The sequence below is a fragment of the Somniosus microcephalus genome, chromosome 32 (assembly GCF_052327205.1).
Source record: "Somniosus microcephalus isolate GS21.2 chromosome 32, FLI_Smic_1.0, whole genome shotgun sequence".
NCBI lineage: Eukaryota > Metazoa > Chordata > Chondrichthyes > Squaliformes > Somniosidae > Somniosus > Somniosus microcephalus.
In genome coordinates, this window is record NC_141018.1 from 40,041,649 (window position 1) to 40,149,374 (window position 107,726).

Consider the following 107,726-nt stretch of genomic DNA (forward strand, 5'->3'; position numbering starts at 1 on the left):
TAACGCAAACTTAGTTCACCACAGCTCTCCTCCTCTTCCTCCATCTCCATCCTGCAGGTGTTGTTGCAAAACTGCTCCCAGGAGCTGCCCCGCCATTGTGTGTGGTGCACGGTATCTGATGACACGCGCTTGCATCATGTGTGGTACACGGTATCTGATGACACGCTCTGGCATCGTGTGTGGTATACGATATCTGATGACACGCCCTGGCATCGTGTGTGTGGTGCACGGTATCTGATGACCCGCCCTGGCACGTGTGTGTGGTGCACGGTATCTGATGACACGCCCTGGCAACGTGTGTGGTACACGGTATCTGATGACACGCCCTGGCATCGTGTGTGGTGCACGGTATCTGATGACACGCCCTGGCAGCGTGTGTGGTGCACGGTATTTGGTGACATGCCCTGGCGTCGTGTGTGGTGCACGGTATCAGATGACACGCCCTGGCAGCGTGTGTGGTACACGGTATCTGATGACACGTCCTGGCAGCGTGTGTGGTACATGGTATCTGATGACACGCCCTGGCAGCGTGTGTGGTACACGGTATTTGGTGACATGCCCTGGCGTCGTGTGTGGTGCACGGTATCAGATGACACGCCCTGGCATCGTGTGTGGTGCACGGTATCTGATGACACGCCCTGGCAGCGTGTGTGGTGCACGGTATCTGATGACCCGCCCTGGCATCGTGTGTGGTGCGCGGTATCTGATGACCCGCCCTGGCATCGTGTGTGGTGCACGGTATCTGATGACACGCCCTGGCGTCGTGTGTGGTGCACGGTATCTGATGACGCGTCCTGGCAGCGTGTGTGGTACACGGTATCTGATGACACGTCCTGGCAGCGTGTGTGGTACACGGTATTTGGTGACATGCCCTGGCGTCGTGTGTGGTGCACGGTATCAGATGACACGCCCTGGCATCGTGTGTGGTGCACGGTATCTGATGACCCGCCCTGGCATCGTGTGTGGTGCACGGTATCTGATGACCCGCCCTGGCATCGTGTGTGGTGCACGGTATCTGATGACACGTCCTGGCAGCGTGTGTGGTACACGGTATCTGATGACACGCCCTGGCAGCGTGTGTGGTACACGGTATTTGGTGACATGCCCTGGCGTCGTGTGTGGTGCACGGTATCAGATGACACGCCCTGGCATCGTGTGTGGTGCACGGTATCTGATGACACGCCCTGGTAGCGTGTGTGGTGCACGGTATCTGATGACCCGCCCTGGCATCGTGTGTGGTGCACGGTATCTGATGACCCGCCCTGGCATCGTGTGTGGTGCACGGTATCTGATGACACGCCCTGGCGTCGTGTGTGGTGCACGGTATCTGATGACCCGCCCTGGCAGCGTGTGTGGTGCACGGTATCTGATGACCCGCCCTGGCATCGTGTGTGGTGCACGGTATCTGATGACCCGCCCTGGCATCGTGTGTGGTGCACGGTATTTGGTGACATGCCCTGGCGTCGTGTGTGGTGCACGGTATCTGATGACATGCCCTGCCGTTGTGGTGCCCCAAACACCGAGGCTGATGATCATTTGTGAATGTTCTTCATCTCTTGTTCCAGGTACAATAAACAGAACACTCTGTCCACAAGCTTCCACTTCTGATTTTTAATTTTTTTTGTTGCATTTTCACGCAGCTAAGACCTGGATTTTGGGCACAAACCGCAGGGCTGAGCTCCCTCCGAGGCTCGGTGGGCAAGGGCACTGCCTGCTGTGGTGCTGAGGCACACAGACCAATTCCCAGTCTGTGCTGATCGATGGACCCCAGCCAGGTTTATCTGACTACCCGCCGCACACAGGAAGGCTTCCGATCCTTGTATAACTCAACAATGGTCGATGCAGCAGGCCATTTAACCCATTAATTCCCTCCCTCTGATTGGTGCATCTGGTGATTCTCTCCCTCCCCTCTTCCCGTCTTTCTCTCTCTTTTTCAAACCTCACTAAAATGTCTGTTCATCTTTCAGTCCTCAGTTCAGAAGAGTCCACACTTGAAATGTTAACCTGTCTTTTCCCTTTTCAAATGCTGACGCTCACTGACTGCGTGGAGATCGAGTGCGCACAAGGTCGCGCGAGCTGTGGCATCTCCTGCCAACCCTCACTATCTGGGCTCACACCTGAGGTGAGAAATGGGTGGGTCTCCAGCATCTGGGGAACCCGCATCCCAGCGAGAGTCGGCGCCTCCGGGGGAGGAGCTGGGAAATGTTGGGAGGGGGAGGAATTGAATAAAGCAGGGAAAAAGTTGTGGATTTTATTTTAACCCTTTTGTTTATAGTGAGGAGGGTAGAGTGATTTGATGTCCACTGGTTCTGCTCAGCCCCCAATACAGACCCCGCTGTTGTGGAGCTGTTCATTATTAAGTCTGATTACAGAGATTAGATCAGGAAGAATTTTCCCTCAGCAATGAGCATGATGCCCTGTCCGTCACTCACAGCTGTTATCTTAAGGATTTGGAGTTATTTGAAGATATTGGAGGTGGGGCCTGCAATCCACAGGCACGAGACTGTGATTCTGCAATGTGCAGCAACTAGGATCTGACTCATGGACAAGTGTTGAAAATACAGATCCCTCCTGCAGGCTAGAACCCAGTAACCCCACACATCAAGGCCAGGAGCAGGTGCCGGAACGGAGCCTGTGTTGTTTTGCTGCGTCTGACGAGGTAGGCCCCTCGCTGCTAATCTCTGAATAGACTAATGAGAGATTTTAAGTAGAATCTAAATTACAGGGAAGGCTGAAAAGTGCACAGGATGTTGTGCGAGCGACTGTCTGGGAGCTCTTGCTGGCAGTGAGTGGGTGGGGGTGGTGGTGTTGGCAGCTGGAACAGAATGATTATCTTGTAAATAAAATGGTTCTTTTTGTCTCTTGGAACTCTCATTTGTTCAGCCCCCCCCCCCCCCCCCCCCCCCGAGAGCTCTGTGAGTGAGTGAGGTACACAGACCAGCAGAACCCCAGGCTCCAGCCTTGCTCTGTGCTGAATGAGCAAATCACACCCCTGGTGGTGGTCAGAGGTGGTACAGTTAGCCTCAGTGTTTTTCCTGGCCCCAGAGGCAATCGGCTGGGTTTCCTGTTACTGCTTGTTTCAACCGTGTCTCTGGGCAGCACTCTCACCTCTGAGTCAGAGGGTTGTGGGTACAAGTCCCACTCCACAGACTTGAGAACAAAAATCCAGGCCGACACTCCTAGTGCAGTACTGAGGGAGCGCCGCACTGTTGAAGAGTCAGTACTGAGAGAGAGCTGCACTGTTGGAGGGTCAGTACTGAGGGAGAGCTGCACTGTCGGAGGGACAGTACTGAGGGAGCGCTGCACTGTCGGAGGGGCGGTACTGAGGGAGAGCTGCACTGTCGGAGGGGCGGTACTGAGGGAGCGCCACACTGTCGGAGGGGCGGTACTGAGGGAGAGCTGCACTGTCGGAGGGGCGGTACTGAGGGAGAGCTGCACTGTCGGAGGGGCGGTACTGAGGGAGAGCTGCACTGTCGGAGGGACAGTACTGAGGGAGCGCTGCACTGTCGGAGGGGCGGTACTGAGGGAGCGCCGCACTGTCGGAGGGGCGGTACTGAGGGAGCGCTGCACTGTCGGAGGGGCAGTACTGAGGGAGCGCCGCACTGTCGGAGGGGCGGTACTGAGGGAGCGCTGCACTGTCGGCGGGTCAGTACTGAGGAAGCACTGCACTGTCGGAGGGGTGGTACTGAGGGAGAGCTGCACTGTCAGAGGGGCGGTACTGAGGGAGCGCCGCACTGTCGGAGGGGTGGTACTGAGGGAGAGCTGCACTGTCGGCGGGTCAGTACTGAGGAAGCACTGCACTGTCGGAGGGGTGGTACTGAGGGAGAGCTGCACTGTCGGCGGGTCAGTACTGAGGAAGCACTGCACTGTCGGAGGGGCAGTACTGAGGGAGAGCTGCACTGTCGGAAGGGCGGTACTGAGGGAGCGCCGCACTGTCGGAGGGGTGGTACTGAGGGAGCGCCGCACTGTCGGAGGGGCGGTACTGAGGGAGCGCCGCACTGTCGGAGGGGCGGTACTGAGGGAGCGCCGCACTGTCGGAGGGGCAGTACTGAGGGAACCTCCGCTGCACTGTCGGGGTAGTAACTGGGGGGTTGGGAGGCCGAATTATGCATCTACTCCGAACAGAAATCTTCAACAAGGCAAAGCCAGCCCAGGTTCTGTGAAGCTCCTGGAGTTGTACTGTTAAATTCCCTTTGGTTCCAGCTGTGTATGAGTCACTGTAATGTAGCACACACACAGCAGCTGCCCTGTACCGTTCGATGTCGGGGCTTAAAACAACTTTATATCCCAATCCTCTTATCTGCAAGGTCAGGCAGGATTCCACTTGCCATGGCTCTGCCCTGTCACTGGATGTGCAGGGAGCCAGAACCTGGCGGTGAGCGATTCCCGCTGACCAACCCACAGGAGTTCTCATTCCGTACAATTCCGTGCTTAAAAAGCCGGTCCAGTATTGCCCGTCCACTTCTATAAACTGCCTCCAGCACCATTCCTGAGGGGCAGGTGGAGCTAGTCCAGTAACCGTGATGGTTGGAGGATTTATGGAATGAAAGGATTGTGATTGCAAATAAATCAGCTCGGCCGTTTTAATCTCATTAATTTCCAGAGATATCATCCTGTAATCAGTGCAGCTGGAGGCCTATCATCAAATTCCAACCTTCAGAATTCCACATTTACATCTGTTTTATATCTACATTGAACCAAAAAGGCTAAGATTGGCCGCTGCGCCATGACCCTGCTTTCGGAGGGAGCGCAGGATGAATTGTCCTCTTCTATCGCCAGTTTTCTTCTTTCTTCCCTTTGCTTGTCCCCTGAAGACACTGATTCTCGCTGGGATGGGGTTCGACAGCTGCTGACCTCCCCCAGTGACCATTCTTCCTGTGTGAGCCTGGACAGTGAGCATCAGCACGATATGGGGCAGGGAGGCATTCATCTTGTCCTCACCTGATGCCCCCTAACACATGCCGGAGGTCACTGGATGCTGATCAGGAGCAGGAACCCAGGCTGATTGTTTAACCCTCTCGACAGCCATGGTTGCATTGAGACCAGTTATTGCAACCTTCTGCCCACCAACCCCCTGCCCATCTCCTCACCGCCCTCACCCCCGGCCCATCACCACCACCTGCCTGAGATCAGCTAGCGCAGCATAGTCTGCGGATGGACCCTGGGCCCTTCTCTGTGTGGCTCAGTACCACACATTTAGCCGCTGAGTCAGTGCGGCGAGCACCCAGAGCACTGCTGCCTCTTGTGGGACGGTGAGGCCTGTGGCCTGCTGAACACCCAATCTACACAGAAACCCCTCCGGAGCTCGGAGCCTGCGCACCAACTGCGCACTCGGCTGACGAAGCCCCAATTCTGATGCAAATAAGGCAAAGTCCCAGAATACAATCTGAAAAGCTGAGCAGCGCTCCGGAGGCTAAATGGGCCTCCTCGCTCCACAGGTGTGCTGTTTCTGGTCTGTGTCCCAGTTACGGTGTCTCTGCTTTTGGACAAAGGAAGATACAGAAACTTTCACTGTATCTGTCATCATAAGAACATAAGACGTAGGAGCAGGAGTCGGTCATTCGGCCCCTTGAACCTGTTCCGCCATAATAAGATCATGGCTGATCTTGGCCTCAACTCCACTTCCCTGCCCGCTCCCCATAACCCTTCACTCCCTTACCATTCAAAAATCTGTCTATCTCCACCTTAAATATATTCAATGACTCCGCCTCCACAGCTCTCTGGGGAAGAGAATTCCAAAGATTCACGACCCTCTGAGAGAAGAAATTCCTCCTCATTTCCGTTTAAATGGGTGCCCCCTTATCAGCACCTGTTAATGTGCTGCTTTGCTATGTTGTGTGTTTCTGAAGGTTGTCTTTGGGATCTGGTGTTTTGTTGCCCTGTGGGCCAGACTGGGTATGGTCCCTTCCCTGAAGGACATTGGGTTTCACAACCACAATCCAATACCATAAGCAGGGGCTACCACACCTGTACTGTGTTGAATGGTGGCAGCTCTTGGCTGTTCCCCCCAATAAAACACTGACTGTTGTTGCTCTCTCTATTTATTTTAGCAGCTCTGATTATGCAACCTGGAGCGGTTGTGTTGATGGGCACACACTTTACGGAAGAGAATTTGACCGAGATACTGAAACGGTTCCATCATTCCATTTGCGAGTGACGTGACAATGTATCGCAGTGTGACTTGCGCTCTTGTGCTGTTTGCTGGAAATTTGGAGCCCGTTTAATTCTCTCCTACCATGGCCTCATTAACATAATTTTTTTAATTTGACCATAAGACACTTTTTTATAGAAGCTTTACTCTTCGGGCGTGCTGTCTTGTACTGTCTGACACAGAGTGCAGCTGCACAGTGCTGGTCTGGAGGGCCCTGGGAGAACGGACCCATCGCCCTGGCACTGATACAACACAGGTTGCTGGGAGATAACCAAGTCATCCCTCTGGCTTTCATTCCCAAACACTCATCGCTTCAATGGCCTTGTTCCAGAGGGATTAAAGTCCTTGTTTTTAATCGATTAAATACTTTTACAATAATGAAACAAGACTACTCCATTTGTGTCACGTGCACATCCCGCACAGGGGGGGGGGGGGTTAGACCCTAACCTTTCAAATCAATCAAAAATCAAATCAAATCAAATCAACTTTTATTGTCATTGTTAGTGCACAAGTGCAGTACAACGAAATGTAGGCTTGCGGCTCCCGAGTGTGTACATTTGGATTAAGACATTTAAACATTCAACATACATTTAGCTTGTAGTATATTAACATAAACATAACCATAATAAAGTGCATTGGCAGATGTGCAGGCTTTAGAGTTTATTTGTGGAGTTCAGTAGGATGACCGCCCTGGGAAAGAAGCTGTTCTTAAATCTGGTCGTACGGGTGCGAATGCATCTGTAGTGTCTCCCAGATGGCAGGAGGGCGAACAGACTGTGGCTGGGGTGGGTAGGGTCTTTGATGATGGACCGTGACCTCCGTAGACAGCATTTCTGGTATATGTGCTCTATGGTCGGTAGCCGGGTGCCGGTAATGCGTTGGGCAGTTTTGACTACCCGCTGCAGGGCTTTCCGGTCATAGTAGCTACAGCTGCCATACCATACTGTGATACAGTTTGTCAGGATGCTCTCTATTGTGCAGCGGTAAAAGTTAGAGAGTATCAGGGGTGACAGGTTACATCCCTTCAGCCTCCTTAGGAAATATAGGCGCTGCTGGGCCTCCTTCACCAGAGAGGAGGTGTTGAGGGACCAGGAGAGGTCTTCCGTGATGTGGACTCCGAGGAACTTAAAGCTGTCCACCCTTTCCACCACAGCCCCATTGATGTGGATGGGGGTGTGACTTCCGCCTTTGGACTTCCTGAAGTCCACAATGATTTCTTTTGTTTTCTTGGTGTTAAGGGCCAGGTTGTTATCGGCGCACCACTTCACGATATGCTGGACCTCCTCCCTGTAGGCTGACTCATCGTTGTTGGTGATCTGGCCTACTACCGTGGTGTCATCCACAAACTTGATGGTGTTGGAACCATTAACAGCCACACAGTCGTGGGTGAAGAGGGAGTAGAGGAGGGGGCTCAGCACACATCCTTGTGGGGCCCCCGTGTTCAGGGTCGGGGGGGGGGGGGAGGTGTGGTTACCTAATTTGACAGACTGGGGTCTGTTAGGAAGTCCAGGGTCCAGTTGCAGAGGGAAGTGTTCAGGCCAAGAGTTTGGAGTTTGGTGGCCAGCTTGTTGGGGACGATAGTGTTGAATGCTGAGCTGTAGTCTATGAACAGCATTCTGATGTAGGTCTCCTTACCATCTAGGTGATTCAGTGCCAAGTGTAGAGCAGTTGTGATTGCATCCTCCGTTGATCTGTTTGCACGATAGGCAAACTGGTATTGGTCAAGAGAGGCAGGAACACTGGCTTTGATGTGGGTTAAGACCAGTCTCTCTCAACACTTCATTATGATGGGTGTGAGTGCGACAGGTCGATAGTCGTTCAGGCACGTCACAGCCGTTTGTTTTGGCACAGGAATAATGGTAGCGGTCTTGAAGCATGTAGGGACTACTGCCTGGGTCAATGACAGATTGAAGATGGTGGTGAAGACATCAGCCAGCTGATCAGCACATTCCTTGAGTACCCGTCCAGGGATGCTATCCGGTCCAGCAGCCTTTCGTGTGTTCACTCCGCGTAGAACACCCCTCTAGACCAAGGCCACAGTAGAATACACACTGGGCCGGGGCTTCTGGTCAGGACAGAGGGATGAGTTGAAAGTCCCTTCCGGCTGCTGGATGTGAGAATCTGACATGAAGTAAGCCCAGTGAGTCCACAGCAGCAAGTTGGACTAAATTGGCAACATGAGGCAGAGAGGCCATGGGTTACCTGGTCCAGGGATTGGAAACTATCACATTCATACAGCAGAGGACCATCTTAGGCTGGGACAGTGTAGAGGGAGCTTTACTCTGTATCTAACCCATGCTGTACCTGCCCTGGGAGTGTTTGATGGGGACAGTGTAGAGGGAGCTTTACTCTGTATCTAACCTGTGCTGTACCTGCCCTGGGAGTGTTTGATGGGACAGTGTAGAGGGAGCTTTACTCTGTATCTAACCTGTGCTGTACCTGCCCTGGGAGTGTTTGATGGGACAGTGTAGAGGGAGCTTTACTCTGTATCTAACCTGTGCTGTGCCTGCCCTGGGAGTGTTTGATGGGACAGTGTAGAGGGAGCTTTACTCTGTATCTAACCTGTGCTGTGCCTGCCCTGGGAGTGTTTGATGGGACAGTGTAGAGGGAGCTTTACTCTGTATCTAACCCGTGCTGTACCTGCCCTGGGAGTGTTTTATGGGACAGTGTAGAGGGAGCTTTACTCTGTATCTAACCCGTGCTGTACCTGCCCTGGGAGTGTTTGATGGGACAGTGTAGAGGGAGCTTTACTCTGTATCTAACCCGTGCTGTACCTGCCCTGGGAGTGTTTGATGGGGACAGTGTAGAGAGAGCTTTACTCTGTATCTAACCGGTGCTGTACCTGCCCTGGGAGTGTTTGATGGGACAGTGTAGAGGGAGCTTTACTCTGTATCTAACCCATGCTGTACCTGCCCGGCAGCAAGTTGTTATGATCTGGAATGCGCTGCCTGAAAGGGCGGTGAAAGCAGATTCAATAGTAACTTTCCAAAGGGAATTGGATAAATACTTGAAAAAGAAAAATTCACAGGGCTCTGGGGAGAGAGTAGGGGAGTGGGACTAATTGGAGAGCTGTTTGAAAGAGCCGGCACAGGCCCGATGGGCCGAATGGCCTCCTGTGCTGTCTGATTCTGTTATATAATTGTAAGTTGACGTTCAAATGAGAAGAACCTTCAATGTAGCTTTCGTACTCTGTCTAATACACTGCCCATGTGGTTCGTCGATACACCTCAGCACAACAGAACTCGCAGCCACCTCGTGCACAGACTCTGGAACCCTCTGACCCTTAACCCCTCCATCTTGCTCCCTCTCTCCTCCTTCAAAAACCATCCCCTTTGACCTTGATTGGTTGTCATCTCCCCAACAATTCTGCCACCACTTCAGTGTCAAAAGTATTTTCTGTGAAACGTTTTGAGGTACTTTATTTCATTTAATATAAGTTTAGTTGTTATTCTTGACATTGATGATGTTGGTCAGTAAAGTAGGGTTGTTGTAACGTTGAATCCTGCTGCTTCTCACAGCAGAGAGACTGATTGAAAGATGCTACAACCAACCCGTGGACTCGGCCTGTACTCTCCGCTGTCAACGGAAGAAAAATCTTTCATTTTGCTGCACAAAATAAATGTAAAATCAGCATTTGAGAAAGTGATTGGAGGGTTTCTCTGTTAGTGTGAACTGATATACACACTGGATGGTATTAGCAGGCCAGCATTTATAATACACTCGTGTGCTGTTGCTCTTCTGCTGTTACGGGGGGGTCGGGAACTTATTTCAAATAAATCCCTGAATTTAAATAATGGACATCATTCAAGTGTATTAAATAGAAACATGGGAACAGGAGGAGGCCATTCAGCCCCTCGGCCAGCACCACTAATTCAATCAGATCCTGGCTGATCTGTACCTCCTCTCCACTTTTCCGCCTTTGCTCCGTATCCCTCGATACCCTTACCTAATAAAAGTCTATCGATCTAAGTCTTGAAAGCTCCAATTGACCCCCAGTATCCACAGCTTTTGGGGGAGAGAGTTCCAGATTTCCACTGCCCTTTGTGTGAAAAGGGGTTTCCTGATTTCACTTCTAATTTTGAGGTTATTCCCCCTCTTGTCCTGGACTCCCCACCAGAGGAAATAGTTTCTTTGTATCTACCCTATTGAACCATTTTATCATTTTAAACTCCTCGATTTGATCACCCCTCAACCTTCTAAACTCAAGGTGACTGTTGTGGAGTATTTTAAACCAACACTTGACACAAGGTTTTAGATCGATAATCAAGTTGTCTTTATTACACCGGTGGGGAGACGGTCTGCTCTGTCTTAGCCAAACTTCTCCAAATTGTTACAGCAACACTACATTTTTATACATTACAACACACATGGCCATCTCATGCACAATTCATTCCTGCCACCTGATTGGACCTTGGCCTGCATGCATCTTCACTGATTGGTTGCCTATGCCGCGTTACATTAAAGTACCGTCTTTATTATTGGAAAAGTATATGTCCGTTATCCCCCAAGCTGTTGTTGTACCTATGACCTTTGTTTATGCCAGATGGGGTCTCATCAACATTGTACTTCTGTCTCATTGTCCTGCTTTCCTGCCTCTTTACTTCCAACTCATTGTTTTACTTTCCTGCCAGAACAGAACTTACATCCTCTAGGCCTCTTACAGTTCCACATCCAGCTATTTGCAATTGTCGCCAAGTCACACAGCTTGCAGTCGTTAACCTAAGCAGTAGTGTTAGAATGATTATCTCAACTGCCAGTTCAGCAATTTAGAAAAAGCTTACTACTGCAAAGCCCTATTAGATTATTGTCTTTATTACACCATTCAGTGAAACTGCCAGCGATGTCAGTTTAACTCTTTCCCCACTGCAGTGATACAAGCCAACTTTATGCAACCTGTCCTCATAATTTAACCCTTTAAGCCCTGCTATCATTCTGGTGAATCTGTGCTATACCTCCTCCAAGGCCAATATATTCTTCCTGAGGTGCAGTGTCCAGAACTAAATGCAGTACTTCTGATGGGGTCTAACCAGAGCTCTGTACAACTGAAGCATCAGTTCCTCCCCTTTGTATTCCAGCCCCTTGAGATAAAGGCCAACGTTCCATTAGTCTTTCTGATTAATGTTTGAATCTGTCCACTGGCTTTTAGTGATTTGTATACATGGACTCCCAAATCTTTGCACCTCCACAATTCCTAGTCTCTCGCCTTTTAAGAAAATATTCTGATTTGTCTTTCCTAGATCTAAAGTAGATGACCTCGCACTTCCCCACATTAAACTCCATCTGCCACAGTTGTGCCCACTCATTTAATCCATTTATGTCCCTTTGTAACTTCCTCTTCCCATTTACAACACTTACTGTGCCGCCTAACTTAATGTCATCCACAAACTCGGATATACAACTCTCTATTCCTTCATCCAGGTCATTGATATATATATGGTGAAAAGCTGAGGCCCCAGAACAGATCCCTGGGGAGCACCACTTGTCACATCCCGCCAATTAGAGAATGAACCCTTTACCCCGACTGTCTGTCAACTAATTCCCCCGCAACACTTCAGCAGTACTTTGTTGGGTGTGAGCATTTTGGGACGTCCTGAGATTGTGAAAGGCGCTATAGAAATGCAAGATCTTTCTTATTTCCAATCTGGCCAATGGCATCTCTGGGCTCTGTGTGGTGTATGTGCCTTTAAGAGCCCCAGGTGTGCTGTAATGCCGGTAATTGCAACTCGGGCTATATAAGCCTGTATATTGTGTATATCCGTTAGAACCCCCCCCTAGACTTTGCTTAGTAAATACCTATGAACCAACTCCTGTCTTCAGTGTCTTTATCAACACACAGACACTACAGTGGCGATGAAGTGGAAACGGACTTACCTGCAATTCGGCAGCACCTCAAGGACATCAATTCCTCGGGCGTCCAGAAGACTCCAGGAAGTGAGAGAAGCTGTGGTTTCACCAGCTGGCCAAGCTGGTGGCAGGTACTGCGCTAATCCTTCCTGGGCGTCAGGCTGAGGCTCCAGCGGCTGGCTCTACAGCTGAGACAGGCAGCGAAATCGGAGGCAAGCAATAACGGACTGGGAGGGAGCACTCGGGAGACGGCCGGCGCGGCAAGCAGGTCAGCGTTCAGACCTCCAGCGGGAATGAGTCTCCAACAGTAAATTTAAAAAAAGAGAACGGAAACCGCAGTAAACAGCGTTGTTATCGGCAGCAGCGGCGGGAAGCGCCATATCTTTGCTACAGAAAAGAAAAAAAAGCGCGGAAAGCGCCATATCTTTTCTGAAATGCCTAAGTCTGGCAATATTGATGCTTTTGATAGCGAAATAGAGGATTGGACCACATACGTGGAAAGAGTAGAGGTATATTGCACTGCAAATGGAATAGAAGATGAAAAAAAAGCTTCAGTACTTCTGAACTTAATGGGCGCAAAGACATACGGGCTGTTACGAAATTTAATCACTCCAGCCAAACCAAAGGACAAGAATTTTAAAGAAATTGTTGATACCCTGCAGGAGCACTTAAACCCAACACCGCTGCTGATAGCGGAACAATTCAAGTTCTTCAAGAGAAATCAACACAAGAATGAAAGTAACGCTGATTACCTAACTGAATTAAGAAAGTTATCAAAGTACTGCCAATTCGGGGCAGGACTATCAGATTATCTTCGAGACAAATTCGTTTGCGGCCTCTTAAGTGAAGGAACACAAAAAAGACTGCTTTCTGAAAAAGATTTAACATTGGACAAAGCTTTCAGTATGGCTGTATCATACGAAGCAGCAGCAAAAGTAGCTGCAGAGATACAACAAAAGACACAGGACTTAGGCACCCATGAAATGACACAGGGTTTCGAAAGATGTTATCGCTGCGGCAGATCCACCCATAACCAGAGGGACTGCTGGTTCAAGGACAAAGCATGCAGGCAATGCGGAAAGATTGGACACATTGCACGGGTATGCCGATCTGGACAAAATAAATCCACTGACAGAAAAAAAAATCAATAAAGAAAAGTGCAGGAAGGTACAAATGATGACGGACAGTAGCTCCGAAGACCAGAAGAGCGATAGCGACTTTGAAAACAAGAGACTAAGCTGTCTCAAATTACATAATGTACTTGCCAAAGATGATTACCAAACCATTTGGGTTACCCTCACAATAGCAGGGTCCCCAGTTAAAATGGAGCTAGATACAGGATCAGCTCTAACCGTAATAAATCGACGGGATTACGAGAGGCTATTTTCGCATATACCTCTAAAAGACACATCCATTATCTTAAAAACATATACGGGGCAGAAAGTATACCCCAAAGGAAAAATAAGGGTACCTGTTGTATACAACGGCAAAGAAATACAAAAGTTGTATTTATACATTCTACAAGATGGTGGTCCACCGTTGTTGGGACGTGAATGGATCAGGAAGATACGTTTAGACTGGCACTCCATTCAGGCACTGACGGTGACCAGTAAAGAAAAAAGCAATGATGACATCATACCTGAACGATTAAAAGACATCTTGGCCAACGCCAAAGAAGTGTTTCAAGAGAAACTAGGAACCTTGAAAGGCATCACCGCCTCAATAAAAGTGGAAGATGCAGCAATTCCCAAATTTTTTAAGGCAAGACCCGGTGCCATACGCAATACGTCCAGCAGTTGAGGCAGGGCTGGAGAATTTGGAAAAAGCAGGCATATTATCCAAAATAGATTGGAGCGAATGGGCAACACCCATAGTTCCAGTCATGAAAAAAGCATTGAATAAAGATAAATCTGAAGAACAGAGAAAAATTCGCATCTGTGGTGACTTCAAGGTGACTGTAAACCCGGTCCTTCACACAGTACAGTATCCTCTTCCAAGGATAGAAGATATTTTCGCCTCACTATCCGGAGGGAAACGTTTCACCAAAATTGACTTGGCACAGGCATATCTACAGATGGAGGTTGAGGAGGCCTCTAAAAAGTATCTCACGATAAACACACACAAAGGCCTGTACCAGTACAATCGACTGGTTTTTGGAATAGCATCAGCTCCAGCTATCTGGCAAAGAGCTATGGAGCAAGTCCTGCAAGGGATTCCGGGGACTCAATGCTCCCTAGATGACATCCTTGTAACAGGAGAAAACGACAACGAGCACCTTGCCAATTTGGAGCAGTTGCTCACTAGGCTGAATGAACGGGGCCTACGAGCGAATCGCCCCAAGTGCGAATTTTTCCAAAATCAGATATATTGTGGCCACATAATTAATAATGAAGGGTTGCATAAGTCACCTGAAAAAATTGAAGCGGTTATAAAAGCCCCAGCACCTGAAAATGTTTCACAATTAAGGTCGTTCCTGGGATTAATAAATTACTATCATAAATTTTTACCGAACTTATCAACTCTTCTACACCCTCTTAATGAACTTCTACAAACAGGAGTGATTTGGAAATGGAACGAAGACTGTAAACGTGCCTTCCATAAATGCAAAGACTTAATCACATCCGAAGAAGTTTTGGCTCATTACAACCCATCACTGCCAATCAGACTGGCGTGCGATGCATCCCCTTACGGCATAGGAGCAGTATTATCCCATAAATTCCCTGATGGCTCAGAACGGCCGATAGTTTTGCGTCACGCTCATTAAACTCAGCTGAGCGTAACTATGCCCAAATCGACAGGGAAGCACTCAGCCTGGTATGGGGAATGAAGAAATTCAACCATTACCTACACGGACAAAAATTTACCTTGTTGACTGACCATCAACCCCTCATCTCCATATTCAACCCTAAAAAAGGTGTTCCCATTATGACAGCGCAAAGGCTACAGAGGTGGTCCCTTTTTCTAGGGGCACACCAATACAACATAGAATACAAAGGGTCAAAACAGCATGGGAATGCTGACGGTTTATCATGCCTACCGTTGCCAATGGTAGAAGAGGCACCTACAGTAGACCCAGTAGAGATGTTCCACTCTACCATAGTGGAATGTCTACCAGTGACAAATTCTGCCATTGAAAGGGAGACGAGAAATGACCCGACTCTCACGGGTCTACGATTTAACAGTGAAGGGATGGCCAGCACATGGCGAACCACTGTTGCCAGCATTCTCGCAAAGAAGAGAACAGCTGTCAGTGTGCCGAGGAACCTTGATGTGTGGATCCAGAGTGGTGATTCCACCCAAACTCCAGGATAAAGTGCTAAAGGAGCTTCACGAGGGGCATCTGGGTGGAGTGAAAATGAAGAACCTAGCCAGGGCGTTTGTATGGTGGCCAGGTATCGATGGAGACATCGAAGAAATGACCAAGAGCTGCCTAGGATGCCAGAAGGTCCAAAACGCTCCACCACAAGCCTCTCTACATCCATGGGAGTGGCCCTCATCTTCCTGGCAAAGGGTGCACATCGACTTTGCTGGTCCATTTATGGACTCAATGTTCTTAATCGCGGTTGATGCACACTCCAAGTGGCCGGAGGTAATAAAGATGTCCTCCACCACCACGGAAAAAACCATCACAGTATTAAGGACCATATTTGCCAGGAATGGGCTGCTGGAACAGATCTGTTCTGATAATGGACCGCAATTTGTGTCCGAAGAATTCAGAAAGTTCTTCAAAAACAATGGGGTTAAGCACTACACGTCCGCCCCATACCATCCCGCCACCAATGGATTGGCTGAAAGGTTTGTCCAGACCTTCAAGAAGGCCATAAAGGCCATGGGTAATGAAGACACAAAACTTCAGCACAAGGTGAATAACTTCTTATTCGCATACAGGAATGCAACACATATATGGTTACCAACCAAACTCCCGCCATGATGTTCTTCAATAGAAACCTAAGATGCCGGCTGGATTTGGTCAAGCCCAACATCAGAAGGGACATGGAGAACCGGCAGTTTCAAGGCATGAATGAAAGGCCAACTAGAACCTTCCAGATAGGTCAACAAGTTTTGGCCCGGGACTACCGTACCGAGAAATGGCAGCCTGGAACTATCTGCACACGACTAGGACCACTGATGTATACCGTGGACATCGGAGAAAGCATAATAAGGCGCCATGCTGACCAAATCATAAAGTCATCCGAAAAGGGACAACCTACACCACCACTCTATACATCTAACGATGAAGTAGAGATACCCATATCTACCTCCGATCCGGTGATACTGGAACCCGATGAACCCGACACTGGCATTCAAGCCGAATCAGCCTTGCCAGAAGAACCTACTACACCCCCGAGGCGTTATCCGGACCGAGTCAGGAAGCCTCCTGAGAGACTAACTTATAATTAATTAACTACAGCAATGTATATTATTTTGCTTATAACATGTAATTAATAATTACTTAAAATATGATGTACTGGTTAGCTAAAAGGGGAGGAATTGTAGTGTATGTGCCTTTAAGAGCCCCAGGTGTGCTGTGCTGCCGGTAATTGCCACTCGGGCTATATAAGCCTGCATATTGTGTATATCCGTTAGAACCCCCCCCTCTAGACTTTGCTTAGTAAATACCTATGAACCAACTCCTGTCTTAAGTGTCTTTATCAACACACGGACACTACACTCTGGTTCTGAAATGAAATGGTTTGTGTAATGTGGAGCACATTCCAGCAGGTGGCGTTGCATTGCCCAATTTGAAAATCAGATTAAGAATTCATGGAGAGATGGGAATAAATTCCTTAACACAAGGGGTGAGCAGTGGAATGCTCCGTCACAAACCCCTATTCCAGCACAAGCCATAAATGCTTTGAAAAATGCAGTAGCTAGTTGCTTTAAAAACAGGAATATTAAAGGTTACAGGGAGTGAGTGGGAGAGTGGGATGAGACTGGGTGGGATATTAAAGGGTATGGGGAGTGAGGGGGAGAGTGGGATTAGACTGGGTGGGATATTAAAGGGTATGGGGAGTGAGGGGGAGAGTGGGATTAGACTGGGTGGGATATTAAAGGATACGGGGAGTGAGGGGGAGAGTGGGATTAGACTGGGTGGGATATTAAAGGGTATGGGGAGTGAGGGGAGAGTGGGATTAGACTGGGTGGGATATTAAAGGATACGGGGAGTGAGGGGGAGAGTGGGATTAGACTGGGTGGGATATTAAAGGGTATGGGGAGTGAGGGGAGAGTGGGATTAGACTGGGTGGGATATTAAAGGATACGGGGAGTGAGGGGGAGAGTGGGATTAGACTGGGTGGGATATTAAAGGGTACGGTGAGCGAGGGGAGAGTGGGATTGGAGTTGGCGGCTTGTGTGGAGAAAATGGCTGGTTGAGATTTGATGGGCCGTGTTGCTGTGGTTATGGAGGGGAACATGAGGCAGGGATGCTGCTGCTGATCTTTATCCAGTGAATCCTGTGGAGGAAGCTCGACTGTGGCAGCGAGTGATCAGAGTATGAGCACCACTGAGATTGGCTGCTTCTGTAAAATGTCGATGGGAAGGTTTTATCATTTTGCCCGTAATACCACATTCGTTAAGTAGTGTTCAATAAATTGTAATTCTCCTTATAAGTCCATCTTTATGGTGGGTTGTGCATCAGTCTGGGGCAAGCTGGTCTGCTCTCAGCACTTTCCCCATCGCTGCACTAACTCTACATTCCAACAAATGTTGGCCATCTGCTTTATTCATTCACTCTTTTCCTGATAATATAAATTATTTCCATCTGACTCCTGCGTGTGTATGAAATCTCCGCCCTGCAAAGTAGATTTATCTCCAATCACCATTTGTTAAACCTCCATCCGTTCAGCAGAGGCCGTGCACTAAGCCTGATTATAGAGGGGGCAGAGTGGGGCAGATGCACTGTCCTGTGCTCCATTGAGCCACTCTCTGTACTCCAGCACAACTGCCTCTGTCAGTCCGCCGCAATCACCCTTTTTTATTTTTCTCCGTTTGATGTGTGTCTGCACCCACTGTCTGACTACGAGTGTGATCCGAACCAGCTTTGGAGACACACACCAGGTAGAGCAGGCTGGTAAAGAAGGAGGATGTTGAGTAGCTCCTTGAAACAAATGAGTGGCTCCTTGAAGCGCAGCTCCATTAAACGTACGATATCCGGGTCGCAGAAGGTGAGTAGGAAGGTGGCAGTAACACTCACAGCTGTCGATTTATCCTCATTTTCCAGTGTGTCTGGTGTGTACCCCTGTGTCAAGTGTAAATAATGTAAACTCAGCATATGAGCTGGTGCCAGGAGACCAGGGCAGGAGGTGATGCAAAATCCCACATTCATTCTTTTATCATTTCAGAGCAGATTTTAGAGAGTTAAATATTCCCCACTTGGTGTCTGATTGAGACACAGGTTTTGTTATACCTACATCACGCATGGACTTTTACATTTATGTATTACACATGGAAGTGTGACATCAGCTGAGTTCATGGTCACCCAATACTCGCCAGTACTTCGTACAAGTGGCATATGCGCCTAGGCTGATCGACTGTGGAGGTATCACAGACTGCCCGATCCTATTCAAATCCAACCTTCACACACTTTACGGGAAGGGTGACTAGTGAGCGTCGAGGCGTGAACCTCCGCCTGATTGGGGGTCTTACTGAAACATATAAGATTCTGAGGGGGGTTGACAGGGTAGATGCAGAGAGGATGTTTCCCCTCGTGGGGGAATCTAGAACTAGGGGTCATAGTTTCAGAATAAGGGGGCACCCATTTAAAACGGAAATGAGGAGGAATTTCTTCTGAGGGTGGGGAATCTTTGGAATTCTCTTTCCCCAGAGAGCTGTGGAGGCTGGGTCATTGAATATATTTAAGGTGGAGATAGACAGATTTTTGAAAGGTAAGGGAGTCGAGGGTTATGGGGAGCGGGCAGGGAAGTGGAGTTGAGGCCAAGATCAGATCAGCCATGATCTTATTGAATGGTGGAACAGGCTCGAGGGGCCAAATGACCGACTCCTGCTCCTACGTCTTATGTTCTTTTTGTTTACCCCTCCCCAGCACAAGTACTGAGACCAACTATAGCCTTGGCTCGGAGCAGCTGACACAACCCAGGCCCGCGATGGAAGCTGACAGGGGATGGGGTCGGGGACGGGGTATGGGTTCGAGGGTCGGGGCCGAGGGACGGGGTATGGGTTCGGGGGACGGGGTATGGGGTCGGGGCAGAGGGCATGGGTATGGGGTTGAGGGACGGGGTACGGGGTTGAGGAACGGGGTCAAGGTATGGGGTCGAGGGACGGGGTTGAGGGACGGGGTCAAGGTATGGGGTCGGGGTACGGGGTCGAGGGATGGGGTCGAGGGACGGGGTACGGGGTCAAGGGATGGGGTGAGGGACGGGGTACGGGGTCGAGGGATGGGGACGGGGTACGGGGTCGAGGGACGGGGTCGAGGGATGGGGTACGGGGCCGAGGGACGGGGTCGAGGGACGAGGTCGAGGGACGGGGTACGGGGTCGAGGGACGGGGCCGAGGGACGGGGTCGAGGGACGGGGTACGGGTCGAGGGACGAGGGACGGGGATCGGGGTATGGGGTCGAAGGACGGGGGTCGAGGGATGGGGTACGGGGCCGAGGGATGAGGTCGAGGGACGGGGTACGGGGTCGAGGGACGGGGTACGGGGTCGAGGGACGGGGCCAAGGGACGGGGTACGGGTCGAGGGACGGGGATCGGGGTATGGGGTCGAAGGACGGGGGTCGAGGGATGGGGTATGGGGTCGAGGGACAGGGATGGGGGATGAGGCCAAGGGATGGGACAGGGTTGGGGAACGGGGTTGAGGGACAGGACGGGGCCGAGGGACGGGGTACGGGGCCGAGGGACGGGGTCGAGGGACGGGGTACGGGTCGAGGGACGGGGTACGGGTTGAGGGACGGGGATCGGGGTATGGGGTTGAAGGATGGGGGTCGAGGGATGGGGTATGGGGTCGAGGGACAGGGATGGGGGATGAGGCCAAGGGATGGGACAGGGTTGAGGAACGGGGTTGAGGGACAGGACGGGGCCGAGGGACGGGGTACGGGGCCGAGGGACGGGGTCGAGGGACGGGGTACGGGTCGGGGATCGGGGTATGGGGTCGAAGGATGGGGGTCGAGGGATGGGGTATGGGGTCGAGGGACAGGGATGGGGGACGAGGCCGAGGGATGGGACAGGGTTGAGGAACGGGGTTGAGGGACAGGACGGGGCCGAGGGACGGGGTCGAGGGATGGGGTACGGGGCCGAGGGACGGGGTACGGGTCGAGGGACGGGGATTGGGGTATGGGGTCGAAGGACGGGGGTCGAGGGATGGGGTATGGGGTCGAGGGACAGGGATGGGGGACGAGGCCAAGGGATGGGACAGGGTTGAGGAACGGGGTTGAGGGACAGGACGGGGTCGAGGGATGGGGTACGGGGCCGAGGGACGGGGTCGAGGGATGGGGTACGGGGCCGAGGGACGGGGTACGGGGCCGAGGGACGGGGATCGGGGTATGGGGTCGAAGGACGGGGGTCGAGGGATGGGGTATGGGGTCGAGGGACAGGGATGGGGGACGAGGCCGAGGGATGGGACAGGGTTGAGGAACGGGGTCGAGGGACGGTGTATACCTCAGGATCACAATCCTCTGACCCTCCCACTATAGGATTTCAATCACATTGTGTGCTCACATGGATGGTGCAGATAATTCCTGGCATTTTATTTTGCTGCAAAATAAGGAAAGGATGAGAATCCCTTGACAATCCCACAGGCATGCAAGGAAGAGAGAGAAGAATAAGAAGAGAAAGATACTGAAAAGCGTAGAGAAAAATTGATGATGGCCGCTCACTGTACTCCTTCACAACTGAAGCAGTTCATCACAGCGCACCACGATTCTCGCAGAGTGCCACGGTTATCGCAGCACGCCACGGTTAGCCGTGTTTCTGGTTTCGGTGTGAGTTGGTGCCTCAGGTTCACGGCCGTCTGTCCTGTGATGGCAGTTCTTTTTGGGATTTGATCTGAACAAGAGGCAATTTGTTGAAACGCATTTCCCTTTTAATGTGTTCACTGGTACACGAATTCGAGACATTAGTCCATGTATGAGCAATTTAATGACTTCTAATTTAAAATGAGGTGGATTCTGGCTGTGGTTTCTGATATCTATCAGGGAATATTTAACTCTCAGCTTGATAAATTGTGATAAGTTCTGGAATGTGCGGAATGCCAGGAATCTGACCCTGTGTTGCAGATGTGGGTAATGTTTAGTGAACAACATTACATTTAACATAAAATATTAAAACCATTCGTAGCCGCAGAGATTTAAGAAGTTCTCGTTCCGCAGTGGTGTGTTGTTTTGGAGCTGAACCCCGGGACACTGCGGGATGGGAGTAAACCTGCACTCTCCCACTTGCCAAGCTGCTGGTCTCGGTCCTGCTGCTATATGAAGCATTGAGCAGCAGCCGAGAGAGTCCCCACAGGGAGCGGGAACATCAGAGGGCCAGTCAGCATTGGATTGCATTGGCAGCCGGGTCAGAACAGAACCAGCAGCCAATTGGGAACAGTCATTGATGTCGCGCCTCGGGTGTGGTTGGTGTGTGGCTTGGGGCGGGAATGGGGGAACTTACAACCCTGGAACACAAGTCTCAAGGTAACTGGCACATTATTAGGAAGCAATGTGTTCGAGGTTAGTTCATCAGCTGGATATTTGACACAAGTTTATTCAAAAAAAGTCTTTGTGAGCTAAGATTCATCCATAGAATTATAGAATTTTACAGCACAGAAGGAGGCCATTTAGTTCCCCTGTCCTGCTCTTTCCCCATAGTCCTGCAGATTTTTCCAATTCCCTTTTTTAATGTTACTATTGAATCTGCTTCCATCGTCCTTTCAGACAGCGCATTCCACATCTTAACAACTCACTGTGTAAATTTTTATCCTCATCTCCCCTGTGGTTCTTTTGCCAATTCCCTTAAATCTGTGTCTTCAAGAACTGTTCCCCAGTGAGAGTCGGCACCTTCAGGAACTGTACCCCAGTGAGAGTCGGCACCTTCAGGAACTGTACCCCAGTGAGAGTCAGCACCTTCAGGAACTGTACCCCAGTGAGAGTCAGCACCTTCAGGAACTGTACCCCAGTGAGAGTCAGCACCTTCAGGAACTGGACCCCAGTGAGAGTCAGCACCTTCAGGAACTGTACCCCAGTGAGAGTCAGCACCTTCAGGAACTGCACCCCAGTGAGAGTCAGCACCTTCAGGAACTGCACCCCAGTGAGAGTCGGCACCTTCAGGAACTGTACCCCAGTGAGAGTCGGCACCTTCAGGAACTGTACCCCAGTGAGAGTCGGCACCTTCAGGAACTGTACCCCAGTGAGAGTCGGCACCTTCAGGAACTGTACCCCAGTGAGAGTCAGCACCTTCAGGAACTGTACCCCAGTGAGAGTCAGCACTTTCAGGAACTGTACCCCAGTGAGGGTAGGAACCTTGAGTATTGTGTGCAGTTTTGGTCACCTTACCTGAGGAAGGACGTTCTTGCCATGGAGGGAGTGCAGCGAAGATTCACCAGGCTGATACCTGGGATGGCAGGAATGACGTACGAGGAGAGATTGTGTCAATTGGGCTTATACTCACTGGAGTTTAGAAGATTGAGAGGGGATCTCATCGAAACCTATAAAATTCTGTCAGGTCTGGACAGACTAGATGCAGAAAGGATGTTTCCGATGGCCGGGGAGTCCAGAACCAGGGGTCATAGTCTAAGGATAAGGGGTAAGCCATTTAGGACTGAAATGAGGAGGAATTTCTTCACCCAGAGAGTGGTGAACCTGTGGAATTCTCTGCCACAGAGGGCAGTGGAGGCCAGTTCATTAAATATATTCAAGAAAGAGTTGGATATATTTCTTGAGGCTAAAGGGATCAAGGGATATGGGGAGAAGGCAGGGACAGGGTACTGAATTTGGATGATCAGCCATGATCTCATTGAATGGCGGAGCAGGCTCGACGGGCCGAATGGCCTACTCTTGCTCCTATCTTCTATGTTTCTATGTACCCCAGTGAGAGTCGGCACCTTCAGGAACTGTCCCCCAGTGAGAGTCAGCACCTTCAGGAACTGTACCCCAGTGAGAGTCGGCACCTTCAGGAACTGTACCCCAGTGAGAGTCAGCACCTTCAGGAACTGTACCCCAGTGAGAGTCGGCACCTTCAGGAACTGTACCCCAGAGAGAGTCAGCACCTTCAGGAACTGTACCCCAGTGAGAGTCAGCACCTTCTGGAACTGTACCCCAGTGAGAGTCAGCACCTTCAGGAACTGTACCCCAGTGAGAGTCAGCACCTTCAGGAACTGTACCCCAGTGAGAGTCAGCACCTTCAGGAACTGTACCCCAGTGAGAGTCAGCACCTTCTGGAACTGTACCCCAGTGAGAGTCAGCACCTTCAGGAACTGTACCCCAGTGAGAGTCAGCACCTTCTGGAACTGTACCCCAGTGAGAGTCAGCACCTTCTGGAACTGTACCCCAGTGAGAGTCAGCACCTTCAGGAACTGTACCCCAGTGAGAGTCAGCACCTTCAGGAACTGTACCCCAGTGAGAGTCAGCACCTTCTGGAACTGTACCCCAGTGAGAGTCGGCACATTCAGGAGCTGTACCCCAGTGAGAGTCAGCACCTTCAGGGGCGGGGGGCGAAAAGTAGAAAATCTGATTGAAATATTTATCTGTAAACCTGTGGTGTTGGTGACGAGATAAATGAGAAACTGCATTTGTTCCATGCACAATGTGGTAAATCTCGTGTGAATTGAGGCATATGACTAGCATAATGATTTATTAGTTGTGGATTCCAGTTTGCAGTTATTAGTATAAATTAATAATGAATCCCTAATTTTTTTTCAAAATGACTTGCTTTATCTACGCTACAGAACCTTTTAAGCCTAAGATTTGATTAGTGGGCATTCGGCAGATTAACTCTGATTATTGTTGCGTGACCTCCCTTCACCAGCACGTCAATCTTTCCTCATCTTGAGAGAGCACAGGACGGTAACTTTCATGAGGGGTCTTTGAGCATTTGCACAGCTCCCAATTGTTCCAGTGATGAAGCTGAATCTGTATCTGGGCCGTGACGGTTGAAATGAAGAGTTTGGGTTTTAAGGTTGTCCCTACTCTGGTTTGTCAATCATTGCAGCAGTTGAGGATCAGGGGGTGAAAGAAATGTTTAGCAGGTTGGCGATGGGTTCTTATCAACGTAGATTTATTGTGCCTCGTCCCACAAGGAAGGAAAGCTCCTCAGGCCATTGCGGAGAGTCATGAGGCCACAGGAGGATTTACCTTCAAGCCCGAATCATGGGACTGAGCCAAACAAAGCTGCCCACTCACGTACTGGTCATGTGAGCTGCTCCTTCAGTGGCAGCACTTGACTCAGAAGATCCAAAGGCCATCCTCACGGGCTCGGAGAAGCTCAGGAAGCTGATCATGGGACCGGATCGATGTGTTTCACTGTGTTATCAGTGAGCTACAGAATTCTTGAGCAATGAAAGGTGAGAGTGCGGAATAAAGGAAGGATTCAGAGCGGAAGTTCCCCGTCTGAAATAATTATGAATTCAATATTTTTTTACCAAGGTAAAATTATGATGCAGGTTTGAATCTTATTTGCTGATTTTGTGTTTCGGTTCTTGCATCATTGCTTTGTTTATATTTTTCTGCATGAAATTCTTTCTTTTTCTAATCAATTCAACGTTGCTGGAAACTAACTGCACCGAAGGGCCGCCAGTCCCTTTGGAGCTCAAAAACTCAACGAGTAAGTTCAGCTGCTTTGAGTATAAAACACAAGACCCGGGTTTCCGGGGGTGATGAAGCCGCCCGCGGTGGACAGGGGACCTCGTTACTACGGAAACATCAGAACATCAGGGTCCAAGGGTGTCATTTGGACCCCGGCATGATTTTAACCAGGGATTGCGGCTGCGATGGCCAGTGCTGAAACCGCCAGGGAAAGCTGCGGCCGACAGATCAGGGGGAGCGTGGGCCAGCGAGGAGGGGGGGGGGAGTGGGGCCAGGGGGGAGCGGGCAGGGGGAGTGGGGGCCAGCGTAGGCAGGGGCAGCGGGGCCAGCGAGGAGGGGGGGGGAGTGGGGCCAGGGGGGAGTGGGGGCCAGCGTAGGCAGGGGCAGCGGGGCCAGCGAGGAGGGGGGGGGGAGTGGGGCCGGGGGGGAGTGGGGCCAGGGGGGAGTGGGGGCCAGCGTAGGCAGGGGCAGCGGGGCCAGCGAGGAGGGGGGGGAGTGGGGCCAGCGTGAGGAGGGGGGGGAGTGGGGCCAGCGTAGGCAGGGGCAGCGGGGCCAGCGAGGAGGGGGGGGAGTGGGGCCAGGGGGGAGTGGGGGCCAGCGTAGGCAGGGGCAGCGGGGCCAGCGAGGAGGGGGGGGTAGTGGGGCCAGCGTGAGGAGGGGGGGGAGTGGGGCCAGCGTAGGCAGGGGCAGTGGGGCCAGCGAGGAGAGGGGGGGGAGTGGGGCCAGGGGGGAGTGGGGGCCAGCGTAGGCAGGGGCAGCGGGGCCAGCGAGGAGGGGGGGGAGTGGGGCCAGGGGGGAGTGGGGGCCAGCGTAGGCAGGGGCAGCAGGGCCAGCGAGGAGGGGGGGTAGTGGGGCCAGGGGGGGGAGTGGGGCCAGGGGGGAGTGGGGGCCAGCGTAGGCAGGGGCAGCGGGGCCAGCGAGGAGTGGGGGGAGCGGGCAGGGGGAGTGGGGGCAGGGGGAGCAGGGGCAGGGCCGAGTGGGGGCAGGGCCAGAGTGCATGCTCCTCCCAATCCCACACGGAAACCTATGGCCTCCCCTTCCCCGACCGCAATTCCCATTAAACCCCCCCCCGGATTAATCTTGTCTCCCAATGTTCTCGAGATGAGTGGCTCCTGCCCCGTGGGCCTTGGCTCCTCATCGCGGTTTCTCAGTCCAGCCCTGACTGTGAGTGACCAAATTTGAGATTTGCCTGTTGGATTCAGTCAGTGAGCTGTAATTCTAAGGCTGCCTATTACTGTTAAAATGTCGCTGTCCTTGCACAAACAGTCAGTCCCGAGCAATGTGAGATGTATGGCCTGCTTTTGGTTGGCGGAATCTCTGTTGCAATGAAAATATAATCAAACTCTTTCCACTCTGGTCCCACGGGGAGCAGTGGGATCATACTTAGTGTTCCCAGGTCTCTCCCTGTCGGTTCTAATGGTGCTGGCTCAGTTGATGGGGAACAGTTCTGTTGAATCCGTGAATCTTAAAGTCTGGTGTTCTTCAATAACTAGACAGAGACTGCAGATCAACAATCAACAGGTGTTTACTGGATGAGGGTAGTCTAAAAACTAACAGTACAGATGCCTGCTCAAGGCTTATATACAGGTGTGGTCACTGCCAGTACTACAGTATACAGGAGCTGTAAAAGTAGTTCTCTCTTAAAGGTACATACACTACAATTCCTCCCCTTTTAGATTAACAGTACCATAACATTCAAATAACAGTTAACACTTTAACATGCACATTAACTGAAATAGTCCATTTATAAATTCAGTCTTTGGGGCGGCTTCCTGATCCTTTCTGGATAGCGCCTTTCCTGAGTGTCTTGTTCTTGGTGCGGAGGCAATTCTGGCCCCCTGTCGTCAGTTAGTTCATCAGTTTCCGCTGCTACTGTTTCTGGGGTAGATGCTACCGGTATGTTGGGTTCATCCCCAGGTACGCGAGACATGGGGTTGACTCGTTCCTGTGACGCTAGGATCTGGTCGACATGGCGTCTCACAATGTTCTCCCCGACATCCACTGTGTACATTAGTGGCCCCTGCCGTGTGCATATCGTTCCGGGTTGCCATTTTTCTCTTCGGTAGTCGCGGGCCAAGGCTGGTTGTCCTACATTGAAGCTCCTTGTCGGCTTCTCGTTGATGTGCTGGAATTGCTTATCCTCAACATTTCTTCGCACATTTGGTCTGAGCAAATCCAGACGAGATCTCAACCTTCAGTTAAAGAACATCATGGCCGGGGTCTGGTTGGTAACTGCATGTGTCGCATTTCTGTAGGCTAACAGGAAATTGTCCACCTTATGCTGTAGTGGAATGTCATCATCGCACATGGCCCTTACTGCCTTTTTAAAGGTTTGTACGAACCTCTCAGCCAATCCATTTGTGGCTGGATGATACGGGGCGGATGTGTAATGCCTTACCCCATTCCTTCTCATAAATTTCCGGAACTCTTCGGACACAAACTGTGGTCCGTTATCAGAGCAAATCTGCTTTGGCAAGCCGTTCCTGGCAAATATGGTCCGTAGGACTGCAATCGTTTTCTCCGTAGTGGTGGAGGACATTTTGATCACCTCAGGCCATTTCGAGTGCGCATCCACTGCTATTAAGAACACTGAGTCCATGAATGGACCAGCAAAATCAATATGCACCCGTTGCCATGGAGAGGAGGGCCACTCCCATGGGTGTAGAGGGGCATGTGGTGGTGCATTTTGGACCTTCTGGCATCCTGAGCAGCTTTTTGTTCGGTCCTCGATTTGTTGATCGATCCCCGGCCACCACACATAAGCCCTAGCAAGGCTTTTGATTTTCACCCCTCCCAGATGGCCTTCGTGAAGTTCATTTGAGCACTCTCTCCCTTAACTTGGGTGGAATTACCACTCGGGATCCACACATCACTGTCCCCTGGCATACTGACAGCTGTTCTCTTCTGAATGAGAATTCTGGCAACAGTGAGTCGCCATGTGTTGGCCATCCCTTCACCGTCAAATCATATACCCGAGACAGTGCCGGATCATTTCGGGTCTCCTTCTCTATATCCGCGTTAGTTACTGGCAAGCGTTCAATTATCGACGAATAAAATATTTCGACAGGGTCCACTGCTGGTGCTTCCTCCACAGTAGGCAGTGGCAGTCGTGATAGCCCATCAGCGTTTCCATGCTGTTTTGTGCCCTTATACTCTATTTCATATTGGTTCGCCCCTAGAAAAAGGGACCATCTTTGTAGCTGTTGTGCAGTCATCACCGGAACGCCCTTCTTGGGATTAAAGATGGAGACAAGTGGTTGGTGGTCAGTCAGCAAGGTGAACTTCTGCCCATGCAGATAGTGGTTGAATTTTTTTACTCCCCATACTAGGCTGAGGGCCTCCCTGTCAATCTGGGCGTAGTTGTGCTCGGCTAAGGTTAGTGACCGAGACGCAAAGGCTACTGGCCTCTCCAACCCGTCTGGGAATTTGTGCGACAGCACCGCTCCAATATCATAGGGTGATGCATCACACGCCAACTGAATTGGTAGTGCTGGGTTGAAATGGGCCAACACCTCTTTTTTGATGTGATCAATTCTTTGCACTTCTGGAAAGCTCGTTTACATTCGTCATTCCACTGCCATGGTACCCCCGTTTGCAGTAGGGTGTTCAGTGGGTGTAATACTGTAGACAGATTTGGTAAGAAGTTATGGTAGTAGTTCACCAGCCCGAGGAACGACCTCAGTTGTGACACATTTTCCGGTGCTGGAGCCTTGACTACTGCCTCAATCTTTTCAGGGGACTTATGTAACCCCTCTTCATCAATAACGTGGCCACAATATGAGATCTGCTTCTGGAAAAACTCGCACTTGCGGCGATTAGCTCGTAGCCCATATTCCTTCAATCTAGTGAGCACCTTCTCCAGGTTGGCGAGGTGATCACTGTCATTTTCGCCCGTGATCAGGATGTCGTCCAAATAACACTGGGTCCCTGGAATCCCTTGCAGGACTTGATCCATTGCCCTTTGCCAAATAGCCGGAGCCGATGCTACCCCGAACACCAGCCGGTTGTATTGGTAGAGACCTTTGTGAGTGTTGATCATGAGGTATTGTTTCGAGGCTTCTTCTACCTCCATTTGCAGGTACGCCTGGGCCAGATCAATCTTAGTGAAGCGTTTTCCTCCAGACAGCAAGGCGAAAATATCTACAATCCGTGGAAGCGGATATTGTACCGTGTGAAGGACTGGGTTCACTGTCACCTTAAAATCTCCACAGATGCGGACCTTCTTTGGTTCCCCAGGCGTATTACTCAACGACCTCTTTATTACAGGAACGATGGGTGTAGCCCACTCGCTCCAGTCCACTTTGGACAGTACTCCTGAACGTTCCAAACTTCCAGCTCTGCTTCGACGGCTGGTCGGATCGCATAAGGCACTGGTCTGGCCTTAAAAAACTTTAGGCTTGCATTGTCCTCTATTTTAATCGTCGCTGTTATGCCTTTTAGTGTTCCGAGTCCCTCCTGGAACACTTCTTGTGCGTCAGTTAGCATTTTTGACAGTTGTCCAGGTGTGACGTCGTCATCCTTTTTGGCCTTCACCTTCAGTGCCTGTATGGAATGCCAATCTAGCTGTATCTTCCGGATCCATTCACGTCCTAGTAGTGGTGGTCCTCCATCTGGCAATACATATAGGTCCATTTTTGGTATTTCCTGGTCGTTGTATATCACGTTCACCCTTATTTTTCCTTTGGGGTAGACTTTTTGCCCCGTGTACGTCTTCAAGGCAATCTCTGTAGCTTTCAAGGGTATATGTGAGAATAGCCGCTTGTAGTCCCTTCGGTTTATGACTGTTAGGGCTGATCCTGTGTCCAATTCCATTTTCACTTGGACTCCGGCTATCTTGAGCGTGACCCAGATAGTCTGGTGATCCTCCATTTTGATTACATTATGTAGTTTCAGACAACCCAGCTCCTTGCTTCCGGAGTCTGTATCACTTTTCTGTTCGTCTGAACTACTGTCCATCACCTTATGTACCTTTTTGTACTTCTCCTGTGGAGATTTCTTGCTGCTGGTTTTCTTCCCGGACCTGCAGACTCTTGCTATGTGTCCTGCTTTTCCACATTGTCTGCACACTTGGTCCTTGAACCAACAATCCTTCTGGTCATGTGTTGTTCTGCCGCAGCGATAACACTTCCCTGCTCCATATGACATTTCATTGGTGCCATATTCTTGCGGTCTCCACTGTATCTCTGCAGCGCCCCGTGCGGCTGCTTCGTGTGATACCACCATGCTGAAAGCCTTGTCCAGCGTAAGATCCTTTTCTGATAGAAGCCGTTTCTGGGTTCCTTCACTTTGAAGCCCACACACAAACTTGTCCCTTAACGTATCTGCTAGTCCCATTCCAAACTGGCAGTGTTTCGATAGCTTGCGCAGTTCGGTTAAATACTCAGCATTACTTTCGCCTTTATGCTGGTTCCTTTTGTGAAACTTAAATCTTTCTGCTATCAGCAGCGGTGTGGGGTTTAAGTAGTCCTGTAGGATTTCCACTCTGCTTTCGAACTCCTTATCCACTGGCTTCTCTGGGGTTATTAGGTTTCGCAGTAAGCCATACGTTTTTGCACCCATGGAATTCAACAAAACCAGTGCTTTCCTGGCATCTGGCACTTCATTCGCCTTGCAGTACACCTCAATGCGTTCCACATATGTCGCCCAATCTTCGACTTCATTGTCGAACGCTGTGACACTGCCACTCTTCGGCATCCCTGGGTGTGGTTAGACTGGCTAAAATGGCGTCTCCCGCGCTCTCCCTTCTTCCCCGCTGGCTCAAAATGGCGTCTCCCGCGCTCTCCCTTCTCCGCGGCTCAAATGGCGTCTCCCACGCTTCCTTCCTTTCCCCGCGCACGCTGCTCAGCCCTTGAGCCCTGGCTGCGCTCTGCGCGTTCTCCTGTGCGCCTCTCTCGTTGCCGCCGCTCGGTCCTGAACCCCGGCTGTGCTTTACCCTCTCTCTCTTTTTGTTTTCCGTAGACGCCGCTCAGTCTTCAACCCCCGGCTGCGCCCTGTGCGCTTTACCCTCTCTCTTACCCCGTCGACGCTGCTCGGCCTTTTCTGTGCCGTCGGTCGGCTCCAGCCGCCGCTGTCCGGGAAGGGTCTGCGCTGTACCTGTTGCCAGTCTGTTGCTGGATCGTCGTGGCTGGAGAACCAAGCCCAGCTCTCAACAGCCTCCCCTGCGATGTTCACTCTCTGCCGGATGACTGGGCGGTTGCTCGTGGTCGACGCCCGTGCTTCTGGCCTTGACTTTCTTCCACTGTCCTCCCGGAGCGAATCCTTGGGAGGAAATGCAGAGTTGCAGGTAGATTCGAATCGACCTCGTCGCCACTGTTGAATCCGTGAATCTTAAAGTATGGTGTTCTTCAATAACTAGACGGAGACTGCAGATCAACAATCAACAGATGTTTACTGGATGAGGGTAGTCTAAAAACTAACAGTACAGATGCCTGCTCAAGGCTTATATACAGGTGTGGTCACTGCCGGTACTACAGTATACAGGAGCTGTAAAAGTAGTTCTCTCTTAAAGGTACATACACTACAAGTTCCACACTTGAGGGGTCAGTGACAGGCGGCAAAATAATCCACACAGGGCGGAACAACAGGACTTTGTGCTGAACACAATTCTGTCCTCGCTTTAAATGAAAAGTTGCCGTTTTAATTTAATTTCAGTCCTTGGCTTATGAGTGAGCTTGTTATAAGCTGGAGTCTGTTTACCTGTGCCAAGTCCCGTTCACCCATCACCCCTGTGCTCGCTGACCTACATTGGCTCCCAGTTAAGCAACGCCTCAATTTTAAAATTCTCCTCCCCTTGTTCAAATCCCTCCATGGCCTCACCCCGCCCTATCTCTGTAACCTCCTCCAGCCCCATAACTCTCCGAGATCTCTGCGCTCCTCCAATTCTGGCCTCTTGAGCATCCGCCCACTTCCTTTGCCCCACCATTGGCGGCCGTGCCTTCAGCTGCCTGGGCCCTAAGCTCTGGAATTTCCTTCTAAACCTTTCTACCCCTCTCTCCTCCTTTAAGATGCGCCTTAAAACCTACCTCTACCTGTCCTAATATCTCTCTCTGTGGCTCGGTGTCATTTTGTGTCTGATTATGCTTTTGTGAAGCGCCTTGGGATGTTTTAATACGTTAAAGGTGCTTTATAAGTGCAAGTTGTTGTTGTTACTGAGTGTCTGAGTCAACACAGATACAATTTTCTGTTAGTAGCGGACCATGAGTAATGAGTCTGAGGGCATGAGGGGCCATGCTCCTTCACTTTCTGATTGTATTGCAGTATTCACAAGCTTTCTTTTTAAATCTCTAGAGTCCCTGGCGTCTGAATTTAAACATGTTTGTTTCTAACTCCAGGGTCACAAAGCTAGGATTGAGAAAAACTTCCAGAAGCGGGAATGTATTTGTGTTATCCCGAATTCCAAAGACCCACTGAGGTAACAGCAGAGTTTTGTACAGGGGACATTCAGTGTGTTGCTGTTAGTGGGGTTGGTGAATTTGTGTGTCCGCTGGTTGTAGTCACTGTCCTCTCTTTTCCCAGATGCTGCTGTGGTCAGCTGGTCAGTCAGCATGTCGGCATTACTCTGCCTGCCCCGTCCAGCAACACCGGAGAGAAGGAGCAGCTGGCTCAGGCCATGAAATGGTCGCCCAACAAGCACACACAGGCCAGTCCCACGGACGCTTTCGGGGTCATGGAGTTTCAAGGTGGAGGTCATGCCAGCAAAGCCACGGTGAGTACCAGCTCCAAATGGTGCATCAGAGGTGCACACACATTTATACAATGATATTGGGCTGAATCAACACTAGAGCCTGATTTCCCCACTGTGCCTCCTTGGAGAAATCTGATCTGGCTGTATGTTCAGCGCATGTTGGAACTGGTGCAATGCAAATAAACACTCAACAACATACTTACCAGCATCAGTTGGACACTGACCATTCCCAACCCACTGGTAACTAAGTGGGTGTGTGAATGGTTGGGGAAATGGCTTCATGTGTCGAGTGAAGTGGGGTTAGGGGCTTGGGATTGGGTTGGGGTGGTGTGACGGTTTGGATGGTTGGGTGGGGGGAGTTGGGGGATTTTATTGCCTGCTCTGTGCCTTGTTTTATTTTATCCGGATGATTTGTGACCAGTTGGATCGAGTTGCTGGTGCTGCACCTCCCCAGCTGTGGGTGCTCGCCGTCTATGTACCCCATAATCGTTTTGGCCATGCGCAGCCCCTTTAAGGTTTTTATATTGAAATGCCAGCAAGCTGGCTGCACAGGTTCCCTGGAGCAGTGCGCGGCCGCCCACCCTGCTCCCCTCGCCCACCCTGCTCCCCTCGCCCACCCTGCTCCCCTCGCCCACCCTGCTCCCCTCGCCCTCGCTGCTCCCCTCGCCCTCCCTGCTCCCCTCGCCCACCCTGCTCCCCTCGCCCACCCTGCTCCCCTCGCCCACCCTGCTCCCCTCGCCCACCCTGCTCCCCTCGCCCACCCTGCTCCCCTCGCCCACCCTGCTCCCCTCGCCCACCCTGCTCCCCTCGCCCACCCTGCTCCCCTCGCCCACCCTGCTCCCCTCGCCCACCCTGCTCGCCTCGCCCTCCCTGCTCCCCTCGCCCACCCTGCTCGCCTCGCCCACCCTGCTCCCCTCGCCCACCCTGCTGATCTGAATATGTTTATTACTGGAATTCTGCGACCAGTGTGTGACTTAAACCTGATTTCATAAACTAATCCCATTGTGACCTAGATCCAATGTTTCACTCAATTAGAGTGCGGTTAAACAAATGTGATCTGTGCAAAATCCGCTTTTGGTGTAATTTTAATGAGGTGTTGATCAGACCCTATCTGGGGAGCTGCTGCTGTTCTGGACACGAGGATAGTTTTGCCCCTGGGATAGGACGAGAATGAGGAGTGGGAGAGGAGGCAGACAGCAAAATTATTTGCCACTGTACCCCAGTGAGAGTCAGCACCTTCAGGGACTGTACCCCAGTGAGAGTCGGCACCTTCAGGAACTGTACCCCAGTGAGAGGCAGCACCTTCAGGAACTGTACCCCAGTGAGAGTCAGCACCTTCAGGAACTGTACCCCAGTGAGAGTCAGCACCTTCAGGAACTGTACCCCAGTGAGAGTCAGCACCTTCAGGAACTGTACCCCAGTGAGAGTCAGCACCTTCAGGAACTGTACCCCAGTGAGAATCAGCACCTTCAGGAACTGTACCCCAGTGAGATTCAGCACCTTCAGGAACTGTACCCCAGTGAGAGTCAGCACCTTCAGGAACTGTACCCCAGTGAGAGTCAGCACCTTCAGGAACTGTACCCCAGTGAGAGGCAGCACCTTCAGGAACTGTACCCCAGTGAGAGTCAGCACCTTCAGGGACTGTACCCCAGTGAGAGTCAGCACCTTCAGGAACTGTACCCCAGTGAGAGTCAGCAACTTCAGGAACTGTACCCCAGTGAGAGTCAGCACCTTCAGGAACTGTACCCCAGTGAGAGTCAGCGCCTTCAGGAACTGGACCCCAGTGAGAGTCAGCGCCTTCAGGAACTGGACCCCAGTGAGAGTCAGCACCTTCAGGAACTGGACCCCAGTGAGAGTCAGCACCTTCAGGAACTGTACCCCAGTGAGTGTCAGCACCTTCAGGAACTGTACCCCAGTGAGAGTCAGCGCCTTCAGGAACTGGACCCCAGTGAGAGTCAGCACCTTCAGGAACTGGACCCCAGTGAGAGTCAGCACCTTCAGGAACTGTACCCCAGTGAGAGTCAGCACTGTTAGATCCGTGATTCTGAGAGTATGATGTTTTTCAATAACCACACGGATGCTGTAACTTAACAATCAACAGGTATTTACTGGAGTAGGGTAGTCTCAAGACTGGGGTACAGAGGCATGCTCAAGGCTTATATACAGGTGTGGTCACTGCCGGTACAACAGTATACAGGAGCTGTAAAAGTAGTTCTCTCTTAAAGGTACATACACTACAATTCCTCCCCTTTTAGATTAGTAGTACCTATAATATTCAAATAACAATTAATACTTTAACATGTACATTAAACAACAATAGCCCATTTATAGATTCAGTCTTTGGGGCGGCTTCCTGATCCTTTCGGGATAGCGCCTTTCCTGAGGTTCTTGTTCTTGGTGCGGAGGCGATTCTGGCCCCTTTTCATCGGTTAGTTCATCGGGTTCCACTGCTACTGGTACGGAGGTAGATGCTACCGGTATGTCGGGTTCATCCCCAGGTACGCGAGACATGGGGCTGACTCGTTCCTGTGACGCTAAGATCTGATCAACGTGGCGTCTCACAATGTTGTCCCCGACATCCACTGTGTACATTAATGGCCCCTGCCGTGTGCATATCGTTCCGGGTTGCCATTTCTCTGTTCGGTCGTCACGGGCCAAGACTGGTTGTCCTACATTGAAGCTCCTTGTCGGCTTCTCATTGAGGTGCTGGAATTGTTTATCCTCAACATTTCTTCGCACATTTGGTCTAAGCAAGTCCAGACGAGATCGCAACCTTCGGCTAAAGAACATCATGGCCGGGGTCTGGTTGGTAACTGCATGTGTCGCGTTTCGGTAGGCTAATAAGAAATTGTCCACCTTATGCTGTAGTGGAATTTCATCGTCGCACATGGCCTTTATCGCCTTCTTAAAGGTTTGTACAAACCTCTCAGCCAATCCATTTGTGGCTGGGTGATACGGGACAGATGTGTAATGCCTTACCCCATTCCTTCTCATAAATTTTCGAAACTCTTTGGACACAAACTGTGGTCCATTATCAGAGCAAATGTGCTCTGGCAAGCCGTTTCTGGAAAATATGGTCCGTAGGACTGCAATCGTTTTCTCTGTAGTGGCTGAGGACAATTTTATCACCTCAGGCCACTTCGAATGAGCATCCACTGCTATTAAGAACACTGAGTCCATGAATGGACCAGCAAAATCAATATGCACCCGTTGCCATGGAGAGGAGGGCCACTCCCATGGGTGTAGAGGGGCATGTGGTGGTGCATTTTGGACCGTCTGGCATCCTGAGCAGCTCTTGGTTAGGTCTTTGATTTGTTGATCGATTCCCGGCCACCACACATAAGCCCTAGCAAGGCTTTTCATTTTCACTCCCCCCAGATGACCTTCATGTAGCTCATTTAACACTCTCTCCCTTAACTTGGGTGGAATCACCACTCTGGATCCACACATCACTGTCCCCTGGCATACTGACAGCTGTTCTCTTCTGGATGAGAATGCTGGCAACAGTGAGTCGCCATGTGTTGGCCATCCCCTCACCGTCAAATCATATACCCGAGACAGCGTCGGATCATTGCGGGTCTCCTTCTCTATATCCGCGTTCGTTACTGGCAATCGTTCAATTATTGACGAATAAAATATCTCGATAGGGTCCACTGCTGGTGCTTCCTCCACAGTAGGCAGTGGCAGGCGCGATAGCCCATCATCGTTTCCATGCTGTTTCATGCCTTTATATTCTATTTCATATTGATTCGCCCCTAGAAACAGGGACCATCTTTGTAACCGTTGTGCAGTCATCACTGGAACGCCCTTCTTAGGATTAAAGATGGAGACAAGTGGTTGGTGGTCAGTCAGCAAGGTGAACTTCTGCCCATGCAGATAGTGGTTGAATTTTTTCACTCCCCATACCAGGCTGAGGGCCTCCCTGTCAATCTGGGCGTAGTTGCGCTCAGCTGAGGTTAGTGACCGAGACGCAAAGGCTACTGGCCTCTCCAACCCGTCTGGGAATCTGTGCGACAGCACCGCTCCAATACCATAGGGTGATGCATCACATGCCAAACGAATTGGTAGTGCTGGGCTGAAATGGGCCAACACCTCTTTAGATGTGATCAATTCTTTACACTTCTGGAAAGCTCATCTACGTTCGTCATTCCACTTCCATGGTACCCCTGTTTGCAGTAGGGTGTTCAGTGGGTGTAATACCGTGGACAAATTCGGCAAGAACTTATGGTAGTAGTTCACCAGCCCGAGGAACGACCTCAGTTGTGACACATTTTCCGGTGCTGGAGCCTTGACTACTGCCTCAATCTTTTCAGGGGACTTATGTAACCCCTCTTCATCGATGACGTGGCCACAATACGAGATCTGCTTCTGGAAAAACTCGCACTTGTGGCGATTAGCTCGTAGCCCATATTCCTTTAATCTGGTGAGCACCTTCTCCAAGTTGGCGAGGTGATCACTGTCATTTTCGCCCGTGACCAGGATGTCGTCCAAATAACACTGGGTCCCTGGAATCCCTTGCAGGACTTGATCCATTGCCCTTTGCCAAATAGCCAGAGCCGATGCTACCCCGAACACCAGCCGGTTGTATTGATAGAGACCTTTATGAGTGTTAATCGTAAGGTATTGTTTCGAGGCTTCTTCTACCTCCATTTGCAAGTACGCCTGGGCTAGATCAATTTTGGTGAAGTGTTTACCTCCAGATAGCGAGGCGAAAATATCCTCAATTCGTGGAAGCGGATATTGTACCGTGTGAAGGACTGGGTTCACTGTCACCTTAAAATCCCCACAGATGCGGACCTTCTTTGGTTCCCCAGGCGTATTACTCAACGACCTCTTCATTACAGGAACGATGGGTGTAGCCCACTCGCTCCAGTCTACTTTGGACAGTACTCCTGAACGTTCCAACCCTTCCAGCTCTGCTTCGACAGCTGGTCTGATCGCATAAGGCACTGGTCTGGCCTTAAGAAACTTTGGGCTTGCATTTTCCTCTATTTTAATCATTGCTGTTATGCCTTTTAGTTTTCCGAGTCCCTCCTGGAACACTTCTTTTGTGTCAGTTAGCATTTTTGACAGTCGTCCAGGTGTGACGTCGTCATCCTTTTTGGCCTCAACCTTCAGTGCCTGTATGGAATGCCAATCTAATTGTATTATCCGGATCCATTCACGTCCTAGCAGTGGTGGTCCTCCATCTGGCAATACATATATGTCCATTTTAGGTATTTCCTGGCCTTTATATATCACTTTCACCCTTATTTTTCCTTTGGGGTAGACTTTTTTGCCCCGTGTACGTCTTCAAGACAATCTCTGTAGCTTTCAAGGGTATATGTGAAAATAGCTGCTTGTCGTCCCTTTGGTTTATGACTGTTAGGGCTGATCCTGTGTCCAATTCCATTTTCACTTGGACTCCGGCTATCTTGAGCGTGACCCAGATAGTCTGGTGATCCTCCATTTTGGTTACCTTATGTAGTTTCAGACAACCCAGCTCCTTGCTTCTGGAGTCTGTGTCACTTTTTTGTTCGTCTGAACTACTGTCCATCACCTTGTGTACCTTTTTGTACTTCTCCTGTGGAGATTTCTTGCTGTTGGTTTTCTTCCCAGACCTGCAGACTCTTGCTATGTGTCCTGCTTTTCCACACTGTCTGCACACTTGGTCCTTGAACCAACAATCCTTCTGGTCATGTGTTGTTCTGCCGCAGCGATAGCACTTCCCTGTTCCATAGGACATTTCATTGGTGCCATATTCTTGCGGTCTCCATTGTATCTCTGCAGCGCCCCTTGCGGCTGCTTCATGTGATACTGCCATACTGAAAGCCTTGTCCAGCGTAAGATCCTTTTCTGATAGAAGCCGTTTCTGGGTTCCTTCACTTTGCAGCCCACACACAAACTTGTCCCTTAACGTATCTGCTAGTCCTGCTCCAAACTGGCAGTGTTTCGATAGCTTGCGCAGTTCCGTTAGGTACTCCGCATTGCTTTCGTCTTTGTGTTGGTTCCTTTTATGGAACTTAAATTGTTCTGCTATCAGCAGCGGTGTGGGGTTTAAGTGGTCCTGTAGGATTTCTACTATGCTTTTGAAATTCTTGTTCACAGGCTTCTCTGGGGTTATTAGGTTTCGTAGTAACCCATAAGTTTTTGCACCCATGGAATTTAACAAAACCAGTGCTTTCCTAGTATCTGGCATTTCATTCGCCCTGCAGTACACCTCAATACTTTCCACATATGTCGCCCAATCTTCGACTTCATTGTCAAACGTAGAGATACTGCCACTCTTCTGCATCCCTGGGTGTGATTTAACTGTCAAAAATGACGTCTCCCACGCTTCCCCTTCTTCTCCGCTGGCACAAAATGGCATCTCCTGCGCCCTTCCTTCTTCTCCGCGGCTCAATGGCGTCTCCCGCGCTCTCCCTTCTTCTTCCCGCGGACACTGTTCAGCCCTTGAGCCCTGGCTGTGTTCTGCGCGTTTTTTTTTTTCTTTCTTTCTGCGCGCCTTTCCCGTTTCCGTCACTCGGCCCTGAACCCAGCTGCTGCTTTACCCTCTCTCTCCGTTTTGTTTTTCCTCGACGCTGCTCGGTTTTCAACCCCCGGCTGCGCCCTGTGCGCTTCACCCTCTATCTTACCCCGTCGACGCTGCTCGGCTTTTTCTCCGCCGTCGGTCGGCTCCAGCCGCCGCTGTCTGGGAAGAGTCTGCGCTGTACCTGTCGTCAGTCTGTTGCTGATCATCGTGGCTGGGGAACCAAGCCCGGCTCTCCACAGCCTCCCCTGCGATGTTCACTCTCTGCCGGACGACTGGGCGGTTGCTCGTGGTCGACGCCCGTGCTTCTGGCCTCGACTTTCTTCCACCGCCCTCCGGAGCGAATCCTCGAAGGGAAATGCAGAGTTGCAGGTAGATTCGAATCGACACTCGTCGCCACTGTTAGATCCGTGATTCTGAGAGTATGATGTTTTTCAATAACCACACGGATGCTGTAACTTAACAATCAACAGGTGTTTACTGGAGTAGGGTAGTCTCAAGACTGGGGTACAGAGGCATGCTCAAGGCTTATATACAGGTGTGGTCAGTGCCGGTACTACAGTATACAGGAGCTGTAAAAGTAGTTCTCTCTTAAAGGTACATACACTACAAGCACCTTCAGGAACTGTACCCCAGTGAGAGTCAGCACCTTCAGGACCTGTACCCCAGTGAGAGTCAGCACCTTGAGGAACTGTACCCCAGTGAGCGTCAGCACCTTCAGGAACTGTACCCCAGTGAGAGTCGGCACCTTCAGGAACTGTACCCCAGTGAGCGTCAGCACCTTCAGGAACTGTACCCCAGTGAGAGTCGGCACCTTCAGGGACTGTACCCCAGTGAGAGTCGGCACCTTCAGGAACTGTACCCCAGTGAGAGTCAGCACCTTCAGGAACTGTACCCCAGTGAGAGTCAGCACCTTCAGGGACTGTACCCCAGTTAGAGTCAGCACCTTCAGGAACTGTACCCCAGTGAGAGTCAGCACCTTCAGGAACTGTACCCCAGTGAGAGTCAGCACCTTCAGGAACTGTACCCCAGTGAGAGTCAGCACCTTCAGGAACTGTACCCCAGTGAGAGTCAGCACCTTCAGGAACTGTACCCCAGTGAGAGTCAGCACCTTCAGGAACTGTACCCCAGTGAGAGTCAGCACCTTCAGGAACTGTACCCCAGTGAGAGTCAGCACCTTCAGGAACTGGACCCCAGTGAGAGTCGGCACCTTCAGGGACTGTACCCCAGTGAGAGTCGGCACCTTCAGGAACTGTACCCCAGTGAGAGTCGGCACCTTCAGGAACTGTACCCCAGTGAGAGTCGGCACCTTCAGGAACTGTACCCCAGTGAGAGTCGGCACCTTCAGGAACTGTACCCCAGTGAGAGTCGGCACCTTCAGGAACTGTACCCCAGTGAGAGTCGGCACCTTCAGGAACTGTACCCCAGTGAGAGTCGGCACCTTCAGGGACTGTACCCCAGTGAGAGTCGGCACCTTCAGGGACTGTACCCCAGTGAGAGTCGGCACCTTCAGGGACTGTACCCCAGTGAGAGTCGGCACCTTCAGGTGAGAGGTGAGGATGAAACAGCGCGGGAGAACACACTTCAGGAGAGAGGAGGTTGAGGGATGCGGCAGATGGATGGTGATGGGATGATCTATGATGGAATTTATTTGTCTAACTGCCTTTTCCTCTTGTTCTGATCTTACAGTACATCCGTGTCTCGTATGACACTAAACCAGATCTCCTGCTCCATCTCATGACCACGGAGTGGGAGCTCGAGCTACCCAAGCTCCTCATCTCCGTTCATGGCGGACTTCAGAACTTCGAACTGCAGCCTAAACTAAAGCAGGTCTTTGGCAAGGGACTGATCAAAGCTGCAATGACAACGGGAGCCTGGATATTCACAGGTGGAGTCAGCACAGGTTAGGAACCACAATATCCATCCTGCCCCCTGTTCTCCATTGTTTGTGGCAATCGAGCGGTCCCTGGGGACGGGTGTGGAGTCTGCTCTTTGTGAGGTTAAAGTTTCCTCTTGAATTTATTTCTCCCCTTTTCCCCTGACACCCCCACTCTCTCTGTACATCAGTAATACCCTTCAGGCTGACAATAACTTGTTCTAATTGTTCATTTTCAGGAGTAATCCGTCACGTAGGAGATGCCTTGAAAGATCATTCACCCAAATCCATGGGACGGATCTGTGTGATTGGAGTTGCTCCCTGGGGAATTGTAGAAAACAAGATGGATTTAGTTGGGAAAGATGTAAGTGTGAAAAGCCTGGTGGTCAGAAACCCACTGCACTGAATGTGACTGCAATCAGAAGCCTTTCACTCAACACTCACTGCTGCACTGAGATCCCATTGGACACAGTGAGATCCCATTCTCCTCCCCCATTGGACACTGGGAGATCCCATTCTCCTCCCCCATTGGACACCGTGAGATCCCATTCTCCTCCCCCATTGGACACCGTGAGATCCCATTCTCCTCCCCCATTGGACACCGTGAGATCCCTTCTCCTCCCCCATTGGACACAGTGAGATCCCATTCTCCTCCCCCATTGGACACCGTGAGATCCCATTCTCCTCCCCCATTGGACACAGTGCGATCCCATTCTTATCTCCTGTTTGATGCACAGTCCCTTTTCTCCTGAACTGTTGACACTGTGAGGACGATTTTTGACTTGCAGTGCCCTGTTTGCATTTCAAAATGGACCAAGAGCAAAACCAAAATTAAACAGGTGGCCAAACGTTGCCTCACCACTGTTGACATCCGTTGACACTGGTGTGAGCCCCTAATATCTGTCGTAAGTGCTCTCCCACCGACTCTAGCGTTCCTCTGAGGTGCTCCCCAGTTGTTAACGGGCTCCGACATATTCTGGAAGCTCCCCGGCAGATACTTCGAGCATTCAGAGATTTCTTGCCCCTGAAGTCTGCACCTGTGTCCCCATCAGCAGAGCTCGGATGTGAGCTAGCCTCTGGTGAACTCTTCCTGGACCGCCCTTGTCACCTGAACCTGCTGCTCACCTGCGCTCTGCGAATCCCCGGGGCAACTCTTCCCGAGTTGATTTCTTTCCAAGTTTAGTGGAATTATTCTTCATCAGGGAAACGTTCTTTATTCCACAAAACCCCAACTCCCAGACATTTAATGGGTCCAATTCCATCGGGGGGTGGGGTGGTGCGGTCACTGATGGTCGGTGGGGGGTCACTGATGGTCGGGGGGGGGGGTCACTGATGGTCGGGGGGGGGGTCACTGATGGTCGGGGGGGGGGGGGGTCACTGATGGTCGGTGGGGGGTCACTGATTTTTTGATCTTTCTGTTACAGATCACCAAACCCTATCAAATGATGTCCAACCCTCTGAGCAAACTGACTGTTCTCAGCAACACGCACTCGCACTTCATCCTGGCCGATAACGGCAGTGTGGGCAAGTATGGAGCCGAGGTCAGGCTCCGGCAGCAGCTGGAGAAACACATCTCCCTGCAGAAAATCAACACACGTAAGGAAGAGTCCAACTTTTCAGTATAAAGTGTGATAGTCTTGAGCACAGGGCTTGTGGGCTCCAGTGGAGTACTCGTGTTTGAGGACGCTTGGCCATGACTCTATGACCTGTGGGTTTCCCTTTTTCATCCTATGCCTGGGAATATTGATAAGGCAGGGAGGACAAAGGATCGCTCAGCTGTCACCAGTTCGCTCCCTCACCTGTGGGCCTAGTTACCTCCACAGCCTTTGTGACATTCAACAGACTGAAAAGACAAGCCTTTGCTCTGAAGTTTGGAGATTCATCAGGTGCTCATGATGTTGCTCACTGAGGGATTGAGCTCCACTTTTTTCTGTTTGGGAATGATTGTGAAATATATGCCAATTGATGATGGGTTCAGATGAAGTTGGGAAATGGAATAAATTTCACCTCTGCCTTATGCTGACAACTACATGCTCAGTCCAGAACCATAACCCTCTGTTTTACACAGTGTAAAATTCCACCTGTACAATCACCAAAACACACCATCCCTCCTACACAATGGGTTAGATACAGAGTAAAGCTCCCTCTGCACTGTCCCATCAAACACTCCCAGGACAGGTACAGCACGGGTTAGATACAGAGTAAAGCTCCCTCTACACTGTCCCATCAAACACTCCCAGGGTAGGTACAGCATGGGTTAGATACAGAGTAAAGCTTCCTCTACACTGTCCCATGAAACACTCCCAGGGCAGGTACAGCATGGGTTAGATACAGAGTAAAGCTCCCTCCACACTGTCCCATCAAACACTCCCAGGGCAGGTACAGCACGGGGTTAGATACAGAGTAAAGCTCCCTCTACACTATCCCATCAAACACTCCCAGGGCAGGTACAGCACGGGGTTAGATACAGAGTAAAGCTCCCTCTACACTGTCCCATCAAACACTCCCAGGGCAGGTACAGCACGGGTTAGATACAGAGTAAAGCTCCCTCTACACTGTCCCATCAAACACTCCCAGGGCAGGTACAGCACGGGTTAGATACAGAGTAAAGCTCCCTCTACACTGTCCCATCAAACACTCCCAGGGCAGGTACAGCACGGGTTAGATACAGAGTAAAGCTCCCTCTACACTGTCCCATCAATCTGCATCAGCTCCAATTTCAGAAGCTTTCTTGCGACCACACCAGCGTCCTGTTGCCTGAGATTAAGTTTGGGATTAAGACGGTTTGTTCCGTAGACCCAGTCCTGCAGGGAACAGGGTGAGACTGAAGCCCTTGCAGCCAGCATACAGCAGAGGCTTTCCTGGCATTGGTCTGGGCTGAGTTTGGAGCCAGGCTGAAGGGTCGGGCGGTCGGTGTGTGACTCCTATCTGTCACTGCCCGGCCCCTACAATGGTATTTCTAAACTTGCTGGTTTGACGTTTCTGAAAGATGTGATTTTGGTTTGAGGTTTGCTCTTTGTGCCGTTTTGTATCCAGGGCTGGGTCAGGGAGTGCCAGTGGTGTGTTTGATCGTGGAAGGTGGTCCCAATGTGATATCGATCGTACTGGAGAGTCTCCGCGAGGATCCTCCGGTGCCGGTGGTGGTCTGTGACGGCAGCGGGCGAGCGTCGGACATCCTGGCATTCGCACACAAATACTCCGCAGAAGGAGGGTACGGATTTAAATCACCCACACTGATCCCCCCCCCCCCACCCACACACACTGATCCCCCCCCCCACCCACACACACTGATCCCCCCCCCACACACACTAATCCCCCCCCCACACACACTAATCCCCCCCCCACACACACTGACCCCCCCCAACACACTGATCCCCCCCCACACACTGACTCCCCCCCCCACACACACTGACCCCCCCAATGTGACCCCCCCCCACACACACTGACCCCCCCCCCCCACACACTGACTCCCCCCCCACACACTGACGCCCTGATGCGCCATCAATTACTCAAAAGACTGAGGTTAAGCGAGTAACAACCAGGCTTTTATTAACTAAAGAATGAAGGTCTTGTCTCGAGTGGTCGACCCGTCCAGAATACTAAGGGACTGGGAGGTAGTCACTTATATACCTGGAATAGTGGGAGGAGTCAGCCGAGGCATGTCCAGACCTGTACCTAGTGGAATACACATACACTTACAGACAGGTATAACAGTGGTTTACCACACACCACCCCCAATGTGACCCCCCACACACACACACTGACCCCCCCCTGTGACCCCCCCCCTGTGACCCCCCCCCTGTGACCCCCCCCTGTGACCCCCCCCTGTGACCCCCCCCTGTGACCCCCCCCTGTGACCCCCCCCTGTGACCCCCCCCTGTGACCCCCCTGTGACCCCCCCGTGACCCCCGTGACCCCCCCCCCCCCCCCGTGACCCCCCCCGTGACCCCCCCCCGTGACACCCCCGTGACACCCCCCTTGTGACCCCCCGTGACCCCCCCCCACCGTGACCCCCCCCAACCGTGACCCCCCCCACCGTGACCCCCCCACCGTGACCCCCCCACTGTGACCCCCCCACTGTGACCCCCCCACTGTGACCCCCCCACTGTGACCCCCCCCACTGTGACCCCCCCCCACTGTGACCCCCCCCACTGTGACCCCCCCCACACTCACTGACCCCCCCCACACACACTGACCCCCCCCACACACACTGACCCCTCCCACACACACTGACCCCCCCCACACACACTGACCCCTCCCACACACACTGACCCCCCCCCCACACACACTGACCCCCCCACACACTGACCCAGGGGCAGCTCCGTACCATCCCCATCCGAACAACGTAAGGAGGAATGTGTGAGGGCAATTTAGCCTGTGATGCAGTCACAAAGTGCCTTATTTGTTCACAGCTGATTGACTCATGTTATGAACTGAATTTGGGGAAAAATATGAACCCTGAAATCAGAGGCCCCCTCCCGCAGCAGGGCTCCACTCCCCCACCTTACAGCAATACTCGAGCTCATCCAAAACTCTGCTGCCTGTACCTTAATTCGCATCCAGTCCCGTTCACCCATCACCCTCTGTGCTTGCTGACCTACATTTGCTCCCAGTCTAGCAACGCCTCAATTTTAAAATTATCATCTTTTATTTTCAAATCCCTCCATGGCTTCGCCCCTCCCTATCTCTGTAACCGACTCCAGCCCCACAACCCTCCAAGATCTCTGCGCTCCTCCAATTCTAGCCTCTTGCACATCACCAATTTTAATCGCTCCACCTAAGGCCCTAAGCTCTGGAATTCCCTCTAAACCTCTCCGCCTCTCTCCTTTAAGACGCTCCTTAAAACCTATCTCTTTGACCAAGCTTTTGGTCATCTGCCCTAATACCTCTATGTGGCTCGGTGTCGTATTTTGTTTGATAATCGCTCCTGTGGAGCGCCTTGGGAGGTTTTACTATGTTAAAGGTGTTGTATAAAAGCAAGTTGTTGTTGGTATACAAAGGACTCACTCACAGGTCCGTCATTCCCACTTTCTCTGTGCAGGATAATCAGTGAGTCTGTGCGAGATCAGCTCATGGTCACAGTACAGAAAACCTTCAGCTACAGTCGACAGCAGGCTCAGCAACTGTTCATCATCATCATGGAGTGTATGAAGAAGAAAGCGTTAGTGAGTGTCCTCATGGAAACCATAGTCAGCGAGCGATTCCACCATGTTTATTCTCCACATGTTGATCTTCAATTTATCTTACATTTATTTTTCATTGTTTTTAAATTGACCATAAAAATGATTGACTATTGGGTGTGTAAACACTTATCTCTTGGGTTTATGGTAACTCATTGACCTAACCCTTGGCTTTATGGTAACTCATTGAGACCAAACGCAGATTGGGTGACCGCTTTGCGGAACACCTCCGTTCAGTCCGTAAGGGTGACCCCGAGCTTCCGGTCGCCTGTCATTTTAATTCACCGCTCCATTCCCACTCGGACCTCACTGTCCTTGGCCTCTTGTATTGTTCCACGGAAGCTCAACGTAAACTCGAGGAACAGCACCTCATCTTCCGATTAGGCAGTCTGCAGCCTTCCGGATTTAATATCGAGTTCAACAATTTCAGATCATAAGCTCGGCCCCCATTTCATTTTCTCTTGTAATTGTTCCACTCCTTTTCCCCCCCCGCTTTCCTTTTGTTTCTCTCTCACACCTGGCAGCTATCTTTTGCCCTGCCAGTACACTTTACACCTAATCCCAGCCCATTACCATCTCGTCTAGCTTCTAATCTCTTTTACTTCTTTTGTTTCTTTTATTCTTTTGTCCGATCGCAGCCCTGCCTTCGATCTAGTTTCTTTTCTTTCCAGTTTTGAAGAAGTGTCCAACCCGAAACGTCAACTCAAATTTCTCTCCACGGATGTTGCCTGACCTGCTGAGTTTTTCCAGCATTTTCTGTTGTTATTTCGGATTTCCAACATCTGCAGTATTTTGCTATCGACCTAACCCTTGGCTTTATGGTAACTCATTTGGCCCAACCCTTGGGTTTATGGTAACTCATTGACCTAACCCTTGGCTTTATGGTAACTCATTGGCCCAACCCTTGGGTTTATGGTAACTCATTGACCTAACCCTTGGCTTTATGGTAACTCATTTGGCCCAACCCTTGGGTTTATGGTAACTCATTGACCTAACCCTTGGCTTTATGGTAACTCATTGGCCCAACCCTTGGGTTTATGGTAACTCATTGACCTAACCCTTGGGTTTATGGTAACTCATTGGCCCAACCCTTGGGTTTATGGTAACTCATTGGCCCAACCCTTGGGTTTATGGTAACTCATTGGCCCAGCCCTTGGGCTTATGGTAAGTCATTGACCTAACCCTTGGGTTTATTTATAATAAGAACATAACATAAGAAATAGGAGCAGGAGTAGGCCAATCGGCCCCTCGAGCCTGCTCCACCATTCAATAAGATCATGGCTGATCTGATCCTAACCTCAAATCTTCTATCACTCTGCATCCACCCGAACCCATGTGATCTCCCGGGAGAGGCGAAAAACCAGATAAAAGACCTAATGGCCAATTTGGGAGAAAAAAATCTGGGAAATTCCTCTCCGACCCATCTAGGCGATCGAAATTCTTCCAGGAGATCACTCTGTCCCTATATTTTCTACAGTACTTACCTTCTGTAAAGGCGATTTCCACCCCAGCCAGGAACAGGAATAAAACCATCTCCTGAAATCTAACACAGAATTAGAACACAGTAGGAGCAGAACCAGGCTACACGGCCCCTGGGCCCACTCCACTACCCACAGGGCCATGACCATTCCGAACCTAGACTCGTGTCCAATTTCCTGCCCGCTCCCCGTAACCCTTAATTCCCTTTACTTCTAGGAAACTATCTATTTCTGTTTTAAATTTATTTAATGATGTAGCTTCCACAGCTTTCTGGGGCAGCAAATTCCACAAACCTACCACCCTCTGAGTGAAGAAGTTTCTCCTCATCTCAGTTTTGAAAGAGCAGCCCCTTATTTTAAGATTATGCCCCCTAGTTCTAGTTTCACCCTTCATTGGGAACATCCTCACCGCTTCCACCCGATCAAGCATCTTCACAATCTTATATGTTTCAATAAGATCGCCTCTCATTCTTCTGAACTCCAATGAGTAGAGTCCCAATCTACTCAACCTCTCCTCATATGACCACCCCCTCATCCCCGGGATTAGCCAAGTGAACCTTCTTTGTACTGACTCGAGAGCAAGTATGTCTTTTCTTAAATATGGACACCAAAACTGTATGCAGTATTCCAGGTGCGGTCTCACCAATACCTTGTACAACTGCAGCAATACCTCCCTGTTTTTATATTCCATCCCCCTAGCAATAAAAGCCAACATTCCATTGGCCTTCTTGATCACTTGCTGCACCTGCATACTAACCTTTTGAGTTTCGTGCACCAGGACCCCCAGATCCCTTTGTACTTCAGTACTTTCCAGTTTCTTGCCATTAAGATAATAACTTGCTCTACGATGTTTCCTGCCAAAGTGCATAACCTCACACTTTCCAGTATTGTATTCCATCTGCCAAATCTCTGCCCACTTACTTAGCCTGTCTATGTCCCCTTGCAGGTTTTTTATGTCCTCCTCACTCACTACTTTCCCTCCCATCTTAGTATCATCTGCAAACTTTGATATGTTACACTCGGTCCCCTCCTCCAAATCGTTAATATAGATTGTAAAGAGTTGGGTAACTCACTGGCCCAACCCTTGGGTTTATGGTAACTCATTGGCCCAACCCTTGGGTTTATGGTAACTCATTGGCCCAGCTCTTGGGTTTATGGTAACTCATTGGCCCAGCCCTTGGGTTTATGGTAACTCATTGACCCAACCCTTGGGTTTATGGTAACTCATTGACCCAACCCTTGGGTTTATGATAACTCATTGGCCTATCCCTCCTGTTGTGATGACAAGATCGGGTTGTGATGACTCATCTTGTCTCCCCCACAGATCACGGTATTTCGAATGGGTTCGGAGGGACAGCAGGACATTGATCTTGCTATCTTAACGGCACTGCTGAAAGGTAAGAAGTCTCCTCTTTTTGCTGTATTTACATTTCCACTCTTCAATCCTCCCATCATTTCCCCCATTAAAACAGCTTTCAGCAGCATCTCCCCATGAGATGGGGGAATAAATCCCAAGAGGACTGGCTCAGTTCCCTTTCACCTCTGTGCTTGGTTAAGTTACAGTCAGTTTCCCCTGGTGATTAATTCTCTCAGTAGATTGTCTCTCTCAAGAACTTGGGTTTGGTGCACTGGGAGCAAATGTAGAGTCATAGTCCTCGAGTCATAATGGCACAGAAGGAGGCCATTCAGCCCGTCGAGTCCATGCCGGCTCTCTGTAAAGCAATCCAGTCAGTCCCGTGCCCCCGCTCTATCCCCATAGTTTATTTCTCTCAAGTGCCTATTCAGACTCCGCTTGAAAACATCGAGTGTCTCCACTTCCATCACTTCCGTCGGCAGCGAATTCCAGGTCATCACCACTCGCTGCGTAAAAAAGTTTTTCCTCACGTCCCCCCTGTATCTCTTGCCCAAAACCTTAAATCTATGTCCCCTAGTCCTTGTACCATCAACTAGTGGGAACAGCCTTTCCCCGTCTAGCCTATCCAAACCCGTCCTAATCTTGTACACCTCTATCAAATCACCCCGCAATCTCCTTTGCTCTAATGAAAACAAATCCAGCTTCTGCAACCTGTCCTTGTAGCTAAGATCCCCCATCCCCGGAACCATTCTGGCAAATCTCCTCTGCACCCTCTCAAGGACCTTCACATCCTTCCTAAAGTGTGGTGACAAGAACTGGACGCAATACTCCAGTTGTGGCCTAACCAGCGCTTTATAAAGGTTCAGCATAACATCTCTACTTTTGTACTCAATACCTCTATTTACGAAGCCTGGGGTTGGGTGGGGTGGGGGTGGGCGGGGGGCGGTGGCGAGTGTGTAATGTCTCCAGGAAAGTGGGATTGGTGATAAACAACAGATATGAAAGTTTTGGACAGATTCGGGATCTCTGAGCGGTCGGCAGATTTCCCTCCTCCCCCCCACCCCCGGTTTTCCTGTTTTAATTCTGGCCGTTCTTTTCTCCCATTTCAGGTACAAACGCATCGGCCCCAGACCAGCTAGGCCTGGCACTGGCCTGGAACAGGGTGGACATTGCCCGCAATCAGATCTTCGTCTTCGGGAACCACTGGCCGGTAAAACCGCGAGAAACTCCTTTGGTCTTTGAGATGTTGCAGAATTCAGGCGCTAGAAATTCGACTCGGGCGGTAGCACAGAATGGGCGGTATCGGGTCGGCCGCTCCTCATACACAGCACCTGATATCCAGTTCCACTGGAGTCAATAGACTGAGTATCAGCCGCTGCGTGTAACGGGCGGCCGATCCAACACTGCCCGTTCTGTGCCACCGCCCGGGTCGAATTTCTAGCCCCAGGGCTTTTGTGACATTTACAGAGAACGGGGCATCAACATTCACAGGACTATCTCAATAACAGGACACAATTCAATGGAATATAAGGAATTTAGCCACAGCCTTGCTATCGTCTGACTCTATCCAGGGATGGGAGATCTTTGTCTGTGATTCCCCACGGGGGGGGAATGTGGGTGGGGGATGGTGGTGGAGAAGGAGAGTAAAATACATACATAGAAGATAGGAGCAGGAGTAGGCCATTCGGCCCTTCGAGCCTGCTCCGCCATTTAATGAGATCATGGCTGATCATCCAAACTTGTACCCCCTGTCCCTGCTTTCTCCCCATATCCCTTTAGCCTCAAGAAATATATCCAACTCCTTCTTGAATATATTTAATGAATTGGCCTCAACTGCCCTGTGTGGTAGAGAATTCCACAGGTTCACCACACTCTGGGTGAAGAAATTCCTCCTCATCTCAGTCCTAAATGGCTTACCCCTTATCCTTAGACTGTGACTCCTGGTTCTGGACTCCCCCGCCATCGGGAACATCCTTCCTCCATCTAGTCTGTCTAGTCCTGTTAGAATTTTATAAGTTTCAATGAGATCCCCTCTCATACAGAAATAGAAAGACTTGCATTTCTGTAGCGCCTTTCATGACCTCCGGACATCCCAAAGTGCATTACAGTCAATGAAGTACTTTTTGAAGTGTAGTCACTGTTGTAATGTAGGAAATGTGCCAGCCATTTGTGCACAGTAAGATCCCACCCACAGCAATATGATAATGACCAGAAAATCTGTTTTAGTGATGTTGGTTTAGGGATAAATATTGGCCCCAGGGAGAACTCCCCTGTTCTTCCAATAGTGGCTGTGAGATTTTACATCCGCCTAAGAGAGTAGGCTTGGTTTAGCATCTTATCCGAAAGGTGGCACCTCCAACAGTGCAGCACTCCCTCGGCACTGCACTGGCGTGTCAGCCTGGATTTTTGTGCTCAAGTCCCTGGAATGGGACTTGAACCCACAACCTTCTGATTCAGAAATGAGAGTGCTACTCACCGAGTCCTGGCTGATACCTTACAGAATTAGAAAGGGAGAATTCTCCAAATTCCCCCATGAGTTAAAGTGGGAGCCCTCGTTCAGCAGCTGTGGTGCGTAAACTGCCTCCATCAATCCCCTCTGTGTGAACATCCTTTGCCTGGTTCTGTATTTCAGCCGATGGGCATCAGCTCTGAATCCAGCATTCAGCAAGTGAAAAAACCTGTAAAAATGCGGACAACAAAAGGGAAAGGGAAAAGGAGAGGCAAGGACGAGGCGAAGGAAGAAACCGACCCACGGAAGCTGGAACTGCTGAACTGGGTGAGAATCGTGCTGTGCTGGCGTTACCTTATTTCTGACTGTGTGGTGGTGTTGCCTGTGTGTTGACTGACTTGTGCTGGTGCTGCAGGTGAACTCACTGGAACAAGCCATGATCGATGCACTGGTTCTGGACCGGGTCGACTTTGTGAAGCTGCTGATTGAGAACGGAGTAAATATTCACAACTTCCTAACCATCCCTCGGTTAGAGGAGCTTTACAACACGGTGAGTGTCCACACCTCACCTCACAGGGACTACGATTCACAAGGTGAGACTTTATACAACAGGCTGGGGCCAGATGCTGGCGAGACACTGTGTCTCAAACAAAGGGCCAGCTTCATGTCTCGGGCGAGCAGCTCGTTCTCTCTCTCTCTCTGTCTCTCCTGAGCTCCCAGCCCTACCTGAGGAGAGGGAGCTGTGGTACCACTCACCCACTAACAGTAAGAGAGGCACAGAGAGACTGAGAGAAGGAGAAAATAAGACTAACGCAAAGCGAGGGAGAAAGGAATGACTGCATGGTGTAGGGGCTCCTGATGTCAGTTCACTCACATTGACAGACCAATCACCGGTGCAAGGTCGGCTGTTCTGATGATCTTTTGAATTGTTGGAATGTTAAATGTGTTGAACCAAAAGGTTTTAAATTCACAAGAAATCAGGCCGGTTCTCTTTTTCCCCCCCCCCCCCGCCCCCCCGGGTAGGAGAGGGGTTACCGCCCCACCCAGTGTGGGACCGATCAGGAATGCCACAGACTCCATCCCCAGTCCACCTTAGACGCGGCTACAGTTACACTTGCTGCAAAGGGTGTGTGTGTGTCTCTGTGTGTCTCTCTGTCTCTGTGTGTCTCTCTGTCTCTGTGTCTCTCTCTGTCTCTGTGTCTCTCTCTGTCTCTGTGTCTCTCTCTGTCTCTGTGTCTCTCTCTGTCTCTGTGTCTCTCTCTGTCTCTGTGTCTCTCTCTGTCTCTGTGTCTCTCTCTGTGTCTCTCTCTGTCTCTGTGTGTCTCTGTGTCTCTCTCTCTCTGTCTCTGTGTCTCTCTCTGTGTGTCTCTCGCTCTGTCTCTGTGTGTCTCTCTCTCTGTGTGTCTCTCTGTCTCTGTGTGTCTCTCTCTCTCTGTGTGTCTCTGTCTCTGTGTCTCTCTCTGTCTCTGTGTGTCTCTGTGTCTCTCTCTGTGTGTCTCTCTCTCTGTCACTGTGTGTCTCTCTGCCTCTGTGTTAGAAACATAGAAACATAGAAGATAGGAGCAGGAGTAGGCCATTCGGCCCCTCGAGCCTGTTCTGCCATTTAATGTGATCATGGCTGATCATCCAAATTCAGTACCCTGTCCCTGCCTTCTCCCCATATCCCTTGATCCCTTTAGCCTTAAGAAATATATCTAACTCCTTCTTGAATAGAGGCCAAGGCCCTGTACAACTGCAGCAAGACATCCTTGCTCCTGTACTCAAATCCTCTCGCTATGAAGGCCAACATACTATTTGACTTCTTAACCGCCTGCTGCACCTGCATGCTTACCTTCAGCGACTGGTGCACAAGGACACCCAGGTCTCGTTGCACCTCCCCTTCTCCCAATCTATTGCCGTTCAGATAATAATCTGCCTTCCTGTTTTTGCCACAAGTGGATAACCTCGCATTTATCCACGTTATATTGCAAAAGCCATGCATCTGCCCAGTCACCCAACCTGTCCAAATCACACACGAGTTTTTCTGCATCCCCCTCACAGCACATACGCCCACCCAGCTTTGTGTCGTCTGCAAACTTGGAGATATTGGGCTGGGTTTTGCCAGGCCCGAGGAGGCGGGAATGGAGGCGTGTGGGGTGTTAAAATTGCAAAAAGTGGCGGGCGGGCCCGACCCCGCCTCCAAGCAATTTTCCCAAATGCGTGGTTTCTGATCCCGTCTTCGTCCCGCCTCCAAGAGGCGGGATAGGCCCTTAACAACCACTAAATTGCCTCTCTAATCCCATTTTAAGAGGCCTTTCCGATTTTAACACGTTTCCCACGTGATTCACGTCTCCTCTGAAACACGACGGTGAAACCTGGCAGGAGCACAATTGGATTGCTGACTGTCAGCTGCAGCTCCACCATTAAATAGGAAATTTGATCAGTCATCATTTGCAGGTGGCAGGACTTTGTTGTCTCAGGTCTGGGGGAACTTTTAGCAGGCATAACCATAGCTGTGAAGTTTGGAGCCTGACACCCATTTCCAGTGTGACCTCCTGGGAAACCCCTTTTGCCACCTTGACTGAGCGCTTCCTCAACTGAGGCATATACCAGAAGCATGGGAACCATTTATTTCCTTTCCTCCTGGACATCAGATTCAGACGAAGACCAGCCGCAGCAGCAGCAGAACCATGAACAACAGCAGCGGCAACAACAGGAGCACCAAGCTGCTGCTCACCCACCTGAAGCTGCACGGGCCAGAAGGCGCCAGCGCATGGAAGCCCATCGGCGCAGGAGATACCCCCAAAACAGGGTCTACAGACAAAGGATCAGCTACCTCAACATGAGTGAGCAGCAGTGCCAAAGGCGGCTCCGACTTTCGCGAGAGGTAGTGGGTGACATCTGTGCAATGGTGCAGCAAGACCTGGAGCCCAGAGGATCAGGTGGACAACCCTTACCAATGGCCGTCAAAGTCACCACCGCGCTCAACTTTTTTGCCTCAGGCTCATTCCAGGGATCAGCAGCAGACATCAGCGGCATTTCCCAGGCGGCCGCACACAGTTGCATCACGCAGGTAACCGATGCCCTCTTTGCCATCGCGCACAATCACATCCATTTCGCCAAGGATCAAGCAAGTGTCACGGCGCGAGCGGTTGGATTAGCTAATCTGGCAGGCTTTCCAAGGGTGCAGGGCATCGTTGACTGCACACGTGGCCCTTAAGGCACCCCATCGCAATCCAGGTATTTTTGTAAACCGCAAGGGCTTCCACTCCCTTAACGTTCAGCTGGTGTGTGACCACAAGAAGGAAATTTTGCATGTTTGTGCCAAGTACCCTGGCAGTTGCCATGACTCCTTCATACTGCGCCAGTCTAGTGTGCCTCCGCTCTTCAGTCTGCCAGACCAACTTAATGGATGGCTACTTGGAGACAAGGGCTATCCCCTGAAGACGTGGCTAATGACGCCGTTGAAGAGCCCATCCAACGAAGCTGAGGAGAGCTACAACTACAGCCACATTTCCACCAGATCCATAATCGAGCAAACCATCGGCTTGCTGAAGATGCGCTTCAGATGCCTGGATAGATCAGGTGGAGCCCTGCAGTACTCAGCAGCCAGGGTCTCCAGAATCGTCATGGTTTGCTGTGCACTTCACAACATGGCACAGCGCCGTGGCTTGCAGATTCCTGAGGACCAAGTGGCTCCTCACATATCCTCCTCAGTTGAGGAGGAGGAGGAGAGCGAAAACGAACATCTTGCAGAGGCCCATCAAACAGCGGCAGCAGTACGCAAGAACATTGCTGCCCGGGATGCAAGGAACGCACTCACCTTGGCCAGATTTGCTTAGCCTAGCCAATTAAGCACTTTTGCCTCGCAGCTTCTTACCAGAGCATCGACAATGGCCAAGAACCAGCGGATTCCTAGCACTCTGACAACCATACTGACAATTGCAAGTAATCCTAAGCCCTCAATGTGGAAGTCCCATTAGCGAAATGACACACGCCACAGCTGCAACAGTTGCCATCAGAATTTTTATTTACAATAACCAACTGATGGCATTTGTAAAATAAACAACATTTCACCCAAGTGACTACCCTTGTGACTATTTGTGCAGTATCTTTCTCTTACGCGTGCTCCTTCATGGTGGTTCCCCCTTGGCATCAGCAGATGTGGAGGCCCCTTGCTCACTTTCTTGCTGCTCCTGTCTCGACACCTTTGGCGGGCGTCCTCTGGGGTTGCGAACCTGTGAGGGCTCGGCAACAGTCTGCTGCTCCTGCGGCTGTGCAGGGGTTGAGACGCCGATCTCAGTTGGGTGGGGACTCTGGTGGGGCTCTGACCGAGGACTTGGCAGTGGCATGGAAGTGTGAGCGCTTGGAGAGGAGCCCCCACTTCCTTGTTCTCTGCCACCAACATCCCTCTCATGGGTCAGGTCCACCTCAGCGCTTGCAAGTGGCTTGAGAGCCCCTTGCTGCACATCAGGGGGGCCATGGGGACCCGTATCTGCACTGGCAGTCCTACTCAGAAGGACTTCCATGAAGATCTGGTTTCTCTGTTCAATAGCTGACCATCGTTCCTCCAGAGATGTCCATCTATTCCGAACACGCACCATGTTTTCTACACTCTGGCGACTTAGCTCTTCCATGGCCGTAGCCATCCTTTCCACGGAGGTTGCCATCCTTTCCGTGTTGATGTGTTCATGCGCTAATGACTCCACAAAGGCTCTGCTCATGTTCGCGATGGACTCCCCCGTTCGCTCCACACTCGCAGCGACTCTGGAGACAAAACCTGCCAGAGACTCCTGCACCTGTTCCTGGAGTTCCAGCACCGCTGTTCTTCTGGATGGACCCGGAGGCAGAGGGTCGACAAGCAACTGAGCCGAGCTGGCAGAGTCCTGCGCCCTCCGACTAGGACTCTCCACTGCTGTCCCTGTCTCCACAATCTGCTGATGCTCACTTGTGAGCTGTGATACACCAGGTGACAACACTACTCTATCTCGCGATGGTCCCACCGAAGTGTGAGTGTCTGTGCTGGTGCTGGGTTGGCTGAATTCTGCTGACGCTGCGCCCTCAGAGGTTGCAGCTTCCTCTGAGGAGTCTGGAGACTCAGGCTGTTCCTCCTGGCTAGTGGGGACGGGTGCTTGCGATGGTCCTGTGGGAGAGTAAAGGAAAGGGTCAGAGATGTGAGGCCGAGGTTACATGCACATTGCATATTGCAGATGATCATAAGTCCATCTGTTAGAGCTTCAGAGTCATTATCAGCGACTCATGCAATGTCAATGAGAGAGATGAAAAACTATTGTGTCACCAGCTTTCTCTGATGCACCCGTCTGTCCGTCCCCCACTTGTGCATCATCCTCGAGTCCCACTATCTCCAGGACCGCCTCCTCCCAAGGAGTGAGGTGGGCTACTGAGGGTGGCCCTCCTCCTGTCCTCGCTCTTTCCCTCTTATTGTGGGCTCTCTTTTCCTGCAATGAGGGAGACAAGTGGAGTTTGAGTGAGAATGAAGGAGTGAATGCAGAGAATCCATAGCATAGATGCTTAGAAGGAGACAAAGATGGAGTGAGTTGGCAAGACCAAGGGCCCTCCCTGTGTTTTGTAAGTTGTTTTCATAGCATCACAGTGATAGGGAGTGTGAGGGCTGCATAGTCGAATAGTTCGGTGAATGTGACCATAGAGGTGTCTCTCTCTTTCTATGTGTGTCTCTCTTTTTCTGTCTCTGTGTGTCTCCCCCTCTCTCTGTGTGTCTCCCTCTCTCTGTGTGTCTCCCTCTCTCTGTGTGTCTCCCTCTCTGTCTCTGTCTCTGTCGCTGTGTGTCTCTCTCTCTCGCTGTGTGTGCAATTGTTTGCATGTAAGTATTTGTATCTGTGTTTTGTGTGCCTGTGTGTAGTTGTGTACACTTGTATTGTGCGTGTGTTTGTTGTATGGTTGTGTGTCGTGTGATGTGACGTATTACTCTTCATTGAAGATGGACCTGGGGCGGGTCCGGTTAAATTCGGGGCTACACAGTCTGGGCTGAGCCAGGCCAATGGCCGTTTGGGTGAGATAACGGGGGTGATGTGGGGTGTTGGTGTCTGGTGCCTGTGTGGGGTGAAGCCCAGCGAGAGGCGGGACATTAGCCGTGAGTGAGTAATGACTTTGTGTTTTGTTCCAGAGGCTGGGGCCCCCCAACACTCTGCATTACCTGGTCAGGGAAGTCAAAAAGGTAAGCGCTCCCGAGACGCTGGTGACCACTGATCGCTGCAGGTTTCCCTCAGTCTTAATCATGTCTCTTGTTAAATCCGTGAATCTTGATGTATGGTGTCCTTCAATAAATAGACAGAGACTGCAGAGGAACAATCAACAGGTGTTTACTGGATGAGGGTTACTCTTAAAAATTAACAGTACAGATCCCTACTCGGGGTTATATACAGGTGTGGTCACTGCCGGTACTACAGTATACAGGAGCTGTAAAAAGTAGTTCTCCCCTTAAAGGTACATACACTACAATTCCTCCCCTTTTAGATTAATAGTACCATAACATTCATTTAACAATTAACACTTTTAACATGCAACATTAACTGAAAATAGTCCATTTATAAATTCAGTCTTTGGGGCGGCTTCCTGATCCTTTCTGGATAGCGCCTTTCCTAAATGTCTTGCTCTTGGTGCGGAGGCGATTCTGGCCCCCTGTCGTCGGTTGGTTCATCAGCTTCCGATGCTACTGTTTCTGGGGTAGATGCTACCTGTATGTCGGGTTCATTACCAGGTACGCGAGACATGGGGTTGACTCGTTCCTGTGACTCTAGGATCTGGTCGACATGGCATCTCACAATGTTCTCCCCAACATCCACTGTGTACATTAGTGGCCCCTGCTGTGTGCATATCGTTCCTGGTTGCCATCTCTCTGTTCGGTAGTCGCGGGCCAAGACTGGTTGCCCTACATTGAAGCTCCTTGTCGGCTTCTCATTGATGTGCTGGAATTGCTTATTCTCAACATCTCTTCGTACATTTGGTCAGAGCAAATCCAGACGAGATCTCAACCTTCGGTTAAAGAACATCATGGCCGGGGTCTGGTTGGTGACTGCATGTGTCGCATTTCTGTAGGCTAACAGGAAATTGTCCACCTTATGCTGCAGTGGAATGTCGTCATCGCACATGGCCCTTACTGCCTTTTTAAAGGTTTGTACGAACCTCTCAGCCAATCCATTTGTGGCTGGATGATACGGGGCAGATGTGTAATGCCTTACCCCATTCCTTTTCATAAATTTCCGAAACTCTTCGGACACAAACTGTGGTCCGTTATCAGAGCAAATCTGCTCTGGCAAGCCGTTCCTGGCAAATATGGTCCGTAGGACTGCAATCGTTTTCTCCGTGGTGGTGGAGGACATTTTGATCACCTCAGGCCATTTCGAGTGCGCATCCACTGCTATTAAGAACACTGAGTCCATGAATGGACCAGCAAAATCAATATGCACCCGTTGCCATGGAGAGGAGGGCCACTCCCATGGGTGTAGAGGGGCATGTGGTGGTGCATTTTGGACCTTCTCGCATCCTGAGCAACTCTTTGTCAGGTCCTCGATTTGCTGATCGATCCCCGGCCACCACACATAAGCCCTAGCAAGGCTTTTCACTTTCACCCCTCCCAGATGGCCTTCGTGAAGCTCATTGAGCACTCTCTCCCTTAACTTGGGTGGAATTACCACTCGGGATCCACACATCAAGGTCCCCTGGCATACTGACAGCTGTTCTCTTCTGGATGAGAATGCTGGCAAGTGAGTCGCCATGTGTTGGCCATCCCTTCACCGTCAAGTCATATACCCGAGACAGTGTCGGGTCATTTCGGGTCTCCTTCTCTATATCCGCGTTAGTTACTGGCAAGCGTTCAATTATATTCGAATAAAATATTTCGACAGGGTCCACTGCTGGTGCTTCCTCCGCAGTAGGCAGTGGCAGGCGTGATAGCCCATCAGCATTTCCATGCTGTTTCGTGCCCTTATACTCTATTTCATATTGGTTCGCCCCTAGAAAAAGGGACCATCTTTGTAGCCGTTGCGCAGTCATCACCGGAACGCCCTTCTTTGGATTAAAGATGGAGACAAGTGGTTGGTGGTCAGTCAGCAAGGTGAACTTCTGCCCGTGCAGATAGTGGTTGAACTTTTTCACTCCCCACACTAGGCTGAGGGCCTCCCTGTCAATCTGAGCGTAGTTACGCTCGGCTGAGGTTAGTGACCGAGACGCAAAGGCTACTGGCCTCTCCGAGCCGTCTGGGAATTTGTGCGACAGCACCGCTCCAATACCATAGGGTGATGCATCACACGCCAACCGAATTGGTAGTGCTGGGTTGAAATGAGCCAACACCTCTTTTGATGTGATCAATTCTTTGCACTTCTGGAAAGCTGGTTTACATTCGTCATTCCACTTCCATGGTACCCCCGTTTGCAGTAGGGTGTTCAGTGGGTGTAGTACTGTAGACAAATTCGGCAAGAACTTATGGTAGTAGTTCACCAGCCCGAGGAACGACCTCAGTTGTGACACATTTTCCGGTGCTGGAGCCTTGACTACTGCCTCAATCTTTTCAGGGGACTTATGTAACCCCTCTTCATCAATAACGTGGCCACAATACGAGATCTGCTTCTGGAAAAACTCGCATTTGTGGCGATTAGCTCGGAGCCCATATTCCTTCAATCTAGTGAGCATCTGCTCCAGGTTGGCGAGGTGATCACTGTCATTTTCGCCCGTGACCAGGATGTCGTCCAAATAACACTGGGTCCCTGGAATCCCTTGCAGGACTTGATCCATTGCCCTTTGCCAAATAGCCGGAGCTGAGGCTACCCCGAACACCAGCCGGTTGTATTGGTAGAGACCTTTATGAGTGTTGATCGTGAGGTACTGTTTCGAGACGACTTCTACCTCCATTTGCAGGTACGCCTGGGCCAGATCAATCTTAGTGAAGCGTTTTCCTCCAGATAGCGAGGCGAAAATATCTTCAATCCGCGGAAGCGGATATTGTACCGTGTGAAGGACTGGGTTCACTGTCACCTTAAAGTCCCCACAGATGCGAACCTTCTTTGGTTCCCCAGGCGTATTACTCAACGACCTCTTCATTACAGGAACGATGGGTGTAGCCCATTCGCTCCAGTCTACTTTGGACAGTACTCCTGAACGTTCCAAACCTTCCAGCTCTGCTTCGACGGCTGGGCGGATCGCATAAGGTACCGGTCTGGCCTTAAAAAACTTTGGGCTTGCATTTTCCTCTATTTTGATCGTCGCTGTTGTTATGTTCATTAATAAATTGACATTCTTATTATGAACACAGCTAGCTTCTAGCTAGTCATTTATTCAGTACACGTTCTCTCGGTACAGTATCTGTAGAGATGCAGCATGTGTGCTCCTGTGTGCAGGCTGCCATCTTGACTGTTGCCTTGTGGGTAGCCTAGTGCCTCATGGGTAATGTAGTCTTAATATCTATACAGCTGGGTAGTGTAGTCTTATACATACAGCTATATACAGCTCTACGGCTCCACCTAGTGTCCACTATAGAATGACATGCTATTGATCACTACAGCTGTTATGCCTTTTAGTGTTCCGAGTCCCTCCTGGAACACTTCTTGTGTGTCAGTTAGCATTTTTGACAGTCGTCCAGGTGTGACGTCGTCATCCTTTTTGGCATCTACAGTCAGTGCTTGTATGGAATGCCAATCTAGCTGTATCTTCCGGATCCATTCACGTCCTAGTAGTGGTGGTCCTCCATCTGGCAATACATATAGGTCCATTTTTGGTGTTTCCTTGCCGTTCTATATAACGTTCACCCTTATTTTTCCTTTGGGGTAGATTTTTTGCCCCGTGTACGTCTTCAAGACAATCTCTATCTCTCAAGGGTATATGTGAGAAGAGCCGCTTGTAGTCCCTTCGGTTTATGACTGTTCGGGCTGATCCTGTGTCCAATTCCATTTTCACTTGGACTCCGGCTATCTTGAGCGCGACCCAGATAGTTTGGTGATCCCCCATTTTGATTACATTATGTAGTTTCAGACAACCCAGCTCCTTGCTTCCGGAGTCTGTATCACTTTTCTGTTCGTCTGAACTACTCTCCGTCACCTTATGTACCTTTTTGTACTTCTCCTGTGGAGATTTCTTGCTGCTGGTTTTCTTTCCCGACCTGCAGACTCTTGCTATGTGTCCTACTTTTCCACACTGTCTGCACACTTGGTCCTTGAACCAACAATCCTTATGGTCGTGTGTTGTTCTGCCGCAGCGATAACACTTCCCTGCTCCATATGACATTTCATTTGTGCCTTATTCTTGCGGTCTCCGTTGTATCTCTGCAGCGCCCCGTGCGGCTGCTTCGTGTGATACTGCCATGCTGAAAGCCTTGTCCAGCGTAAGATCCTTTTCTGATAGAAGCCGTTTCTGGGTTCCTTCACTTTGAAGCCCACACACAAACTTGTCCCTTAAAGTATCTGCTAGTCCCATTCCAAACTGGCAGTGTTTCGATAGCTTGCGCAGTTCCGTTAAATACTCAGCATTACTTCCGTCTTTATGGTGGTTCCTTTTGTGGAACTTAAATCTTTCTGCTATCAGCAGTGGTGTGGGATTTAAGTGGTCCTGTAGGATTGCCACTATGCTTTCAAAATCCTTTTCCACTGGCTTCTCTGGGGTTACTAGGTTTCGCAGTAAGCCATACATTTTTGCATCCATGGAATTCAACAATACCAGTGCTTTCCTGGCATCTGGCACTTCATTCGCCTTACAGTACACTTCTATGCGTTCTACATATGTCGCCCAATCTTCGACTTCATTGTTGAACGCTGTGACACTGCCACTCTTCGGCATCCCTGGGTGTGGTTAGACTGGCTAAAAATGGCGTCTCCCGCGCTCTCCCTTCTTCTCCGCTGGCTCAAAATGGCGTCTCCCGCGCTCTCCCTTCTTCTCCGCTGCGGCTCAAAAATGGCGTCTCCCGCGCTCTCCCTTCTTCTCCGCTGTGGCTCAAATGGCGTCTCCCACGCTTTCCTTTCTTCCCCCGCGGACGCTGCTCAGCCCTTGAACACCGGCCGCGCTCTGTGCGTTTTCCTGGAAGCCTCTCTTGTTGACGCCGCTCGGTCTTCAACCCCGGCTGCGCCCTGTGCGCTTTACCCTCTCTCTTACCCCGTCGACGCTGCTCGGCCTTCCCCTGTGCCATCGGTCGGCTCCAGCCGCCGCCGTCTGGGAAGGGTCTGCGCCATACCTGCTGCTAGCCCGTCTCGCTGGAGTCTCCGCCGGATGGTTGACGCCCGTGCACCTGGAATCGGCCTCCTTCTGCAGAGTTGCAGGTAGGTTCGAATCGACTCGTCGCCAATGTTAAATCCGTGAATCTTGATGTATGGTGTCCTTCAATAAATAGACAGAGACTGCAGAGGAACAATCAACAGGTGTTTACTGGATGAGGGTTACTCTAAAAACTAACAGTACAGATCCCTACTCGGGGTTATATACAGGTGTGGTCATTGCCGGTACTCCAGTATACAGGAGCTGTAAAAAGTAGTTCTCCCCTTAAAGGTACATACACTACATCTCTGACAGCAGATAACACGAGTTAAACATCAGCGATTAGGAGAGGGATCAGAGGCTGGGTCAGGGTAAGGGGACAGTCGGGGGAACCTTTCACTGAAAGCGGGATTGCCAGCCCAGACCAGCCCAGCCGTGATGCTTTCAGGAGAGAAAAGGGGGAAATTGGGGGGGAAGTGGAAACAATTAATTTTAATTGGTCAGTTCCCAACATGCATTGCACAGCACTCTGTATTGTAATTGGTGGAGAGTGCAGAGGGTAAAGGTTACCGTGCCCGGTGACCCCTTGCTGCCTGGGTTTGACCTTGTGTATTGATGGCTCCTTTAAGAGCCTTTCCTGGAGATTCGCGCCGTGCTCTGGCAGGACTTATTCGGATTGTTCAAGACTCCAGCTGGTTCACATTCTCACTGTGTGGAGTTTGGCTTCAGCTCGCCTCCTCTTAGTGAGGAATGTGCTTTATCCAACACACAGCACGCTTCACTTGTGCGCTGTATATCTTTCTAATTCTGATTAAATTAATGTAAGAAACTCATTAAAAGTGACAACTGCAGACAACATATCCCACGAGCTCTGTACATTTTGGACACCCGCTAACACCCAAGTAGTAAGAGTGGGGAGGTTTACAATCCAGAGTATGAGGCACATTAAAACAAGTGATCTTGTCAAAATAAAAATGGTTAAGTATAACTTGCAAAAGCAGGAAACAGGATTCGTGGACAGGAGAGCGCCGCCCGGTGTGGGACTGAGCCCCAGGGAGCACCGCCCGGTGTGGGACTGAACCCCGGGGAGCGGGAGAGCGTTGCCCGGTGTGGGACTGAGCCCCAGGGAGCACCGCCCGGTGTGGGACTGAGCCCCGGAGAGCGGGAGGTTCATTCCCTGGTCTGTGGTAAGTCCACTGATCCCGGCCCCTGTATAGTCAAGGTACAGTGAACCCGGACTGGCAGTGGGTCTGTAACAGGCAGCTGCCCTGTCGGCTTGGGATTGTGTTGTTGGGGATAACACATGTTCATGTGTTTCTGTTCTCTCTGTTACAGGGGAACCTGCCCCCCGATTACCACATCAGTTTGATCGACATTGGACTGGTCATCGAGTACCTGATGGGCGGAGCGTACCGCTGCACTTACACCCGGAAACCATTCCGCACGCTCTACAATAATTTCTTCGGGCCAAAGCGGGTAAACATCAGCCCGACCTTCGAGTAAAATCGATCACTAAATATAGAATTGGAATGAAAACATTTTAAACCATTTCTTGTAATCTCCTGTGCTTCACTTCAGGTCACTCTGTGGCCAAGACAGGAGCAAGTGATACAGCGGGTGTGACCCTGGTGACCTGCACAACCCCAGACCCTGAACCCGCCGTCCCCATCTCCCCCACCAAGGACCTGCTGCAGCCCGCCCTGTACCGGCAGGCCGCCCGATACCGGCAGCCCGCCCGGTACCGACAGCCTGCCATGTATAGACAGCCCGCCCTGGCTGCAGCCAATCTCTGACTATGGTGGGTAATGAGATGGTAACTGATGCCCATTCTCGGGCTGTGCTGAGTTCACGGACATCGTGGGCAAGCGGGAGGGGTTTTCTTTCATTCTTGGGATGTGGGCGTCGCTGGCAAGACCTGCATTTATTGCCCATCCCTAATTGCCCTCGAGAAGGTGTAGTGAGCCACCTTCTTGAACTGCTGCAGTCCGTGTGGCGAAGGTGCTCCCACAGTGCTGTTAGGTAGGGAGTTCCAGGATTTTGACCCAGCGATGATGAAGGACCGGCGATATACTTCTAAGCCAGGATAGTGTGTGACTTGGAGAGGAACCTGGAGGTGGTGGTGTTCCCATGTGCCTGCTGCCCTTGTCCTTCTAGGTGGCAGAGGTTGCGGGTTTGGGAGGTGCTGCTGAAGACTGGGCTGGATGTGCCATTGCCGTGTCCGTAGCCGGTGCCAGTCGATGCCGGGTGGTCCGTCTGGTTTTATTTTTATTATTGTGTTTCGTAGCAGTTTGATACAACTGAGTGTCTCGCTAGGCCATTCCAGAGGGCAGTTAAGAGTCAAGCACATTGCTGAGAATCTGGAGTCACATATACAGGCCAGACCAGGTAAGGATGGCAGGTTTCCTTCCCTAAAGGACATTAGTGAACCAGATGGGTTTTCATGACAATCCGACAGCTCCATGGTCACCATTACTGACACCAGCTTTTTATTTCCAGATTTTTAAAACTGAATTCAAATCCACGGTGGAATTTGAACTTGCGTTCTCTGGATTATTAGTCCTTAGGCCTCCGTGCCCTATTCCTGATCGTTGTCCAGTGACTACCTATCATGCCTCTACTCGAAGAGCAGGGAGTTCTCCCTGGTGTCCTGGGCCAACATTCCTCCCTCAACCAATATCATCAAAAACAGTTATTGGTGTTGATGGGATCTCGCTGAGTGTGAAGTGACTGCTGTCTTCACCCCACAGTCACTGGATGGTGTAACACTTCATTGTATGGGAAGCACTTTGGGCTGTTTCTGAGGACAGTGAAAAGGGACTGCGTGTAAATGCAAGTCGTTCCTCTCATCCATTACTGCGGGTTGCTCGAAGACTGTTAAAGGCGACTCACCTCTACTCGCCGTCTGTTAATCTGTTTCATTCTGTCTTTCCGCAGCCAAAAGCTCTTAAGCTTCTGGGAATGGAGGTGAGCAAGTATTCTTGTTGCAATATTTTTGATTCGATTTAGTTATTAATTCTTTACGATCCCTGGTGTGTTGCATTTCTCCTTCTCGTACCTTCTCTTCCCCTAGGACCGTGTCTCATTCCAGCCTATTCCACCAACCCCTGGTCCTTGTCTTCAGTGTTTGATCCTGCAGCCCTACCCCCTCACACTGCTCGAGTCTTTGTATCATCTGCCTTATCGACTCAGGACTGGCCCTTAATCAAAGGTGATATTTTCACAAGGTTTCCTGTGACTGAATGGAATCCTCTTAATTCAGGGAGTAAACAGAGAGTAAACAGTGTAACTACACGTGTGACCGGGTAACTACACGTGTGACCGGGTAACTACACGTGTGACCGGGTAACTACACGTGTGACCAGGTACCTACACGTGTAAATCTTCGCTCCAATTGATTTGTGTTTACACAGCGCCCCCGTGGGGCAGATAGAGGAACAGCAGTCAGAGCAAAATCTCCCAAAATTAAACCCTCTTGCTTTGTATTCCTGGTATTTTTCTCCATGTGGTTTGGGACCGTCTTTCATCACTTTGAAAACCAGCCCCAGCTTCCTTAACTTTTCCTCAGCATCTGTGTTGCCCCCTGACCCCTCTCAAGGGTAATAATCTCCTTCCTGTGATTGGGTGTCCAGGATTTTCCCAGTGCTCCACATGGGATCAGACCTGCACCTTATCCAACAGCACCACGCTCTCTGGTTCTATGCTGTGACCCTCGGCTAGTGGACCGCAACACCTTGCTCATCGTGTTACCACAACTAAACCCAGTGCTGGGATTTCAAGATTCACCCCCATTTAACACACTATAACCACTCGATCGTGCTCTGATTTGCACCTTTCCCCACCAGGAGCTTTATTCACTTCCAGAGCAAAGATGAAAATACTTGGTGGAAACTAATTTTTAATTAAAAGAACCTGCACAGATTCTGCGAGATGTCCTGTGTTTCTGGCATTCCTGGTGTTCGCTGCCCCCTGACCTCTACCCTGCTGCAGTCTGCTGTCATTTGAAGTTCAGGTGAATGGTAAATGTGTTAGTGTGCTGGGATATTTTGTGCGTGCTGCTCACTCTGCTCCTTGTGGCCTGTCCTAGGACGATGATCTGCCCTCGAAATCCAAGAGAAAGAAGAAGAAAAAGAAGAAGGAAGAAGAGATTGACATTGACGAGAATGACCCCAGCATTGGCCGATTCACCTTCCCGTTCCATGAGCTGCTGGTGTGGGCGGTGCTGATGAAGCGGCAGAGAATGGCGCTGTTCTTCTGGCAGCACGGCGAGGAGGCTCTGGCCAAGGCCCTGGTCGCCTGCAAGCTCTACAAGGCCATGTCAAATGAGTGCTCTGGCAGCGAGCTCGTGGATGACATCTCGCAGGACCTGGACAATAACTCCAAGTCAGTCACCTTACTGTTCATCGTCGCTTCTGCTTCTCTTCTGGTTTTTAAATCCTGGCTCCTTTTTACCCCCAACAGGAAGCTGCTGTTTGCAACACATGAACGTGGAGTTATCGCTCTCAGGCCGGTCCCATACGTGACAATATTGGGTCTCAGGCCAGTCCCACGTGTGACCATACGTGGCAATATTGGGTCTCAGGCCAGTCCCACGTGTGACCATACGTGGCAATATTGGGTCTCAGGCCAGTCCCACGTGTGACCATACGTGACCATATTGGGTCTCAGGCCAGTCCCACGTGTGACCATACGTGACCATATTGGGTCTCAGGCCAGTCCCACGTGTGACCATACGTGACAATATTGGGTCTCAGGCCAGTCCCATGTGTGACCATACGTGACCATATTGGGTCTCAGGCCAGTCCCACGTGTGACCATACGTGGCAACATTGGGTCTCAGGCCGGTCCCACGCATGACCATACATGACAATATTGGGTCTCAGGCCAGTCCCACACGTGTTCAGCTCGCATGGGATATTCTCCAACCTGTGCCACATGCTGGTTTAGGGAACCGACGGATCTAACAGAGGATCCAGACACCAAGCTCCTCTCGTCTCTCGAGATTACTGTGCAGTTCTCTTTGTATCTCCAGGATCAAATGTTCCTCGTATCGGATCCAGGAATCTTGATACAGGACCGACTGCCTGGAGTTTTCATTGAGCTGTGTTTTTAAATAGATTTTAATTAAACAGACAGCAAAATTAAAGCTAAAATTGGACGAGAACGTGTGGCCAGCTCGGTTGTGTCTCTGTGTTAGATTCTCTTCCCTTTCCATCTCTCCCAGTTGACTCTCTCTCTGTTTGAAGGGACTTTGGCCAGCTTGCTGTTGACTTGCTGGACCAGTCATACAAACACGACGAGCAGGTGGCCATGAAACTCCTGACCTACGAGCTGAAGAACTGGAGCAACTCGACCTGCCTGAAGCTGGCAGTGACCGCCAAACACCGGGACTTCATCGCGCACACCTGCAGCCAGATGCTGCTGACCGACATGTGGATGGGCCGTCTTCACATGCGCAAAAACCCCGGCCTTCAGGTGCGGCTCTCGCAGTTACTGCTTAAATCATAATCTGTCAATACAAACAATTCATCTTTTCAAAATCTAATTATGTTAGCTTGTCATTTTCCTTTTCGATAGCGCCACCATGAAACACCTTGGGACGTTTTTCTATGAAAGGCACTATGTAAATTCAAGTTGTTGTTGCTGTTTGTGGGAGCTTGCTGTGCACAAATTGCCTGGTGCGTTTCCTACATTACAACAGTGACCACACTTCAAAAAGTACTTCATTGGCTGTAAAGCGCTTTTGGACGTCCTGAAGTGGTGAAAGGCGCTGTATAGACAGAAAGAACTTTCATTTATATAGCGCCTTGCACACACACGTACTTCAGGGGATTGTTACTGTCAAAAGTGCAATTAAACTGCGAGTGTTATAAGGTCAGCTACAATTCTAATTCAGGATCTAATAACCTTTATCGGAAACATATGTGTCTATAAAATAAAGCAGATCTGTCTTGTGATTACACTTTCATTCTGAATCTAATTTACTAACACACTGTTGTGATCTCCTGTCAGATTATGTTGGGAATCATATTCCCGCCCACCATTCTCTTCCTGGAGTTTAAAGGCAGTGACGATTTGTCGTATGAAGCAACTGGGGACAATGACCAGGGAAAAGAGAAGGAGGAGGACAATGTAAGTAGGCAAAGGTCGGGTGGGGTCAGGGGAGGAGGGAGGTCAGGCGGGGATGGGAGGTTGGGGGGACAACTTACGAAATTTGATATAAAAAGCTAAAACAGGAAAAGGCAGAGTTATAGCAGGTGAATGAACTGCTAGGCATGGGACTGACTAGGAGTGCACTGTCCGATGTGGGGTAGTGGAGTGCCAACTAGGCGGGAGCTGTACCGGCCCGGCGGGAGCTATACTGGCCAGGTGCGCAGTACTACATAGAAACATAGAAGATAGGAGCAGGAGTAGGCCATTCGGCCCCTCGAGCCTGCTCCGCCATTCAATGCGATCATGGCTGATCATTCAAATTCAGTACCCTGCCCCTGCCTTCTCCCCATATCCCTTGATCCCCTTAGCCTTAAGAAATATATCTAACTCCTTCGTGAATATATTTAATGAATTGGCCTCAACTGTCTTCTGTGGTAGAGAATTCCACAGGTTCACCACTCTCTGGGTGAAGAAATTCCCCCTCATCTCAGTCCTAAATGGCTTACCCCTTATCCTTAGACTGTGACCCCTGGTTCTGGACTCCCCCGCCATCGGGAACAGCCTTCCTCCATCTAGTTTGTCTAGTCCTGTTAGAATTTTAGAAGTTTCAATGTGATCCCCTCTCATTCTTCTAAACTCCAGCGAATATAAGCCTAATTGACCCAATCTCTCTTCATATGTCATTCCTGCCATCCCAGGTATCAGTCTGGTGAATCTTCGCTGCACTCCCTCTATGGCAAGAACATCCTTCCTCCGATAAGGTGCCCAAAACTGCACACAATACTCAAGGTGTGGTCTCACCAAGGCCCTGTACAACTGCAGCAAGACATCCTTGCTCCTGTACTTGAATCCTCTCGCTATGAAGGCCAACATACCATTTGCCTTCTTAACCGCCTGCTGCACCTGCATGCTTACCTTCAGCGACTGGTGCACAAGGACACCCAGGTCTCATTGCACTTCCCCTTTTCCCAATCTATTGCCGTTCAGATAATCTGCCTTCCTGTTTTTGCCACCAAAGTGGATAACCTCGCATTTATCCACATTATACTGCATCTGCCATATCGCCCAACCTGTCCAAAACGTACAGGAGTTTCTCTGCATCCTCCTCACAGCACACACGCCCACCCAGCTTTGTGTCATCTGCAAACTTGGAGATATTACATCGAGTTCCCTCGTCTAGATCATCAATATATATTGTGAATAACTGGGGTCCTAGCACCGATCCCTGCGGTACCCCACTAGTCACTGCCTTCCACTCGGAAAATTTTATTCCAACTCTTTGCTTCCTGTCTGCCAACCAGTTTTCTATCCAAGTCAGTACCTTACCCCCAATTCCATGTGCTTTAACTTTGCACGCTTGTCTCTTATGCGGGACCTTATCGAACCTTCTGAAAATCCAAATACACCACATCCACTGGTTCTCCCTTATCTATTCTACCAGTTACATCCTCAAAAAATTCCAGTAGATTAGTCAAGCACGATTTACCTTTTGTAAATCCATGTTGACTTTACTCTCCGTGTAAGATGCTGTTCCCTTATTTCAGGATGCAAACGCTGAGGCTGTTTCCAGAAAAGGGGATGAGGAAGACGGGATGGAAAATCACAGGAGTATCCCGATTGGAAAGAAGATATACGAGTTCTATAACGCACCCATTGTTAAATTCTGGTTCCACACGGTAAGTTCCATCGTATTGCCCGTCCTGTGACAGTATTAAGGCAGTGATTACACCCGGCCCAAGGCAGATAAAATGCTCATTATCACTGAGAGACGGAATTGAGGGATATGGGGATATATTGCAAAAGGGAATTGGATAAATACTTGAAGGGGAAAAATTTGCAGAGCTTATGGGGAAAGAGCAGGGGAGTGGGACTAGTTGGATGGCTCTTTCAAAGAGCCGGCACAGGCGCAGTGGGCCGAATGGCCTCCTGTGCTGTAAGATGTTATGATATTGAGGATATGGGAAGTGGGATTGAGGCTATGGGGAAGGTCAGTGCATGTGGATTCAGGGGACAAGTAGCAGAATGGATAGCTAGCTAGCTGACTTCAAGACAGAAAGCAGAGAGGAGGGGTAAAGGGTAGCTATTCACAGTGGCAGAAGGTGGGTAGTGGTGTTCCACAAGGATCAGTGCTGGGACCACTGCTGTTCACAATTTATATTAAAGATCTAGATGTCGGAATTAAAAAACACAATTTCTAAATTTGCAGATGACATCAAATTGCGGGGGGATAATCAATACTGAGGAGGACTGCAACAAATTACAGGGAGACATAAATAAACTTGCAGAACGGGCAAATAATTGGCAAGTGAAATTCAACACAGATAAATGTGAGGTATTACATTATGGTAGGAAAATAAGGAGGTCACTTATTACTTGGAAAATACAAATCTGGGTGGGGTAGAAGAGCAAAGGGATCTCGGAGTACAAATACACAAATCACTGAATGTGTCGACACAGGTTAACAAGGCCATAAAAAAAGCAAACCAGGCACTAGGGTTTATTTCTAGAGGAATAGAATTGAAAAGTGGGGAAGTTATGCTAAACCTGTATCGAACCTTGGTTAGACCACACTTGGAGTACTGTGTACAATTCTGGTCACCAGATTATAAAAAGGATATAGAGGCACTGGAGAGGGTGCAGAGAAGATTTACAAGGATGACACCAGAAATGCGAGGGTATACATATCAGGAAAGGATGAACAGGCTGGGTCTCTTTTCTCTTGAAAAAAGGCTGAGGGGTGACCTAATAGAGGTCTTTAAAATTATGAAAGGTTTTGATAGAGTGGATAGAGAGAGAATGTTTCCACCTGTGGGGAAGAGCATAACTAGAGGCCATCAATATAAGATAGTCACCAAGAAATCAAATGGGGAGTTCAGAAGGAACTTCTTTACCCAGAGAGTAGTGAGAATGTGGAACTCGCTACCACAGGGAGTGGTTGAAGTGAATATTATAGATGCTAGATAAGGGAAGTCTGGATAAGCATATGAGGAAGAAGGGAGTAGAGGGTTACGCTGGCAGAGTTAGATGAGGAAAGACAGGAGGAGGCTCGAGTGGAGCATAAACGCCGGCATGGACTGGTTGGGCCGAATGGCCTGTTTCTGTGCCGTATATCCGATGAAATCCAATGTAATGTTAATCTATCAGAAAGGGATGGGCTTGTTTGACCCGAATGACCCCTTCTTCTGCTAATCATTTTATATCCTAAACTTTGAACTGTGATCTTTTGAAATTCTGCCTTACACACTCTGTACAAATACAGATCCTACATAGAATCATTGAATCGTACAACACAGAAAGGAGGTAATTTGGCCCATTGTGCCTCTGCTGGCTCTTTGAAAGAGCTATCCAATTATCCCCACTCCCCCGCTCTTTCCCCATAGCCCTGCAAATACACTCTGTACGATTACTGGCCCTTACACACTCTGTGAAATTACAGATCCATTTTGTGTGTTAATAAATATTAGAGACTATGTGATAATCCTTCAGATGGCTCGATTCCATTCTTTGACAGATGGCCTATCTCGCGTACTTGCTGCTTTACAACTATGTAATTCTGGTGAAGATGGATGGCTTGCCCTCGATTGCGGAGTGGATTCTCATCTCGTACATCTTAATGCTGGCCATTGAGAAAATCAGGGAGGTAAGGGAGCCAAAGACTTCAATAACTTTCAAATCTGACCCCTGACCTTTAACCAAGGGTGTCCCCAAAATGGAGACCGCTGTTCCTCTCCATCAAATCTTAACATGAGTGTGTGCAAAACGAGGAAGGTCGCGGACCATGGGGAAGGTCGGGGATCATGGGGAAGGTCAGTGACTGTCGATTGACTAAGGGCTTCATTCACTCTCCTCTCTGCCAAGCCTTCATTCTGGACTTCAATATTCCACTAATTTGCTGTATGTCCGAGGCCATTGATTAAAATGGCTGAGGACACGCCTGTCCCACCCATGCTCACGGTGATCACATTTGCAGTAAGTGTTGGCTGCTCGAGGAATTCCGGCTCCGTGTTGAAGAGCTGAATCCGAGCTTCAAACACTGAGACGCATCAGGGAGGGGGAGAGTTACCTGGACTCTGTGTATCACGAGGGATCCACACCAATTAGATTAATTAATTCAGATGTAGTCCGTGGCCAGGGTCAGGATGGTGTGACTAGAAGTGAGGCAGGTACGGGGATCCAGGAAGTAGTGTTGGAGGAGCCGCAGCCCTTGCACTTGTCCAACAGGTTCGAGGCTCTTACTCCCTGTGAGGATGGGAACAGGGACTGCGGGGAGGATGAGCAACCTGGCCACAGCACCGTGGAGCGGGGGGGCCATTCAAGTGGGGGGAGTTAAAAGAAATGTTGTAGTGGTAGGGGATAGTATCGTTAGGGGGATAGATAGAGTTCTTTGCAGCCGAGAGCGAGAGTCCCGAAGGCTGTGTTGCCTGCCCGGTGCCAGGGTTAAGGACATCTCCTCTGGACTGGAGAGAAACTTGGAGTGGGAGGGGGAGGACCCAGTTGTCGTGGTCCATGTTGGTACCAATGACATAGATAGGACAAGGAAGGAGGTTCTGCTGAGGGAGTTTGAGCAGCTAGGGGCCAAATTAAAAAGCAGAACCACAAGGGTAATAATCTCTGGATTATTACCTGAGCCACGAGCAAATTTGGCTAGGACAAATAAAATTAGAGAGTTAAATGCGTGGCTCAAAGACTGGTGTGGGAGAAATGGGTTTTGCTTTCTGGGACACTGGCACCAGTACTGGGGCAGGAGGGAGCTGTTCCGTTGGGACGGGCTTCACTTGGCCAGTGCTGGGACTAGAGTCCTGGCGGATCATATAACTAGGGCTGTAGAGAGGGCTTTAAACTAACTAGTGGGCGGGAGGTTCCTAGAGAGCAAATAATAAAAATGACAACAGAGAAGGTCATAGACTTAGGTAGCAGTGGGGAAATTGAAAACCAGAGCGTGTCAGGAAGGGGCAGAAGGTATGGAGTAAAAGGTAAAGTAATAAAAAGGGCAAAAGCAGGAACTAAGTGTCACAAAACATATTTGAAAGTTCTCTATCTGAATGCACGTAGCATTCGTAACAAAATAGACGAGTTAATGGCACAAATAACTACATATGGGTATGATCTTGTGGCCATTACAGAAACATGGCTGCAGGGTGACAATGCCTGGGAATTAAACATACCAGGTTATTTAACGATCAGGAAGGACAGGCAGGAAGGAAGGGGAGGTGGGGTGGCTATGTTAATAAAGGAAGGAATCACTGTAATACAGAGAAATGATATTGGGTCAAAAGATCAGGATGATGAAACAGTTTGGGTGGAGGTAAGGAATAATAAGGGGAAAAAAACACTAGTGGGCATAGTCTATGGGCCTCCGAACAGTGGCAACCCTGTTGGACGGAGTATCAATCAGGAAATAATTGAGGCTTGTAATAAGGGAACATCTATAATTATGGGGGATTTTAACTATCATATTAAGTGGACAAATCAAATTGGGCAGGGCTGCCTTGAGGATGAGTTCATTGAGTGTATTAGGGATGGGTTTCTTGAGCAATATGTAACTGAACCGACCAGGGGGCAAGCAACCTTAGATCTGGTCCTGTGTAACGAGACAGGATTAATTAAAAATGTCCTGGTAAAGGATCCCCTTGGAATGAGTGACCATAACATGGTTGAATTCCATATTCAATTAGAGGGTGAAAAGGTTGGATCTCAAACAAGCGTGCTAAGCTTGAATAAAGGAGACTATGAAGGTATGAGAGCGGAATTGAGTAGAGTGGATTGGGAAAATAGATTAAAGGGTAAGACGATACATGATCAGTGGTGTACATTTAAGGAGTTATTTTACAACTTCCAAAAAATATATATTCCACTGAGAAGAAAAGGGTGTAAAAGAAAAGACAGCCATCTGTGGCGAAGTAAAGAAATTAAGGATAGTATTCGACTAAAAACAAGGGCATATAAGGTAGCCAAATCTAGTGGGAGGATAGAGGATTGGGAAAACTTTAAAAGACAGCAAAAAATAACAAAAAGATTGATTAAGAAAGGGAAGATAGATTATGAAAGTAAATTAGCAAAAAATATAAAAACAGATAGTAAGAATTTTTATAGTTATATAAAAAGAAAAAGGGCGGCTAAAGTAAATGTTGGTCCCTTAGAGGATGAGACCGGGAAATTAATGGTGGGAAATATGGAGATGGCAAAAACACTGAATGAATATTTTGTATCAGTCTTTACAGTAGAAGACACTAAGAATATCCCAACACTGGACAAACAGGGGGCTATGGGGGGGAGGAGCTAAACACGATCAAAATCACTAAGGAAGTGGTACTCGGTAAAATAATGGGACTCAAGGCGGATAAATCACCTGGACCTGATGGCTTACATCCTAGGGTCTTGAGGGAAGTGGCGGTAGGGATTGTGGATGCATTGGTAATAATTTTCCAAAACTCCCTGGACTCGGCAAAGGTCCCGGCAGACTGGAAAACTGCTAATGTAACGCCCTTATTTAAAAAGGGCAGTAGACAGAAGGCTGGAAACTATAGACCGGTTAGCCTAACATCTGTGGTAGGTAAAATTTTGGAGTCCATTATTAAGGAGACAGTAACAGGACATTTGGATAATCATAATTTAATAGGACAAAGTCAGCATGGTTTTATGAAGGGGAAGTCATGTTTGACAAATTTGCTGGAGTTCTTTGAGGAAGTAACATATAGGGTGGATAAAGGGGAACCAGTGGATGTAGTGTATTTCGACTTCCAAAAAGCATTTGACAAGGTGCCACACAAAAGATTATTGCTTAAGATAAAAAATCACAGGATTGGGGGTAATATTCTGGCATGGATAGAGGATTGGCTATCTAACAGAAGGCAGAGAGTTGGGATAAATGGTTCATTCTCGGACTGGCAATCAGTAACTAGTGGTGTTCCACAGGGGTCAGTGCTGGGTCCCCAACTCTTTACAATCTATATTAACGATTTGGAGGAGGGGACCGAGTGTAACATATCAAAGTTTGCAGCTGATACTAAGATGGGAGGGAAAGTAGTGAGTGAGGAGGACATAAAAAACCTGCAAGGGGACATAGACAGGCTAAGTAAGTGGGCAGAGATTTGGCAGATGGAATACAATACTGGAAAGTGTGAGGTTATGCACTTTGGCAGGAAAAATCGTAGAGCAAGTTATTATCTTAATGGCAAGAAACTGGAAAGTACTGAAGTACAAAGGGATCTGGGGGTCCTGGTGCACGAAACTCAAAAGGTTAGTATGCAGGTGCAGCAAGTGATTAAGAAGGCCAATGGAATGTTGGCTTTCATTGCTAGGGGGATAGAATATAAAAATAGGGAGGTATTGCTTCAGTTGTACAAGGTATTGGGGAGACCACATCTGGAATACTGCGTACAGTTTTGGTGTCCATACTTAAGAAAGGACATACTTGCTCTCGAGTCAGTACAAAGAAGGTTCACTCGGTTAATCCCGGGGATGAGGGGATGGACATATGAGGAGAGGTTGAGTAGATTGGGACTCTACTCATTGGAGTTCAGAAGAATGAGAGGCGATCTTATTGAAACATATAAGATTGTGAAGGGGTTGGATCGGGTGGATGCGGGGAGGATGTTCCCGATGATGGGTGAAACTAGAACTAGGGGGCATAGTCTTAGAATAAGGGGCTGCTCTTTCAAAACTGAGATGAGGAGGAACTACTTCACTCAGAGGGTGGTAGGTCCATGGAATATGCTGCCCCAAAAAGCTGTAGAAGCTACATCATTACATAAATTTAAAACAGAAATAAACAGTTTCCTAGAAGTAAAGGGAATTAAGGGTTACGGGGAGCGGGCAGGAATTTGGACATGAGTCTAGGTTCGGATCGGTCATGGCCCTGTGGGTAGCGGAGCGGGCCCAGGGGCCGTGTAGCCTGATCCTGCTCCTATTTCGTGTGTCTAATTCTGTTCAATTCAGGAGATGGTTCTGTGAAAGTGGATTGGCGGTTAGGATCAGATCAGCCATGATCTTATTGAATGGCGGAGCAGGCTCGAGGGGCCGATTGGCCTACTCCTGCTCCTATTTCTTATGTTCTTATGTGTGTACTCTGGGATACACACGCTCCTTCTCTACCTGGACCTATCGCATCAAAGACCGCACCAGTGTACAGGAAGTCCAATTCAGAAGACATATTTGTGACTATTGAGTTGTGACAAAGTCCATCCTTATTAATTTAATAATTTTTTATTTAGATCCTAATGTCGGAGCCGAGTAAACTGAAGCAGAAGGTGACGGTGTGGATGCAGGAGTACTGGAACATCACTGACATGGTGGCGATCGCCATCTTCAGCTGTGGCGTGTTGCTGCGGCTGCAGAGACAGCCCTACATGAGCTATGGTCGGGTAATCTACTGTGTGGACATTATCATCTGGTACATCCGTGTCCTCGACATCTTCGGCGTCAACAAGTACCTGGGACCCTATGTGATGATGATTGGGAAGATGGTAAGTGAGGCCGCACACCTGTGACACAGGCCCCAGGGATTTGGAACTGGCTGCCGCTTCTCACCTACTCTACATTCCAGTGAAAGTTCAGGCAGAATCAGAATGAAGGGGATTGAGTTTTAATGTGTGGCGGAGAGGGTAGGAGGGGCCGCGTATTCCCACCTCTATCTGGAACTGACCCTTTCAGGAGCATCCTCATTTCCTCAAGGAATGACACCTTGGACACTCTCCTCACCTGCACCCTGACAGAACTCTGTGCCCGGGCTTCCTCTCCCACAGAGTCCAGCACAGCCACCTGCCAAATGCCACGGGCTCCCAGTTCCTCAAATCAAGCTCCACATCCTAATTTTCAATTCCTTTTGAGGTCTCGCTCTGCTAAACTTTTGTGACCTTCTGCAGCCATGTCACAACCCCTGTCCTACACTCCCGAATACTTCTAGTTCCCTGTGTCCTCCGTTCCACCATTAGCTGCTGGTCTCTCTGCCTGTTGTTGGACTCTCCATAGATCACACAGTCTCCTCCTTTCAAAAGACCTTAAATCTCTGGGCTGTATCTTGGTTCCCGCCCCTTACTTCCTTCCTGTCTCCTGCTCACCGTCTTCCTCTCCCCTTGTCAAACATTCTGAGGTGTTTTTCTGTGGGAGTATCACTGTATAAAAGCAGGTTGTGCAGGGGGTTTAAATCTCTATTGCAGGATTTGTAGATCCTAGTTTCCAAGGGTCTGAATTCCTGTGCCTGGGAGAATATGAGCAGAAGCCACTAATCACCACCAACTGGTTACAGACGTTGATCAGCAGAGGGGTGGGACTGGCTCGGTATCTTTCCCGGGGTTATGGTGTTGGGGGTGGTGGGTGTGGGGTGGGGGGGAAAGATGACAGTATCGGAAATGGAAAGTACTGAAATAAACTCTGGAAGATCGAGTGACCAAACAATGAGTGCAATGAAATATAAACAGAAAATGCTGGGAATACAGCAGGTCAGGCAGCATACATTTTGCCATTTGTAAGGAGAGTAATGATGTCGGCTCCCATTGACTGACTCTGTTCCTGTTCCCTCTGCGGGCCCGCCTCTAACAGTACGGTATTCTTTGGGTGTAATATACAATAAATACATTAAGTATAAATAAAATGCACAAGAGATGCAGCAAGTGCCTCTGAAATTAAATGACCATCTACGGAATCTTTTAAAACAGGTCAGGCAAGGAAGTTCTCTGCTTAATATTCAAACATTGCACAATAGTTTCCTGAAGGAATTTTATGGATATGATTTTAATTCCATGAATTTGAAAGGAATTGCTGCTCCATCTGGTCCTACTTAAAGGGAACCTGCTTTGCGTTCCATATAAAAAGGTTCTTTGAAGGATTCTTGAGTTGTTTTTCTTGGCTCTCTGTGTATAGCAATGAGTTCAGATAAAAGCCTCAATTGTATGTTACACACAGAACTCTCTGCTACGCCTCAGGCTATCAACAAACTTCAATTCATGGCAATGTTTCTAGAAACAGGCCAAGGCTCCTATGGGAAAAAGCCTATGTGACATGAGTGGGATAGCATGTCACAGAACTAACAATTACCCCTTAATTGCATATAACACACGAGAGATTGTGTTGGAAGTCCATCACATTCCCCTGTCTACTCTAACATGGTAAATATCGCACTATCAAACCATTACGTCCAGGCTAAAACCAGTGTGTCATTTATTTGCAATGAAGGTAATTATACAGAAACAGTAAGCCAGTAAGAAATTGTTAGTGCAATACTTAATACAGATAAAATGGATCCATAAGGGGTTAAAATGTTCTATTTAGAACATATTTCTTCTGCAATCTGATAACCTGCAAGGCTTTGGGATGAAACAATCTTTTGCAGACTTCCCAATGCAACGTCATTGGTGAGTAACACGGTTTCTATGTTAGCCGAACAGTGTTCATCATCATAAATTAATTGTACTGAACTGAAGTTATTAAAGAATTGAAGTCTGCAATATATATTCTAGACTAAAGACCTTTGAATAATGACCTGTCTCTCTGCCAAGCTCAGACACCATGGTCTTTAAAAAAAAAAATTGTCATCCATGCAAAGGCCACGTATTAACAGTTTGCATGTTTACTGCCTTCATTTCATTCATCGACTTTGATAGTTTGGCAATCAGAGATGAAGAATTAATCAGTTTACATTATCTGCATTTTTATATACATGAACGTTTCAAAGACCGACTGCTCAGCAGTGAAGCATCTTCCACCCAACTAGTTTCTGACACCAGGCAGTGGCACCAATAACGAAAGCTAGTGACCCTCATTGAATCTGCAGATGCATCTGGTCAGTTTTATGTCGTGGCTACTGCTCTGCACTCCTGCAGCCCCGTCCTAGAGAGATAGGGGGCCCTTTAAATGTAACGCTAACTGAAGTCAATGCTGTATTATATTTACCCTGTCTATGTCAAATCATATAAAATGCAATACAGAAATAGTCCAAATCAACACTCGCATTTTGTCAAAATGCAGGGTCAGAGTTTAGTTCTGAGGTCAGATGAGTATCGGAAAAAGAGATGAAGAAATTGATTAAAAGTTGTGCGCTGACCCCGGGCTGTGTGCTGTGGTCTGTAATATGATCTTTGTCGTTGACGGACTGGGTTTTAACCGCTCTGTTACAGATGGTCGACATGCTGTACTTTGTTGTCATTATGCTGGTGATCCTGATGAGTTTCGGAGTGTCGAGACAGGCGATTCTACACCCGGATGAGGAGCCCTCCTGGAGATTAGTCCGGAACATTTTCTACATGCCGTACTGGATGATCTATGGAGAGGTGTTTGCGGATCAGATAGACCGTAAGGCTAGAATTTATAGTAAGACTCTGCTTCCTGTTTCTTGGGCAGATGATCGGTTCTAAAGCAGCCAGGCTGATGCCAAGCGGTTACTGCCACCATTCGTACCTGAACCAGTAACATCCCGACATGCAGCAGGCAGCCCCATTAATCCAGCCCATTCCCTCCCACCCTTTCCTGAAGGTGCTGACCCCAGTTGGGGTACAGTTCCACGGGCGCCAATTGCGCTCTAGTAACTGACCCAGGATATGGGGGGCATCACCCCCAAACCTGATCCTATCCTCCTCCGACATTCGCATATGCGCACTGACTGCGGGGGTGACTGGACGGAGATCAGGAGCAGGAACCCACCTGAGCCTTGAGACCAAAGCTGAAGCCAATTGTACTGTACATGAGCCAGCCTGGCTGGGGGTGGCTAACTCAGCACAGCACAGTTCTCAAACTGGCCCTCTCCTGGTCTGTGCTGAGCCGTGATATCTGATCAGTCAAGCATCAGGGAGTTAGAGCTTCATTAAATAAATCAAGTTATTGACAGACTGTTCAAATCTAACTGGTTACCAGCTCCAGGAGACTAGCCTGTTGAAGGACAAGGAATGAATTTTCCATAAACAAGAATAAGGGAAGTACAGATTGAGTAGCCTTTATCTCCTGATATCAAACAGCATAATGGTCAATCTACTGCTTCATTCGGAGAAAGGACAATGCAGGTCTTCATTTTCAGAAATTGCGACAATGACCAATTGCGGCAATGTCGTTGGGAATGTTGAAGTGAGTCACAGCCCATTAACCAGCAGGGATCGGCAAACTGGCATTGTTCAGGCCCCTGCCACAGTACTGAAACGGCTCTCATCAAAGTCACAAATGACATCCTATGTGACTGAGCGTGCTAAACTATCTCACCTCGTCCTTCTCGATCTGTCTGCAGCCTTTGACACTGTTCTCCAATGCCTCTCCACCATCGTTCAGCTGGGTGGAGATGCACTCACCTGGTTCCATTCTTATCTATCTAATCGTAGCCAGAGAATCACCTGCAATGGCTTCTCTTCCCGCTCCCACACCATTACCTCTGGAGTCCCCCAAGGATCTATCCTGGGCCCCTCCTATTTCTCATCTACATGTTGCCCCTTTGCGACATCATCCGAAAACAGCATCAGTTTCCACATGTACACTGACGACACCCAGCTCTACCTTGCCGCCACCTCTCTCGACCCCTCCACGGTCTCTAAATTGTCAGACTGCTTGTCCGACATCCAGTACTGGAAGAGCAGAAATTTTCTCCAATTAAATATTGAGAAGACCGAAGCCATTGTTTTCGGTCCCCACCACAAACTCCGTTCCCGAGCCACCGACTCCATCCCTCTCCCTAACATCTGTCTGAGGCTGAACCACACTGTTCGCAACCTCATCCAAAAATCTGCTTGCCGTATCCAAATTCGCACCAAGTCCCGTTCACCCTCATCCTCTGTGTTCACATTGGCTCCCAGTTGAGCAATGCCTCGATTATCATCCTTGTTTTTAAATCCCCCCATGGCCTCGCCCCTCCTTATCTCTGTAACCTCTTCCAGCCCTACAATCCTCTGAGATCTCTACGCGCCTCCAATTCCCATTGTCCTAATTCCAGCTAAGCTCTGGAATTCCCTCCCTAACCCTCTCCGCCTCTCTCTCCTCCTTTAAGACGCTCCTTAAAACCTAGCTCTTCAACCAAGCTTTAGTTCATCTGCCCTAATATCATCTTATGTGGTTCGGTGTCAAATTTTGTTTGATAATGCTCCTGTGAAGTGTATTGGGATGTTTTACTATATGTTAAAGGCAAGTTGTTGTTGTTTGAAAGACGCATTATTTTATATTGGAAAGTGGGGCCCAAAACCTGACTGCACATTTTATACAACAATTTCACAGCAACGAAGAGGAAAATACTTCACATGTGGAAATCTATGGAACTTTTTACATTAGCTCCAGATAGTTGTGTCGAACAATCACCTGCCACGTCTAGTTTGCTTTCTAGTCATGGAGAGTGAGGTCGTGCTATCAATCTTCAGGATAAAGCAGATGATAATTTGAGCGTGTACTGGAGAGCGAGAGCGTGTCGGTGTTTGATTCAGTCTTTGCTGTCTGAGTTTCCCTGGCCTGACCTCTCTGTAAAATATTTGTGCCAGGAATTCTTGCTTACGATGTGTGAGGAGGTTTGCTCTCATTGTCCTGTTTTGTTTCCTTCATTTCTGCTGTACCTCGATGGAATCTTACACTAGTTTACGCCATGGAAATTAATCGTAAGTGTGAAACACATATACTGCTGGGGAGGCAGGTAGTTTGGTGGTACTGTGGGTGTGGTTTGATGGTGAAGTGTAGTATCTGGGTTTGTGATTCTGTTCTCCAGTCACAAAGGCTGAATATAATCCTCCCAGCCTTTAACTGTTGATTATTGGGCTTCGTTTGATCCTAATGGGCTGGAGTTCCCCAGCCACAGGAGTGATTAAAGCTGCTCCAGGGGTGACAGCCCAGCCCAGCCCAGCCATGAGGATCTGTCCGTGTATACGCTTGTTATGTTAAAGACAATGGCACAGATGATGTAATTGCCTCATGGGTTCTACTGAGCCTCAGTTTTCTGTGACATTCAGCCACAATGTGTGAGCAGCTCAGGAGATGCTGTTCATGAGTAAACGTGCGGACTCCTCGCTCCAGGCAGGCTACTTCATCCAGCCACGCCCACATCATATGTGCTGGATATAATCCGGCCAGCCTTTAACTGAGACTTTTCAGTTGTATGTCCCGTGTGCAGCAATAAAATATAAAAGAGGATTAAAAGGGGTGACCTCGGGTGCAGAGGGTCAGTGTGTACCCCCACATCCCCCCCGTACCCCCACATCCCCCCCTTGTACCCCTCACATCCCCCCCCCCGTACCCCCATACCTCTGTACCCCCATGCCCCCAAATCCCCCTGTACCCTCACATCCCCCTGTACCCTCACATCCCCCCGTACCCCCATACCTCTGTACCCCCATCCCCCACATCCCCCTGTGTACCCCCACATCCCCCCGTGCCCCCCCACCCCCCCCGTGCCCCCCCCCGTACCCTCACATCCCCCCCGTACCCCCATACCCTCGCATCCCCCCGTACCTCTGTACCCCCATATCCCCCTGTGTACCCCCACATCCCCCCCTGTACCCCTCACATCCCCCCCATACCCTCACATCCCCCCCGTACCCCCACATCCCCCGATATACCCCCACACCCCTGTACCCCCACATCCACCCCAGTGTACCCCCACATTCTGTGCCTTGGTCACACGATAGTCAGACGTGGGCTCACCTCCCTGGTTTCCCAAACAACGAGGGAGAACAGAATCTGTGGGCTGGAATCACGGAGAGTGAATGGAGCTCGGGGTCGGGGGAATGGAGCCCGGGGTCGGGGGAATGGAGCCCGGGGTCGGGGGAATGGAGCCCGGGGTCGGGGGGTGGAGCTCGGGGTCGGGGGGTGGAGCTCGGGCCCGGGGGTCGAGGGGTGGAGCTCGGGCCCGGGGTCGGGGGGTGGAGCTCGGGCCCGGGGGTTGGGGGGTGGAGCTCGGGGTCGGGGGGTGGAGCTCGGGCCCGGGGGTTGAGGGGTGGAGCTCGGGCCCGGGGTCGGGGGTGGAGCTCGGGGTCGGGGGGTGGAGCTCGGGCCCGGGGGTTGGGGGGTGGAGCTCGGGGTCGGGGGGTGGAGCTCGGGCCCGGGGGTCGAGGGATGGAGCTCGGGCCCGGGGTCGGGGGGTGGAGCTCGGGCCCGGGGTCGGGGGGTGGAGCTCGGGCCCGGGGTTGGGGGGTGGAGCTCGGGCCCGGGGGTTGGGGGGTGGAGCTCGGGGTCGGGGGGTGGAGCTCGGGCCCGGGGGTCGAGGGGTGGAGCTCGGGCCCGGGGTCGGGGGGTGGAGCTCGGGCCCGGGGTTGGGGATGGAGCTCGGGGTCGGCTCCTCACGTTATTCCTTGTTTCTATCAAACTGAGAGTGTGTTTTCCTCTAGCTCCGTGCGGAGACAACCTGTTTGATGACGATGGGAAGCGTCTCCCTCCCTGTATCCCGGGGGCCTGGATTATTCCCGCCATCATGGCCTGTTACCTGCTGGTCGCCAACATCCTCCTCGTAAATCTGCTGATCGCTGTCTTCAAGTAAGGATCAGAACAGTCAACGTGTTCACCCTTGTAACCCTGTAGGAACTGGTGCTTTAGACAAACTGGGGATTATAATCTGCCCCTTTGGAGCTGCTAATTTACCTGCTGCTGTCTCCTGTGGTTTTCTTTGATCGGTGCTCCTGTGAACATTCCTTCGAAGCTCCAATAATCTTGTTTTACCCGCTCTTCATCGCCTCATCCTCACTGGGTGAAATTCAGGCTCATTACATTGTTTCCTACTTCACTTCATTCTTACCCGGGGTCTTAACACTGTGGGACCCCTCCCTCCGCTCCCCCTCGCCCTCCCTCCGCTTCCCCTCGCCCTCCCTCCCCCTCGCCCTCCCTCCCCTCCCCCTCGGCTCCCTCCCCTCCCCATCGCCTCCCCTCCTCCCTCCCTCCCTCCCCTCGCCTCCCCCTCACCTCCCTCCCCTCGCCTCCCCCTCACCTGCCCTCCCTCCCCTCGCCTCCCTCCCTCGCCTCCCTCCCTCCCTCCCTCCCTCCCTCACCTCCCCCTCACCTCCCTCCCCTCGCCTCCCCCTCACCTGCCCTCCCTCTCCTCCCCCTCACCTGCCCTCCCTCTCCTCCCCCTCACCTGCCCTCCCTCCCCTCGCCTCCCTCCCTCGCCTCCCTCCCTCCCTCGCCTCCCCCCCTCCCTCCCTCGCCTCCCCCTCACCTCCCTCCCCTCGCCTCCCCCTCACCTGCCCTCCCTCTCCTTGCCTCCCTCCCTCCTCTCCCCATCGCCTCCTCCCCTCCCCTCCCCCTTGCCTCCCTCCCGTCACCTCACCTCCCTCCACCTCACCTCCCTCCCCTCTTCTCCCCTCCTCTCTTCTCCCCTCCTTCTCTTCCCGGCCCCTGCTTCTCCCCTGGGCTTTGGACCCTGACCTTCGCTCAGATTTCTTGCTACGGGTTTGCTGACCGAGATGTCCTCTGTCCTGCAGCAACACTTTCCTGGAGGTGATCTCCATCTCGAACCAAGTGTGGAAGTTCCAGCGCTACCAGCTGATCTTAACATTCCATGAAAGGCCGGTCTTCCCTCCGCCGCTCATTGTCTTCAGTTACCTGTCCATGATCACACGGCAATGCTGGCGTAGGAATAACAAGGAGGTGGATGAACGGGATCGGGGACTAAGTGTGTGCACTACTGTACTGATACCCCACTCCCCCGACCCCCTCCGTCCCTAACCCCCCCCACTCCCTTTCCTCAACCCCAGCAACATTACTTGCATTGTCTTACTGTGTATGTATGAATAATCTTACTTCCCCTTCCTTGTGACAGAACTAATCCTTAGTGAGGAAGAGTTGAAGAAACTGCAGGTGTTTGAGGAGCAGTGTGTGGAACAGTACTTCACACAGAAGGAAGACCGAGAGCAATCATCGAATGACGAGCGCATTCGAATCACAACCGAAAGGTGGGTTGTCCGCTCTGTTGGACTGGCCCATTGTTCGTAGAATCTTGTAACTTTTCAATGTGTGTCACATTCTGTTCCAGACACACTGCCTGGAGTTCCTGCTTCTGCACAGGACAGCCCACGATTCTCCGAGTATTAGGAAGATAGGAACAGAAGGAGGCCATTCAGTCCTTGAGCCTGTTCTGTCATTTAATTAGATCATGGCTGATCTGTATCTCAACTGCATCTACCTACCTTGGTTCTGTAACACCCTTGCCAAACAAAAATCTATTCATCTCAGTTTTTTGAAATTTTCAATTGACCCCCAACCTCAACAGCTTTTTGGGGGAGAGAGTCCCAGATTTCCACTGCCCTTTGTGTGAAAAAGTGCTTCCTGACATCACTCCTGAATGGCCTGGCTCTAATTTTAAGGTTATGCCTCTTCTATATTTAAGGGAATACAAGCAATTTCAAAGTGAGTGTCATTTCAGTTATGGTCTTCATTAAGAAACTTGATCTATTTATCTGATAAATTCTTCCCTCGACATTTCAGGGTGGAGAATATGTCAATGCGTTTGGAGGAAGTGAATGAGAGGGAACATTTCATGAAAGCTTCACTCCAAACTGTTGATATTCGATTGGCCCAACTGGAGGAATTCAGTGGCCGCATGGTCAATGCGATGGAAAAGCTGGCGGGTATAGATAAGGCAGAGCTGACCCACAATCACTCGAGATGCCCTTCAGAATGTGATGCTGCCTACCTGATCAGACAGAACAGCACTGAGGCAACGAGCATGTATCGCTTCCACATGGATGGAGATGACCCAACCTTTGAAGACAGCGTGGGCCTAATGTCTCCTTTGATGGGATCTCGCAGGAAGCGTTATTCCTCTATGACGCTGAGAGACGAAAAGGAACTTGTGGAACAGAAAATTAACATGCCGCCAAAGCATCAGTTTGGGCTCCGTCAATTCGCCAGCTCCCGCGGACTGAGGGAAAGCAGCCAAAGGCTGGGAGTCACACAAGACCCCCGGAGCTTCAACTCCTGTCTGGATATCTTTGTTTCTTCCTCTGATGGCTGTCAGAGCCCACTGAAGACGAAAGAGGAAACTAATTATCAAAGGTTCCTGCGTGCAGCAGAAGCTGGGTTTAATGGGAAATCTGTAACTGAAGCACGAACGAAGTTGGAGGCTTGCTTCTCGTTTCCCTTAGAGAAGTCCATAGCGGCGAGCTACTTTCCTCCACAGACGCATGCCGCGTGCCAGACCACAGTGGTAAAGGCTAGAAGTGTCATATTTGGGCCAGGAGGCTGGAGTTCTGACTGTGGCTATATTATGGACCATGTTCGTTCTGCAAACACCCCAGAATGCGCCATTCAGCGCGAGCGCAAGTTTCGTAAGAATGTGCCTGAAGAACAAGTGACGGTGGAAGAAGCCACTCGCCAAACGTTACCGTCTTCTCCGGAGACTCTGGCAGAACAAAAGCAGCAGCTGACAGACGCAGAGGATGACACTGGGAGCGGTGTCTCCGCTTCCCCCACACCTAGAGCAGAGGGGCCGAGAACAGTCCCAAAGTGTGAAAACTTTCTAACAGTCGCACCAGATAGATTCATCTCCCCGAGGTCAAAGAGTCTTCATGGACAGAACAGGAAAACAATTCCCATGATGGGAGAAAGCTTCGACAAGCCGAAACAAGCGTTCAGCACAAAGGACCTGCAGCAAGTGTGTGGGGACCCCCGGCAGGTGTGTGGGGACCCCCGGCAGGTGTGTGGGGACCCCCGGCGGACAGACAGCAGCCGAGTAGCAGGCCAGAAGAAGAAATCCACCGAGACATTTTGCTAAACGATTTCCTTCAGCCTCCTGTTACTCAAAGTCCTGATTGTTATAGAAACATAGAAGATAGGAGCAGGAGTAGGCCATTCGGCCCCTCGAGCCCACTCCGCCATTCAATGAGATCATGGCTGATCATCCAAATTCAGTACCCTGTCCCTGCCTTCTCCCCATATCCCTTGATCCCTTTAGCCTTAAGAAATATATTTAACACCTTCTTGAATATATTTAATGAATTGGCCTCAACTGCCTTCTGTGGTCTTTAGTGCACTACGCTCACCACAGCTTTTAAAATTCCTTAGTCTCTTTTTCTCACCAATTTCTCTCCTTCCCCTAAAGACGCTGACCCTTGCTGTGGGGCAGGTACAAGACCCCCTGATAGTCCCCAAGTGGCCATTCATCTATGAGCTTAGACAGTGACTTTTTAAAAAAATGTTAATTAATTCCTGGGATGTGGGCGTCACTGGCAGGGCCAGCATTTATTGCCCATCCCTAATTGCCCCTTGAGAAGGTGGTGGTGAGCTGCCGCCTTGAACCGCTGCAGTCGGTGTGGTGAAGGTACTCCCACAGTGCTGTTAGGGAGGGAGTTCCAGGATTTTGACCCAGCGACGATGAAGGAACGGCCGATATATTTCCAAGTCAGGATGGTGTGTGACTTGGAGGTGATGCGCCTGCTGCCCTTGTCCTTCTAGGTGGAAGAGGTCGCGGGTTTGGGAGGTGCTGTCGAAGAAGCCTTGGCGAGTTGCTGCAATGCATCTTGTAGATGGTACACACTTCAGCCACGGTACGCCGGTGGTGGAGGGAGTGAATGTTTAAGGTGGTGGATGGGGTGCCAATCAAGTGGGCTGCTTTGTCCTGGATGGTGTCGAGTTTTGAAAGTGCTGGGACTTTTCCTGCATCCTCCAGTTCAGTCACACACTATTTTGTAAATTTATCCACAGGTATTGTAGCCTAGATCCCGTGCTAATGGTAAGGGAACGTTGTCCTCTTAGACGTGAGAAATTATATCCGCTCAGTCAGGTTAACTTGAACTGTGTCATAACCTACAAGAATCGAGTGAACCAGTTACTAAACACTCAGCTCAAAGGGAATTATTCTACCTCAGGATTCCTTCCTTCAGGATGAAAATTAAACTGCTGATACTGTTTTTAATTTAATAATCACACTGATGGTGGAGTACTCACTCATTTTATTTCCAAAATACATTCATAAACCCTGATTCCACTGCTGCAGATACTGAGCGTTAACTAGCAATGTGCTGTAACCATTAGACTTATCAGTAACTCTCGCCCACTTCAGACACTGGACCCTGCTGTCCAGCAGTCGTCACTCTGAGCTCGCTGCTCTTTATGCAATGAATTTGCTGTTGCCAAATCTGTGGGTTTAAAATGTCCTGGCAACTTTCTGCAATGTGCTGAATGGCTTGAAGTACTTGTCTTATCTTTTTCATGTTTGAGATCCCTGCTTACTGTCACATTAAAATACACCTTTTCTCATGTTTTTAGTCAGTACTTTTGAAGTGGGATTTTCTTGGAATACAACAGTAATAAAAATGTTGGGTTTATTATGAATGAATTCTTTGTCTTTTTTTAACCCCCTCCCCCCCCCCCCCCCCCCCAACTCCTGTATGTAAACAGTATTTATCTGAACTGTGATTGTGATTCTGGATTGATGTCCTGATGATTTTCATGGTGGGTCGTGTTCACGGGTGGGTGGAGTTCAGTGAGTGGCGCTCAGCGAGTGGGGTTCACGGGTGGGTGGGGTTCACGGGTGAGTGGAGTTCAGTGAGTGGGGCTCAGCGAGTGGGGTTCACGGGTGGGTGGAGTTCGGTGAGTGGGGCTCAGCGAGTGGGGCTCAGCGAGTGGGGTTCACGGGTGGGTGGAGTTCGGTGAGTGGGGCTCAGCGAGTGGGGTTCACGGGTGGGTGGAGTTCAGTGAGTGGCGCTCAGCGAGTGGGGTTCACGGGTGGGTGGGGTTCAGTGAGTGGCGCTCAGCGAGTGGGGTTCACGGGTGGGTGGGGTTCAGTGAGTGGCGCTCAGCGAGTGGGGTTCACGGGTGGGTGGCGCTCAGCGAGTGGGGCTCAGCGAGTGGGGTTCACGGGTGGGTGGAGTTCAGTGAGTGGCGCTCAGCGAGTGGGGTTCACGGGTGGGTGGCGCTCAGCGAGTGGGGCTCAGCGAGTGGGGTTCACGGGTGGGTGGAGTTCGGTGAGTGGGGCTCAGCGAGTGGGGTTCACGGGTGGGTGGGGTTCACGGGTGGGTGGAGTTCGGTGGGTGGGGTTCACGGGTGGGTGGGGTTCAGTGAGTGGCGCTCAGCGAGTGGGGTTCACGGGTGAGTGGAGTTACATAAGAACGTAAGAAATAGGAGCAGGAGTAGGCCAATCGGCCCCTCGAGCCTGCTCCGCCATTCAATAAGATCATGGCTGATCTGATCCTAACCGCCAATCCACTATCACAGAACCATCTCCTGAATCTATCAGAATTAGACACATGAAATAGGAGCAGGATCAGGCTACACGGCCCCTGGGCCCGCTCCGCTACCCACAGGGCCATGACCGATCCGAACCTAGACTCATGTCCAAATTCCTGCCCGCTCCCGGTAACCCTTAATTCCCTTTACTTCTAGGAAACTGTTTATTTCTGTTTTAAATTTATGTAATGATGTAGCTTCTACAGCTTTTTGGGGCAGCATATTCCATGGACCTACCACCCTCTGAGTGAAGTAGTTCCTCCTCATCTCAGTTTTGAAAGAGCAGCCCCTTATTCTAAGACTATGCCCCCTAGTTCTAGTTTCACCCATCATCGGGAAAATCCTCCCCGCATCCACCCGATCCAACCCCTTCACAATCTTATATGTTTCAATAAGATCGCCTCTCATTCTTCTGAACTCCAATGAGTAGAGTCCCAATCTACTCAACCTCTCCTCATATGTCCATCCCCTCATCCCCAGGATTAACCGAGTATGTCTTTTCTTAAGTATGGACACCAAATCTGTATGCAGTATTCCAGGTGAGGTCTCCCCAATACCTTGTACAACTGAAGCAATACCTCCCTATTTTTATATTCTATCCCCCTAGCAATGAAAGCCAACATTCCATTGGCCTTCTTAATCACTTGCTGCACCTGCATACTAACCTTTTGAGTTTCGTGCACCAGGACCCCCAGATCCCTTTGTACTTCAGTACTTTCCAGTTTCTTGCCATTAAGATAATAACTTGCTCTATGATTTTTCCTGCCAAAGTGCATAACCTCACACTTTCCAGTATTGTATTCCATCTGCCAAATCTCTGCCCACTTACTTAGCCTGTCTATGTCCCCTTGCAGGTTTTTTATGTCCTCCTTACTCACTACTTTCCCTCCCATCTTAGTATCATCTGCAAACTTTGATATGTTACACTCGGCCCCCTCCTCCAAATCGTTAATATAGATTGTAAAGAGTTGGGGACCCAGCACTGACCCCTGTGGAACACCACTAGTTACTGATTGCCAGTCCGAGAATGAACCATTTATCCCAACTCTCTGCCTTCTGTTAGATAGCCAATCCTCTATCCATGCCAGAATATTACCCCCAATCCCGTGATTTTTTATCTTAAGCAATAATCTTTTGTGTGGCACCTTGTCAAATGCCTTTTGGAAGTCTAAATACACTACATTCACTGGTTCCCCTTTATCCACCCTATATGTTACTTCCTCAAAGAACTCCAGCAAATTTGTCAAACATGACTTCCCCTTCATAAAACCATGCTGACTTTGTCCTATTAAATTATGATTATCCAAATGTCCTGTTACTGTCTCCTTAATAATGGACTCCAATATTTTACCTACCACAGATGTTAGGCTAACCGGTCTATAGTTTCCAGCCTTCTGTCTACTGCCCTTTTTAAATAAGGGCGTTACATAAGCAGTTTTCCAGTCTGCCGGGACCTTTGCTGAGTCCAGGGAGTTTTGGAAAATTATTACCAATGCATCCATAATCCCTACCGCCACTTCCCTCAAGACCCTAGGATGTAAGCCATCAGGTCCAGGTGATTTATCCGCCTTGAGTCCCATTATTTTACCGAGTACCACTTCCTTAGTGATTTTGAACGTGTTTAGCTCCTCCCCCCCTATAGCCCCCTGTTTGTCCAGTGTTAGGATATTCTTAGTGTCTTCTACTGTAAAGACTGATACAAAATATTCATTCAGTGTTTTTGCCATCTCCATATTTCCCACCATTAATTTCCCGGTCTCATCCTCTAAGGGACCAACATTTACTTTAGCCACCCTTTTTCTTTTTATATAACTATAAAAACTCTTACTATCTGTTTTTATATTTTTTGCCAATTTACTTTCATAATCTATCTTCCCTTTCTTAATCAATCCTTTTGTTATTTTTTGCTGTCTTTTAAAGTTTTCCCAATCCTCTATCCTCCCACTAGATTTGGCTACCTTATATGCCCTTGTTTTTAGTCGAATACTATCCTTAATTTCTTTACTTCGCCACGGATGGCTGTCTTTTCTTTTACACCCTTTTCTTCTCAGTGGAATATATATTTTTTGGAAGTTGTAAAATAACTCCTTAAATGTACACCACTGATCATGTATCGTCTTACCCTTTAATCTATTTTCCCAATCCACTCTACTCAATTCCGCTCTCATACCTTCATAGTCTCCTTTATTTAAGCTTAGCATGCTTGTTTGAGATCCAACCTTCTCACCCTCTAATTGAATATGGAATTCAACCATGTTATGGTCACTCATTCCAAGGGGATCCTTTACTAGGACATTTTTAATTAATCCTGTCTCGTTACACAGGACGAGATCTAAGGTTGCTTGCCCCCTGGTTGGTTCAGTTACATACTGCTCAAGAAACCCATCCCTAATACACTCAATGAACTCCTCCTCAAGGCAGCCCTGCCCAATTTGATTTGTCCAATTAATATGATAGTTAAAATCCCCCATAATTATAGATGCTCCCTTATTACAAGCGTCAACTATTTCCTGATTGATGGGCCTTCAATAACCACAAAACTAGAAGTTATAGACTTAAACAAGTTGGCTTTTAATCACTAAGATCAGAGCTAACATCTCAACACGCCGACTGGTTCACAGGAATGAGTCATACAGATCCTGGGATCTTTATGTAAGAGAAGTCAGGGGCGGAGCCAAGAGCCAAGACCTGGAACCTCCCAGGTTAGTCGGTGTTTTGATTTCTTTTTGGGTTCAATAAAGACTCATTTCTGAAAGAGAATGTTGTTTAATCTAAAGTCTTGTTCATGACTTTCTACAGCTTTTTACAGAACACACTATGCTGTGATGCAGCTAGAATCAAACTGAAAGTAAAACTCCTCTGGACTGCTTGTCTCTCACATGACCTCTGCTGGTCAGGCACAAGTAATCAAAAACACAGACAAATATGCTGTAAGGCATAAGTAATCAAACACAGACAAATATCATCACTATTTGCTGATATCCTTACAGTCGGGAAAGAGGAAGTGAAACGATACACAGTGGGGGAGGGTAATATACATGAGTGCAAAACGAATACAGGATCAAGACAAACAGATTTCATTACACTGATTGATACTCCGTCCAACAGAGTTGCAACTGTTCGGAGGCCTATAGACTACGCCCACTAGTGTTTTTTTCCCCTTATTATTCCTTACCTCCACCCAAACTGTTTCATTATCCTGATCTTTTGACCCAATATCATTTCTCTGTATTACAGTGATTCCTTCCTTTATTAACATAGCCACCCCACCTCCCCTTCCTTCCTGCCTGTCCTTCCTGATCGTTAAATAACCTGGTATGTTTAATTCCCAGGCACTGTCACCCTGCAGCCATGTTTCTGTAATGGCCACAAGATCATACCCATATGTAGTTATTTGTGCCATTAACTCGTCTATTTTGTTACGAATGCTACGTGCATTCAGATAGAGAACTTTCAAATATGTTTTGTGACACTTAGTTCCTGCTTTTGCCCTTTTTATTACTTTACCTTTTACTCCATACCTTCTGCCCCTTCCTGACACGCTCTGGTTTTTAATTTCCCCACTGCTACCTAAGTCTATGACCTTCTCTGTTGTCATTTTTATTATTTGCTCTCTAGGAACCTCCCCCCAACTAGTTAGTTTAAAGCCCTCTCTACAGCCTACAGGTTCATGGCTGAGTGGGGTTCGGTGAGTGGCGTTCATAGTGAGCTGTTCCCTAGCCACAGACTCCATTCCTCTCCCTGGCAACTGTGAGGCTGAACCAGACCGTTTGTAACCTTGGCATCCTATTTGATCCTGTGATGAGTTTCCGACCCCATATCCTCTCCGTTATCAAGCTTGCCTACTTCCACCTCCATTAAAAAAAATTCTCTGCCCCTGCCTCAGCCCATCTGCTACTCAAACCCTCTAGACTTGACTCTTCCAATACTCTTGTGGCCAGCCTCCCACCTAGCACCCTCCGTGGCTCAGTTGCCTCCCCGAGGCCTGGGTCCCACCGGGCCTGTGTTCTCCCCGCCCCCCCCCCCCCCCCCACCTCAGAACACTCTCACGTCTGAGTCAGAAGGTTCTGGGTTCATGTCCTGCTCCAGAGACTTGAGCACAAAAATCTAGGCTGACACTCCAGTCCAGTACTGAGGGAGTGCTGCACTATCGGAGGGGCAGCACTGAGGGAGTGTTGCATTGTCGGAGGGGCAGCTCGGAGGGGCAGTACTGAGGGAGTGTTGCATTGTCGGAGGGGCAGCTCGGAGGGGCAGCACTGAGGGAGTGTTGCATTGTCGGAGGGGCAGCTCAGAGGGGCAGCACTGAGGGAGTGTTGCATTGTTGGAGGGGCAGTACTGAGGGAGTGCTGCACTGTCGGCGGGGCAGTACTGAGGGAGCGCCGCACTGTCGGAGGGTCAGTACTGAGGGAGCGCCGCACTGTCGGAGGGGCAGTACTGAGGAAGCGCTGCACTGTTGGAGGGTCAGTACTGAGGAAGCGCCGCACTGTCGGAGGGGCAGTACTGAGGGAGCTCCGCACTGTCGGAGGGGCAGTACTGAGGGAGCGCTGCATTGTCGGAGGGGCAGTACTGAGGGAGTGCTGCACTGTCGGAGGGTCAGTACTGAGGAAGCGCTGCACTGTCGGAGGGGCAGTACTGAGGAAGTGCTGCACTGTCGGAGGGTCAGTACTGAGGGAGAGCTGCACTGTCGGAGGGGCAGTACTGAGGGAGCGCTGCATTGTCAGAGGGGCAGTACTGAGGGAGCGCCGCACTGTCCGAGGGGCAGTACTGAGGAAGTGCTGCACTGTCGGAGGGTCAGTACTGAGGGAGAGCTGCACTGTCGGAGGAGCAGTACTGAGGGAGCGCCGCACTGTCCGAGGAGCAGTACTGAGGGAGCGCCGCACTGTCGGAGGTCCCACCTTTTGGATGAGACGTTAAACCGAGGTCCTGTCTGCTCTCAGGTGGACGTAAAAGATCCAATGGCACTATTTTGAAGAGGAGCAGGGGAGTTCTCCCTGGTGTCCAGGGGCCAATATTTATCCCTCAATCAACATCACTAAAACAGATGATCTGGTCATTAATCATGTGGTAAACCACTGTTATACCTGCCTGTGTGAGTGTTTGTATTCCACTGTGTACATGTCTGTACATGCCCCGGCTGACTCCTCCCACGAGTCCAGGTATAAAGGCGACTGCTCCACAGTCCCTCTGTATTCTGGACTGGTCGACCACTCGAGGCACACCTTCATTCTCTTGTTAATAAAAGCCTGTTAGTTACTCGCTTAACCTCAGTCTTTTGAGTAATTAATAGCGCATCAATTTTATTAACAAGATTTTTTTATAATGGAGAAGATCCTCACACCAGCATGCCTGGACTTAGACCATCGGGAGGCGGACGCATCCACCAAGTTTGCTCACTGGCTTAGGTGCTTTGAAAGATTCCTGATCGCCTCCGCCGCAACGGTCAAATCGGATGAGGACAAACTGGATGTCCTGACCTCCAAAGTGAACCACCGAGCGTACTCGGTCATCCAGGACGCGACCTCGTACACGGCTGCTCTCAAGCTCCTCAAGGACCAGTACACGCGCCCAGTGAACGAGGTGTACGCTAGGCACCTCCTGGGGAGTCGTAAACAACAACCTGGGGAATCGACCGAGGAATACCTTCAGGCACTGTCTGTGCTTGGCCGGGCCTGTGGTTGTAAGGATGTAAAGGCCGCCGTGTACACAGAGGAACTTATCCGGGACGCTTTTGTAGCGGGCCACAGGTCCAATTACACCCGACAGCGACTGTTGGAGCAGAGTGACCTCGACCTCAACAAGGCCTCTGAACTCGCACTATCATTGGATGCAGCCTACCAGGGGCATGGATGCCTACTCCTCTGCACCGTGGACGCCGCGGGGAACGACAGCCTGGGACACGGTAGGACCGTCTCATAGCGCCGTGCCACCCCAGCCACATCCCAGCAACGGCCCAACTACCGCAGCAGTGTCCCAAGGCCAGAAATGCTACTTCTGTGGCCAGGCCAAACACCCCAGAGCGCGCTGCCCAGCGAAAAATGCGATCTGCTCGGGCTGCGGGAAGAAGGGACACTACGCCAGCGTCTGCAGGGCCAAAGCCACCCCGAACCCCAGCAGCGCCGCGTGTGGGCCGTGCGGGCCGCCATCTTGGGCCTCCCCAGCCATGTGCGAACCACCGGAACAGCAGCCATTTTGGACGCCTCCAGCCACATGGGGATCATGGACGCCAGCCGGGACGCAGCAGGCTCCCAACACCGCCTCATCTGATACCCGCAGCGACACACCGACCCCTACGCTGGCCTCCGTTACGCTGGACCAAGCGAGACCACACCAACTGGCCCGGTCCACAATGGACATTAAGGTAAATGGTCACGAAACAAGCTGCCTTTTTGACTCTGGGAGCACGGAGAGCTTCATCCACCCCGACACGGTGCGGCGTTGCTCTCTCCCAGTCCTGCCTGCGCACCAGCGGATTTCTATGGCCTCCGAGTCCCAGTCGGCGGACATTGGCGGCTACTGCGTGGTGACACTCTTAGTAGACGGGACTGTGTACGATAATTTTAAACTTCTGGTCCTGCCCCACCTCTGTGCTGCCGTTCTACTGGGGTTAGATTTTCAGTGCCACCTTAAAAGTGTTACGATGGCGTACGGTGGACCCCTCCCCCCACTCACAGTCCGCAGCCAGCAGCTTCCAAATTGCCCGCCGCGCACCAGGTGCAACCTCTCCACACTCAGAGTCACCCCCCCCCCCCCCCACTGTTTGCTAACCTCACCCCCGACTGTAAGCCCATCGCCACAAAGAGCAGGCGATACAGTGCCGGGGACAGGGTTTTCATTAAAACCGAAGTGGAGCGGCTCCTGAAGGAAGGGATTATTGAGGGCAGCACCAGCCCCTGGCGAGCCCAGGTTGTGGTCGTTAAGACCGGCGAGAAGCAGCGGCCTGGTCATCGACTACAGCCAGACAATAAATCGCTACACCCTGCTGGACGCTTACCCACTCCCCCGCATAGCTGATATGGTCAACCAGATCGCGCAGTACCGCGTCTTCTCGACCATTGACCTGAAATCAGCGTACCACCAGCTCCCTATCCGCCCTGAGGACCGCCAGTATACTGCCTTTGAGGCAAACGGCCGCCTCTATCACTTCCTTAGGGTTCCCTTTGGTGTCACCAACGGGGTCTCCGTCTTCCAAAGGGAGATGGACCGGATGGTCGATCAAAATGCGTTGCAGGCCACTTTCCCATATCTGGACAATGTGACCATCTGCAGCCATGACTTGCAGGACCATGACGCAAACCTCTCAAAATTCCTCTGCACCGCCCAACTCCTGAACCTGACGTATAACAAGGAGAAGTGCATATTCCGCACAACCCGCCTCGCCATCCTTGGCTGTGCTGTGGAACATGGAGTCATCGGTCCCGACCCCGACCGGATGCGTCCCCTTATGGAACTCCCACTGCCTCAAGGCCCTGAAGAGGTGCCTAGGGTTTTTCTCCTATTACGCCCAGTGGGTCCCCTACTATGCGGACAAGGCCCGTCCGCTGATCAAGTCCACCTCTTTTCCCTTGACGGCAGAGGCCCGCTTAGCCTTCCACCGTATCAAGGAAGACATTGCCAAAGCCACCATGCACGCAGTGGACGAATCCACCCCCTTCCAGGTGGAAAGCGACGCGTCCGACTTTGCTCTGGCCGCTACCCTTAATCAGGCGGGGAGACCAGTGGCCTTCTTTTCACGAACCCTCCAGGGCCCGGAGACCAGACACTCCGCTGTTGAGAAGGAGGCCCAGGCTATTGTGGAGGCTGTGCGTCATTGGAGGCACTACCTGGCCGGAAAATGATTTACCCTGCTCACTGACCAGCGTTCAGTTGCTTTTATGTTTAACAACAAGCAGAGGGGCAAAATCAAAAACGACAAGATCTTGAGGTGGAGAATCGAACTTTCCACCTACAATTACGAGATCTTGTACCGGCCCGGGAAGCTCAATGAACCCCCGGATGCTCTATCGCGTGGCACCTGCGCCAGCGCGCAGATCGATAGACTGCGGGCCCTCCACAATGACCTCTGCCACCCGGGGGTCACCAGGTTCTTCCACTTCATCAAGGCCCGCAACCTGCCTTACTCCATTGAGGAGGTCAGGACCATGACCAGGAACTGCCAAGTCTGCGCTGAGTGCAAACCGCACTTTTATAGACCAGACAGGGCTCACCTGATAAAAGCCACTCACCCCTTCGAGCGCCTGAGCGTTGATTTTAAAGGGCCTCTCCCCTCCTCCGACCGCAATGTGTACTTCCTCAACATTATTGATGAGTACTCCCGTTTCCCGTTCGCCATCCCCTGCCCGGAAATGACCAGTGCCATGGTCATTAAATGTCTGAACGACCTCTTCACCCTGTTCGGTTTCCCCAGCTATATCCATAGCGACCGGGGCTCATCGTTTATGAGGGACGAACTCCGCCAGTACCTGCTCGCTAGGGGTATTGCCACAAGCAGGACCACCAGTTACAACCCCCGGGGGAACGGACAGGTGGAAAGAGAGAATGCAACAGTTTGGAAGGCCGCCCTGCTAGCCTTAAAGTCTAGGGGCCTTCCGACCTCCCGCTGGCAGGATGTGCTCCCCGATGCGCTCCACTCTATTCGGTCACTGCTCTGCACTGCCACTAACGCCACCCCTCATGAGAAAATGTTTGTCTTCCCAAGGAAGTCCACATTGGGGACATCGCTACCGCCATGGCTGACGTCCCCAGGGCCGGTCCTACTGAGAAGACACGTGAGGACCCATAAAACGGACCCCCTGGTCGAGAGGGTCGACCTCCTCCACGCCAACCCCCAGTATGCTTACATTGCGTACCCGGACGGGCGGGAGGACACAGTCTCCATACGAGACCTCGCACCCTCGGGGGCCCCAGTAACCCACTACCCACTACCACCACCCCCCCCCACGATCCAATATCCAACCCCAGCAGACGGCACGCCTGGGCCCCGCGACCCGCTCGACACCCACGAGGACTACACACCAGTGCCCCAGCCTACGCGGGACTCGACGCCGGAAGCTTCACTACCCCTGCCGTCGCCACGTCGATCACAGTGGCAGACAAGACCTCCGGAGAGACTCCAATACACAAACTTTTAATACACTTCACCCCGCCGGACTCATTTTTAAACAAGGGGTGAATGTGGTAAACCACTGTTATACCTGCCTGTGTGGGAGTATGTATTCCACTGTGTACATGTCTGTACATGCCTCGGCTGACTCCTCCCATGAGTCCAGGTATAAAGGTGACTGCTCCACAGTCCCTCTGTATTCTGGACTGGTCGACCACTCGAGGCACACCTTCATTCTCTTGTTAATAAAAGCCTGTTAGTTACTCGCTTAACCTCAGTCTTTTGAGTAATTAATAGCGCATCAAATCACATTGCTGTTTGTGGGAGCTTGCTGTGCATAAATTGGCTGCCACATTTCCTACATTACAACAGTGACTACACTTCAAAACTTCAATTGGTTGTAAAGCGCTTTGGGATGGCTTGAGGTGGCGAAAGATGCTGAAGAAATCCAAGTCTTTCTTATTTCAATAAATTTGAGGTCACCCGAAACTCTGCTGCCCCGTATCCCAACTCGCACCAACTCCTGTTCACGCGACACCCCCTGCGCTCGCTGTCCCACATTGTACACCCCGGGGCCTGTGTTTCTCCGCCGCCCCCCCCCGCCCCTCCCCGGGCCTGTGTTTACCACCGCCCCCCCCCGCATGTGATTTCCCCCCCCCCGGCCTGTGTTTCTCCCCCCACCATCCTGTGTTTCTCCCCCCCCCTCCACCCCCCCCCAACCCGCCTGTGTTTCTCTTCCTCTCCCCCACTACCCCCCCCGCCCCCGGCCTGTGTTTCTCCCCCACCCACCCGGCCTGTGTTTCTCCCCCACCCACCCAGCCTGTGTTTCTCTTTCTCTCCCCCACCACCCCCCCACCGGCCTGTGTTTTTCTCTCTCCCCCCCCACCCTGTGTTTCTCTCTCCCCACCATCCTCCCCCCACCCCCGGCCTGTGTTGTTTCCCCCCCTCCCCCCTAGCCTGTGTTCTCCCCCCCCCACCCCCCCCCTCCGGCCTGTGTTTTTCTCTCTCCCCCCCAACCCCCCCCCCCGGCCTGTGTTTCTCTCTTTTCCACCCCCCCCGGCCTGTGTTTCTCCCCCCTCCCCCCCCCCCCCCCAGCCTGTGTTTCTCTCTTTCCCCCCCGCCCCCCCGGCCTGTGTTTCTTCCCCCCCCGCCATGTGTTTCTCCCCCCCCCCAATGTGTTTCTCCCCCCCCATGTGTTTCTCCCCACCACCCCCATGTGTTTCCTCCCCCCCATGTGTTTCACTCCCCCCCCCCATGTTTCTCCCCCCCCATGTTTCTCTCCCCCCCCATGTTTCTCTCCCCCCCCATGTTTCTCTCCCCCCCCATGTTTCTCTCCCCCCCAATGTTTCTCCCCCCCCCCATGTTTCTCTCCCCCCCATGTTTCTCCCCCCCGCCATGTTTCTCTCCCCCCCATGTTTCTCCCCCCGCCATGTTTCTCTCCCCCCCCATGTTTCTCCCCCCCATGTTTCTCCCCCCCCCATGTTGCTCCCCCCCATGTTTCTCCCCCCCATGTTTCTCCCCCCCCCGATGTTTCTCCCCCCCACCCATGTTTCTCCCCCACCATGTTTCTCCCCCCACCATGTTTCTCCCCCCCATGTCTCTCCCCCCATGTCTCTCCCCCCATGTCTCTCCCCCCATGTTTCTCCCCGCCCCCCCATGTTTCTCCCTGCCCCCCCATGTTTCTCCCCGCCCCCCCATGTTTCTCCCCCCCCCATGTTTCTCCCCCCCCATGTTTCTCCCCCCCATGTTTCTCCCCCCCATGTCTCTCCCCCCATGTTTCCCCCCCATGTTTCTCCCCCCCGTATTTCTCTTCCCCCCCCCCCGTGTGTTTCTCCCCCCCGTGTGTTTCTCCCCCCCGTGTGTTTCACCCCCCCGTGTGTTTCTCCCCCCCCCCGTGTGTTTCTCCCCCCCCGTGTGTTTCTCCCCCCCCGTGTGTTTCTCCCCCCCCCGTGTGTTTCTCCCCCCCCCCGTGTGTTTCTCCCCCCCGTGTGTTTCTCCCCCCCGTGTGTTTCTCCCCCCCGGTGTGTTTCTCCCCCCCCCGGTGTGTTTCTCCCCCCCCGTGTGTTTCTCCCCCCCGTGTGTTTCTCCCCCCCGTGTGTTTCTCCCCCCCGTGTGTTTCTCCCCCCCGTGTGTTTCTCCCCCCCCGTGTGTTTCTCCCCCCCGTGTGATTCTCCCCCCCCGTGTGTTTCTCCCCCCCCCGTGATTTTCTCCCCCCCCGTGTGTTTCTCCCCCCCCGTGTGTTTCTCCCCCCGCCCCCCTGTGTGTTTCTCCCCCCGCCCCCCGTGTGTTTCTCCCCCCGCCCCCCCGTGTGTTTCTCCCCCCGCCCCCCCGTGTGTTTCTCCCCCCGCCCCCCCGTGTGTTTCTCCCCCCGCCCCCCCGTGTGTTTCTCCCCCCGCCCCCCCGTGTGTTTCTCCCCCCCGCCCCCCCGTGTGTTTCTCCCCCCGCCCCCCCGTGTGTTTCTCCCCCCGCCCCCCCGTGTGTTTCTCCCCCCGCCCCCCCGTGTGTTTCTCCCCCCGCCCCCCGTGTGTTTCTCCCCCCGCCCCCCCGTGTGTTTCTCCCCCCGCCCCCCCGTGTGTTTCTCCCCCCGCCCCCCCGTGTGTTTCTCCCCCCGCCCCCCCCGTGTGTTTCTCCCCCCGCCCCCCCGTGTGTTTCTCCCCCCGCCCCCCCGTGTGTTTCTCCCCCCGCCCCCCCGTGTGTTTCTCCCCCCGCCCCCCCGTGTGTTTCTCCCCCCGCCCCCCGTGTGTTTCTCCCCCCGCCCCCCCCGTGTGTTTCTCCCCCCGCCCCCCCGTGTGTTTCTCCCCCCGCCCCCCCGTGTGTTTCTCCCCCCGCCCCCCGTGTTTCTCCCCCCGCCCCCCCCCGTGTGTTTCTCCCCCCCGCCCCCCCCGTGTGTTTCTCCCCCCGCCCCCCGTGTGTTTCTCCCCCCCGCCCCCCCGTGTGTTTCTCCCCCCGCCCCCCCGTGTGTTTCTCCCCCCGCCCCCCCGTGTGTTTCTCCCCCCGCCCCCCCGTGTGTTTCTCCCCCCGCCCCCCCGTGTGTTTCTCCCCCCGCCCCCCCGTGTGTCTCTCCCCCCGCCCCCCCGTGTGTCTCTCCCCCCGCCCCCCCCCGTGTGTCTCTCCCCCCTGTGTGTCTCTTCCCCCCCCGTGTTCCTCTTCCCACCCCCCCGTGTTCCTCTTCCCCCCCCCCCATGTTCCTCTTCCCCCCCCGTGTTCCTCTTCCCCCCCCTGTGTTCCTCTTCCCCCCCGTGTTCCTCTTCCCCCCACCGTGTTCCTCTTCCCCCCCCCCCCGTGTTCCTCTTCCCCCCCCCTGTGTTCCTCTTCCCCCCCCACCCCCACTGTGTTCCTCTTCCCCCCCCCACCCCCACTGTGTTCCTCTTCCCCCCCCCACCCCCACTGTGTTCCTCTTCCACCCCCCCACCGTGTTCCTCTTCCCCCCCCCCCGTGTTCCTCTTCCCCCCCCCCGTGTTCCTCTTCCCCCCCCCCCCCGTGTTCCTCTTCCCCCCCCCCCCGTGTTCCTCTTCCCCCCCCGTGTTCCTCTTACCCCCCCCGTGTTCCTCTTCCCCCCCCGTGTTCCTCTTCCCCCCCCCGTGTTCCTCTTCCCCCCCCGTGTTCCTCTTCCCCCCCCGTGTTCCTCTTCCCCCCCCCGTGTTCCTCTTCCCCCCCCGTGTTCCTCTTCCCCCCCCGTGTTCCTCTTCCCCCCCCACTGTGTTCCTCTTCCCCCCCCACTGTGTTCCTCTTCCCCCCCCCACTGTGTTCCTCTTCCCCCCCCACTGTGTTCCTCTTCCCCCCCCCACTGTGTTCCTCTTCCCCCCCCCCACTGTGTTCCTCTTCCCCCCCCCACACTGTGTTCCTCTTCCCCCCCCCACTGTGTTCCTCTTCCCCCCCCACTGTGTTCCTCTTCCCCCCCCACTGTGTTCCTCTTCCCCCCCCACTGTGTTCCTCTTCCCCCCCCACTGTGTTCCTCTTCCCCCCCCACTGTGTTCCTCTCCCCCCCCCACTGTGTTCCTCTTCCCCCCCCACTGTGTTCCTCTTCCCCCCCCCTGTGTTCCTCTTCCCCCCCCTGTGTTCCTCTTCCCCCCCCCCTGTGTTCCTCTTCCCCCCCCCCCTGTGTTCCTCTTCCCCCCCCCTCTGTTCCTCTTCCCCCCCCCTGTGTTCCTCTTCCCCCCCCCCTGTGTTCCTCTTCCCCCCCCCTGTGTTCCTCTTCCCCCCCCTGTGTTCCTCTTCCCCCCCCCCTGTGTTCCTCTTCCCCCCCCCCTGTGTTCCTCTTTCCCCCCCCCTGTGTTCCTCTTTCCCCCCCGCTGTGTTCCTCTTCCCCCCCCGCTGTGTTCCTCTTCCCCCCCCTGTGTTCCTCTTCCCCCCCCCTGTGTTCCTCTTCCCCCCCCCTGTGTTCCTCTTCCCCCCCCCTGTGTTCCTCTTCCCCCCCCTGTGTTCCTCTTCCCCCCCCCTGTGTTCCTCTTCCCCCCCCCCTGTGTTCCTCTTCCCCCCCCCCGTGTTCCTCTTCCCCCCCCCTGTGTTCCTCTTCCCCCCCCGTGTTCCTCTTCCCCCCCCCCTGTGTTCCTCTTCCCCCCCCCCGTGTTCCTCTCCCCCCCCCCCCCCCCGTGTTTCTCTTCCCCCCCCCCCGTGTTCCTCTTCCCCCCCCCGTGTTCCTCTTCCCCCCCCCGTGTTCCTCTTCCCCCCCCCGTGTTCCTCTTCCCCCCCCTCCGTGTTCCTCTTCCCCCCCCCGTGTTCCTCTTCCCCCCCCCTGTGTTCCTCTTCCCCCCCCCTGTGTTCCTCTTCCCCCACCCCCCCTGTGTTCCTCTTCCCCCACCCCCCCTGTGTTCCTCTTCCCCCCCCCCCCCCTGTGTTCCTCTTCCCCCCCCCCTGTGTTCCTCTTCCCCCACCCCCCGTGTTCCTCTTCCCCCCCCCCGTGTTCCTCTTCCCCCCCCCCTGTGTTCCTCTTCCCCCCCCCCTGTGTTCCTCTTCCCCCCCCCTGTGTTCCTCTTCCCCCCCCCTGTGTTCCTCTTCCCCCCCCCTGTGTTCCTCTTCCCCCCCCGTGTTCCTCTTCCCCCCCCCCGTGTTCCTCTTCCCCCCCCCCCCCGTGTTCCTCTTCCCCCCCCCTGTGTTCCTCTTCCCCCCCCTGTGTTCCTCTTCCCCCCCCCCCTGTGTTCCTCTTCCCCCCCCCACTGTGTTCCTCTTCCCCCCCCCACCCCCACTGTGTTCCTCTTCCCCCCCCACCCCCACTGTGTTCCTCTTCCCCCCCCCACCCCCCACTGTGTTCCTCTTCCCCCCCCACTGTGTTCCTCTTCCCCCCCCACTGTGTTCCTCTTCCCCCCCACTGTGTTCCTCTTCCCCCCCACTGTGTTCCTCTTCCCCCCCACTGTGTTCCTCTTCCCCCCCACTGTGTTCCTCTTCCCCCCCCCACTGTGTTCCTCTTCCCTCCCCCCACTGTGTTCCTCTTCCCCCCCCACTGTGTTCCTCTTTCCCCCCCCCACTGTGTTCCTCTTTCCCCCCCCCACTGTGTTCCTCTTCCCCCCCCACTGTGTTCCTCTTTCCCCCCCCCACTGTGTTCCTCTTCCCCCCCCCACTGTGTTCCTCTTCCCCCCCCCCACTGTGTTCCTCTTCCCCCCCCCCACTGTGTTCCTCTTCCCCCCCCCCCACTGTGTTCCTCTTCCCCCCCCACTGTGTTCCTCTTCCCCCCCCACTGTGTTCCTCTTCCCCCCCCCCACTGTGTTCCGCTTCCCCCCCCCACTGTGTTCCTCTTCCCCCCCCACTGTGTTCCTCTTCCCCCCCCCACTGTGTTCCTCTTCCCCCCCCACTGTGTTCCTCTTCCCCCCCCCACTGTGTTCCTCTTCCCCCCCCCCACTGTGTTCCTCTTCCCCCCCCCACTGTGTTCCTCTTCCCCCCCCCCACTGTGTTCCTCTTCCCCCCCCCCACTGTGTTCCTCTTCCCCCCCCCACTGTGTTCCTCTTCCCCCCCCCACTGTGTTCCTCTTCCCCCCCCCACTGTGTTCCTCTTCCCCCCCCCCCACTGTGTTCCTCTTCCCCCCCCCACTGTGTTCCTCTTCCCCCCCCCCACTGTGTTCCTCTTCCCCCCCCCACTGTGTTCCTCTTCCCCCCCCCACTGTGTTTCCTCTTCCCCCCCCCACTGTGTTCCTCTTCCCCCCCCCACTGTGTTCCTCTTCCCCCCCCCACTGTGTTCCTCTTCCCCCCCCACTGTGTTTCTCTTCCCCCCCCCACTGTGTTCCTCTTCCCCCCCCCCACTGTGTTCCTCTTCCCCCCCCCCACTGTGTTCCTCTTCCCCCCCCCCACTGTGTTCCTCTTCCCCCCCCCACTGTGTTCCTCTCCCCCCCCCCACTGTGTTCCTCTTCCCCCCCCCCACTGTGTTCCTATTCTCCCCCCCCCACTGTGTTCCTATTCTCCCCCCCCCACTGTGTTCCTCTTCGCCCCCCCCCACTGTGTTCCTCTTCCCCCCCCCACTGTGTTCCTCTTCCCCCCCCCACTGTGTTCCTCTTCCCCCCCCACTGTGTTCCTCTTCCCCCCCCCACTGTGTTCCTCTTCCCCCCCCCCACTGTGTTCCTCTTCCCCCCCCCCACTGTGTTTCCTCTTCCCCCCCCCACTGTGTTCCTCTTCCCCCCCCCACTGTGTTCCTCTTCCCCCCCCCACTGTGTTCCTCTTCCCCCCCCCACTGTGTTCCTCTTCCCCCCCCCCACTGTGTTCCTCTTCCCCCCCCCACTGTGTTCCTCTTCCCCCCCCACTGTGTTCCTCTTCCCCCCCCCACTGTGTTCCTCTTCCCCCCCCACTGTGTTCCTCTTCCCCCCCCCCACTGTGTTCCTCCTCCCCCCCCACTGTGTTCCTCTTCCCCCCCCCCCACTGTGTTCCTCTTCCCCCCCCCACTGTGTTCCTCTTCCCCCCCCACTGTGTTCCTCTTCCCCCCCCCCACTGTGTTCCTCTTCCCCCCCCCACTGTGTTCCTCTTCCCCCCCCCCCCACTGTGTTCCTCTTCCCCCCCCCCCACTGTGTTCCTCTTCCCCCCCACACTGTGTTCCTCTTCCCCCCCCCACTGTGTTCCTCTTCCCCCCCCCACTGTGTTCCTCTTCCCCCCCCCACGGTGTTCCTCTTCCCCCCCCCACTGTGTTCCTCTTCCCCCCCCCACTGTGTTCCTCTTCCCCCCCCACTGTGTTCCTCTTCCCCCCCCCCCACTGTGTTCCTCTTCCCCCCCCCACACTGTGTTCCTCTTCCCCCCCCCACTGTGTTCCTCTTCCCCTCCCCCCACTGTGTTCCTCTTCCCCCCCCCGACTGTGTTCCTCTTTCCCCCCCCCACTGTGTTCCTCTTCCCCCCCCCACTGTGTTCCTCTTCCCCCCCCCACTGTGTTCCTCTTCCCCCCCCCACTGTGTTCCTCTTCCCCCCCCCACTGTGTTCCTCTTCCCCCCCCCACTGTGTTCCTCTTCCCCCCCCCACTGTGTTCCTCTTCCCCCCCCCACTGTGTTCCTCTTCCCCCCCCCACTGTGTTCCTCTTCCCCACCCCCCACCCCACTGTGTTCCTCTTCCCCCCCACCACTGTGTTCCTCTTCCCCCCCCCCACCACTGTGTTCCTCTTCCCCCCCCCCCACTGTGTTCCTCTTCCCCCCCCACTGTGTTCCTCTTCCCCCCCCACTGTGTTCCTCTTCCCCCCCCCACTGTGTTCCTCTTCCCCCCCCCCCACTGTGTTCCTCTTCCCCCCCCCACTGTGTTCCTCTTCCCCCCCCACTGTGTTCCTCTTCCCCCCCCACTACTGTTCCTCTTCCCCCCCCCACTGTGTTCCTCTTCCCCCCCCCACCCCCCACTGTGTTCCTCTTCCCCCCCACCCCCCCACTGTGTTCCTCTTCCCCCCCTCCACTGTGTTCCTCTTCCCCCCCCACCCCCCACTGTGTTCCTCTTCCCCCCCCCACTGTGTTCCTCTTCCCCCCCCCACTGTGTTCCTCTTCCCCCCCCCACTGTGTTCCTCTTCCCCCCCCCCACTGTGTTCCTCTTCCCCCCCCCCCACTGTGTTCCTCTTCCCCCCCCACTGTGTTCCTCTTCCCCCCCCCACTGTGTTCCTCTTCCCCCCCCACCCCCACTGTGTTCCTCTTCCCCCCCCCACTGTGTTCCTCTTCCCCCCCCACTGTGTTCCTCTTCCCCCCCCACTGTGTTCCTCTTCTCCCCCCCCACTGTGTTCCTCTTCCCCCCCCACTGTGTTCCTCTTCCCCCCCCCACTGTGTTCCTCTTCCCCCCCCCACTGTGTTCCTCTTCCCCCCCCACTGTGTTCCTCTTCCCCCCCCCACTGTGTTCCTCTTCCCCCCCCCACTGTGTTCCTCTTCCCCCCCCACTGTGTTCCTCTTCCCCCCCCACTGTGTTCCTCTTCCCCCCCCACTGTGTTCCTCTTCCCCCCCCACTGTGTTCCTCTTCCCCCCCCCACTGTGTTCCTCTTCCCCCCCCACTGTGTTCCTCTTCCCCCCCCCACTGTGTTCCTCTTCCCCCCCCCACTGTGTTCCTCTTCCCCCCCCACTGTGTTCCTCTTCCCCCCCCCACTGTGTTCCTTTTCCCCCCCCAGTGTGTTCCTCTTCCCCCCCTCCCCACTGTGTTCCTCTTCCCCCCCCCACTGTGTTCCTCTTCCCCCCCCCACTGTGTTCCTCTTCCCCCCCCCCACTGTGTTCCTCTTCCCCCCCCACTGTGTTCCTCTTCCCCCCCCCCCACTGTGTTCCTCTTCCCCCCCCCACTGTGTTCCTCTTCCCCCCCCCCCACTGTGTTCCTCTTCCCCCCCCACTGTGTTCCTCTTCCCCCCCCACTGTGTTCCTCTTCCCCCCCCCCACTGTGTTCCTCTTCCCCGCCCCCACTGTGTTCCTCTTCCCCCCCCCACTGTGTTCCTCTTCCCCCCCCCACTGTGTTCCTCTTCCCCCCCCACTGTGTTCCTCTTCCCCCCCCCACT

General features: G+C 51.5%; 1 protein-coding gene across 3 annotated transcripts; it reads left to right on the forward strand.

Moving 5' to 3' along the window:
- Positions 1 to 17,624: 17,624 nt before the first annotated feature.
- Positions 17,625 to 88,816, forward strand: trpm1a (transient receptor potential cation channel, subfamily M, member 1a). Of its 3 annotated transcripts, XM_085972477.1 has the most exons (27): positions 17,626 to 18,159; positions 32,059 to 32,138; positions 32,243 to 32,432; positions 40,609 to 40,822; positions 41,035 to 41,159; positions 42,220 to 42,391; positions 43,832 to 44,006; positions 45,837 to 45,960; positions 48,778 to 48,850; positions 49,917 to 50,017; positions 51,440 to 51,583; positions 51,672 to 51,806; positions 57,381 to 57,431; positions 63,788 to 63,928; positions 65,387 to 65,416; positions 66,537 to 66,832; positions 67,696 to 67,924; positions 68,462 to 68,581; positions 70,147 to 70,278; positions 72,114 to 72,242; positions 76,816 to 77,067; positions 79,717 to 79,891; positions 82,138 to 82,158; positions 83,881 to 84,025; positions 84,967 to 85,157; positions 85,305 to 85,437; positions 85,970 to 88,816. In XM_085972477.1, exons 1-27 carry the CDS (start codon positions 18,079 to 18,081, stop codon positions 87,255 to 87,257), a joined length of 4,947 nt encoding a protein of 1,648 aa, XP_085828603.1. In that variant the 5' UTR covers positions 17,626 to 18,078; the 3' UTR covers positions 87,258 to 88,816. The 3 variants fall into 3 exon arrangements, with proteins under 3 accessions (XP_085828604.1, XP_085828603.1, XP_085828605.1); XM_085972478.1 differs by lacking the exon at positions 57,381 to 57,431 and having other exon boundaries at positions 17,625 to 18,159; XM_085972479.1 differs by lacking the exons at positions 84,967 to 85,157; positions 85,970 to 88,816 and having other exon boundaries at positions 17,775 to 18,159; positions 85,305 to 85,402.
- The last annotated feature ends 18,910 nt before the right edge of the window (positions 88,817 to 107,726 follow it).

What these genes read in the sequence shown, in the direction of transcription:
- trpm1a (XM_085972477.1), top strand. Translation starts at nt 18,079, where the DNA reads ATGTTGAGTAGCTCCTTGAAACAAATGAGTGGCTCCTTGAAGCGCAGC. An exon ending in CTTAACGGCACTGCTGAAAG is followed by an intron (nt 48,851 to 49,916) that starts GTAAGAAGTCTC and finishes CTCCCATTTCAG; the next exon opens with GTACAAACGCATCGGCCCCA. An exon ending in TCTTCGGGAACCACTGGCCG is followed by an intron (nt 50,018 to 51,439) that starts GTAAAACCGCGA and finishes TCTGTATTTCAG; the next exon opens with CCGATGGGCATCAGCTCTGA.